Genomic DNA, 144,179 nt, shown 5'->3' on the forward strand with positions numbered 1-144,179 from the left:
TAGCTCTTCCTTCCATGCCAGAGTGCATCACAAGGTTAGAAATCATCCCCAAGACTATGAAACGCATCCTGATCTCCACCTACCCCAGGGTACCCCACCGTATGGGGTAGTCAGGGCCCTGAAGGGTGCTGGGGGAAACTGGAAATTGATCACTGTTGTGTGAACAATCTGTGTCCTGGAGGAAAAGGCAGCCAATTATTCCATCTGTCGCTTTAACAGACATTGTTCTTAGGTCTACTGATGCTAATTCTGAAACTTTCAGGATTTTGAAGGGTAATCAAAGACACTGGGGAAGATCTGGCACCATTCCTAATTTCTATTTCCCAGATGCAGAATCTGGTCTCAGTCTAATTTGGAAACTTCATTCCTAATTACACACTAAATCAACTCTTCCACCAGAATGTCCAAGTGGTTCCTGAAAAAAATATATATGCCTTGGAAACATTGCATATATTATAGGTACACTTTTTATGGACAAGTGTAAATTGTGATTATGTAATTATAGAATCCCAAAATCAAAGTCTGACTCTGGGAACAATTTAGTGGAGGTATGAAAATTCCAGTCAGTGTCTAATTTTGTACTTTGTAATCACGCGTCACCCATATCTCTCTGCGTAATTACTACTTTGTTTGTCTCTTATCATCACCAGCAAAAGTCCCTATTCTTTAATTGGATATTAAACATGTAGTCACAGTCCATAGAATGCATAAATGCTTTTCATAACGCTGGTCATCTGGAGCTCTAGCATATTAATTTCTGGCACAGTGTTTGAGGTTTGATTGAGACTGTGGAAGTGATATTTGTATTGGGTTAACTTGAGGGGTTTGCAGGAGCTAGGACATTTGAAGTTTGTCTACAGCAATGAGCACTCATTTGCCTTTCTCAGAAGGCGGAGGGGTGGGGGGTGCTGTGGCGTGGTCCAAGCCTGTCTTAACAACTCCCAGCCATAATGTGGCTTTTTGTGCAAACTAACATGATTGGGATAAAGGAATGAGCTAGAAGCAAAACTAATTTGAAAACAGAAAAATAATAAACCAAGATATTCCACTGAACGGTGATAGGAAACTTATTTCTAAAACCTGGTTTGGATGTGGTCACGTACTCGAATGAAGATGTGGATTTGTGTCTAGTGAAGTGGTAACAGGAAATAAATACAGAGCTTGCATCCTATGAACAGAAAGGAAATTCTCTAATTACCAGGAGCTCAGCGGACAGTGAAGTTCAGTGAAGCCAAACCAGACCCACAGAAGTAAGGGGACAAAAGGGACCATTTCAGAACACTGAGGCCTACTCACCACCTAGCTGTCGGTGGAGGTCCAACGTGGGAGTTGGACTAATGGAAATCTGCCTAAGGATCCTAGAAGACCAACAGGGACCATGACCTGAAGTTGCCCTGGGGCCAAGTGTGAGGCCCTCACAAGATGATGTCCCTGTGGCACAAAAAGGAGCTGATATCTGCACTGTAAAGGAAACAATCAACAAAACTAAAAGGCAGCTGACGGAATGGGAAAAGATATTTGCAAATGACATATCGGACAAAGGGCTAGTACCCAAAATCTATAAAGAACTCACCAAACTCCACACCTGAAAAACAAATAAGCCAGTGAAGAAATGGGCAGAAAACATGAATAGACACTTCTCTAAAGAAGACATCCAGGGGCGCCTGGGTGGCGCAGTTGGTTAAGCGTCCGACTTCAGCCAGGTCACGATCTCGCGGTCCGTGAGTTCGAGCCCCGCGTCGGGCTCTGGGCTGATGGCTCAGAGCCTGGAGCCTGTTTCCGATTCTGTGTCTCCCTCTCTCTCTGCCCCTCCCCCGTTCATGCTCTGTCTCTCTCTGTCCCAAAAATAAATAAACGTTGAAAAAAAAAATTAAAAAAAAAAAAAAAAAAAAAAAAAGAAGACATCCAGATGGTCAATAGGCACATGAAAAGATGCTCAACGTTGCTCCTCATCAGGGAGATACAAATCAAAACCACACTGAGATATCACCTCACACCAGTCAGAGTGGCTAACATGAACAAATCAGGAGACTATAGATGTTGGAGAGGATGTGGAGAAACGGGAACCCTCTTGCACTGTTGGTGGGAATGCAAATTGGTGCAGCTGCTCTGGAAAACAGTGTGGTGGTTCCTCAAAAAATTAAAAATAGATCTACCCTGCGACCCAGCAATAGCACTGCTAGGAATTGACCCAAGGGATACAGGAGTACTGGTGCATAGGGGCACTTGTACCCCAATGTTTATAGCAGCACTTTCAACAATACCCAAATTATGGAAAGAGCCTAAATGTCCATCAACTGACGAATGGATAAAGAAATTGTGGTTTACATACACCATGGAATACTATGTGGCAATGAGAAAGAACGAAATATGGCCTTTTGTAGCAATGTGGATGGAACTGGAGAGCGTTAATGCTAAGTGAAATAAGTCAGACAGAGAAAGACAGATACCATATGTTTTCACTCTTAAGTGGATCCTGAGAAAGTTAACAGAAGACCATGGGGGAGGGTAAGGAAAGAAAAAACAGTTAGAGAGGGAGGGAGCCAAACAATAAAAGACTCTTAAAAACTGAGAATAAACTGAGAGTTGATTGGCGGTGGGAGGGAGGGGAAATTGAGTGATGGGCATTGAGGAGGGCACCTGTTGGGATGAGCCCTGGGGGTTGTATGGAAACCAATTTGACAATAAATTTTATATTTTAAAGAAAAGGAGCTGATAAACCACATCTTATTTATCCATTCATCAGAAGATGTGGTTTATATATAAAATGGAATACTACTTGGCAATGAGAAAGAATGAAATTCTGCCATTTGCAACAACGTGGATGGAACTGGAGGGTATTATGCTAAGTGAAGTGAGTCAGGCAGAGAAAGACAGCATATGTTTTCACTCATATGTAGAACTTGAGAAACTTAACAGAAGACCATGGGGAAAGGGAAGGAGAAAAAATAGTTTCAAACGGAGAGGGAGGCAAACCCGTAAGAGACTCTTAAATACAGAGAACAAACAGGGTTGATGTGGGGGCAGGGTGGGGAAAATGAGTGATGGGCATTGAGGAGGGCACTTGTCGGGAGGAGCACTGGGTGTTGTATGTAAGCGATGAATCACAGGAATCTACTCCTGAAACCAAGAGCACACTGTATACACTGTATGTTAGCCAACTTGACATTAAATTATATTAATATTAAAAAAAGGAGCTGACAAAGTGAGAGGCAGGTATCATGTTTTATACTTTTCCAGCCATTCTCACATCATTCACTATCTAGAAGATTCCTATTCTAATTTTGTGCATCTCAGACTATGGCTGGAAGCATTCTAATTGGAAAATGCACACTTTTCTTAGGAGCTCATCAACATATAGTTGCGTTTCCCAAAATATGTGGCATAGAGCATGCGTCCTATGAACTGCTATCACTTGGAGGAAAATTTTGGTTAAAAATAAAGGTTCCACAACATAAGCGTATGAAAGCAAAGACCTTATCACGGCTGTACCCCTAGGTCCAGAAGAATTGACAGGCCCTCAAATAGGTGTCTGTTGTATTAATAAATAAAAGTACTTGTGATCAAAAATAGGAAAAATACTAGAATATCATTATATAGCGTTAAATGGGTTTCTCTCTGTAAGTTTTCTCAGAGCCTGGTAATTACTAAGATATACCAGAGTCTTTGGGAGCTAATCTAGTTGGCATGCTTCCCAGATATAATTTACCACAGAAACCTTTTGTCTCAGATCATCTGAGACCAGTGTTAAATGGAGTACATGAAATTAACAGCATTTAAACTCTGAGGACCATTCTTCCCTAGGCAAAATACACCGTTTTTAATAGGACTTTGCAGTGGTGATGATTATCTCTAATGCTACCTGTTTCTGAAATAATATTCTAAAATTATTTTACAATGTACATAAGCAGTCCTTTCCAGTACTATGTGATCTATCGATTGATTGATTAATCAGTTAACAGAAAGTGAAAGCACTGTGATATATTACAAGTGTGTGTATCACATATGCCACTTCCTCTCCGGGGCTTCTCTTTCTGGTAATTATCCTGTTTCCTGGCAAACAGTTTTTGACCTATATAAGTTCATGGGAGGTATACAAGTGAAAACACACCTGTCACTAGAAAACAAAAGAAAGGTGTCACGCTAGCTGCTCAAAAGCCTGCCATTAGCAGGGCTCAAGGATTCTTTAAGGTCATCGTCAATGGGGAGAAATCTGTGATGGCCAGCCAGCAGCCAGGAACTGGTGAAAGGCCTCCGGCCAAGCTGACTGAGGCCTGATGGTGGCTGGTGGACGTCCACCGTTGACAGGGTCACCTGCTGAGAGGGACTGAGCCCTACAGGGGTGGAACTGCCCCAAGCTCCCACCATATGCCGACTCATAGACCCTTCCAGGGGTAGAGTTACTGAAGTGGTTCCACCAAATCAATGCACTGAGCAGACCCTCCATACCCCAGACCCAAATCAAATAGCTGGACAGTGGAGGGTTGTTGCCGTGAACTGTTTCCAGTTTCCTCTCTCAAACTTCTGCTCTAGTTCTCAGAACATCTGAGGAGGCCCCCATGTAGTTCCAACTCTCTCCCGCTCTGCCACCAGCGGAAATGGGGACACTGCAGAGACTCACATTTCTTGTGGTTTTCCACGGTATTTTCCAGGCCATGTGATTGTGTGAGCAAATAAAAGACAACATCAAATGTTAGATCAGAACGTATCTTAAGAATACAAACACAGGAAAGTTCATCTGTTGTTATGAATTTAACTGGGAGAAAAACTCTCCTGAAGGTTTTTTTTTTTTTTTTCTGAATAAAGACATTACCCTGAAAGGCAAAGATGCTTTTGGCTCCTAGGACGAGTTACATGTAGCCCGAACATGGTGTCCAGCCACATAGACTCTGAAGGTGGGACAGAGGCATGAGCATGAGGCAGAGGCCCAGGCTGAGCTGAGGGTCGACAGTGACTCAACAAACAGGTGCCAAGACAGAAAGCAGAGTCACCGACTCCCCTTGCCTCCGTTTCCCTACTACTGATAAAAATGAGGGGCGTCTGGGTGGCTCAGTCGATTAAGGATCCAACTTCAGCTAAGGTCATGATCTCACAGTTCATGAGTTCAAGCCCCGTGTCAGGCTCTGCACTGACAGCAAAGATCCTGCTTGGGATTCTCTCTCTCCCTATTTCTCTGCCCCCCTCCTGCTTGCGCTCTCTCTGTCTCTTAAAAATAAACAAACACTTAAAAATAAATAAATAAAAATGAAAGAACTAGCTCTAACCCGCTTTTGCTGAAGGAAATGAGCAAGAACAGTGTGCAAAACTGTTTCCTCTTGGCCAAGGTGTCTTTTCTCTTAAAATGTCCTATATAAATATTAAATAGTATGTAAGTAAGGTCTCTTGTTAGAGGAGTATTTAAAAGTCAGTAGTAGATATCATGTCAGTTTAAAGGGCAATTGGACCCCCTCATGCTTAATGAAGAAATAAAGGAACTGAATTGGCAATTGGACATGTATTAAAGTCTAGAGAATGGTTAAGAAATGGAAACAGAGCCTAAAGGAAGGGCACACTGACAGGCAGCAGGGTCAGGGGACTCCACACCCACATGGGTGGGTGGTGTGGAAGGGCACACTGACAGGCAGCAGGAGGAAGGGGACGGGGCCTTGCAGAAAGACCCACTGAGAAGCCAGGGTGGCCCTTGAGGCCAACTGTCAATACACTCTTGTGACAAGCACCATGCCTACCCATTCAGCCCACTCCCCTTTTCCGGAGCAACCTGACCATGTGGCAGTGGGATCACCATTCCCCAGCATGGCTCTGGAAGGCTGAACCCCAGTCCACGGCTCCTCCTGGCCCCTATGTGTGTGACCTCAGAGAAGGACCAGCCAGAGTCATGGCGAGGTGTTAACATGGTCTTCCCCATGGAGGAGTCACATTTCTGCCATGTGATTTGCCCTCACGTAAAGGTCTCCGGACTAAAACAATGAGATACACAGAGTCATCCATCGCTATGGTTGTACTATATGTTATATGAAATTCAGACGATCTGGAGAAATCCAGATCCCTGGTTACTGTTCACATCTCTTACAAAACCTTCCTGGAAATTATGAACCTTAATGTTATCCCTCTGTCACCTATTTTTATTCACATTTAAAAGATCATTTTGGGCTCTCACCTTCATAATGCTTTTATTGTCATTTCCTGGTGTAGCTGTAGATGCAGAAGTAGAGAAATTTAATTACTTTGCATAAGAAGAGAGTGGACATAAGCTTATATTAAATACTTTGCAAAGAGGGGAAAAGAATGTTCTTCTCTACTCCCTCCCCAGTACACACAAGTAAAATCTTCACTTTGTGCTGAGTGACCTGGGTTCAGAGTCGAAATAAATGTGTGGGCTTTGTGGTTGCTCCTCACTGGGTGCAAATCGGCTCAGACGTGGCACCTGCTGACATTACACACCGAGAGTGAGTGAGAATTACCACGCACAGGTTGAGGCCATCTGGGGCGGCCAGGCAGGCCCTCACACCCTCCAAAGTGCCCAGAGGGGCCTGGTTTTCCCTGTGGCCGGGGTGTGGTCGGGGTGAGGGTCCCCCCATCACCAAGAGCTCAGATAGCTCGTTCCCAGAACTGGGACAGTCATCCAGGAGCCCAGATGTCATCCGACAGTGTACTGACATTGAACCGAGTCTGAACACAAAGATAGCTTGCAATTAAAAGTGGGGCAGGGGGCCTCCAGGGGAACTGCCGAAAGGTCCGTGTCACCCCAGAAGGCTCTGCAGTGCTCACCAGCTCAAATGCCACTCGTCCCTGAAATAAAATCATCAGACTCCCGTCCCTCAAGCAAGATGCTTGACACGCTGGTGCACCGACTCAGCACGAAGTCGGATCCTTCCACTTTATGACCCTGACCCTGTCAGGCGCTGATCACACGCAGGCAGGTCGAGGATGCCCTGCTGGAACTAACTGCTTCCACCCCCGGCACTGCCGAGGCAATGCACATCTAGAGAACGGGCCACAGGGGTTCCCATCACGGGAAATGCCACCCGGGCCTGTCACACCAGGAGGGCAGCAGCCGGTGGGCAGGTGAACCGGAGAGGGCGTAGAGTCCAAGGAAAACCATCCCCCCATTTGTGCAAAAAGGAGCTGCTGTAGCTCAGACTCCAAGTGAACATTCAGGACTATGAACAAGCATGGCCACAAAGCATGTTAAAGAAATTAGCACCACTGTTTCAGCACTGCTGTTGCTGTACATCTGCTCCCTTTTAACACGTCGAATTAGTAGTGAGGCCCACAATATTTGCTGATAGCCCAGCCGTGCCTGGCAGCAAGTAGTGCACAATTTAAGAGGTGAGCCAAAATCCCAGGGCGCCTGGGTGGCTCCGTTGGTTAAGCGTCTGACTTCGGCTCAGGTCATGAGCTCACGGTCCTTGAGTACGAGCCCCACATCAGATTCTCTGCTTGGGATTCTCTCTCTCCCTCTCTCTCTCTCTGCCCCTCCCCCACTTGTGCATTCTTCTCTCTTTCAAAATAAATGAATAAACTTTAAAAAGAGAGAGAGAGAGAGGGATGAACCAAAATCCCTACAAGTCTACCTGTAAAGACAACCAGGCAAACATCACAGACAACATTAGCACAGCCACGCTTGTGCCGGGTAGGTGAGAAGGTCTACAGGGACTCAGACAATGCCCGAGTCACGTGTGTGTCCCCAGACATACGTGTGTGGTCACACGGTAGGCATCCAGTAAGTACTTGCTGAATCGACAGGTAGACCAATGTCTTAGTAGTTCACAGTGTTTTGCATGAAAACAAAATATAGTTTAATCTACACTTAAAACAAAAATTTAGTACCAATATCCTAAACATGGACATAGTGATGTAATCAATTGTTCTGTTTCACTCCATCGTCCCTTATGAGCCATCAAATAAATAAATAAATAAATACACAGTGTCTATTCGTGAGTAGTGACCAGAGCTTTAGAAATGTCTTCTTCTAAGGTACTGACCAAAGGGCAGGATCTATGGGGGCAATGGATCATATGGGGAAAAGCACTGGGCTGGAAGACCGGATTCCAACCCAGTTCTGACTAAGACAGCCGTGTAGCCTGGGGAAAGTCGTGCACGGAGTTTTACTCTCTTGGCTATGAAAGAAAGCAGTTAAACTGAATAGCACTGCAGTCTACTCGACCTCCACTACCCTGCTCTTCTGAGCCGCCCCCTCCTTGAGTTCAGCACCTGCTGAAAGGCGCATCCCCTTACCCCTGTGAAACCCTGCTCTCAGGCACACCAAGAATATGGCTAGTGATTTTTCTTCGCTAGAGTGCCTGCCTGGGGAAAAAAAGTTTTGTCACATTTGCAAATGTATGTGTGACTTCCTTTAGAATTATCTATCTGAAGAAAATAGAGAAATATTTTTTTTTGATAGAGAATTTTTTAAGTGAGCATATCTCCGGAGGATCTTCCTTAGAAATAAGGCAGTAACAGTATTCTTCTCCTGCCAAATTCAAATGCCATTTTTGATTAGAGCAGCAAGATTATCATCTGAGTTCTGAAATTCATTTTTTACGTATGAAAAGCCACTTAAGAGAACTTCAGAACTATCTTCAGGTCATTCAAAGTTATAGAATCTGTACATTTCGAATTTAAAAATCTAAATAAGTAACCCCCAAGGGGAAGAATACTCATTGTTCATGACGATGACACATGATCATTTCATGGATTTATAAGTATGTCACGAGAAGCAGTGTGAGTCAGGCAGCAGGTTGAGAGGTGGGACACAGCATAGCAGCATCATCCCTGAGGGCAGAGGACACTCCTCTGCCCCAGCTCTGGTGGGCCTTGGGCTTCCAGGCCACTGGCAAACTCCCCCCAGGACTCTGTCTGCTGCTACCCCACTCCCCCAGCTCGCCTCGCCTGTCCCTCTCTTGCTCTGCTTGTGACCTGGGCATCCCACCCCTCCAGCGGAGCCTGCTGCCCAGTCAGGGCCCAGCCGGGTTGGGCACAGTTAACCCTTCGAGCTCAGAGATCTGTTTTCTTTTCTGATTGCCCTGTTACCAACCAGGCTTGGGGGGACACTCGCCTTTGGCAAGTCATAATCTCCGGGGGCTACAACTTTACCATCTGCGAGCGGGAACAACAATACACAAACTGACACAAACTGACCCCAGAGACCGCAATGGCTCCTTGACAAGGTGACTTACCATGTGCAAAGTCACGCCACAAATGTGAATTGCTGTTTTTCCTTCGCTCTTTAAATAAGCCTTAAGGTAGCCCTCTAATTCCAGGAACTCTATAGAACCGGGGAACATGGACTTTTCTCCTGTTATCAGAGTGTCCTGCCTCTCTCCTCCTGCAAGTCCAGGTACGGAGGACAGTCAATGTCATGTGCAACTTGGAACGCCAGTCCCCAAAGCCTTTGGAAACTGGGGTAGCGTTGAGGTCACTCAAGGGCCTTGCAGACAGCCCTCTAGCAAGTAGGGAGTTGGTGATGGATACGTTCCCTCCCAGGTCACGTTGCTGGAAGCCGGACATGGAGACCACGAATTGCAAGGGGCCCTTCTTCTCAGCGGAAACTCTGCCAAGTGCTGAGACCCACGGGGTTGGGAATTGTGAGCTACAGCAGTACCAGAAAAGGCTGCAGCCATCGGGAGTGCTGCCCTTGCCTGGGGCCCGTCCTGACTGATTAAGAGATCAGCTATTTACTCTGCATAATGTTTTTCAGTCCAGGGCAGAATTCCCTGAGGGTCCACCATTTCCCAGCTTCTGCCACGCTGAGGGCACTTGGAAGTCCCTGCCACTTTCGTACACACTTTACCGTTGCTGGCTACCGCTATCAGAGGAGGTGAATAAACCCGTCTACTGAGTTCCACAGAAAGACAAACTGTGGTTAGTTAAGTGAAAGAGCTGGGGCCACAGCCATTTAGGAACCTGCGTGCTGCAGCCCTGAGTCTCCACCTGCACATTCGTCCCCTAGGACACATCTCCCACGTGCTCTGCCCAGGTTGAAGAGAACATGTACTGCGGAGGCTCCACAGCCTTTAAGTCGCTCACAGCTCAGGCCGCTGTACTAATGTCAAGAGAGATGGGACTTGGAGCCCTGGAAACATTCCAGCCTCAGTCCCTGAAGGTCGGCCCTACCTCTGATCCCGAAAAAACAGCAACTAAAGGTTTGCCAATTGTTTGCTGAAATTGTAATGTGCACACTTCCTTTGAAAGGAAATTCTGGGGTCAAACTTTATATATAATTATAACATTATTCTCCTTCAAGCTTCTCCCACATAATTAAAATAAAGCCAACATATCTCAGAACATATTCTATAAAACCAGCTGCTTTCACTGCATGGAATTATGTGTAGGACCACAGTGTCCACATTGCTTTACATGTTCATCATTGGCCACGGATTATAAGTTGCTTAAGGTTGTCTTCATTCTCTCCTCCTTTCAAACCCACAGGTAAGACTGCATTTAATTTTACATTTCAATCCAGAGTCTGGTGTTTTGTTTTGTTCTGTTTTTGTGCATCATTCCCTTGCGAAGTATGGGAAGATGCTTATGAATGACTGTAGTATGGTGTCTGATCCTTGAAATGGTGGGTGATGATATGATGATGATTGTAGCTTGTGGGTTACAAAAGTCCATGGGGGTAAATGCTTCCATAGTAAGAATACAATCGGAGAAAAGTGTAGAGTTTCAGTAGAGAGATGCTAATATATTCAAGTGAACCATCATCTATTGCATTGATTGCAACTAATTAAAACCACTCTGTTAAGTATATTGCCATCTATAGAAAATATGGAAATTTTGAGTTTTGGTAGCAAAGAGCCATAAGTGAGGTCCTAAGTGTTTGCTCTGCTCATTCACATTGTAAGTCACTACAAAAACATCGTAAGCCATGTCATTGGTTCTCCCAGTAATAAGAGCCCAGATTTACGGAACAGCTCCCAGTTGTAAGGCTCAGTGTTATGCTCTCTGAGGAGTGTGATGATGAACAAGACATAAGCTTTGCCCTTGACACCATTCTAGACTGAAAGATGAAAGAACAGGCAGGAGGAAAGAGAGCTCTGATGAGAGGAACAGCCACCGTATTTAGGATGACAGGGAGGGATAAATGAAATCTGACTCTGCTGCGGTCAGATGATGTTTCAGATGAGGAGAGGACTTCCTGCCATGGAAGAAGGGAGAGAGAAGCAGCTGGCAGGGGCAGCTCACACAAAGCATGGGGTGAAAGCAGGGAAACAGAAAGTTGACTTTGCTGGAGTTGAGATCAGACACAAGCTAGAAGGGAGACTATAAAGCTTCAGTTACAGAAGATGAATAACCTCTTGAGATGTGGTGCACAAGACAGCACCTACTGTTAACAATACTGCACTGTGAACTTAAACTTTTAATAGAGTAGGGGCACCTGGGGGCTCAGCTGGCTGAGCATCTGACTCAATTTCAGCTCAGGCCACGATCTTGCGATTTTGTGAGTTCAAGCCCCACATCGGGCTCTGTGCCGACAGTGCGGAGCTTGCTTGGAATTTTCTCTCTCTCCTTCTCTCTGCCCCTCCCTTGCTTACGCTGTCTCTGTCTCTCTCAAAATAAATAAGTAAACTTTAAAAAAATAAAAATTTAAAAATAATTTAACAGAGTAAATCTCATATCAAGAGTTCTTAGCACACTGCAGCATTATTTACAATCGCCAAATTACGGCAACAGCTCAGGTGTCCATGGATAGATGAATGGATAAAGAAGGTGTGGTGTATATATACAATGGAATATCACTCAGCCATAAAACAGAATGAAATCTTGCCATTTGCAACCACCTGGGTGGAGCTAGAGTGTACTATGCTAAGCAAAACACGTGAGTCAGAGAAAGACAAATACCATATGTTATCATTCATACTTGGAATTTAAGAAACGAAACGAATGAGCAAAGAGGCAAAAAAGAGAGACAAACCAAGAAACAGACTCCTAACTGTAGAGAACAAACTGATGGTCACCAGAGGGGAGGTGGGTGGGGGCAGGGGGGAGGTAGGTTAAGGGGATTAAGGGGCACTTGTGGTGATGAGCACCGGGTGACATATGGAACTGTTGAATCCTTATAGTATACACCTGAAACTAATGTAACACTCTGTTAACTATACTGGAATTAAAATAAAAAACTTAATAAGAAAACAGAGTCTTCACACAAAAAAGAAAGGGACGTAAGGAAACTTTTGGAGGTGAAGGACATGCCTGTTACCTTGATTGTGGCAATGGTCTCATGGTTCGTGCACACGTACAAACGCATCAAACAGCATATGCTAAATATGCACACTTTTTTGTATATCAACTATATCCCTTTGCCTTAAAAAAGGTGAAGAAAAAAACCCACGACAGTTGCATTGGTCAGTTTTTCTCCAGACACAAGGCCTGATTCGCTTGGTCACTGCATCTACCTAAGGTGCCTCTAGTTTTAATACATGTGAAAAACCAGCATGATGCAGTGATAAGTGACAGGAAATATATAAATTAAGGGTAATTTTAATGAGATTAAAACTTTATATTCTGCTACATAAAGGAATCTCTTCTTTCAACTATGAAAAGAGAAACACAAATGTGCTCACAGGAAAGTGGATAGCTGTCCCTTACTGAGCAAATACTTAAAGAATGCCCATTTACAGGGGCCCATCTGGGACGCCTGCTTGTACACACAGCTCCACGCCCCAGGCCGAGGGAGCCCCAGATGCAGTGCTGTCTGCCTCTCTGATCTGTCCTCATGTGCAAACCTTCCGTGTGAATTCAGGCAGTTCTCCTCGTCAGGAAAGAATGCCTCCATGTTGGGGTGAGCCCAAATCAGTAGGGAATTGATCAGAGAAAACCCTCTGCCCGCATGACGTTCTACCAGGTCTGGTCTCGCTCCTCCCACCTGCCACCCCACGGCCCGTACAGTGGCAAAAAAAAAAAAAAGCAAGAGAAAACAAAGCAGACAATAAAGCAAGAGCTCCTATAGAGTGGGAACAGGCCCCAGCCTGCCCTTGCGAGTGGCTTTGTTGCTGGGGATGTGCCAGGATCAGCATTACAGTCGCCTGGCCCACCCCGCCTTCTCTGAAGGGCATCTGTGTGTTAGGCTTGGTGCGTCTTAGCAACAGGGCACGAAGGGTCATGGTTCAAGCCTCAATGTGTTCTTTGCCTGTTTTGCTTTTCCTTTAGTCCTTTCCATCTTTTCTAGGAGGAGGGTTTGAATGCCTACTCTCGGGGTCCATTTTTTCCAGAACACACTGTGATTCTGACCAGCCCTGTGTCTCAGGGTCTGTCGTGGTCAGCCCCTGCCCTGAGGACCGGCCAGTGGACAAGGTTTACATCGGACAGGTGGCTGGCTTCCAGGGCTCTAGAAAACATGCCTTCCAAGACCTGCATCTTGTTCATGAGCTGTCCCTCATATGCCAGGTGACACCCAAGAGACACACACTGGGTCGGTTTCATAACAGGGGAGGTGGGTTTGCATGAAGTCGCCCCCATTCACATCCCAAGAACAGAGCGGCAGCTGAATGACGACAGAGGAAGCCTCCCAGGGGCCCCTCTCCCACTCCCCCCACATTGCTGTTCACCTAAAAGTCAATGTTTAATGCTGGGGTGGAGAGACAGAACACATTATAGGCACAGTTAGAACAAAGAAACAATAGAAAAGAATCCTATAATTTTAAACCAGGATAAAAGAAGAGAAACTCAATGCTTACTTGCAGACATTCCAAGTTTCTACTGTATTTAGGAGGTAGGGGTAAAGATTTACGGTGATTTCTTCGAAACTGCGGATACAACAGTCGACACCTGCACACCAGAATTTCCCTCCACAACTTTTTTTTACAAATGTTTATTTTTGAGAGAGATAGTGAGACACAGTGCAAGCAGAAGAGGGGCAGAGAGAGAGGGAGACACAGAATCCGAAGCAGGCTCCAGGCTCCGAGCTGTCAACACAGAGCCAGACGCGGGGCTCGAACTCACAAACAAGGAGATCATGACCTGAGCCGAAGTCAGACGCTCAACCGACTGAGCCACCCAGGTGCCCCTACCCTCCACAACTTTCTGAAGAATAACACCCCTCAAGCTCCATGGGCCTCAGTTGGTCACACCAGCATGAAAGCCCCTCAGCGCACAGGGTTTTTAGAGGAGGAGGCTGCAGTGAACACAGCATACCTCACCGAACACAATCAGGGGGAGGATTTCTTACTCCTCCGATTCTTGGTCCCTCAATGCCATTTGTTCCGTGGCTGAAGACACCGGAGACTGGACAGAAGGACACCTGATCAGACCATCTCAGTGAAGTTCATCTCCAGCTTTGCAAACACGCAGGAGAACAAACAAAAAGGGAAGCGGATGAGGTGGGGTCTCCGGAATGAATAGCAAGTAGGTGTAGGTTCAGTAAGATCGGTGATGGAGTAGATGATGTGTCCAACCGCAGGTCAGGGGAAAGGGGTCGATTCTGATTAACTGATCTGACATCAGTCCAAGAGACAAATTTGTTGCATTTCAGGCCCATAGAACCATTTTGTGGGGAGGAAGATGATGGCGTTCAGGGACACGAGGGACACGCCCAAGGGGCTTTCTCCGCCCGCCACGCAGCACTCCCACGGATGGCCTTCCACATTTTGACTTCACAGAGCAGATTCTCTGAGAAGTATTGTGTTTAAATCTTGTCCTTTGGGGGGTGGAGATGAGTATAATTGTGATAAAAGGACTAAAATTGTGATCACCACCCCCTACCACCAGCAGAGCCTTCTGGAACAGGAGCTACAGGGCCTCCCTCCCCGTGGGCACTGGCAGACACCGAGACAAGCAACAGCCACAGGGTTGGGCACCGGGAGAGCCCAGGGGGCCTGGAACCCGGGCCCATCAGCCTCTGGCATCATTATTTTGTGAAACTTGGCTAACTGACGGGACTAGTGTTAAAATGCTGTTTAGGGGCACCTGGGTGGCTCATTCGGTTAAGTGTCCAACTCTTGACTTTGGCTCAGGTCATGATCTCACAGTTCATGAGTCCAAGCCCTGCATTGGGCTCTGTGCTGACAGTGTGAACCCGCTTGGGATTCTCTCTCTCAATCTCTCTCTCTCTTTCCCTCTCTCTCTGCTCCTACCCTGCTCATGTGCACACACTCTCTGTGTCTCTAAAATAAAATTTTTAAAAAATACTGTTTAACTTTTTCTTAAATACTGTTAAAATACTGTTCAACTTCCTTAAAGTATAAGGTAAATACATACAGAAATACCATTCAGCCTTAACGAAGAAGGGGATCCTGCTACATCCATGGCATGGGTGACCTTAGAGGACATTTTGCTCAGGGACGTAAGCACAGAAAGACAAGTACTGCACATGTCCACTCATGTGAGGCCAGAAGACAGTCAGACACTGAGCATTACAGCGTGCACTGGTGGTCACCAGGGACTGGGGGATGGAAACCAGAGGTTGCTGAGAGGCATAAAACCTCATGAGACAAGACGAAGGTGAATACGTTCCAGAGGTGGGCTGTAGGACGCGATGCCTGATGCTTAACAATGCTTGCTCATACACTTTGAACTTTATGAAGAGTAGGTCTCATGTTGTATTCTTATCACAATAAAAAAAAAAAACGAAATAAAAATGTGACGGGTTACCATACTAGTGAATGAACTGACAGACACTCTGAGACAAGTTATCTCCTCCACGATTCTTAGGTGGGGGTCCCGCAGCCTTCGACCCCTGAGCTTTGCTGGGGCCATTCAGCAATCTGGGTCTACCCATGCTTTCGGCATCAACCATCTATAGGTGGAGGGCCCTCTCACAAATGAAGGGGGCACTCTTTAGAGCCGGCTTCATAACAAGCCAGGGCAAAGATGACTTGGCAGGCACCATCCACAGAACGAAAACAGCCCCTGCTCCTGCCCTGCCCACCCTAAGCCAATCCCTTCTTTTCAAGGCATAGAACACACTGGGTCTTGGCCGCTGTGACTTGCCCAAAGCCACCAGACATTAGGTTACAACTCTCTCCGGTAATGACTATTCTTTTGTCCTTTGTTTTCCTCTCTACTGGGAATTAGTGCTCCCACAAGAGACACGTCTCTCTTTCAACATTGCAGAGATGTTCTAACTAATCTTCCTGACGGTAAGGCACTCAGACTTCTCGCATCTTGCAAGTCCTCGAGCCCTTTCCCTTCCTCCTACCACAACACGGCCAAGCGCAGAATCCGTGAGCGGCTCCTTAGCACGGAGGGCCGATGACGGCATCCAGGAGACAGTCTCCAGAGCACATTAGGTTAGTGGGTTTTCATGTGTGCATTCTGCCTGCATGAGCAGGACAGTCGGGGAGGAGGGAGACTGGATGGCCCAGAGCCATGCTAGGAACGGAGGGACTCAGCCTGCAATATGTAGTTTTTCAACCAGACCTTTTGAGTATCCATTACATGAAAGAAATACTTGTGTGAAAGATGGTGTCACAGAGTAAGTACACGTTAAATGTTGGCTGTTGTCGTCTTTATCAGGTCCGGAAGACAAAAATAGGAAGAAGACAGGGGGTCTCTACATTCATAGGGATGAATGTAGAAATCTGGCTGCAAAGTCACCCAGAAGGGGAGCCCAGGACACTGCTACTCACGGCTCATCAAAGCGCACCTGCAGCCACACACCCTTCTAGTCTACTAAGTTGCAAAGTTAGGAAAATTAAATGTGATGTATGGATTTAGCTGGAAAAAATTCTACGTCACGAAAGTGGGGTTTACATTGTGGTCTTCAGAGACAGACTATGACTCTTACTGGCTTCCTTTCTGAGGAAACACAGGCCCCGCTCTCTCTCCATCCCCGGGAGCCCAAGATCCTGGTCCCACCCCAGACCCTCCTGTTCAAAAATGATACCACGCAGTTTGCAGTAAAAAAATTCAAATAGTAGGAGCAAAAACAGAACAACAACAACAAAATGAGCCAAGTTAAAAAAGTAGGTGAAAGAAAATTATGCTGGAAATCACAAATTGAGAGACATCATTGTATAGTGGAATATAAACTTTAATTCTGAAATTGGCAGATGGTCAGAACCAAAAGGGAAACATTGTTTGCGTGCAAATTATTGTCTGGTAAGAGAAAGCAAGCAATTCATGGAAAGACATACATTTTACGTCTTTTTCATTATTTTGTTTAGCACATATTTAGTGAATGCCTACCGTGTGATAGGCAGTGTTCTAGAAGCTACCTGCCTAAAACGTAGTAGGTCCCTATGTTCACAAAACTAGCTGGAGGGTGTGTGTGGCGGCGGGGGCGGGGGGGTCGGAGGTAAAATTCCAACCAGATGTGTCAGTGAGCAGAGCTGTGTGACCCCAGACAGGTTACTCAATCTCTCGGAGTCCCCACTGCCTGTTCCTAAAACAGGCATAGCAAGATCTACTCTCCAGCACGTCTTAAGAAATGAAATAGAATGAAATGAGGATTTGAAGAAATGAAATAAAAAGGCACCTAGTACAATGCTTAGAACACAGTAAGCACCCCTATTTACTTATTTGTTTGTTTGTTTGTTTGTTTGTTTTTAATTTAACTTCTTGTCAAGTTGGCTAACATACAGCGTATACAGCGTGCTCTCGGTTTTGGGGTTAGATTCCCGTGGTTCATCACCTACATACAGCACCCAGTTCTCATCCCAACAGGTGCCCTCCTCACTGCCCATCACCCATTTTCCCCTCTCCCCCCCAACATTAACCCTGTTTGTTCTCTGTATTTAAGAGTCTCTTACGGTTTGCCTCCCTACCTCTCTGTTTGTAACTATCTTTGTCCCCTTCCCCTCCCCCCTGGTCTTCTGTTAAGTTTCTCAAGCTCCACATTTGAGTGAAAACATATGCTGTCTTTCTCTGACTGACCTATTTCACTTAGTGTAATACCCTCCAGTTCTATCCACATTGCTGCAAATGGCGGGATCTCACTCTTTCTCATTGCCAGGTACTTTATCCACTTTATCCACTCTTCTTTATCCACTCATCAGTTGATGGACATTTAGGCTCTTTCCATAATTTGGCTATTGTTGAAAGCACTTTTATCAACATTGGGGTACAGGGACCTAATACAGTGCTTAGAACACACGCTTTAATTAGTTGCCTTTTTTTTGGGGGGGGGGGGACTTCCACTGTTGTTGCCATTAGCAGCCATTCACCATTTTAACAGGAAAGAATATTCTAGAAGATACCTGGGAGCAAGTTTTGACAAGGGAAGAAAATAGAAAATAGTCCAGAATAGCAACAAATTTATCTCCTCACACTTTTGACTAAAGCCACTTCCCTGTTTACTAAACAGCCCCGGGCTTCTCTTCCTGGTTCTAGTAAACACTGGAAACCAAACAGGGACTCCCTGTTTCTGAGGCCTAAAATTCCTGCTACATGCAAGCAACAGTTTGATCTCTGACCTCTCAGAACTCTCTTGCTGAAGCCCCACATGCAATGCTGACGCACTGATGAGTACATGACACTGCAAGTTCCTTGGTGGGTGGTAACAGGGAAAAGTAAGCCCCTCTTCTCCATCATTTATGGACTGGATGACCACCAGTTACCCACACAGCAGCCATCCCTGTGCGTAAGAGCAGCTTCCCATCCCCATTTGCAGACTCCCCTTTCTCAGCACACAGACAAGAGGAAGATTCTCCAACCAGACAGAGTATCTTTGGCTTCCCATAATGCACACTGTCGTTTTGGTTTTGAAGTGGAAAACAGTGCCCTCAGTCATAGTACTTGGATAGCACCCCTATAACAGTGAAGCCAGAACACCCCCAACAGTATCACTGTTAGAAGGAAGCTGGACTTTGAACAGGGTGAATGGGTGCAGTGAATTTAGATAACTTTGTGTTCCTTTCTTATTTTAGTCCTCTGTCAAGGTCACATCAACCACAGCCTCCTCAGGGAGTAGGGACCAGAACCACCTCGAGCTATGAGCAAGCCATCTCAGCAGCTGGGCTAGCAACCAGCTGGACCCAGATCCTCCCCGCAAAATACGCAGAGTTAGGGGATGGTTGGTTCATTCATTCGCTCTTCAACTCTGCAGATAAATCTGGGAGGGCCAGGGTAAACCAAAACAGCTGTCATTGCCATAAGAAAGGTCCTTAAAACCTCTCAGAGCTTCAAGAATGGAGATGGACAACAGGATGTCACCCGGACATCATTATCTCTTGCTCTCTGAAGCCCTTCCCGACGTCGCCCACTCCCCCCACTGTTTCAGTACTTGTTCTGCTAAGTGCTTGTGACATCACACTGTAATTCTTTTTTTTTTTTTAATTTTTTTCAACGTTTATTTATTTTTGGGACAGAGAGAGACAGAGCATGAACGGGGGAGGGGCAGAGAGAGAGGGAGACACAGAATCGGAAACAGGCTCCAGGCTCTGAGCCATCAGCCCAGAGCCTGACGCGGGGCTCGAACTCACAGACCGTGAGATCGTGACCTGGCTGAAGTCGGACGCTTAACCGACTGCGCCACCCAGGCGCCCCACACTGTAATTCTTTACCATGTTCTTATGCCCATAAACCACTTCAGAGGGAAACAGAAGATGAATCCTAATGTACCGAGTGCTCCACACAAAGCTCATCATGTAACAGGTCCTAACTCATTCTCAGAGTAAGTGACTGGACGTCTATGAATGGTTCCAAATCCAGCTCCTGGACCCACTCCCTATCAGCCTCAAAATTTAACTTTTACAGGGTCACTTTAAACACCTATTCTTTAAAATCATATGCAATAGGGGCACCTGGGTGGCTCAGTCGGTGTAGCGTCTTGATTTCAGCTCAGGTCATGATGTCACGGTGTGAGATTGAGCCCCGAGTCAGGCTCTGCACTGACAGAAGTGCGGCCTGCTTAGGATTCTCTCCCTCTCCCTGTCTCTGTCTCTCTCTCGGTCTCTCAAAATAAATAAACTTTAAAAATAAAATAATAAAATAAAATAAAATAAAATAAAATAAAATAAAATAAAATAAAATAAAATAATAAAATAAAATAAAATAAAATAAAATAATAAAATAAAATTCTTAAAAAATCATACCCTATAAAATCATTTGAGCGATTTCCAAAAATTAGTTGGAATTTATAATTATGATTGGCATTATACCTAAAGAGTAATTTACCCTCGACAGTTTTTTTTAAGCAATTAACTTCAACTTTTCATTTTCCCATTTTCCTTTTCCTAAACTTTTGCTAATTTCATTGGCTGTCACGTGTTGTTCCTAAATCAACAGTATTCTGAGAACCAATGACTACAAGTCCATCGTACTAGACAGCTCCTGTGTCCCACCTCGCAGGCACACAGCCCACCCTTGCAGCCATGGCTTCTGTACAGTGAGAGCACCTCCCTGCAGCTGCCCCTGCACACATCGCACTTTCTGAAAGTGTAAGGTTTGCTGGGAACCCGCTCTTGACCAATGGCAAAGGGAGGCCGGCAAATACATGATCCTGTGTCCTGATTTCAGGCAGATTCATTCTGAGGCACGTCCTACATGGCTCCTGGAATGAGTCTAGCTCTAGTTGTTCATAGCAGTGACCAACCTGGGGAAACACACTTGGGTTGCCTTCCCTACCTGCCCCGTTTGACTTCGAGATCCCTGCTTCTGCTCCCAGGAACCACTTCCCACAGGATGTCACCTATATGCCCACCCAGCTCTACTTCCTATGGAGAACCAGGGCCAAGAATTTCAGGAAGTGATGACTGAATCCCACCAGTGCTCACGCAGGTGGGACACAACTTTTCCATGCATTCCTTTCTTTTATTTAACATCTTCAGAGCAATTTTTCAGTAAAAGCCTACTATAAATATCCTTCAGGAAATTTCTCAAGCCTTTTTTCCCCTACACTTCCTCAAATATCTGAAGTCCCAAAGGAAATTATTTATGAGAAAAGGAAAAAAAGACTATACCACCATAAATATGTAAGAACATTGAGGGCTGAGAAGAGATAAAGCATGTTTAGTAGATGATAGAGCACAGATCTTGCGATTTAGTGTTGGAAAAATAAAGGAAGTTGAGAATTAAAAAAAAAGTCCAGTGGCCTTTCAATGAGCCTCTCGTCTGATTTCTGTCTAGCAGGGGAAGGGAGAAGGGAGCACTTTCTTTCTGCATTTTCAGCACTTTCCTGCTACATTTCTCACGGCTCAGCATAGAATAAATGCTCTGCTGTTCTGTCTGCTACACAGGCACTTGGAAGAGCCCCGTGAGCTTGCATAAACTCTTCCTACTGACGATGACCTAAGCCACTTAATATCGCCCAGCGCATTTTCTAACAAAAACACTAACGTCGCTCTGTGTCTCCAAAACCATGTCTCCCAGAGAGAAGGAACTAAGGCACAGAAACAAAGAGAAAGCTGAGACAGGGTCAAATGGAGACATGAATATTGGGCGAAAGAGCCAACATTGTGAATCAAGTCTGAATCCCAGGACAGAGTGAGAAATAAAGAGCAACATAGGCTCTCACCTCAAAACCCTCTCCAGACACTCCCTTGGGCATCTCAAGAGCCGAGCAGGCATCCAGTCAAATGTCTGAAGGAGAAACAGCAGGCAGAGTCACAAAGCCCAAGCAGTGAATTGGCCCTGTGGGCAGCAGGGCCAGGGCTGAGCTGGATGCTCAGCCGTGGATATCCCATCCCAGGACGCATCTGGGCATACAGCAGCCAGGACTTTGTGAGGTCGCCATGTCCTGACCCAAGAGGATCGCTAGTTATTACCATCCAGTGTGGGAACAAGTTCCCGAAGCTTTCAGTTCAAGACTAACCACTTCCTGGAAAGGCAACTATACATACAGTAAATTTCTGTGTTTAAAGGGCTCATGTGCCAAAGAAACATTTATAATAAGGCAGTTTTATAGAAACCTGAGCATTCTTTTATTATTATTATTATTATTTTCAGTAAATGTGTTGTTTTCTCCATCTTTTTTCAGAATGCTATCTTGAAACAGGATCAATAGATGTGGATTTACTGCTCACAGAAACAATTATATACTTTGAGTACAAGGGATGCCATGGCGATAAAAAAATGACAGTCTCATCTAATCATCTCCCTACTCTTTATTCCACCATTTGGTGAAAGAAAAGAAAAGAAAAGAAAAGAAAAGAAAAGAAAAGAAAAGAAAAGAAAAGAAAAGAAAAGAAAAGAAAAGAAAAGAGAAAAGAAAAGAAAAGAAAAAAGAAAGAAAGAAAGAAAGAAAGAAAGAAAGAAAGAAAGAAAAGAAAAGAAAGAAAAGAAAGTAGGAAGGAAGGAAGGAAGGAAGAAAGGAAGGAAGGAAGGAAGGAAAAGAAAGAAAGGGAGAAAGAAAAAAGACAAAGAAAGAAAGAAAGAAAGAGAAAGAAAGAGGAAGAAAGAAAGAAAGAGAAAGAAAGAAAGAAAGAAAGAAAGAAAGAAAGAGAAAGAAAGAAAGAAGAAAGAGAAAGAAAGAAAGAGAAAGAAAGAAAGGGAGAAAGAAAAAAGAGAAAGAAGGAAAGAAAGAGAAAGAAAAGAAAAGAAAAGAAACAAAAAGAAAAGAAAACAAAACAGGTACAATCCAGTTGTTTTCCCATGAATATAAGGAAAACAGGTCTACTTCATAAAGCAAGACAGTGGTGTAAAGGCTACTAGGTGTTTTCTTTCCTTTCTGGTACTCAGACTCCATAAGTGGTATTGTGCTATAAAGAATCCAGAAGAGTAAGTGATAACCTTCCTGTTTATCACCAATTTTCATAACTGAGTTAGGAATCAGAAAACAAGAAAACATTCCTATGCCTTTGCATTTTACCTGCCGCCATGTTTGCTGCACAGGTTTGATGATGATAAAAAAAAAAATTATACATAATCTTCCAAGTTCTTTCCAAAATAATGGTATTACAAATGTATAGAGCGGCAGTTTTCAGTTTTCAAAGTGTTTTCCATCTACTCACTCTGTTCTTAAAACCACATACATTTTTCAAAACTATCTTTAATCTGGGACTCAGTCACCGATACAGAAATCCAAATTTTCTTAATGACAAACAGTCTTTGATCTCAACACTCAGAATATGCTGTTTTAATTAATGAAAAGTGAATATAAGTAAGCTTGCTAACGTGATTTATTTCATTCAAGTAAATGATGGCAAAATCCACCAGCAAGAGACACCCAGAAACTAAAATGTACTGCATTGCAACATGGACCAAGACTGCACTAAGACAGAACAACACAGGATTTTACAGTCTTACACTCAAGCAGGAAAAGAGCAGGAGGAGGAGGGGAAGGTGGGGAAGGTGGGGAAGGTGGGGGAGGTGGGGGAGGTGGGGAAGGTGGGGGGGGAGAGGAGGAGGAGGAGGAGGAGGAGAGGAGGAGGAGGAGGAGGAGGAGGAGGAGGAGGAGACGACAACAATCAGGTATAATGAAAATGTGATGACTATTATATAATGGAAATTCATTTCATTTTTTAATGCTATGACTCTCTAGCCTAATTGACTTAAAATGCTTAGGCACAAATCCCGGTTGCCAATGGCCAAAAGTGGTATTTAATACTGGTGCCCAAAGTATCAAGAGGGGTGCCTGGGGTGGCTCAGTCCATTAAGCATCCAACTCGTGATCTCAGCTCAGGTCATAATCTCATGGTTTGTGGGTTTGAGCCCCCTGTTGGGCTCTGTGCTGGCAGTGTGGAGCCTGCTTGGGATTCTGTCTCTCCCTCTCTCTGCTCCTTCCCCACTTGCTCTCTCTCTCTCAAAATATAAAAATAAACTTAAAAAGAAATAGCTTTGGTAACTTCTGTTTCTGTAATAGAAAACCCTTCCCGGTGTCACACCAGCTTTTGGCAAAAGCCAGAGTAGATGCCTGAGCTCCTGCACCCCAAGGCTGAGGAAGGACCCTCAGTTCAGGGACAGACACCCTCCTGTACAGATGGAGAGTCATTCTTGTGGAATAAACAATCATAGACCAACTGGTATTCAACGCCCTGATGCAAGTAAGTAATTATTCAGGAGTATAATTGCTGTGAACAAAGGGAAGATTAATAGAGAACACAGAGCCAAGATGATGAAGAAAAATCAACCAGCACTGAACGAAAATGGATGTTTTTCCCTAGTTTCAGAGCTGGAAGAAACAGAAAATTAGCATCACAGTTCAAGCCTCTTCAGACTACTTATTACACACCGGTGTTTTCAGTAAGAGATGAGGTGATTTTTGTAAAAGATGAGGCCACCCGTCCTTAGATATGTACATACACACACACTCATACATGTGCACTTAGCTACTTATGCCTGGGTTAACCAAGTAATATCTGGATGTCTCTGACTCTACAGTACAGTTTGGTCCACCTCCATCATCTTTATGATATCCCAAGTGAAAGAATCTCCTTCAGTCTCTGTTTAACCATTTTTATGAACTCCAAAAACACAGATTAACATTAGTAAAAAAAAAAAAAAAAGGTCCTAATAAATAGCACCCTCTTAACAAATTTCAATGTAAAGACATTATTTGTCCCTGAAGGTCCCACCATACATGTGGGAAACAAGAAAAATCTAAATTAGCATGTGGTTAAAAAGATTTGATTTGAAAAATTCAGGCTGTGGGCACATCCCTGTTTAAAGTCAGGAAGTAGAAACTGAGGGTCCCCTAAATTCCTTTCAAGCTCCATCAGTCTTACAGCTGTGGAGGGTTCCTTGTCCAGGTCCTTCACCAAATGTTTATGTCCCCTTCAGGGTCTCTGCAAGCCTCCCTTCAAAACCTGGAGAGCAACCACTTATACCCAGGTCAGGAAGTATCTGACCAAAAGTCACTTCCCATACTAATAATCTAAAATTGTGGAACATTACACAATTGCTGTCATATTTTTAAAGCAGAGAAAGCGTATGATATACCATTTTCTTCCTGAGGGTTATTGGTTTTCTGAAGGGCAGCTGGTGCCTTTCAACACCCACAAAATAAATGACAGAGTACCTTTGATGGCATTCCGGCGATTTGTCCCTTTGTCCTGTGATGCATGTATTCACAAGATAGGAGCCCCAGGAAACCCACAAGGCCCTGACTGGGGAGTAGAGGCTGCTGCCATCAGCAAGGAGAGAATAAAAGATACAAATATGAATGTCAAAATCCTAAGAAACAGGGCAATACCAGATTCATTATGCTGCCTGACCAAGGGTTTCTGTCTAAAAATGAATCCAATATTGATGACAGTGTTCAAACAGGAGAGCATTTGCAGAAGCGACAGGTTAATTTTTTTTTAACCAGCGCCAGTCTCGTGCAAATCTCAGAATACCAGAGGTCTCAGGGCTTAAATGCCCACAACCATGCCCAGAAGGATGTGGATTCTTTCTGTTCTGTTTGTTTGTTTGTTTTAACAAAAAAAGCTTCTTGCTGGATATATAAATTAAACAGGATCATGATAACATTTTTTTAGCAAATACATAAAAGTGTAAATTACCACTCTCCCGAAAGAACCAGCATGGATACTTGGTGAACATATTTCACACATCTTTCTATAAACACACACACACACATGCACACAAATGCAATTATATCATATATGATGATTGTATCTATATTATTCCTTCCCACCACATTCAGGCGTTTATATCTTGAAGAAAAGATAGAGCATGCTTTGCACGTTGTTTTTCTAAGCCACCGTCTGTTTATGTTGCTTATGTGGGATCTTTATTTTATAGCTTCTGGATTTCTTATCTTCCTTAGAAAGGTATCCTCAATTCTTAGTCATCTCAAACATCTTTTTAAGATTTAAGTGTTTTTTTTTCATTTACTTTTTGAATTCACATGAAATTTTGTGTTTTTTGTGTGTATGAGGTAAGGGTCCAATTATATTTTCTTCTAGATAAATTTCCATTTGTGCTAGCCACATTTATATATATATATATATATATATATATATATATATATATATATAATATGTATAACAATTGAATTGAAATACTAAGTTTTTCACATATTAAATTCCCATATATCTGAGATCTGTCTATGATTCTCTTTTATTTTATAAATAGCTTTTATTATATATATATAATATATATATATGACTATTATATAATATATATATAATATGTATAACAATTGAATTGAAATACTATATATACATATATATAATATGTATATATATACACATATATATATAATATGTATAACAATTGAATTGAAATACTAAGTTTTTCACATATTAAATTCCCATATATCTGAGATCTGTCTATGATTCTCTTTTATTTTATAAATAGCTTTTATTAAGCTTCATTAATTTATTTACCTTTTATAAAGGTAAGACTATGTATTACCTTTTGATATCTGACATTATTTTCTTGCTCATTCTCAGACATTTATCTTCTATCGTGAGCTTTTATCTAAATTGTCATTCTAATTAGGATTTAATTGTCTATAATGTATAAATTTTAGAAAAACGTATTAATGATTTTCAGTAATTAAACATTTCCATCCATGGTCAGGTATATCTTCATGCTAGTTGAAAAAAAACTTTTTTTATCCCCCCCAAAACTTATATAATAATTCTTAATATAGATTCCCTATTAAAGTCATTCCTGAATAGTTCATAGCTTTTGTGGTTATTGTGAATTACATTTTTCACATTTCTGTGTTCAGCTGGTAATTGATAACAATTAAGAAGCTATTGATTTTTCTGTTATTTTTATACTTATCTTTTAAAGTCAAGCCTTCTGGGTTTCTTTTTATAAAATCATATTGCCAGGCAAAGGAAATAGTTTGCTTTTTCTCTCCATTATTCAAGAAGCAGAAGTGACCCTGATACTCATTCTAGGGTGTCCCATTTTGCCAGCAAGGCAAGCTGTACTCAAACTCAGCTGAGACCTTCTTCCTCCGGCTGAAGGTCATTATGATACCTCATGGCCATCAAGGTCCATGCTTTCACCAAGATCTGCAGGTGCAGGGCAACTGGCTCTCCCAGAAACTACTGGAAATACCTATCATTGCACACCCAGACTGCTTGGTTTCAGTCTTTGTGAACTTCCACAGAAGAAGCTCCTTCCTTGCATTCATCCTGCAGGAAGAGAGATTGACGAGAATAGCAGCATCCTTGGGGGATGGAACACGGGCCATGTTCAGAGATGCCCAGGCCCATCTAGGCTTTCCAGGATGACAAACTGGGTCTCCACACATCCCGCTGTTCTCTTATAAACTCTGGTCTTTGAGTTTTCCCTTTTATCAGTAAAACCTATTCCTTAACCAGTACCCTGTGACATTGTAGAATTCACCCTGACCTCCTCCCTGACAGGAGGTAGCCCAGAAAGGATCCTTCTGCGAGGATGCTTTATTTTCCAAACTGCACAGCAATTATTTCATTTTTTTCTCCCGTGAAATTTAGTAGAATCTGCAAAACAATTTGAGTGATTTTGTTTTCACTGATTCATTAATTTCACCTATTCATTAAAAAGTGAATAATTTTGTCTGTGTTTAGAAATCAGTCTGTGATGTTACATTTTAATCATTGACAATTTTTGAGAAGAAATTTCAATAGATGATGGGGATTTAGGAGTGCACTTGTGATGAGCACCAGGTGATGCATGGAAGTGTTGAATCACTAGTGATATTGCACACCTGAAACTAATATAACACTGCATGTTAACTATACCAGAGTTAAAATAAAATTTAAAAAGAAAGGAAAAAAATTCAATACATTTAAGTAGTTTCCATTTATTTGTATCTTAGTGTTTTTACTTTATCAGTACAACAAAAATGAACAAATATTTTTACTGTTAATTATTAATATCAAATATTTCTGATGACCCCTGACAATACCATATTGGTTTTCTCCTCCACTTTTTGATGTATTATGTTGATATATTTCTTAATATCAAACCTTCCTTGCTCTCCTTGAATTAACGCGACTTGGTCAGTGTAGTATTCTTTTTATTCTATTTGTTAACACTGTATCTAAAATGTTTATACCCCTATTCATAAGTGACATTGATCTACATTATTCTTTTTGTACCACCTGTATATGTTCGGTATTTAATTTTTACACGCTTCAGAAAGTGAGTTGGGATCTTCCCATCTTTATATATATAATCTGGGTTAATGTAAATGACTTGGGAATTTTCTTTAAGCATTATATAGAACTTATATATGAAACTATCAACTCTTAGTGTTTTTGTAACAATAGGTTTTCATCCCATATCTAGTATCTTCTAACGTCTATTTGAATTTCCTATTTCATTCCAAATTGACAATTTATTGTTTACTGTAAAATCATCAATGTCCTCTAGGTTTCCAAATTTGACGCCAACGAGTGCACATAGTAATCTCTTATAATTATTTTCATTTCTTCTGTTTCTCCTTCCTGTTTCTAAGTCTTGTTTAATTTGTATCTTTTTCCTTAGAGGGCTTATGTATTTATAGGGCTTTTCAAAAAATAAGATATTTTTCACTGATCTTTAGTACACATTTTCACATATATTTCAACTTCTATTTTTGCTAATTCTGTTTTCCTACTTTCTTTTCTTAACTTTGTTCTATTATAATTTCTCAAATGAGTATAAACTCCTATATTCTTGGCCTATACTCTTATTAATCAAGGCAGCAAGGACCAACTGTCATTTATCCCATATATTTGTGTGTCATGTAATCCTTTTCATTCTTTCTTAGATTTCTCCATTGTTCTCATATTATTTAAAACTATGTTTCATATTCTTGTTGTCAATTTATAATTTCACTTATTATTACCAGAGAGTATGTCCTGTGAAGTATCTTGGTTATTTTGCTAAGGTTTCCCTTGTGGCCAGTACATGACCAGTTTTTATTATTTCCCTAAACATAAAGAAGAGAAAAATAACTATATTCTTAATCCAAAGATATAAATTATATATTTAAATTTATCATTATTCAATTTCTTTCTGCCTTTACTGATTTTTGACCTACTGAACCTGATTTCAAAAGAAGTACATAAGAATTTTCTACTTTTTTTTTTTTTTTAGAGAGAGAGAGAGAGAGCAAGAGTGGGGGAGAGGGGCAGAGGGAGAGAGAGAATCCCAAGCAGGCTCCACCCTGAGCCCAATATGGGTCTCAAAACCATGAGATCATGACCTGAGCCAAAATCAAAAGTCTAATGCTCAACCAACTGAGCCACCCAGGCACCCCAAAACTTACTACTATTTTAATCAGATTCTTATTTCATTTCTAAATGTTTTTAGGTTTACTTATTTAGTGTGAGAGAGACAGAGAGAGAATGAGCAGGGGAGGGCAGATAGAAAGGGAGAGAGTCTCAACCAGGCTCCACATTGTCAGTGCAGAGCCAGATGTGGGGCTTAAATTAAAAAATCATGAGCTCATGACCTGAGCTGAAACCAAGAGTGGAACGCTTAACCAACTAAGCCATCCAGGTGCCCCTCATGATATTTCTTATTAATGAGTGGGTATCTTGTGATTGTAAGATGTCACTCTGTTACACTGAGTATTTTTAATTTTTATCCTTAGGTTTCATCTTGCCTAATACTGTTGTCATCCTTGCTCTCCTTCTTTTTCCATTGTTTTCCAAGAACTATTTTCCCACCATTTTATTTCTAATTTTGGCTTTTTCCATTCCATCTTGTATTTCACTTTCTGGTTTTCCCTTTTTCTTCTGTCACGGGTTTGGTCAAGTAAACACTCATGTCCCTATCTTTTTTTAATTTCTTTTCAATGTTTATCTTTTATTTTTGAGAGACAGAGAGAGACAGAGTGTGAGCGGGTGAGGGGCAGAGAGAGAGGGAGACACAGAATCCGAAGCAGACTCCAGGCTCCAAGCTGTCAGCACAGAGCCCGACACGGGGCTCGAACCCACAAATTGTGAGATCATGACCTGAGCAAAGTCAGATGCCCAACCAACTGAGCCAACCAGGCACCCCAACACTCACATCCCTATAGATTATTGTTTATGTAGAAGGTCCTCCTGTCCTCTGACACTTTCCTAGTAGTGACCTCTCCTCAGACTCATTATCAAACACATATTTATTTGTTCTGTCAGCCATCGGGGATTCCTAACATTATATTCTCCCTTCTTCTTCTTCTGCCCCTTCCCCTGTCATGGGAAATCTTTGGGATATTTTTGCTTTCTCTTCCCCTAAATGAGAAATTTCACTTATTCTTTCCCTTTCTGTACCATCACTCACAACACTGACTCCTAGGTTCTAGTGATGTAATTTAACACTTTTAATGCTTTTGCTTCTGCATGATTAGATTTTTTTAAAACTTGAATGTAATTATTTATTTTTAATTCTATTTTATTTTATTTTAAATTCCAGTTAACATGCGGTGTTATATTAGTTTCAGGTGTACAATGTGGTGATTCAGCACTTCCATACATCACCTGGTGCTCATCACAACTGCACTCCCCAGTGCCCATCACTATTTAAGCCATCTGCCCCTCCTCTGGCAACCCTCAGCATTTTCTCTATAGTTGAGAATCTGTTTCTTGGTTTGTCTCTCTCTCTTTTTATTTCCTTTGCTTGTAGATTTTTAGTAACTACCGCAGGATTATTCTTCCTAACTTCTGCTTCCTCCTCCTTTTAATCCTCTCCCACATAAAGTGTCTGTGGTGGTACATTTATTGTTTAGTTAGAGTCTATTTCTGCGTATTGTCTACAGATGGGGTTTATGGATGATACCACCTCTGAATCCTGGATATGTGTAAATATCACTCACCCTGGCAGGTGATGATATCTTTGCTGCGTATAGGGATCCTGGAATAAGAATTCTTCTTGGAAATCTACGCATATTATCTGATGAGCTTCCAAAGCTGCAAATGAGCCATTTCTAATCTTCTGTCTGTCCCTCATAAGTAACCTATTCATTCTTTCTAAGAATGTTAAGGTTTTTCTCTTTATTCTCAGCAACAGAAAGTTAGCCAGAATGTGTCCGTGTGTGTCCTTTATATCAGTCTTCGACGAACTTCAGGGACACATTTAACTCTACAGACTTAAGTCCTACTTCGACTCAGAGAAATATTATTCCATTATTTGCTTAATTATGAAACTTTCAGAAGTTTTTTTCACGGCTGATGTTTTCTGTGTGTTACATTGCTGGGATGTGCCCCTTTCATCCCTCTTTATATTTTTATCCTATGTTTTGAGACAGTCCTTCCTTAGTCTTCCCAGCACTAATTTCATCCTCACCAGTTAAAGAAAAAATGTCACATTTTCAGTTCTGAAAGTCTTGTGTGCTATATGTAATAAATCTTACACATTCTAATTATTTTTGTAATTTCACATGTCATTCTGTCCTTCCTTTCTCTTCTTGTTTGTCATTTTGTCTGTTTTTATCCACTCACTGGGGCTCAGATAAAGCTGTTCAGAGGCTTCAAGTGAGAGCAATCCCTCCTATAACAGAGAGTGTGTGTGTGCATGCATGTGTGTGCATGTGCATGTGAGTGTGTGCATGTGCATGCATCTGTGTATGCATTCGTGTGCATGTGTGTGCATGTATGTATGTGTGTTTATGCATGTGAATGTATGTGCATTCACATGCATGCGTGTGTGCACAGAAATCCAGGCCCTCCCCAGTCAGGGGGCGGTGTTCCAGCAGGTAAGCAGTAGTCCCTGTCCATGGTACCAGGAGGAAGCATCTCCCTTCTCTGGTCTTCTTAGTCTCCAGCCTAGAGAAAGGTAAATGGGATAGACTCGGCCCATATACTCAGCAATTTTTCTTTCTAGAAGTGTAGCAGGTCTCCTTAGGGATTCTTGCACATGGGTAAGTTCTAGCCATCTTCTGAGAAATTCACAGATTCTCAAGAGCTCAGACTTCCTCATAATCCCACCAAATTCCAACTCCAGTGATCTCTGCTTTTTAATCCCCAGACCCCATACGGGGACTGTCCAGGCTGTGGCAGAGCCTGAGCCTCACTCTTGGCCCACATTTGGGCCACTCTTTCTGATAAATCCTACTGCTATTTGGCTTGGGAAAGGTGGGGAATAGTGAACAGTTAATAAAGGGGAGCATTGGGATACATTCAAACTTCCATCTCCCCAGAATCCTCATGGTGTACGTACTGAGAGACAGGGAATTAGAGCAAAAGCACAAAAGGTTTCAGAAAGGTAGTACATACATGCTTAACTATAGGTAGTATATCATAAAAGGAGAGCAAAAATATTAAAATCTTTATGATTTATCCAGAACAATTGGGGAAGAAGTGTTTAAAAATACATAAATAAATTAAAAAAAAAAAAAAACTCTGTAGACTTTGCATTGTCACATATGTTTAGGCTCCAGTAAGCCATCTTGAATATCTGAAATACGGCACAGCTATTTCATATATATGTCAAGCCTCAAATCTGTGGCATATTTTATTCAGTGCTTTTTACATTATAGGTGGTTTTTAATTTAGACCCACCAGGTCATTTAATATGCTGATAGGTTAAAACTTGGCTAATAATTTCTATCAGAATACTTCTAAGTTAACTAATTTGCAAGAAGAAAGAAAAATCAGCAATCTTATCAGAATGTTTGTTTTTGCTAAGAGACCCCATTTCACCCTTTAATTCCATCCATCAAGTCTAAGTGCTTTTTTATGAGACAGAAGAGTCAACATTTACCTGGAACTGATGAACACCCTTTGATTTTCATCTGGAATTGAAAGACAAGTCATTTGTCATCAAGAATAATTGAAAAATTAATCAATTCAGGATTCCTCACATTTTTTTAAGATTTGAGCTGACATTTTCCCTTCACATCTCTGGAATACAACCCTAGATATACTGGCTGCAAATGATATTTTATGACTTTTAATCAAATATTCAGCTCTAGAAGACAACAGCTTATAAAAGTGACCTGTCTCAGTTTCCATTATTATTTTGATGAGAGCTGCCTTTCATCCCATAGAAATTAAATAGCCAGAAAGCTTTTTTCAGATGTTCATTTAAATTTGAAAAAAAAAATAACAACAAAACAAAACCTGAGAGCATGTTCATTGCTCTCAATAAAACAGAGTTATTTTTTGACTAGAAAAGAAATCCAAGGGCATTCAGCAGAAACCAGAGCAGAACAATGTGGCAATAGATTCAGGCAGAGTGGAGAAAGTGTGGTCAGTTGAGTAAGGAGCTGATGAGGTCAAGATTAAAATCCAACCAAAAATATCAGTGGCTTGACCAATATGATAAGGGTCCTGATCAAGAATGAAGGCAGAATGGCTTGCAGCTAGGTTGAGCAACAAAGCCCCAGAAAAAGGTGACAAGGCACTCAATGGGGTAAGTAACACGGACAGCTCCAACTGAGCCCTCCTTTCAACCTGCTGCCTTAGCCTGACCACCAACCAGCAAAGCAGGAGAATTCTTTCTGAGGCCTCCCAGGAGCAAGTACTGGTCCACAATGAAGGACCTAGGCCTCATCCGCAAAGAGCCCTCAGTTGGCAAGTTGGGGGGCTGATTTCTGGCCCAAGAGTTGATGCCAGGATTCTGCCCCTGTCTAGGGCCATACCATGGGTCTCTGTGTGAGGTTCCTGCTCTCTTTCCTTTAAACAACAAAGGGGATCACCCAAATAATGAATGCCCAGAAAATTCTGATAAATTACAGAAAGTATAGGAAATTGAAGGAATCACAACTGAAAGCAACAGACAAAAAATTCAGGAGGAAAAAATATATCGAAGTACTTTTCCTCCATTAGAATAAGGTCTCTAGGACAAAGGGTGCTCTCTTTTTACTCATCATAGCCCTTTTTAATATCAAGCCTTTGTGTAAGGAAATAACAGAATGCAATGTGCGGGAGGGACAAGAGCCTTAAGAAACCCATGTGGCTGCCCTGGGAGGTGTCAGACACTGTTATCACCCCCAGACCCTAATCTGCTGAAACCCCAAGGCCTTGCCTGCTTCATTTCATCTATCTCAAGAGCAGGAGCCAGCCATGGCTAAGCCTGGCAATATTCACAGTCCAGTGCCACTGGGGTTCTTCCCTAAGTCCTTTATTCCATATGGTGTGGTAAGCATTCCTCACTTCCCAGCTGGCGCCATACTACAGGTGTTTGTACATACTGTTGCCTCTGTATGAAAAACCCCCTTCCTCAGTCTCCTCCCTACTGTCCCTGACTGACTCTTATCAGTGTAGAAGCCACTTCCTCCAGAAAGTCTATCTTGGCAGGTGCCCCCTCTTATGTGTTCTTCATTTGAATATAGTGTGGCATTTATAATATATAGTATGCCATTGCTCTTTTAATGGTCAACCTTCCCCACTAGACTGTAAACTCCTTGAAAATAAGACTTATACCTTGTTCACTGCTCTCTTATGAGTGCTTTCCATTATACCTGGCTAATGTGTATTTACATTTATTGAAGGAATGAACCTCTCTGTCTACCTAGAATAGTCTTCCCTCCTAAAATAATCACAATTTCCTTACTTTTCATATCCTGTATATAGTCCACAGACAGAAAATGGTAATGAATTTGGCTTCAAGTTAGAGTTGAAGTGGGATTTTGCGGGGGTGGGGGGGTGACTATAGTAGATAAAGCAGTTGTTTATCTACTATAAACAGTTGTGCCGTGGTAGTTGGATGGTTTCTGTACCTATAGCATATGCTATTGCTATAAAAGTTCCTGTCCCAAATTTGTTCCTTCATATCACCATGGCCCCTCTGAGTTCTCACAATGGTCTTGGAAATATTATGTACCTTAAGCAAAGCCAAGAAAGCTCTGAAAACTAATGGATCTTTGAGGAAGCATTGACTTTTGATGTTTTGTGTACCTAAAGTTTTTTTAATTAAAAAAACAACATTGCATTTCAGATTTATTGTGACATAAATTATTGTCCTCAGTTGCAGGGTATTTGTTACCTCAAATACACTAGTAGGTTACATGGGGTTCAGCAAGGTCCTCCATGATGTACACAAATTTTCATGTAACTATTGACTCCCCAAACACTTAACTACTAACAGCTTACCGGAAGCCTTACCAATAACATATACAGTCCATTAACACCTATTTTGTATGTTATACGTATTACATGCTGTATTCTGACAATAAAGTAAGCTAAAGAAATGAAGTGTTAAGAAAATAACATGACACTATACCATATCTACAGAAAACAATCCCCATATAAGTGGGCCCACACAGTCCAAACTTGTGTTGCTCAAGGATCAACTGTACGATAGTATCTCATTCATCCAGGGACTTATTTAAACTTTTATCCCTCTTTTAAGTGCAGATAGTGTTGCTAAGAGACTCTGTGATACACACATCACAAATCCCTAGACCATCTGCTATTTGCCTCTTCAGCCTCAAAGCCATCCTCAGAGCCTAGTAAGCCCTCTGGGATTTGTCAACCCACAAGTATTAAACAGAGAAAACCAAAGGACACATTGGAGATGCTGAATTCCGCTGCAGAGGCTGCAGATGGGAACAACCAGAGGAGCTAAGAATTGAGATGAGAGAGAAGAGAATACATATCTAGTGATTTTATTTTTATTAAGTGGCCTAAGTGGAGATAGTTGTAGTCATTATAGGCTTCACTTCGACCTTCACTTTACCATAAACACAAGTCCAAAAAATCAGATAAAACTACCTGAATAATAAGTTGAAAACGATGCCTTTATCCTTGATACTAAAGTTTCTACAAGCATGAATCAAAGGTCTTTTTTTCTCAGATTATATTTGTTAAACCAACAACCAGACTTTATGAGATTTCTGTAATAGTCTCATTAAGCAATAACACCTAGACTTGTCTGACTTCCCAATTTTTGGTACTTTTCATAAAAAGACAATGTATGATAACAGGAGAACTTGAAGCCCCAATGCACCTATAGTTGACCTACGCTTCAAAGGGTATCGCAGAGGAACATCAGGCCCAAAATGCCGTGCACGATAACCTGAAAAGGGTCCATGCAAGTCCAGCCCTGCTCTCCATCCAAGTCTGCCTTTCCCGGAGGTGGAGTGCTCTCTTCAAGATGCAAGTCTGGGGGCGCCTGGGTGGCGCAGTCGGTTAAGCGTCCGACTTCAGCCAGGTCACGATCTCGCGGTCCATGAGTTCGAGCCCCGCGTCAGGCTCTGGGCTGATGGCTCGGAGCCTGGAGCCTGTTTCCGATTCTGTGTCTCCCTCTCTCTCTGCCCCTCCCCCGTTCATGCTCTGTCTCTCTCTGTCCCAAAAAAAATAAATAAACGTTGAAAAAAAAAAAAATTTTAAAAAAAAGATGCAAGTCTGGCTGTACCACCCCATGCCTCTGACCTATGACTCGTCAGACAAAGACACACCTTGAATGTGGCCCACTACGCCCTCCATTCTTTGTCTTTGCCCCCTACCTTTCAGATTCACCTCCTACCAGTCCCGTTTGCTCTCTGCACCTCCCCAAACAGAGCTCTCTCTGTCTGATGTTGTCACAGACTCGGTGGCCAGGCTGCCACATGAGTTGCTCTCCTGGGCTGCTTCTTCATGCACCTGTCTGTCCAGTTCCAATCCACCCTCTGTTCCTTAGCTTAATCACTGTCTCATCAGACAACCCTGCCCTGCTCTCCCTGACTAGGCCGAAGAGCCCTGCCGTGGTCTCACAAAATCATGTGCTCTCTCTGGGGCTCTTCTCACAGTTGTGATTTTACTTATGTATCTATGTGGCTATTTGGTGGCCTCACCCGTTAAATGATAAACTTCATGGGGTTCAGAGACCGTATCTATTGCTGTGCATCAGTGAATACCCAGCACCTAACATTGCCTGCAATATAGTACGTGCTCAGTGAATATTCCTTCAATAAAAGAGCAAGGGAAAACAGAAAAGAAAGAGGAAAGGGAGGTGGGGGAAGGAAAGAAAAGGGGGGAGGGAAGAAAAGGGAAAGAAGACACCAGACTTACAAAAAGTAAACCAACACAGGCTAGTATTTCAATGAATTTAGGGTGAAATTGATGAGTATTGGAGAGAAGCCTCAAATTCTAAGTCTGCTGTCATCTGTTAACTGACCACATGATCAACCCTCTTGGGAGTCCGGTTGCTGCCTCCGTGGAGGTTCTTTTACAAAGGAAGAAGGAGTTAAATTTCCCCTTCAATGGCTTTATCAGTCAAAAATGCGCAATGGGGCTTCCAACGAACCTTTAAAGTTGGCCCTCAGACATTTCTGAGCAAGGAGGTGGGTGCCTTTCACATCCCAGAAGCTCTGTGCTAAGGAAAAGATCACTTCCAAGTAGGTCATCATACTAAATTGATGAGTTTTTAGCAACACACTCTTCCAGGTTCTTCCAATTCCTCTTCCACCTTCAGTGTTGACACGTAATGCTTTATTACCTCCTGATCAATATTATTGACCACGCTCACCAAGTACCTAGCCACCTCTGGAAACCACAGAGGCAGTGTGCCGTATTGACTTCAATTATAGAATCCATTGTCTCATCAATAAACCATGGGAAAGAACAGTATGCTCTATGCTATGTTACAGCATATTGAGTTACTGTAATGAAAATTAATTATTTGCACATAAAACTCTTTAGAATAGTGCCTTGCACACACAGTAAGTGCTCATTACGTGTTAGCTGTTTATTTATTTACAAGAACTTCAGAAATTCTGTCTCTGAGAAAGTTGCAGCAAGAAGGCTTTTGAATTCCTTTCTCAGCTCAGGCAGAACACTGCCCACAACTTGCTACGTTAATTAAACCATGTCTTCTGTGTTCTAGTTTTGCCATTGTTTCCCTGGTGTCCCACAATATGAAAGTGTCTGCTCCTTACATACCCATGCCTTCTTCCAACATGCTCAGTGGGCCATAAATTCCAGCAAAGCCAACAACTTTGGCTCTTTCTGAGTCTCTGCCTAAGGTTGGAGACAGTATGTGCTCAGTTTCTTGGGTGCTCCCGATGTGTCTGTTGGGATGGGGAGACTTCCTTTTACCCCCAAGTACTCACCCATTCTCGGTGGGCCTCCTTTCAGGCTGATGGCATGTGCCCAGCCCCAGGGAGCAGATGTCCTGTCCTCACTCCATGCCAGCACTTCCAGGCGTTTGACGCAGGATAGTGAATTACTGTATCTATGAATAAAAATATTAAAAGGGTTTGTTTCCCAGATATCTTCACTCCGTGTGCATGTTTTAAAAATGTCTTCTTTCCGGCACCAACTTCCTCAAGGCACTCTGTTACAATGGCTCTTTGATAGACTGACCCACTTAACTCCCAAAATCAAACAAACTCCAGGTTACATCAATTTGAGCCAAAAAAAAAAAAAAAAAAAAAAGTCTCATGCATGCCCCCGGCTTCTGTGGCTCCTTCACAAATAAGGCCCGCTCATCTCAGTATTTTGGCCCATTCTCTTATCTCTGGACTCAAGCTGAAGATGTGTGAGGCTGATTGATTCATTAATGCTGGTGAAGAGTTTATTTCATTTGCCTCTAAGTGTGGAGGGAGGGTATAGATACAAAGCAAAGAATCAAGGGCGTTTTCTTCTTAAGTAACTAAAAAGAAATTTATAAATTTTAAGATACTTTCAAAATAGCTCTCTCATTCTTAGCACCAAGTCTCTATAATCAACAGGAGAAATTATGTATTTAAATAGGTGGCAGGTGAGTCAATAAATGAGAAATTTAATTCCTAAATAATATCTCTCCACAAACAGAAATAAGATATGAAGGGGGTGCCTGGGTGGCTCAGTTGGTTAAGTGTCCGGCTCTTGATTTTGCCTCAGGTCAAGATCTCATGGTTCATGATTTGAGCCCTGCATTAAGCTCTGCACTGACAGCATGGAGCCTGCTTGGGATTCTCCCCCTCCCAATCTCTCTGTGCCTCTCCCACTCACGTGCACATGCTCTCTCTCTTGTTCACTCTCTCTCTCTCTCTCAAAATAAATAAATAAACTTTAAAAAAAAAAGAAATAAGATATGAAGGGCCAAATATTACATGGTGTTAAAGTATTACAAGTTGCACACGTTCATTTTGTGTAAAATAAAAATCTATCATAAGAAGAAAGGTTCCTTGAGACTGTGTGTATACTTTAGGTCAGAAAATGTAACTCTCTCTCCCTCTCTCGGCCCCTCCCCTATTTACACTATCTCTGTCTCTCTCAAAATAAATAAGTAAACTTAAAAAATTAAAAAGTGTAAGAGTAGTCCTATTTAAGAAATGTTTATAGCAACTTACATTTTATTTTATTTATTTTTTTAAAGTCTACTTATGAGATAGAAAGCATGAGTGGGAGAAGAGAAGAGACGGGGCGGGGGACACAGGATCTGAAGCGGGCTTCCAATATAGGGCTTGAACTCACCAACCATGAGATCATGACCCGAGCCAAGGTCGGACACTCAACCATCGGAGCCACCCGGGCCCTGCAAAAGCAACTTACATTTTAATGCCCCGTTATAATCTGTTTGCAAAACAAAACAAAAACAGAGCAAGCTCCTACCTGAACACAGACAATAATGCACAGGCCAGGGAAAGGATACTTACAATTACTTGCATTATGTAAAGCCAAGGGCTAATTATTCAGAGGGTAAACTGAGGTAACAGTGTGCATTGACAGAAACCATAATTTTCAGAGATCCTTCTGTTACTAACTAGCGATAGAGTCATTGTTATACGTCCACAAAAGACTTGACTTAGACACAAAAACTGGCGGGGAGAGGGATGGCAGACAAGATTTATTTAGGAAGCATTCTCAAAACAGCAAATAATTACCAGAAAGTATGACCCAAAAAAAGTCTGAGTATCATCACAGGTAACAGCAATGAACAGATCACCCGAGCAACGGTTGGGGTCGGTGCCCAGGGGAGATGAACTTCGTGCTTAAAACTTAAAAGATTGGATCAGGATTATAAAACCAAGTTTGTATAAAATGTTCTCCAGAACCATATATTCTTACCAATATAGTTTATATACAAATGCGTCTGAGTAATTAGATAATAATGCTAAGGATGCCATTTTGGTAGATGAGAAGTTAACACAGAGTAAAATGTATTTGAAACAGTGTCACTACAGAAAGGAGAAATATTTATTCTAATGTCACCCCCCAGCCAAAAAGTTAATATACATATAATCAATTATCAGAATTATCTGGGTGGGAGGGTCTCTATCACCAAGCGGGTGAGAAATTCCACATCCGCTCCACAGATGGAAACCCTTCTCTTGAGGAGAGCTGCCAAGACCACAGGGCTCCCTCTCCCCAGCTCCCAGTCTGGGACCCAGGGTATCTGACAGGGAGCCCGAAATACATGAAATGAAACAGACACAACTGAGGGAAGAAATAGACAATTCACAATACCCACCGGAGACTTTAACACCTCAATATTAGACAGAGTAAAGGACAGTGGATAGAATAACTAAGCAGATGACAAAGAAACCAAAGATTTGAACAACACCATAAGCCACAAGACATAACACGTCTATACAGCACTGCACGCAGCATCCACAGGTGCACTTTCTCCTCAAGTGTACCTGGAACTTTTTCCAGGATAGACCACATATGAGGCCATAAAACAATCCTCCCAAAATTTAGAGGGTTGAAAAGATATAAATGGTATCCTCTGACCATAATGGAAAGTCATTACGAATGGATAAAAGATTTGGGAAAAATTCACAAATACATGGAAATTAAATACTCTCTCTATTTACATGCTGATTATGTAATTATTACATCACTCTGTGATTATACTGAAAACCACCGAATTGTATACTTTAAATGGATGCACTGCAAGGCATGTGAATTACAGCTCTAAAAATCTGTTTATTAAAAAAGAATACAGGGGCGCCTGGGTGGCGCAGTCGGTTAAGCGTCCGACTTCAGCCAGGTCACGATCTCGCGGTCCGTGAGTTCGAGCCCCGCGTCAGGCTCTGGGCTGATGGCTCAGAGGCTGGAGCCTGTTTCCGATTCTGTGTCTCCCTCTCTCTCTGCCCCTCCCCCGTTCATGCTCTGTCTCTCTCTGTCCCAAAAATAAATAAAAAACGTTGAAAAAAAAAATTTTTTAAAAAAAATAAAAAAGAATACATACTTCAACACACACACGCGCTCACACACACATGCCTACCGTAATTTAAGTACATATGTGAAAGGGAAATTTTATAAAATAAAAAAATTTGAAAAATTGATTTGCTTCAAAATATTATTTTAGTTTGTAGGCTCCTTTGTACATTCAAAATAATTTATTTGCATATTATTTCATAACATTTTGTGACTGATACGCATGTCTTGAATGTTCCAAGGCATTTTGTTGAGATTAAGGAAACCTTAAATAAAAGTCATCCCCATCTGAGTTCATTTCCTTTATCCTTTCCCTTGTCCAATATCAGGATAACAAAAAAGCCTCTAAACATAGCTGTGTTTCACATGAGGAGCGCCAGTAACTTGAAAAAAAAAAATGAAGCAACTGTTTTTAAGCACACAGTGAAGACTTTTTCTACGTCTCAGAAACTCTTAATCTGTGAGCCAGTTATTATTTAGTTATGGTAGTAATAACACAGCAAATTAAAGCATCATTTTTGCATTTTCTCCTATCAGTGTTTTTAAGATTATCATAAAATTTAAGCAGAAATCTATGCACAAATAAAATCTAAACAGCAATGTCTAATCTCTTCCAGAGAAGGGCTCAATACATACCAAGCTGTTTCCATTTAAAATCCTTTAAAATACCAGTCACAACAGGCAGAAAGCACATAACCATAACAATATAACAGCTGCCATTTATTGAACACTCTCTGCTAGCCAGGCACTAAGCTAGCATTCTTCACTCATTATCTCATTTAACCTTCAGGGCAACTTTATAAAAAATGTATCACTAACATCCCTACTTTCCACATGAAAGAACTGGAAGTTAGAGAGGTAAAACAATTTGTCCAAGGCCAACACTTCAGCCAAGATCAAAAGCAGGTCTTTCCACAAGGCAGACAGCCCATACTGATAGAGCTGCAACGGTTAGTGAAATACTGAAACAGTGTTGTACTGGTTGGTAAATGGCCACTTCCCAGCTCTCCCCAGTCCTACGTTCCCACTGCTCTAGCTACCTGGGCACCTCTCCAGGACCCTCCCACCTTCCCACAACCCAAAGCCGATGACTTGGCCCCTGCTCCGTCTCTACCTTCTGACTGGCTGTGCCCATGCCCGTGCCTTAATACTTGTTAAATATTTAACATAACTCCCTCCTGTCAGCCTCCAAAATCCATGCACCTGTATACAACTCTGTCCAGAAATCCTGGGAGAGTACAGTTGATGACCCAGCCAACATTGATTTCAGTCCAAGTCAGCTTCCTAGGGGTGTGGCCTTCGTACAGGTCAACATTGCTGATTGCTATCACAGCAGGATCCCAGCTCTTATTACTGCACGACACAAACCCAATACGCCCTTAAGCAGAGACTGGCGTGCATCCTTCCCTTTGGACCTGCCCAAGTTAAGAGAGGAAATGAGAATGAAGGTATCGGCAAAACCACTTCCCACTAAGGTGTCTCCAATATAATTATTATCAAAATTGTCATCATCACCAGGCATTTACAAAGGCTCCTCACTTTGAGCAATGGAGCTGTTTTTCATTTTCTCACAAAAATCATGTGAAATAGGTTAACTTTGCTCATTGTAATGGGGAAAGGCCTGGATATTGCACAGGGTGAGTAGCATTCCCAAGGCACCTGGTAAACGAGAAGAAACTACTCTCGAGTGCTCTGTTTCATCAAGTACTGCTGCCTTTTTTATGTGGTCTGCAACAGGAAAGTGAAGGCGCGGTTGTTTTAAATATTTCGGTTCAAAAAATGTTTTGGCTTGAAGTAAACTACTGAGAAAAAAAGGAAATTTTATGTGGCCAACTTAGTTATAATTAGTCTATAGTCTCCCTTACTTTCCTCCTAGTTACACATTTAGCATCATAAGAAGGATGATGTGCATGCACACACACACACACACACACACACACACAAACACATTAGAATAAACAAATTCAGTAAAGTTGCAGGATACAAAATCAACATATAAGAATTCGCTGCACATTTTTCATACAAATAACATGTCTGAAAATGAAATCAAGAAAATCATCCCATTTCAAATCACATCAAAAAGAATAAAATACTTAGGAATAAGTTTAAGCAAGGAGGTGAATTATCTACACACTCAAAACTATAAGACATTGCTGAAAGAAATTGAAGATATTACAAAATGGAAAGATTCTGTGTTCACAGATTGAAAGAATTAATGTTGTTAAAATTGTTCATACTACCCAAAACAACCCACAGATTCAGTGCAATGCTTATAAAAATGCCAATAGCATTTTTCACAGAAATAGAAAAAATAATTACAAAATTCCTATGGAACTACAAAAGACCCCAAACAGTCACAACAACCTGGAAAAAGAAGAACAGAGTTGAAAGCATCACAGACCTCATTTCAAATTACTTTGCAAAGCTATAGTAATCACAACAGTGTGGTAGGGGCATAAAAACAGGCACACAGACCAATGGAACATAACAGAGAGCCCCCAAATAAACCCCTGCATATACAGTCAACAGATATTTGACAAGAGATCCAAAAATACTCAACGGAGGAAAGATAATCTCTTCCATAGATGGTGTTGGAAAAACTGGATATTCATATGGAAAAGAATGAAATTGGACCTTTATCTTACACCATACACAAAAATAAACTCAAAATAGATTAAAGACTAAAAACCATAACTTCTAGAAGAAAACATAGGGGAAAATCTTTTCGAATTTGGCCTTGGCAATGATTTTTTGTATATGGCACCCAAAACTCAGCCAACAAAAGCAAAAATAAGCAAGGGTTGGGGTGCCTAGGTGACTCAGGCAGTTAAGCCTCTAATTCTTGATCTCGGCTCAGGTCATGATCTGATAGTCACGAGATTGAGCCCCGCTTGGGATTCTCTCTGTCTGTTTCTGTTTCTGTCTCTGTCTCTGTCTGTCTCTCTTTCTCTCCAATGCACATGCACTCACCCTTGCTCTCTCTCTCTCTCTCAAAATAAATAAATAAACATTAAACAAAATAAGCAAGTGGGACTCATCAAACTAAAAAGCTTCCACAAAGTCAAAGTAACAAATTGAAAGACAATCTATGGATTGGGAGAAAATACTTGCAGATCATACATCCAATAAGGGGTTAATATCCAAAATATATAATAAAGTCATACAACCATATAACAATAGAACAAAGATTAATAAGAGGGCAAAGAACTTTAATAGACATTTTTCCAAAGAAGACATACAAATGGCCAACAGGTATATGAAAGAGTGCTCAACAGGGAAATGCAAATCCAAACCACAATGAAATATCACCTCACATCTGTTAGGTTGTCTGCTATCAAATAAATGAAACATCAATGTTGGCAAAGGTGTGGAAACTGTTGTACTATGTTGACGGGAATATAAATTGGCATAGCCATGGTAGAAGACAGTATGAAAGTTCCTCAAAAAATTAAAAATAAAAATACCATATGGCCCAGAAATCTCTCTTTTGGGTATATAACCATATGATATTAGTACCTGGAAGAGATAATCCGTGCTCTCATGTTCACTTCAGCACTATTCACAGTAGCCAAGATATGTAAACAACCTACGTATCTGTCAATGAATGAACAGATGAAGAAAATGTGGTAGATACATATAACGGAATATTTTTCAGTCTTAAAAAAGAAGATTCTGCCATTTGCAACAACATGGATGAACTTGGAGGTCTTTTGCTGAGTGAAATAAGCCAGGCACAGAAAGAAAGAAAAAAACCCTGTGTGATCTTACTTATATGCAGAATCTTAAAAAGGTAAATACATAGATGGAGAGAGTAAAAGAGCAATGGCCAAGAGTGGGAAGAGTGGGAAGTTGGGAAAATGGGAAGATGTTGGCCCAAGTGTAAAAAGTTACAGTTATGTAGGATTAATAAGTCTAGATAGCTAATGTACAGCATAATTATAGTTATGTTAATAATATAGTTACGAATAATAATAATAATAATAATAATAAATAGTTAATATTGAATCCTGGAAACTTGCTAGAAGAGTACATTTCAGCCGTTCTCACTACACACATACACACACAAAATAGTAGCTATGTGAAAAGATATGTTAAGTAGCTTGTCAGTAGTAACCTTTTCATTATGCATATGTATATCAAATCATCCCGTTGTACACCTTAAATATATGCAATCTTTATTTAAAAAATAAAATGATCTATATTTAATTTTTTTTTACCCTATGACCCAGCAATAGCACTGCTAGGAATTCACCCAAGGGATACAGGAGTGCTGATGCATAGGGGCACTTGTACCCCAATGTTTATAGCAGCACTCTCAACAATAGCCAAATTATGGAAAGAGCCCAAATGTCCATCAACTGACGAATGGATAAAGAAGACGTGGTTTATATATACGATGGAATACTACTTGGCAATGAGAAAGAATGAAATCTGGCCATTTGTAGCAACATGGATGGAACTGGAGAGTGTTATGCTAAGTGAAATAAGTCAGGCAGGGAAAGATAGATACCATCTGTTTTCACTCATATGTGGATCCTGAGAAACTCAACAGAAGACCAGGGGGGAGGAGAAGGGGGGGGGAACCCAAAAGTTACAGAGAGGGAAGGAGGCAAACCATAAGCGACTCTTAAATACTGAGAATAAACTGAGGATTGATGGGGATTAGGGGGGAAGGGGAAAGTAGGTGATGGGCATTGAGGAGGGCACCTGTTGGGATGAGCACTGGGTGTTGTATGGAAACCAATTTGACAATAAATTTCACATAAAAGTAATAAACAAATAAGAAATAAAATGAAATAAAAAGGAGGAGGTACAGTAAACATAGCAGAGAATCAAGGTTAAAAGTAAGCAAATACAGGGGACTGGAAAATCTTTCACACACACACACACACACACACACACACACACACACACACACACTCCTAAAATGTGTTTCATGGCCATTAAAAGTGTGCTACTTACTCTACTGGGTTTAACATGATGCTACAGCAACACTGTATTGCATGAAGCACATGGGGTTATTTCCATTGTAGAGCAGAGGGTTCTGAGGCTGAAAAGGGCAGTGACTTTCCAAGAACACTCCCATCAGCAGTGGTGAAGCCACAACCAGTGTCCCCATGGGGGCTGTTGGAAGGGCAAGAGGGAAGCTAAAGCCACGATCTCCAAGAGTCCCCTATCCTTTCCGACCTCCTGTCACTTATAACTGTCCTATGAAGGTCTTCACTAGGATGGGCCAGCTTTCCAGACCTCTCTGTCCAAAGTGCTTCCCACTGCACTTCAGGAGCCTCCAGGATGCTCTCCCTTTCTTATCTGGAGTTTAAATTCTAAACTGCGAGAGTGACTATTTCAGACTCCATCCTAACTGTACAAGAAACCCAGAGTTATTTCAGTGTTGGCTTTGAGCATTTCTTACTCACTGTCCATATTCCCAATTTCTCGCCGCATGTTATTCCATTCACCAGAGCTTTGTCTCCCCTCCCTGAGATGGAAACAGAGCCTGCCTGGGATGTCACCGCCCTACACTGACTCACCTGGGAAGCAACAATCCAGCGGCTATGTAAACTGGGGGCTGGGGATGGGATCACAAAGGCTGTGTGCATATTTTGATTGTAGTCAGCAGAGTGCCAAGGTGGATGAGTCCTGCACCTTTGTCTTTGATCTCCAAAAAGCATTTGAAGATTAATTTAAACATCAAAGGTAGATCACGTGACTAAAATGCTTCCCAATTTCTGCCAACTATTATGATTTTTTAAACCCTGAATCAGTATTTCAGACAAATTCACATCTAGGATTAACTGGCCTGCCCTTCCTCAAATTCTTTAAATCTCCGTTAGAAAACGGTAAGCTGTTTAAACCTTTAAATCAAAACAGCGTTGACTCTTAAATACCTGAAGCTAAAAAAAGGTCTGAAGAGTTTAGAAAAACCTCTGCCAGCATAGAGCTTAGGCTTAGTTTCATTGGATCTTCCAAATTTTTCATTAAATTATCAACTTGCTTTTTCTCCAGAGTCTTTGTAATATATTTCCTGGATAAAAGCCTACACCTTAAATTCAGACTTATTGAAGCTTATGTATAGCTATCCCAATAAATAAACACACACACACACACACACACACACACACACACACACACACACAGAAGTCCACAGGCATGTTCAAATTCTTAGCCAGGGTATTAATGAAGATATTTGGCCTTGATTCTACTGTATTTACGTGCACACTTAATATTCTTAAACATGTTATATAATGGGCACAGGTTCAAGTATGGGCAATAAACTCTGCTTTACTTTTACGTTTAGCCCTCTTCGTCAGAATAAGATTATGCAATAATTTCTAAGAATTTAATGTCTCTTTCCCCAGATAATCTCTTCAGAATAACTAGATTATTTAATCTTGCCTTTTAATCTTCTTTTCTTCCTAGACATCTGGATCAAACTATTTCTTAGATAACACAGAAATTATTCCATTGTTCTGTTCTCAAAAGCAGGACTGCATTAAACATCTCTCTGTATCCAAATGCCTAAAACAGTGCCTGGCTTGGAGTACACGTTCAATAAATGAATGTTTGTAATAAACAATTATAAAGGACTTGTGTTTTCCTGGAGAAAATAAAAGTCTCTCTCAACCAAAACCATATAATAAAAGAGCTTCAAATCACTTATCTGATGTATATGTAAGAAACTACATCTATAATAGCAAACATTTAGATATAAAACATATGCCAATTTACCTAGCTTATGTACATGGCACATACCAATGATAAGAAAACATTTTTTTGAGTAGTGGACATGTTGCCTCAAGCTTCAAATTTTTCAAACTTCAAACAAGCAAAAGCTGGTAAGTGGAGATTGAAACTCTGGGAGTATGTAAAAGCACTAAGTTGGCAGGGTGAGCTTGAGGTGGTTGAAAAGAGATTGCATTTTCTGAAATAAAAATATAATGTCCAGCACTGATGTTATTGCAGGAGTATTTTCAAGAGCAGCGATTTATTATCAATTATGGCATGAAATTGCTGGTGATCAATGAAGGTCTGATTTATTCATTTGATGTGTAGTTGGTCAATTATCACCCTCCAATTTCAAAATATTGAGCTCAGATCCTGAAGGGAGATAAGGACTGCTTCATTTCACTCTTGAATGATTTCTTTGGTCATCCAAAAGAAAGATGGCGGGTTCTAGAAAGAGACAGCAGCTGGGCCTCTCAAGGAGGCAGGCTGAGAGTCTGAACATTGATGTCCCTACACTCCACGTTCTTCGAAACGCCCAACCCGGTCTCCTCGCTCCATCCCATCCCTCCCCACCTATGGGAGACAAGAAACAGTGAAAGCTGTCACCTAAACCCTCTGGATTCCTACGGCGGCCACCAATCTCAGAGCCACGTAGCCTGTAGCAGCCAATCAGGCCCAGACTGCAGAAGTCAGCCACCACCTGCTTTCTCCTCAATGGAGACTGTTATTCAGAAACTATCATAATCTCCAGGGCACCGGGCAGGAACGAACCTCTTAGCACAGCGACTGGCACGAAACGCATGCTCAGTGAGTCGCGTTTCTTATTTAACCGTGTGTCCCGTAAGTGAAACAACGTATCCGTGTTTGAGAAAGAAGAGAGAGAAAGAACACGCACGCCCCTTAGGGGAAGGATGTGTCCTTCATTTCCCTGAAGTCTCTGAGGGAAGTGTTCGAGGCCATGAGGAGGAAACAGGGCCTGAAATGCAGACTGGACACAGGCAGGGTGTCCGTGGGCAGCTTGGCCCCTCTCTCCTCAAGCATCTAAAGTCACTCCTGAGGGGCACACTTGACAGATCCAGGCTGCGAGGTCACCAGATGTGGGCAGGGCACCGCATCCTTGGAAAGGCACGATTGCCGGTGTTCCAGACAACCTCCCCTCCCATAGGAGGAAGCCATTCCTGCGTGTCCTTGGGGGGGGCTGGGGCGCACTGCATCGGGAACCGATCTGCTCCCTTGCTTACAAGAGGACCTCCTCAAGCGCATTCCGGCCTCAGGATGTCCTCCTCTGAAGAGTTACTCGGTGCAATGGTTTGAAAACAGCCCCCCGGAGATTTTGCACGGATCTGAAGGATCTTAAAAGCTCTGCAATAAAGGAACTTGTTTCGCTTTGTTCGACGGACCATGTTCCGAGTGTCTCTAACCACAGAGCTGTTTTAAATCCTAATGCCTGTTAACACTCTACCAAACTCCATTTCGTAAGTATGTAAAGAGGCTGAAGAGACAACATATCGGGGCCTTCAGAAGGGAAAAAATCACGCCTTTATTGCACTCACCGCTACGGAAACTGTAGCATTGCCTTTGATTATTAGTGGAGGCAGCCCACCCAGGTGAACAGGGCCCGGGCCTCGGGTCTCTAGCACTGTTTCATTTCACATACAATTGTTGCAGATGTCATTCATCACTGCTTCTAAATTATCTTAGTCATTGATGCACCTCAGATGTCATTTCATTCATTAATAAAGCACCTATGTTAGCATATCGCAAATTTATGCTTTAAAAGTCGATAACTGCATTTTTAGACAATTTGTTTCCTTTATAAATTTAGCATTTTATGCATTTAGAAACCTTGATCTAAGAATGGGTCCGTGGACTTCACCAGATGGCCAAAGATCCAGGGACAGAAAAGGTGAGCAACCCCTGTTTAGTTTGCCTTTGAGAGGCTGACCAGGCAGGCCAGGTTGATCAGATGCACTATTTTCTTAAGAGTCTAAGGTTATATCAAAAGTGGCCCGTGGAAACATGAGACCAGCATGTGACTAGACCACAGGGACAGTGGGGCCCTAAAGATCTGGAAGAGCCCTGTGAGGTGAGGGAAGGGCAAACCATCAGGAAAGAGCTCAGAGGCCACACATCTCCCTCCACCCTCATTGTCAAGAGCGCCCTGTGGGTCTCAAGGTCCAGAGCTGGGGCACCATCAGCTACCTGCTACCCCATCCTGCATATTAAAGAAAATGTGCAGAATGTGGAAGGGACAGGAGGAGCCTTGTTAGATGGCATTTTTTCTAGGACTCATTCCAAGTTAAAAAGAACAGTAAGACACTCAAGGGTCATCTGAGAGCAAATGCTGGAAATGCACGGTCACAGCATTCACACCGGGAAACATGTGAGACAGCTTGGGGCCACTCGCTGACAGACTTCCTTCTGCACTTGGCAGGGCAACAGCAGACTTAGATTCAAGTTCTCCTACGGCCCTGACAGCGGTAAACCTCACAGCGACTTTACCACTGAAGATGAAATTGTCGTGAAGACGACTGAAAACAGGATGGGGGCGTCCGGATGGCTCAGTCGGTTAAGCGTCCAACTCTTGGTTTGGGCTCAGGTCATGATCTCGCAGTTCATGAGTTCAAGACCCACGTCGAGCTCTGTGCTGACAGCACAGAGTCTGCTTGGGATTCTCATTCTCCCTCTTTCTCTGCCCCTTCCCTGCTCACTCTTTATCTCTCTTTCTCTCTCAAAAATAAAATAAATGAACATTAAAAAAAAAAACTTACGGGTGCCTGGGTGGCTCAGTCGGCTGAGCGTCCGACTTCGGCTCAGGTCATGATCTCGCGGTCTGTGAGTTCGAGCCCCGTGTCGGGCTCTGTGCTGACAGCTCGGAGCCTGGAGCCTGCTTCGGATTCTGTGTCTCCCTCTCTCTCTGCCCCTCCCCTGCTCATGCTCTGTCTCTCCCTCTCTCTCAAGAATAAATAAACATTAAAAAAATTTTTAAAAAAATTTAAAAAGAAGGATGGAAAGTCACCAAAACATCATGTTATCACATGACAAGTAATTGTAGGACAAACAATTGTTGCGAACTATTTATTACACAAATCTAGCATAGGAGGGAGGAGACAGCTGGCAATAAACACAGTTATTACGCAGAGTATATCCACTGGAAGAAGAAGGAAAGAAAATTCCTCATCCGAAGCAATGGTTTTCCTTTTGAAAACAAGTATTTTTAAATCACCAACGTCTGGTCCACCAACACAGAGCAATTGAATCAGAAAGGTTCAGGATTCCCAGATTCCTCAAAGTTCCCAGGAGATTTTACTGTAGCCAGGAAATCACACGCTGGACTTACTGTTAGCTCAACCCACCGACTGTGGGCAAGATTCTCAGCTCGGGGCACCATGAGGGCCAGGACTCCAAACAAGTTAACCAGCCTGTATTTAAGGAGTTTGCATTTAGTCCAGCAGCTATGATGTCTTTACCAGTAGGAAGATCCAAAGCAACGAACTTTGCCCTTCTTAACCAACCTGCTCATACGTGATTCCAAGAGCTCTACTCCTGATTGTGCTGTGCCCCAACCCGGTGAGCCTTGGGCACAGCACTTCCATCCTGCGTGACATGTGCCGATCAAAGAACAATCATCCTGCAGGGCCCTTGCAAGACAAGTCCAGAGTCCAGAGTCCAGAGAACCAGGATCCAAAGTGTGGATTTCCACTTGGACTGTAGACCTTGGGACATCCCTTTACCTCACTTCTCAGAGTGTGTTTCTCCACTTATAAAATAGAAACGATGAAAACAACAGTGTCGGATGGTAAGGATTAAATGGAAGAATGTGGATAGACTACTGCCATATATTAAATAAGCCAATCGTGAGAGAATTTCTTAGGTTTATTCATTTATTTTGAGAGAGAGAGAGAGCGCATGAATAGGGGAGGGGCAGAGAGAGAGGGAGAGAGAGAATCCCAAGCAGGCTGCATCTGTTCTGTTGGCTCTGCAGGGCTTGAATGCAAGAACCATGAGATCATGACCTGAGCCAAAATCAAGACTCTGTTGCTCAACTGACTGAGTCACGCAGGTGCCCAGAAGTTTTTTTTCCTAGTAAGAAACTCTTTCTCATCTATTTATTGTCACTATAATCAGAGCCAATTTCAATGTAGATTATATGTACTGAAAATTGGGAATATCTCAACCTAAAAGTTCACAGTTATATGCATCAGGGACTGAGTACGCTGCTCTCCAGGAAAAGGAACTGAGATTCAGAGGTGTCTGAACTCCCACGGCCAGGAAATTTTCCTTTACTCAATACCACTTCCGAGGCAGCCCTAAAGGGACTTGTATCTTGATGCACATATCAGTTATTTTGCTAGGTCATCACAGGTGCCTAAAGTGTAGTGTGATGTGGTTTCACAACATAATTACTCAAGTTAGGAGGAAAATGTTTTCTTAAAAAGTTGCATTTGAAAAACAATTTCATGCTTACCGTCATTTGGTACATTTCATTTTTCCCTAATTAAATTCACTTAGTGACTTAGAGCAAAATAATTCCCTTAGCAAATAGTCCTTTTTCGCTAACAATATCTGTATGTAATGAGGATAGAATAACATAAAAGTTCTCTTCTAATTTATTCTATTATTATCAAATGCTAATTGAGATAGATCAATTTGCATATTTTAGAAGGCTATTAAATGAATTAGCTAATGATAAAGTACTTTTGAATTTCAAAACTAAACAATATTAATGGGGAGAAGACAGCACATTAACAATTCTTCATTTCATACTGTCAACCCGATAGAAGGAAGATAAGGGACAGAATATCATGAGGATTGCCTGGCAGAAACAGAAGTAATGGTAGTGTCACCACAGACCCCTAATGTTCCTCTGCACTTGGCCTGTAGAAACTATGCTGATGACCTAAATCAGTGATTTATGTATGGTAAATAATCAATTATTGAACTGCTTTCTCCTCAAAAAAAAAAAATTAATTCCAGTTATCCATCACTGTGTTCAAATTATCCCCAAACTTAGGGACTTAAAACAATCATTTTATTTTGCTCATCATTTTGTGGGTGGGGAATTCAGGAAGGGCTCATTTAGCAGTTCATCTCTGACCCACTGGGTCTGGGGCAGCTGGGACTGGAAGATCCTTTTCCGAGACAGCACCTGAGCGTTCTCAGTGTGTGTATGTCTCTCTCTCTCCATCTTCCTCTCCCTCTCTTTCTCACTCACACACACACACACACACACACACACACACACACACACACCTCCCAGAGCCTCTCCACCTCTCCACATGCCTTGGGCTCTCATAGCATGGCAGCCTCCGGGCAAACAGATTTCTTATATGGTGACCAAGAACTCCAAGATCAAACTGTTCCCTCAGGCCTTGGCTCAGAAGCCGGCCTGGCATCACGTCTGCAGTATAATTTTGGTTAAAGTGATCACAGAACCCACCCAGGTTTGAGGGAACACAGACCCTCTAATGTCTCAAAAAGTAGAGAGTCAAAGATTTGTGGCCATATTTAATCTGCCACAAATCTTTAAGGCAGTGGTTCTCAATGAAAGCAAATTTATACCCTAGAGGCCAGTTAGTGATGTCTGGAGACATTTTGGTTATCACAAACCGGGAGGTGGGTGCTACTGGCATCTAGTGGACAGAGGCTGAGAATGTTATTAAACACCCTACCACTCAGAGGACAGTTCTGCAACAGTAAGAATAATCTGGCCCAAGGTGTCCACAGTACCAAAATTGAAAGCACCACTCTACGGTGTTTCTGTAGAATAAAAGTGACAAGTTATTGTTCTGCATCCCTCTCTCCCAAAATGCCCCTTGGGATTCTTCTAATCCCTACAGTTGGGATGAGAACAGAAACAGCATCCATAGGAAAGTCAGCATTATTCTATGATTTATATACAGGGGAACCATTGAATCTCTGATGTGTGCCAGGTACAATGGGGAAACCAGAGATCAATAAGACCTGGATGTCTGACCTCAGGAAAAGTATAATCCAGTGATGAGGTGGCTGGAATAGCAGGAGGACAGGTGCGAAAGTCATTATCTGCAATACAGAGAAGAGCAAAGGAAATACTCGACAGTACACAAGCTCCACAAATTCAGGAACTTTGGCTTATTTTCTATTTCCAACACTTAGATCAGTTCCAGACACACTGCAGTGGATCAATAATTATTTGTTGAATGGATAAATGGGACTGAGTCCCTATAAGGGGTACAATTTGAGAAAATGCCCAGCAGAGCTCCTTGTCAGGAAGGTCAAGTGCACTGTCACCCAATCCAAGGTGCCACTTGCCTTCCCAGCCAAAGAAACATGACACTTCTGTCTTGGTGTGCCCTAAAAGTGGAATCAGAATAGTTTAGGGCATGGTGGATAGTAGAGGTACAAACAAGAGTGTGGGTCTCAGTGGGAAACTAGAAACTAGGGTCAGGGTCCACTGCTTTGAGGACCTCATAGCTTCTCTTTGTCTAGTGTCTGTGGAAGTTCCTGGCTGTTTCCCCACAGTGGTAAGCAGTTTAACTCACATAAAAGGGCAGCCAGGAGGGGGAGGTGCACCAAAACCCACTCTTGAGCAGCCCAGTGATGAGGCAGAGAAGAAAAGAGGAAAGAACGTAGGAGCATCCAAACTGGGGTTACCCCAATTACACTAGGAAGTAGCTTCAAATCAGGAGGCTGAGATCTTGAGGCCTGAAACAAGGGGACAAAGGGCCCACTTGGAGCCATTTGCTCCCAAATCAAAAAAAAAGGATCTGCAGTGTCCTTGAAGGAAGACACAGCTTTCTTTTGGATTAGAGCAGACACCACACGCTGCTTGGATGGCTGACTCGGTAAAGGAAGCATGGACAGAACTTTCAATAAATAGGGTCAACTCTGGGTCAACTTTGATTCTTTTTTTCCTCAGGTCGGTTAAATTTTTCATCCTAAGTATTAAAATCCTATAATTAGTAGAAAGGAATATAGAGGAATGTTCCCATACCTTTGTGGGGAACTACTTTTAAATTCTGATAAAAACATAGAACCTGTAGAGAAGAAGACAGACAGTCTGAATTGCTAAACCATACTCAACACATACAAGGATGGCCCCTGTACACCAAGCCCACACAGCTGAATACCAGAAGGCAAATTGGAAAAAGCCTACATAAGATATGCTATACAAATAGTCAATATGCTTAACATATGTTTTAAAACTCTGAGAAATAAATAACACTGTAGATGACCACCTGATGAAAACATAGGTAAAGAACATGAATAGACTAATTATAGAATTTCCAGTGAGTATATAAAAATATGTTCCTCACAGTATAAACAGTACAAACCAAAACCAACAAAATGCAATAATTATCCACCAAATGGGCAAATGGCAAAAGAAATAAACAGCATATACATACAGAATACAAATTGCCAGATATTTTTGAGAGCAGTTTGGTAAAGGCTTTCATAATGTACAACCTTTGGAACCCAAAATTTCACATATAGAAATTCATCTTAAGCAAATTACTGCATAATAAACAATGAACTTGAACAGAAGATGTGTATTTGCTGTTTATAAAAAGAAAAAATTATATACACCTGGCAATTAGTTGAGTAAATTATAGACAACCTAAGTCATAACAAAATTTCCATTTATAATGATAACAAATATGTATATTTGTTGATATTGAAATATGTTTATGATATATTAATTGAGAGGAGGACACAGAAAAGTCTTTATAATATGATCCTGCTTTGTTTCTGAATTGATAGTTGGAGAAAGAACTATAAAGTCCAAAATGTCCAGAAATTTAATCACTGTTTTCTCTGATAGGTGAGTGACATTATGACTGAATTTTGTTGATTTGTCTGAATCTTCTGCAAAGAACATTACCTATGTAATTACTTAAGTGCTTAAAAGAAAAACAATCCTGATTACAGTTTAAAAGTACAGAAGATGCATCTTAAGATTGTTAACCTTAAAAATAGACACTGCAGGTAATTTCACCAGCAAAGGATGGGTTTATTCAGGAATAAAAGAGAATTGCAGTCCGGGACAAACAAGTTGCTGCAAAACCCTAGGCAAGTCGGGGGGCTGGGTGAGGAGGACAAAGGAGAGGCATGCTTTTGTAAGTAGGAAACGGGTAAGTTGGAAGAGTTGCTATGAACTAAAGGTCCATTGGAGGAAATTCTGAACACCAGTGGAGGTGTTGCCGGGGGAAGGGAGAGGAGGAGGAAAGCGCCCTCCTTCTGCAGGAGCAGTGGAGTAGTATCCATGTGCGAGTTCAAATCCCTAAGTCCGGCTCTTCCTGTTAGTTCTGCCACTGCCTACCAAAACCTCCCAACTGCATCTCAGGGAGGTTTCCGATGTCTAATTTTCACAAGATTCTGAAGGAAAGGGGACAGCAGATAAGAACGTGTGGCTATTGTGAGAACTAAGCCCACCAACCCAATCAAAGGAGGGACCCAGAGACTCAGAGCACAGTGAAGCGAGGCTTGAATCCACATTCTTGCAAGAGCAGGTGTCTGATGCACAGGCACACCCGGGGCAGTTAGAGGGGACAATTTATTTCCCAGCCTGCAAATCCCTTCCTTGGTTCCTCATTGGCTGAGTACTAAAGATGTTACAGACTTACCCAGACATCGCCTACGTAAGGCAAAAAGTAGTCTGGAACAAATGTACGATCCCCGAGGTGACACAGAGACTTTCAGTCCCTCCGCCCTTTGTTCTTTGGCACCTGCTCGTTGCAAATCCCACAAAAATAAGCCCGTGAAACAGAGAGGGGAAGAAGAACCAGGAAGTGAAGTGTCTAAGGGTTTGGGACTCCCTTGGGGGGTGGGTGTGTTTGTACATATTTCCAATAGGTTGTAAACCTGCTGTTAACTAGACAGCACAGTTGTTATTTGGTATTTTTGAAAGTGAATCATCTCCTTTACTTCTCACAGCTATCTATAATAGGCATTTCCTTTAGGGGAGAAAGAAAATCTTTTCCTTCTATCCTTCTAGGTTCTCAGCGGGGATCCCTGTTACAAGAGACAAATGAGAAAAAACTCGAACTGAAGTTTATTAAGCTGTGTACTGATGTGGAATGTTGGGGTCCAGGAGCATGATCAAGAGAGGACAGTTATTGTGTCTTCCGCTAAGTGAAGCAAGTCGGTCAGAGAAAGACAAGCCCTCTGATTTCACTCATATGTGGAATTTAAGAAACAAAACAGATGAACTTGGGGAAAGAAAAAGAAGAGAGAGGGCACAAAACATAAAATAGACTCTTCACAATAGAGAACAAACTGGGGGTTGCTGGAGGGAGCTGGACAGGGGATGGGCTAAATGGGTGATGGGCATTAAGGGGGGCACCTGTTGTGATGAGTCCTGGGTGTTGTATGTAAGTGATGACTCACTAAATTCTACTCCTGAAACCAGTATTATTACACTATACTTTAAGTAACAGGACCAGTGGGCAGAAAGAGCGTCACTGGGGTTGTGAAGAGTGACTGATTATATACTTTTGAGTTGGGAGGAGTTAGGGATAATGTAAGTCTCTAAGCCGGGACCTTGAGGGGCTAGCTGTTGTTAGGACAAGGTCATGTACTACTGTCTAGTCAAACCTTTGTCTTGAGACCTTCAGATGTCTATCAGTGGGCTATATGCCTGGAGGATGATTGCTAACTTGTATCTTAAGCGTGGGGGTAGTGATAAAGGAAGTTTCCAAAGGGATTTTCACATGTTAAAGAAGACTTACAGGGGCGCCTGGGTGGCTCAATCAGTTAAGTGTCTGACTTCAACTCAGGTCATGATCTCAGGGTCTGTGAGTTCAAGCCCTGCGTCCCGCTCTGTGCTGACAGCTCAGAGCCTGGAGCCTGTTTCTGATTCTGTGTCCCCTCTCTCTCTGTCCCTCCCCCACTAACACTCTGTCTCTCTCTCTCAAAAGTAAATAAAACATTAAAAAAAGAAGAAGACTTACAGGATCCTGGAGGTCAGGCTAATGTCAAGCTAAGGTTGTATTTTGCCTCTAGCAAAGCATTAACATCGAGTGGTTGAATTCTTGGAGGAAGGTCACTCTGCCTGCCTCAAGGACTTTTCAAAGGGCTATGGTTGTAAGGAAGTTTAATTTTTTTTTCTATATTTCTTTTGCCTTTGTTCTCCACATCCTGTATCTCCCATAAACATGGGAGAAGTAACTCCAAGAGGTGGCCAGAACCAGGGCTATAGTACCACCCCTAGCTAAATCAAAGGATGGAGGGTGTGGGAGTGGTGAGTTGTGGGAAGGTGAGGAGGAAAAGTATGGTAAACAAGGGTAAAGTTTGTCATGCAGATTTAAGTCTTTGCCTTCTCCCCTAACTGGCCTTTTGTGATTAGAGACATCTTTCTCTTCCTGGTACACACTGGAGAGACACCCTTACAAATGGAGAGATTTCCTTTATAAATGTAAATTTCCCTTACAAAGGGGTAATTTCTACTCTGTGCTCAGAGCTCCTCCAGTGTCTGTTCTCAAAATAATCAGTTCAAAATAATCCTTAAGCCCAAAAGGCCTATTGGGGGTAACATCGTCTGGTCTCCTATATACACTTGGTTCTCCTTTAATAAACCATGATTAGGATTCAGCATTATATGTCCACATCCCGTTGGGCTCCAACCACAGGAATACTTTATTACAGATGAGTGTTAACATTTACAAATTTTAATATTAATTGAGCTAAAAACATTTTTCTCAGGATACACATTGGTTTTTGATAATCTAAGGCATTAATTGATCTTAAGTTTTATATGCACAAAGAAGTTGTCAGTAATCATTCCCAAGGACAGTTTATAATAGCAGGTCCTATAATTTGTCTTCAGAGAATGTTTGGTTGTTGTTTGTGGTTTTTTTTTTTTTAATTTGAAAACTTCTACAATTTATTTGCCATCGTTTATGGCACCATCTTAAAACTTCAACAGGGATCGGGCTGACCTCTTTTCCATTGCAAGGAATCTAATAAAAACGAGGTAAAATTCACATTTTAACAGCAGCAATGTCTTAGCATCAGAAAATGACTGTCTGTCTAAATTTGCAAACAATCCTCCTGGGTAATTTTTGGCCTTTATTTTTAATTAGACTCAATATTTGAGAACTCATTTATCTACCGCCTCAAAAATTTTTAAATTTTTGTTAAATAACTGAAATGAGTCATGTTTTATATAATCATCTTCTCCTCTTTGAAGATGATGTTGCCTGATAGGTGGCTGAAGTGGAAAGTTGAGAAACCTAAAAGCTCCCTCATGGGATTCCTGGGAAACCTCCCTGAGACTTGTACCTCCTTCCCAGCTTCATGTCTATCCAATTTGAAACACGGGGGGAAAGTTTCCACTTCTTTTCCACCATATAAGGATTAACTGAATAATCGGTCAACAACAAAATGAATACTAACCTTTGTAGACTCAGCACTCCATACATATTAAATGGGCAAGTTCAGTTAACACTACAACTTTGTGTTGAGAGAAAACTCGAGCCCTTCAGAGTGCAGAAGTCACTTCCTGCTGCTCACCGTGGAGTGGACAAGGCACACTCCTTAAGGGCCCGTTTTAACCTAAAGCCATGTCTAATAATGTACCATGTTTTATTTTTTTAAATACTGTTTACCCATTGCACGTGACATTATGAGTGCCTGGGACACCAACTCCACTGAAAGACAGTGAACATTACAACGATGGACCAAACCCAGAGAACACAAGAGAAAGGTAACTTCCTGCAACATGAAGTGAAAATATCTATTAAACTCCCCCTAACACTAGTTTAAGGCATAGCTCCTGCCTTTGGAAAGCTTGAGTTTTGTCAAATGCATGTAGCTTCAGGGCCCCTGGGTAGCTCGATGGGTTAAGCATCCAACTCTTGATTTTGGCTCAGGTCCTGATCTCATGGGTTCGTGAGTTCAAGCCCCATTTTTGGCTCCGTGCTGACAGCATGGAGCCTGCTTGGGATTCTCTCTCTCCCTCTTCTCTGACCCTCCCTGCTCACACAGGCCTTCTCTCTCTCTCTCAAAATAAATAAATAAACTTAAAAAAAACACATCATTTCAACAAAGAAACACAGAATGGTCCCACATCTATGCAGACAAGAGGGTATGTCCCTCCCACCATCTTCCCTTTCCTAGGTCTACCAAAAGAGACAGAAACAAGATTAAAGGTTGTAACTCCTAAATTGAAGAACTGCCTTCCTATATATTTTGCCTTTTCCTTCAAGGAACAATTTTCCACAGATATCCTTTGCCCAATCATGCAGAAGAGTAAGTGTATTTGAAATGTGTGTGTGCACCTGCACACACGTGCACACACACATTCTGTAGGAACTGTGCAAAAGGCCAAAAGAGAAGCAATTTATCTGGGTTTACATTCACTGTTTCTTTGGTTCCTTAAATATTTTATTAATGCCCCGTAACTCACTAAATGCAAATATATGAAAGGAAGGCACTCATATGAGAGGAAATGTTTGGTTCAAATAAACTATGACTTCAATCTATCATTTATTACATTTGAATAAACAGAAAAGGCCTCTAAACCTTTTGAATTTTAATTCATTTTTATGGCCTCCTTATATTCTTCCAAAGTGCCTTCATACTCATATGTAATATAATGAACTACGCACCTGATTCAAATTCTTTCATTGCCCAGTTAGAGGTGGAATTTGAGTTAGCCGACCAGCCGGATAGAGTACTAGCAGCTGTTGTAAATTCAAATGCGTTTTCACAGGAAAAGATAGACTTCATACTGGAGAGTTTATTATGCTGTTTATTGCACACATGGGGACTGAGTTTCATTACCTGCCCACCCTGGTCAAAAATAGAAGAAAATGTCCATGAATCAATCTGTGTGAAAGAGGCATTTGGCTTGTATCTTGATTGGGGAGGGCCAGCTATTTATAAAATTAGTTTGATCAAAACAATGAGCTAAAAGGCTAGCTGAAATAGAGCTACCTCTGGGTACCACCTACTCCCCAGGGCAAAAGCCTTTTCTTTTCCCAGGTTGGCTGGGCAAGTAAGTGCTCTGAAACAGAGGGGTCCGGCAGCATGGGACTCACTGACATTGTCAGTGCCAAATCTAATGGCCAAGTGGGAGGCTGCGTCTGGATCTAATAATAGAAAGAACTTTGGAGAATCTCTCAAAGAGATCGCAATAGCATTTCCTGAAAGAAAAACACAAGAGCAATGTGTCCTACACTTTGAGAGATTATTTTAAGAGTATGTTGAAAGCTGAAGGCTGGGCCTTTCAAGGGCACCCTGCAGAGTGCCCTGACCCAGGCTAAGCTGCATGAAAGGCAAACTGTCACTTCTGATGGGCCCATGAAGCCCCTCTGCCCTCATTTTAGGTACGGCACAGAAACTCTTAATGAAAATAGCACTAATGGCCCCTGATAAGGGAGCATAAGGCCAGCGGAGGGCAAAGCACAAGGTAACAACACCCCCTCCCCCCCACCAGGTGGGACATGTGTGATAGTCCTCAGGCGCTCCTGGCTGTCCAAGGACAAAGGAAAGGACAGAAACCAAATGACTGCACTGATTGAGTCTCCATCAGTTTACAAATATCTTAGTAAATTACAAAAAGGAAATTTTATCAATAGCCTAATCTCCAAGAACTTCCCACTGATAAGCACGATCATGCTTCCCTAGAGGGTAAAACAACCTTAGCTTGACAATAGCTAGGCCTCCAGTAATCTGTGAGTCTTCTCTGGCATATGGAAATCCCATTAAGAAACTTCCTCTTGACTTTACCTCTCCCAACTGCACAGTGTATAACCAGTCACTCTTCAGAACCCCAGTGCAGCACTTTCTGCCCACGGGTCCTGTCCCTGTGCTTTAATAAAATCACATTTTATGCACCAAATCTGTCTTCAAGAATTCTTTCTTGGCCATCGGCTCCATGCAATGAGTATTATTACCCGCAAACAGGCTGAGAGAGAATGATTCTGTATTGATTCTGGAGGCACAGCTGGCAAATGATGGAAAACCTACCCCAGAGGCCAGGATGGGGTGCCACCCTCCTCCTCCTGGGTGGAATTAGAGGGTGGTTCTCACTCTGGCTTACAGGATGGAGGAACACGATTTCAATGAATCCAGTTAACAAAATAATAGCCCTCAGCACACAGGAGGCCTAGGCCTCTGACCTGAGTCTGTGAGTCTCAAAATGGCTCCAGAATAGCATAGGCAGGACCCTGTGCAGCCCGGGACATGTAGCACTGGGCACCAAATCCCTCCCAGTCAAGTCTTTGCCGCATGATTTAATACCTGCCCTCAATCCCTTGGCCATAAATTTAAAAGGCAGTGGGAAGATACAGTTTTCAAAAGCATTTGGGAACAAAGAAATATTTGGTTATCAGTTATTTTGAACAAATAGCCAAAATCCATTATTCATATTCTATTGACATATGGTCCAGAAATAAGTGAAGGCAACTGTCCAGATTTACTAATTCAACCCCTGGAAAGATTTTTGTTAGCTTTGTTTTTATTAACCAGTTTGGCACTCTCTACAGCCTTAAATTTATAGCATGATTTTTATGCTTCCTCATTCAGTTTGGATTTGTGTAAGCCTACAACCTGAAAATGAAACTGGTATATAAGTAATTTATGGGAGCAAAGAGAAGTAGCCAAGAGATCATGTGAGTCACGGGTGAGATGTTGGGCAGAAATCCCGTGGCCAGGCTTGCTAATGACCACCCTGGCAAGGGGCACGCTCAGGCGTACGCGCATGTGTGAGTTAGGGATGTGTTTGAAGTAGGGTCCTTGAGTCTGCAGGGACAAGAGGCAGAGAATATACTGGAGAAATACGTAGGGAAATTAGGCCCCACCAGCAATCCTCCACAGGCAGATGAGGAGGTCCCAGAAGAAACAGGATCCAGTTCAGGACACACAGAGTTCTCCCGGCACCCATGCTCCATTTCCCTTTGTACCCCCTCTGGTACCTCTGTAATCTCCAGCTGTCTGCAATACTCTGAACTGGTTAAAGGTCTCATCGGTCTATCCTGTAGAGCCCTCCTTTGGAAACTATGGACCAGGCATAGGCCAGACTATGCTGTTAGGGAGACCCTGAGCTGCCAACCCACCGCTGGGACCACTACGTTCCCTACCTACCCCCTTCTCCGTAGGTTCCAGGACCGGGTGGAGGTTAGAACAGGCACCTCGAAGCACTAACCACAGAGTTACCGTGTGACCCAGCAACCCCTTTCCCAGGGATGCACCCAAGAGAACTGCCAACAGGTACCCAACAAATAACCTGTCGGCCAGTGGTAGTTACAGAATTGTTCTCAGTAGCCAAACGGTGGAAACAATCCAAGGGTCCCGGATGTGTGAACGGATAAAAAACAAAAACAAAAACAAAAAAACGTGGTCTATCATACAACGGAGTGTTCACTCACAAGAAGGAGGTACTGATACAAAATGGATGAACTTTAAACAGTGTGCTAAGTCAAAAAGCCAGACACAAAAGGTCACATCATGTAGGACTCCACAAAAATCTAGAATTGGGAAATTCATAGGAACAGAGGTTGATTGGAGGTGGCCAGGGGCAGAGGGAGGGGGAAGAGGGTCGCTGCCTCATGGTTAGTTTCTGTTTGGGGTGAAATCAGAGGTTTGGGGAGATGTGCAGGCTGTACAACAGCATGTGAATGTAGTTAACGCTACTGAGTTCTGCCCTAAAAATAGTTAAAATGGCAAAATGTGCATTTATTTCACCACAAGGAGAACTCATATGGGATAGGCCAATGGGCGGCGGGCAGAAATCACTGCTGTGGGGACTCCCCTGTCCTTTGCAGGGGCCTCACAGGCCACTGTCAGCACAGAGTCCAGAAGTTTCCCCAAACCCCTGCGGAGACTCCAGCCCTGCAGCTGCCCACACAGCCTCTTGCAGCGGCCCAGAGGCCCTGGCCTGTCTGCCTGCGAGCCCCGGAGGTGACCGGTTCTCCGACCCTTCCTTACCAGCCCCTTCCCAGGCAGGGTAAGCTCCAGCGCCCGTATTTGATTCCTGGTTCCCAGAACACCCGGAGGGGGGCTCTCCTGGCCTATAGAAGGACCCACTTCCTGGTCCCATTCAAAGCCTTCATCCGTGGGGAATGGCCTGATTCTTCCTCTCTGGGGAGGGAGCTGCTCGTGGAGTACCTTCAACCACCCTGGGAGGAGTGCTTCAGCGTAGGAAGTATTCTCCACGTCTCATCTCATCTCCACTACTGACTGCGAAGCATGTTATTACTCGGGGAAGACGAAACAATTACTAAGTGGTGGTGGCGGGGCTGGGCCTGCCTTTTTCCCTGGGGCGTCTGATCGTTGCTCTCCAGTGACCAGGCTCAGAAGTGCTTCTCGGTGACCCTCACAGGTGGCCCTGTTCACTCCCACCCGAATTTCCATGCTCAGCCTTCCTTGGCATTCAGAATATGCGCCAACCCCCCCAGGAAGCCTGCAAAGTTCGGACGTGTTTTACAAGTGGTTATTATTGAGCTCATTAGCGTTACCCTATCTGTCTTTCACTGTTGTTATTGATTTTCGGACTCACCCATCACAGAGCATCTGGGCACAAGCCCAAGACAGATGCTTAATTAAACTCTGAACATCCCCACTCTTGCTCACACACACATTGGTCCCTGAATAACAAATCAGACGAATGCCAGTGTAGTCAGATGGCCCTGGGATCATGGGCAGTAAAAGTGGCCAAACCCCGAGAGGCACCTCCAACTTTGAAAGTTCACCACTGCTCAGACACGTTCTCTCAGTGAGCCTTCGACATTCTGGTACCACAATGAGAGCAGGGCGCGGAGCGGCTGACATCGCATCTCCTTGGACCCTGCAGAGACACACGGGCGCACCAGGGAGGGAAGGTCCCTGCTCAAGAATGGAGTTATTGGCGTTTTGGTCAGACTGGCTGGTGCATTAGCCCCAGTTCCATGGTCTCCTGACCACAAAAGTCACTGTTCCAACTGAGAGGCCACTGTGCAAGACTGACACTGAGCTGGCACAGTTCCAGGTGTCTCCAAGAAGGCTTGTATTCAGACACAGTGCTCTTGAGGGCAGCTGCCTGAAAGCGGCCAGTTTCTGTGCACACGTGGCGACAGATCTCCCACTGCCCTCCGTGGAACTAACACAAGACATCCATCCACCTTTCCCAAGGGTGCAAACTTCCCTCATGGTCTGAAAGTTATGACTAGAGTACCGTTCTTAACCAGGGGCCACTTCGCCCCCCCACCCCGGGGGGCACATTTGACAATGACCAGATACATTTTGGGAAGTCATAACGGGAAGGGGCTGTTTCTGGCCTCTAGGGGGCAGAGGCCTGGGATGCTACCACCCTGCAGCCCCATGACGAGGAGTCATCCGACCAAAATATCAACAGAGCCCAGGGGGAGAAACCAGCCCTTGAGAACGCCTACCCCACACTTACTGTTCTAAAGACTTTCAAAGGGTTAAAATAATTACGTTGACAGGTCTTTGTCCACTTGGGCTGCTATAACAGAGTAGGAAAGACTGGATGGCCTCTAAATGACAGACATTTATTTCTCCCAGCTCTGGAGGCCGGCAATCTAAGATCCAGGTAACGGCCGACGTGGCACATGGCAAAGACCTGCTTCCTGGTTCGCAGCTGGTGCCTTTGCTGCGTCCTCACAGGCCAGAAGGGACAAGGGAGCTCTCTGGGTCTCTTCTGTAAGGTACTCATCCCATTCATGCGGGCTCCACCCTCACGACCGAATCGCCTCCCTAAGGCCCCAATTCCAAATATCATCACACTGCGGGTTATTTCAACATAGGAATAGAGGTGCAGGCAAATAGGCTGTATTACGGGTGGATCGAGTCCTCTTCTACTTTTAAACCAGTCTGCTTCTCGGCACAAACACGATCTCCAATATATTTAAGATGTTGAACCTATATTTGTCATGCATCTTTTTAATTTACATGAGGCTTTCAAGTATTGTCTTCCTTGTTTGAACACTGGGAATCTATTTGCTGTTTGTGCAGAAGGGCATTCCCAGAAGGGCACCTGGTAGACAGAATACACTTTTTCTCCCAAAGAGGACAAAGTCCCCTCCCTCCAGGAGCGTGGAAGCTCACAGGCACGTGGCAATGACACGTCAATGGGAGGACATCTACACTCCCACGAGGTAGACAGCAAGAACCATCAGCACACAGAAATCACAATGGACTAAAGTAAGACCTCGCTAAGATGCTGTGACTTCGTCTGGACCCTCAAGGAAAAGTCAGGGCTGGGAGAGTGAGGGGGGGATAGGAGGATGCAGGGCACAGGCATTTTGCTAAAGCAAACTTAACTTGGATCAAGAGAACAGCAGGGCACACGATTCGTACCAGGAGCACTGGGGCTAAATTTGGAAAGTGAGCTGGGAACCAGCTTACAACTTGCCGTGAATACCAGACTTAGGCTACCACGAAAGGTTTTTGACTAACAGATCTATTGCAAAATGAAAGAAGTGTTTTCATAAACCTACTTGGTCCCTTTGATATAGCTAGAGCAGAAATCAGGTGGACAATTGAGATACTGTAGGACACGGGAGTCGTGAAAAAGGCCTTGATTAGGGTAAGATTTTGCATCCGAATGGTGACTGAACAGGAGTTGTTCTTGCTGTTATTATGAATGAGAGGTCACCAAAGGTGGAAAAGGGAACAAGGAGGCAATGGAGGGATTGTGAAAAGCTGTTTGGGGGAAGCAGCAGCGGAGAAGGACTTTAAACTTCCAGAAATTCCTCATCTCTATACAGCCTGATTCTCTTTCCATCGCTTTATTGAGACTGTTTTTATTTTTATTTTTAATTTTTTTAAACTTTATTTATTTTTTTTATTTTTTTTTAACATTTATTTATTTTTGAGACAGAGAGAGACGGAGCATGAACACGGGAGGGGCAGAGAGAGAGGGAGACACAGAACCGGAAACAGGCTCCAGGCTCTGAGCCATCAGCCCAGAGCCTGACGCGGGGCTTGAACTCACGGACCGCGAGATCGTGACCTGGCTGAAGTCGGACGCTTAACCAACTGAGCCACCCAGGCGCCCCTAATCTTTATTTATTTTTGAGAGAGAGACAGAGTGTGAGCAGGGGAGGAGCAGAGAAAGGAGACCCAGAATCTGAAGCAGGCTCCAGGATCTGAGCTATCAGCACAGAGCACGATGCGGGGCTCGAACTCACGAACCGTGAGATCATGACCTGAGCCAAAGTTGATGCTCAACCAACTGAGCCACCCAGGCGCCCCGAAACTGTTTTTAATATAGAAGTCACAGTGACCTCATAACTGGCCAGTCAAGTTGCTTATTTTTCAACCATCATCCTACTAGATTTACCCGTAGATTTTCAGCTACTTGAATGTTTTCATTTTTTAAGGCACATTCAGTGTGCACTGTCTTTGTTTTAATGCAAATAGTTTTAAGCACATTCAGGCAGTATGTTAAGCTTCAGGGGTAAAATGAACATGATTCCTTCTCTCCATAAACTTATAACCCAGTGGGAAACAGCTATTAAACAAGTAATTATGCATATATCCCTGTATAAATATAATTGTGGTAAGTGCTATAAAAAAAATAGATGCTCTGAGAGTTCATCATAGGGAACCTCCCTTGTCCTGAAACAAAGAAAAAACACCCTGAAGAAATACTCTGGCTGGGACGTGATGGGTACGGGGGAGTTCACTAGATGGACGGCCAAGTATGATACCCAAAGGGCGCCGTGTGCAAATGCCACGGCCCAGGGAGAGCTAGGGGCCGGCATGGCCCCTTTCAAAGGGGGTGACCAAGGGAGAGTGACAGGGCAGAAGGCTGGCCACATTAGACCATGCCACCCCCACAGTCAAGATTTTGAATCCAGGGTCACAGCAGGCCACGGACAACATAATAAGGTCTGCGTTTTCACAACACTACCTTCAGTGCCTCCCGGATGGCGGGCTAGCGGTGGGCAAGGGTGCGTGGCGGGGAGGCCGATTCAGAAGTTGCTGCGGGGGCTCCTCCTTGAGTCAGAGCGATGGCAAGGGGATGGGGGGGTGTATCGGAGAAAGAGAGGGAGAGGCTTTGGTTAGTGACTGAATGTGAAGAGGTCCCGGAAAGGTGCCCTGGGAAGGGGAAGAAGATTCAGTTTGGACACAGGAAGCTGAGCTGTCCTGCAGATGAGCTCAGAGTCAGCCTGGGGCAGGAAACATTATTGCCCTGCTGTCTAAAAGCTCTCTCCCTCCTCCCTCTCGGAACATCCCTCCCCAGCCTCCTCCCGCCATCCTTCCAGCTCGGGTCTCCTCGTAGGGCGGTGGCGGCAGCAGGCGCACACTTCACTCCCGAGGCCCCTCTCCTGCTGGTCTCCCCGCCCCCCCCCCCCACGGAGGGAACCACCCTCACGCCTCCTGCAGTTCTGTCCAAATGCCCAGGCCCCTACGTCTCGTCTCCGTCCCATTCACCTGCAGTGCAGACCCCACAGCACAACCGGGTACCTGCTGCCTTCTCTCCGGGGTCCCGCTGGCATCTTAAGCTTAACTAACACAAATCTGAGCTTATTCTTTCCCCTGAGAAAAGAACAAGAGAAAGGGAAAAGGGCTTCCAACCTCTATTAATGGCAGTAGCCTCTGCTCGATGCCCAGCCCCCACATATGGGATCCATCCTCCTTGGCTCCTGAAAACCAGTCATTCGTAAAAATGTGCCGATCCCCTTTTGAGACCAGCCTGCTGGGTCCTCTGTCCTCCCCCTCATCACCTCGCTGGCCCCAGGGTTTCTCACCGCGGCACCTCCTGTACGTCACACTGGGGGGGTTATTAGAGCACACGGAGCCGAGCACATGGCCTGGCTGCAAAACCCCTGCAGGCCCCTGATGGGAGGACACACACTTGGGCCTGCAACCTGTCCTGCTGCCAGCAGCTCTTCCCGTCCATCCAGCACCTGTCTCTCGGCTGCCCTCCCACTGGCCTCCACCTGCCACCTGCGAACTCCCCGCCCAGCACACCCTTCTCCCACAGCTTCCCTGCCTTCTCCAGGTGACCATGGGTTCCTTCCTCGGGCTTCCACAGACAGCGCTCACAGACTGCGGGTCACATTTATCACCGTGTTTCACAACTTATCTGCTTGGCTGTCCACATTTACAAAAGTCCCCGATCCCTCCTTTGCATCCTTAGGACAGGAGAAGCCACGGGCTCAGCCACCAATCAGTTCACCTGTCCTGAGTCCTGGCTGCCCTGTGGAGCCACCCGGCACACGTCTTAGACACGGCCCTGCCCGGGCACCGTCCGCAGAGACTCTGGCTCGACCGCGGGAGCAGGCCTCAACCGTGAGAGGGCCTCCAGGTGAGGACAACAGGCAGCTCGAGCTGAGAGGCCGAGTGAGAAGCGGGCAGGGCTTGCTCCACGGAAGAGGAATTCTGAAACCGTGAGAGAGGGGAAGAAGCACTCCCACACGCGACAGAAGGCCCGTTCGGTCCACGGGGCTGGTGGGGCGGCCTGGCGAGCTAGCTGGAGACCCCGCGGCGTGTCTGAGGGGCTGGAGTTGGCCTCCATGGGCCCAAACCAGATGGAGAAGTTGGAGATAGAAGGACTCTGTGCTGTGGGCAAGGACAGCAGCTTGAAGGGTGGCATGAATTCACCCTCCCCCCGGGATCTACATGCAGGAGGGTATTGCTGGCGTTAAGAATGGCCCACACCTGAAACACAAGAGGTGTTCACAGGCCCGTCTTCCAGGTGCTTGGAGGAGTCTCGAAGTACTTGTGGGGTAAGCCCACCACGAACAGAGCGAAGGGACGCACCAGCTGGGCTGGCCGCTCACGTCAAGGGGTCCCCGGACAGCAGCTAAGTGGCTCGCATTTTGTCTTCCTGTCCTGGGGAGGGATTCGCGTGGATTCTCTCTGCCCGAGCAAACTGATGCGTTTGTGGGTAAACAGCGGTCTCTGCCTTCCTGTGCTGGCAAGAGCGCCAGGCTCGGCCCCCACGTGGAGGACGGCCACCCCACGGTCCGCGGAGACACGGGCCCTGGAGACGCCTGCGATCCTCACCCGCGGGAAACGTGCGCGCGAGGAGACGGTGACATTTGGGAGAGAACAAAATAGCACAACATGTAGGAAGTTGCGAGAGAAGGATTATTTAATCCTCTTCTGAAGTGCTGGCTGGGCTCCAAGAGCAGTAGGCAGAAGACCAGTTTAGGAAAGCGAAAACCAATCTGAATAATGATGAGAGAGCCGGTGTCAGGAGCCGGCCCAGCAAACTCATTTATAGCCTTGAAAATGAGGGAATAATTGAATCTTCCTGTGGAAATGAACATGCTGCAGAAAAAAAAAAAAAAAAAAAGAGATCCAATTGGATTTTTCTCCCCAGGTCCTAGAACTCCTGTTTCTGCCCTACGCGGTAGGGGAACAATTATATAATCAGAGGAAACCCTCTCTCTACCGTCCAGCCTTACAAAGACGCTCCATTCCATTCCGCAGAGCAGAATCCATTCAAATTCGTTCCGGGTTGTGTCTGCACCCAATGCTTTTAAGTCCTAGAATCACGCGGCCTCTGCAGCCCACGTTCCAGAAGATCTATGGTTTCATCCAAAGCAGAAAAGATTAGTGGCGCTCCTTAAAACGGTCTCTCGGGCAGTGAGACCCTGAAGGAAGGAGCCTGAGTACCTGGGCCCGGGTGGGCTCGCCTCCTCCAGAAGCACAGGGCTGCCCTTCCTGCCTCGTCTGGAAATGGCCCAGCTGGAGGAAGGCAGCGACTTGGGTCTGGCCGCTTTGCCGGGATACCTACATCCACGAGAACACAATGCCCCCAGGGCTGGAGAAGCGAGGGGTCTGGGCTCCTGTGTCCCGCGTGTCAGGCACGGCAGCAGGGACCCGCATCATCTGGCCGGGTTCCCTGTCAGAGTAGGTCTCTCCTCCCCTTCTCTACCGCGTTAGCCCCAAAATACTGTTTGGCAACCAAAATAGCTCACTGTTTGGCACCCCCATAATAAACTGACAGGCGCTATGTCAATAAAACACACAGAAATTATTTGTGTCCAGAAAAAAAATAATAAATAACCTCAAATATCATCAAAACTGAAAGGAGGGAAAGCACAGGATCAGGGTTTGCAGATCTGGACGCTGGGCCTCACATCGATTTTCCATGAAGCTGAATTCTGCTCCCAGCGTTGACAGCATGGAAATAATAATCCTAGGGCCGCAGGCCAAGTGCTGCTCGTTTATTCCTCTAACACCCTGACAGGGTCGGAATGATTACTACTGGCCTGTGTGGGAAACGGCGGAGGCAGAGAGAGGTCACTTGTTTCGGTCAGGATCGCACAGCTAGTAAGCGTCAGAACTAGGACAGGAAGAAGCCAGGCAGCCCGAGGCCACAGGCCATGCACTGAGCTGCCACACCGTGTCGCCATGAGCCAGAAACCGCACTGGACATTTTATAGACATCATCATATTTGATGTGTGGATCTTTGTAACCCCAACTTACAGACGAGGCATATAGGCACCACCAGGGTTTAGGGCAACACTCCAACACGCAGGCATTTAACCGCGTGCCCTGGGGCGCACCAAGGTGAAGCACCTGTTATAAAAGTTCTTTGTAAAGCTCTCACAGCCCGGCGTGCGCACCAGACACGGTCGCTGCTGCCACGTGTGAATCAGCTGAGGTTTCCCCGGTCCTTGACGTGGCGGCCATCCCCCGACACACGTCATACTGCCACTCCACGATCCTTCTAAAAACTCTGAAAACCCACGTCCACTGTGAAATGTGGCCCATGTGCCCTTTCTCCAGGACATCAGTTGTACACACACGTCGTACGTGCCTACGCACGCGCGTGTGCACACCCACATGGGTGCAGCCACACAGATACACACAACCATGCTGGACACACCCAGACCGATCCTTGGCCCACCTTAGTAAGTTAACTTCTGGAAGAACAGAAAATAAAAATTGGTCTTTAGAATCATGGTTGCAAGTCTCTAACAGGTGCTAGACATTCAACGCACCTTTCGGTTAATAAAGGTACTGCCAGGTGAACTGCCCAAACCTGGAAGGGAGCCCCCCCCCCCCCCCCGCAGACAGACCCCCCGCGTGATGGCTGTGGGGCCCAGGAGCAGCAAGGGAAGCACTGGGACTCAGAACCCTGTGGGGCGGCAGCATTTCGGTCTCCTCTCTAACCGGACGAGCTGACGCTACTGGCTACCTGACCTCCTGCCCTCCGGTCCCTCACCCAGAGTCGCTCTGCTGAGAGACAAAGCTGGTTTTGCCTTCAAACCTTTGTGGACCCCTCGCCGGGGAGTGAAAATCCAAGTTTACAAACTCTCCCGTCCGGGCCCCAGTCTACTGCCCACCGCACCTCCTGCTACTAGATCCTACTCCCCAAAGAGCCCTCCCTGAGCCCCTCCCCACAGCCCTGATCACTTCCCACTTTACCCTGCAATTCTCACTTCCTTTAATGCTCTTCTCTACTTATTTACCTGCCAAATTAATATTTGTCCTTCCAGACCCAGATGTTAGCTGCTCCATCAAGTTGTTCCCATCCACACCTTTTCAGACACAATAATTTAACAACTTCTGGTAGCTGGCCATAATAATTTGTTAAAACTCCTATTTAAACTCCTAACCACTGCTCTGAATGCATGGGAATGTGCAGAAAGATAGATTAATAGGTACATATTGAAACACACACACACACACCATACACCTAGACAGGACTAGTATTTCTCAACTTTGTGTCCCAGTACGAACCATGGCATCTGGTATGTATTAGGTGTTTGAAAATGTTTAGTGACAAAATGGATGGACGGACAATGGATACATGGAAAGACAGATGGAAGAAAGAGGGAAGGATGTATTGATGGGTAAATGGATAGGTGGACAGGTAGGAAGATGCCATTCAGGTTTAAGAGCCCAAGTAAATATGGCTGCACTCATGCAGAAAATCAACGAGGTTAAATCTGAGTTTCTTGCCTTGAAGGGCAACTGAGCACCACGATTAAATACACAGGTTGTGAAAAGGGACTGAATGGGTCTAACCACTCTTCCACATTTACCAGCTATGTATCTTTTCTATGTTTCAACTTCTGCATCTTAACTATATAGGTTATAATAGTACCTCTCTCTTAGGGATTAAACGAGCTAATGCACACCAGTTGATGAGCCCATACTCTACCACATACTCCACACTGGGGGATGGGCATGTACTCAACAGCATATGCCACACGGGGGATGGGCACTTCCTCTAACCACACTGTGTAGGAGGTCATGAGCACAGACCTGGCATCACACTCCCCACCTAGTGACAAGCCCATACTCTACAGGGTACACACTGTGCCAGGTAACGGGTTAAACGTGGAGAGGCAAAGAAGACAGCACCCGAACCCTGCAGAGTCTGGTCTAGTGAGGAAGAAAGATGTTGACATGAATACATGGTTGTATTGAATACGACAAAGAAAGGCTCGCAGCACTTTGAGCTCTATAGCAGGGTGCCCACACTAGCCTGGACAACAGGATTTCCTGAGGAGGTGACACAGGGGCAGAGACCCAACAGTTGAGCAGGCATTAACTAGGCTAATAAATGAAAGAGCTTTCCTGGGGTGGCACCAGCACGGGTCCTAGAAGCAGGGGGCACTGCAGATGACACTCTGGGACATTAGGGTGACCACTCACTGAACTGGGGGAGATAGGCAAGCCACACAAGCCAGGTTAAGGATTTTCTTCCTTATCTACAAATAATGGGAAATGGTTCCAGTTTTAAGCAAGTTGTAACTGTTTCCCCGCACAGAATGCTAGAGGTGAAGGAAAACAATGATCTGCACAGCCCAGTGAAAGATGAGACTAAATTGGAGAGAGACGTGACATAATTGTTGTTACCAAAACCCACGGAATTTTGAGTGCAGCATGTATTTAGTTTAAAACCACCTAATGACAAGAAAAACATTAAGGGGGTTCCTGTCCCATTCATCCATCTCTCTGGTGCTTCAGACTTGAATTTCGGGTCTACCTGAAGGTCAATGTAACATATAAAGCCTGCCAATCACGGCAGCTCCAGGTGTCGCTGCAAGGAGCTGTATCGTGTCTAATTTGGTTTCACAGCTATGAAGTGTTCATTTTTCTCCTTGGAGTCTCTCGTTCCGGTTACTCCGATCAAATAGATCATCTCTGGCTTACTTTGGAGGTTACCTCCGCCTATCAGAATGTCATTAGTTACTGCTTACAGGATACACATGCTGGCTACACTTGCCATTTCTGTACTCAGACACATCTCGTTAACACCCCCAGGTCTCTCCACATCTGCCCCACGTCCCATCACTGCTGTCGGCTCTGCTGTGGAGGAAAGCCACCCCTTTACTTGTGTTCTCCATTAGCCACCTGGACACAGGCCGACGGGTAGATGCCGGCAAGAAAAAGTAACACCTTCCACACCATTGTGGCTTCCATCTTCCATTTCCTTGTCCTCCCTTCTTTAATCACTTATTCTGCCTTTCCAAACACCCATGTTTGTGGACTCCAACAGAGAAATGACTTCATAAACTTTAATATACTTTCTAAAGCTTCCCCTCCCCACACGCCTCCCCTGAAATCATTTCCCACATTGGTTCCCCATCACACAACCTCCTCCACAGACATTTTCAGAACAAATGAATACACACAGCCTTTTTTCTTTTTCTTCTTCTTCTTTTTTTTTAGACGAGACAGAACACAGATTCCTAAAATAGAAGAAACTATATTCACTAAAGAACATCAAATCCAAGATATATAGCTTATAATGTAAGGCTGGACACTAAATTGAGAAGTCATTTTGCCATAAGCAGAAATGATGAATATCTTTCCCAAATGGAAAGGCCCTGACAGTGATGCTATAAAAATCACATTACTATTGTTACATATTCATGTGACTAAAAATGCATCAATAAATAGACAGTGAGAGGCCATGGATGCTGTACATATGGAGACCATATGTCTCAGGTTTTCTGGGAAAGAAATATTATGTCCTGTGTACCCATATGTACAGTCATCCTGGCTGGCCGTGTGTCCCAAATTTTGGCTGAGAGAATATGGCCACCATAGCTTACATACATACACAGTTCCCGCAAAACGCGAGCAATGGAACGAGTGATGTGTATGGCCACATTTGGCTGTGGCGGGGTGGTGTTGAGAGAAAGCGAGGCATCAGAACCAACTCTAGGGTAGAAGGTGAAAGGACAGAGTCTCTCATAATTATTGCAGGATGTGGAAGAGCCAACGGTATATTTTATAAACTCTTCAATGATAGCAGTACAGAAAAGAAACAATTAGAAGCAGCCACAGGCATTTTGCAGAAAAATGTTTTGTAACAAGCGTTTTCAAATGCATATGCATTGGAAGGAAGTCTCACCCTGGCACTGTGGAATTAGCAATTAAAGAAGAGAGACAGCTACAGCATTTGAAGCGAATGAAGACTTTCAAGGCTCAACACTGAGCAGGTGCAGCCACAGGCAGCATGAAGTCACAGACAGGCAATCCTGACGATCCCTGGGAGTGGCCTGGAACGACACTGGCCAAATGGACAAGAACAAGGAGGGACATTTCCCTAGTTACTCTGGATATAAAAGACTGCTTAGTAAGACCAGGATTATGCAATTGGCTTATCTAACTATGATTCATTTGATATGATGTACAGTTACACCTAAATTAACCATTTTGTCAAGTATGGATGATTCTTTTTGGACAGTACCTTCGTAAGAAATTGTAGGTAAGATTTAGCCTCTGGGGGCACCTGGGTGACTCAGTCGGTTAAATGTCCAACTCTTGAATCTGGCTCAGGTCATGATCTCACAGTCATGAGATCGAGCCCCACGTTGTCTCTGCATTAGCCTGCTTGGGATTCTCTCCCTCCCTCCCTCTCTCTCTCTCCCCCTCCCCTGCTCACGGTTTCTCTCTCTCTCAAAACAAATAAATAAAAACAAAAATAAAATAAAACAGAACAAAACAAAAGATTGAGCCTCTGGAGTTATAATCTGTGGCTTCGAGACCCAGTTTCCTCAGTTACAAAGTGTTACTTAACTCTTTTAAGTTTAGTTTTCCCATCTATAAAATGAAATATAATTATAGTAGCTGCCTGTGTTGTAAAGAATTTATCCTGGACCAAAGAGAAGTCTGGCCTCTGCCATCAGCTCCTGGGGACAATCTCTCAGCCCTTTCGATCTATTGCCTGATAAAAGTGTCTTTGTTTGGGGGGCTGGGAGGGGGTGGGATGCAGGTTCTTGGGTCACACAAGGCAGTCTGACAGTGTGATTTAAGGATGGGGCTTCGTCTCACAGGTATCAGCTCAACCTTGGGGGGCTGGAGACTCAGATCAGCAACATGGGCTGTTAGGACTATGACCCAGTAAAAACTCTGAACACCAGAGCTTAGATGAGCTTTCCTGGTCGGCAATATTCTGTACACACTGCTGTCCATCACTGATGGGAGAGGACAACTGAAAGTTTCAATTCAGGACTTGCCTGGACTCACCCTATATATCTCCTCTTTTTTGCCAGACTAAACCATAACCATGGTTTAACCCCATCAGGGTTAGAAGGGACTGCTTCCCAATTTCAAACCATCCTTTTCATTTGTCGTGAGATTGAGACAATCCATAAGAGGTCCTAAGGATGGTGCCCACCAGCTAGTAGAGCTTAACCAATATTGGGTATTTGTTGTTCTTGTTAAAATCCTGGACTGGGCAATATGCATGCATTGCTAAAGAAATCTATTTTGATCCCCATTCTCTTCAACCAGACCAATGCTGTTCCAGGCAGAAGCCCCCCAGAGCACCACAAAGAGGAAAGTCTTCAAGTTCCCCTACACTTTCAACCATGACCTTCCTTGATTTGTAGGCATTGGCATTCCTCATAAGACTTCCTGTGAAGAAAGCATTCCACTGGTAAAAATGACCATAAGAACCATTCCTCTAAGCTACAGATCCCATCCAGAGTGAGCCAACTTGTTTTTGCACAACCAAATTCTGTAATCTAGTGTTGATGTGCATACCTGAGAAGACCCTACATGTACGGGTACATTTCATAAACGACCAGTTAGGGTCTTAGCTTCCATAGCTTAATCTGCTTTGGACGGAAGTAAGCCAATGCCAGCAGGTGAATCTGACTCCTGATCTAAAACCCTTTGCTGTGATTTGAATGATGGCCCAGGGATAGGAGGACAGTCTAACCTGACCTAATCATTTGGGCAGCCTCGCTCTCCTGCCAATTCCCTAAGGAAAGTACAACAGAATTTTAATGTGAAAGTAGCGAAAGGAAATGTAGCCATTAAATCTGCTGAATCACCAAACCCAGGACATTACAGACCAAATAAAAAATTACTTTATTATCTAGCACTGATTCCTTCCCAAGTACTGGATGATAAAGAATCGCACACACACCACCACCACCACCACCACCACCCGTGATGTCTACAATAAAATAAAAACACAACCCGAGGCGCCATTTGGCACAGGTGTTTCAGCATCATTGGCCTGATGGTGGATGTCAGGAAACTTAAGGTGGGGGGTAATCCACACATCGATCTAGGCAGAGAACTTCTTGCTGCAAAACCAGGATGCTCTGTAACAATCCCTCCAGCCTGAGCTGACCCAGCTGACCTGAGAGAGCCGTCTGGCTCTCATGGGCAGCTCACCAGATATAGCATTTTGCAGGTGCCTTTAGGCAAGGCACAGCTGTATGAGGTTTTAGCTAGATCAGAAGAAATGTTGGTAACGAAATCTCTGCATTTAGGGGGGAAAAAGTGTTCCATAAAGACTATACTTTGAACAATCGCAGGTAGAAACACTGCTATTTCAGTAACCAGAGTGCCAGCCACAAGGAATGGACAGTAAGGAATGTCATGGTTAATGATGTTTAAGAAATGCCCCATCATATAGAATCCTCTCAGAATTCTACAAATCGCATCCTCTCGGAAGGCCACTATGCACGTAGAGTCTGGCTTCTGGCTAAAATCCTATTGTGTGGGCTTTCAGGCCTGGCCATGGGCAGTTACAAAGGTTTTACCTGGCAGACCTCACAGGGCAAGAGGTGCCAGTCTACTGTAGTCTCTGGCGGGAGTTACCTGTCAAGGACTCAGCCCACCCACCCCCACCAAGCCAGCCAGGCTCATGCATTCCTGGCCCAGGTGCCTCCTCTCAGAGCCTCTTTACTGGGACCTTCAACAGAAGCCATCAACCTCTGGGAGGCCTTCTTCTAGGCATCGGGAGAGGAAGCCTCAAAGATGCTCTACACCCGACTCGGTCGTCCCGACCCTTCCATTCCCAGCCCTACCCCCACCACTCCCCCCACCAGCCCCACATCTTCCAAACTGCCAGAGCCTTTGTTTGGGGCTTCCTTAACAATGAGATCTGATTGACTGAACCCCACATCTGTGCTGATCTACCTGCCCCTCGGCCAGTGTGCTGTTCCATGGGGGAAAACGGAAAGGAAGGAGTCGCACTGCCTCGGGTTTGCTCCCTTGCGTGTGCCATCCCAGTAAGTGAGTAAAGGCTTGACTGTTAACTCGCTTTTTGGCTTGTTGTCTTAATCAGCTACCACAACACCTGGCAGTCGGCTGAGCCCCTGGCACTGCATTCACAGTATTAGAAGCTCTAAGAAATCCTGTAGTAAAGAAATATATCTAACTAGGCATTTTACAAACCCATTTGTACGGAGGACTTTCATTATATGATACCTATCAGTAATATTCTTTGTGAAATATGTAATTTTAATATAAACTCTAAGATAAGGACATGGCTATCCCGTAAATTGCTGCAGACCAGCATAGGCTATATAGAGACACTCAGAACAACAAACAAAAGTACATATCAAAGTAGAAACTGCCTAAACATCCCTGGCTATGCAGTTTATAAGTAATTTAATTTGAGAGGATGAGTTTCAACACTAGGACACATTAAAGTTAACTATCCTTGTATATTACTATAATCGGCTCTATCCTTGAGTGTGCCATTAAAAAACTATATAGTTAATTACAAAGTATGGATTAATGCTTGTTGACAAACAGTTGAGTGGTCTGTATAAAGTTCTGAGCCAAAACATCCCTTCAGATTGTAGAGGGGACCTAAAACGTTCCAGAGTAACTAGAAGGGTAGCTGGCGATCGGATTAGATGACCAGGTCAGCTGCCCCTTCCTGAACGCAAAGTCAGTGGGAACTCTTTCTGGTGGAGACGCTTCTCCTTCTAATTATACAGGGAAGCCCTGAGAACCACAATAAGCAACAAGATGCACGGACAGGCCAGTGTCTACCGACCGAACCCCAAGCACTCAATGCAGCCAGAAGTGTTTTGACTGCAAGTGGGAGACCCCCTCAAGACGGAATGTGAAGTCCTGGCAGGCATACAGGGTATTTGTATGTGAGGTGCCAAAACACGTGAATGGGGAGACTGTCAAGTGCCAAGTGAAAGGCCCAGACACTAGTTTAGGGTCAAAGAGATGTCATCACGCACTGGAACATGTTTCTAAAACAGAGTTTTATGCCTTCGAGTCTTTGGAGGATGGCAACTCCACAGGATGACAGCAGGAAGGACATCTGTGTATTCAGCCCCGAAATCCCTTCTCAAAGCAGACGTCCCAGCATGGCATAACAGGAAATGGTGCTGGGGAGAATCGCCATCTTTCAGAAAAGACCCAGTTGCCGGGTCCCCACGCCACCGAGCTGAGAGCAATTGGAATAGGGTGTAAAAGTGCATCATTAAAATGACAGCATAAGAGATTTAGTAGCAGCCACATAAAATTCAAGATAAAAGTTTATTGAGACCATTAAACTTCATGGCGAGAAGGGAAAAGGAGCTGGAATGAGAGTTTATAAGAAGGAGAGGGAAGGCAGGCACACGTGCTCACTGGCTGAGACCGGGGTGAAGGAGGATGCTGACAGAGGCTCTCTCTTCCATGCTGGAACAGGAAGGAGCCAGTGATTACTAAGGAATCACGTGGTGTAATGAGGCAGCGTGGTCTTAAATTAGCGAAAATTTGCGTTGGACGACCTGCTAACTTGGGCATCACGTACCCACGGAGGGTCCACTACGGACAAGGTGGGTCGTGGGTGCTGACACAGGACAGGGGACATGTGCACAAAAACATTTTTACAAAACACTCCTGCTATAATCTTAGCCGAATCGGTATTTCCTCTTAGTTTATAAAACGCCTCAGGACACAGGCTCCCGTTGGTCACAGGCCTTAGCGTGTTCTCCAGAGCATTCTCTGCAAGTGAGTTCTGGTGCAAATGCAAAGAGTCCTGGGAGATCAGAGAATTAAAATGTGCTCGGGCCACAAACTTGGTAATGTCAGCGCCAGCTTTGGTCCTCGAGATGCTGAGGACAGTTGGTACTTCTCCCACCTGCTCCTTTCTTATAGGAGTCAGTGCCCTCCCCACCTCCTCCCCAGAAATTTGGGGGACACTGTTAGAACAGTAGCTATGAAGGGTTTCAGTTCCTCAGAGGAATTTTATATAGTCAAGGGAAATACAAAAACGTTCCTCAATATCCTGTCGGCATCATGAACGCCCTGAGCAGCAGTGAATTGATTTGCGAGTGAGTTTGCATATTTGTGCGCCCCAGCAAGGGCATCTGGGCCTCAGCAGGCACTTCCCACAGCCTGAAATGGCAGTGTTACCCCCTTGTGGAGACCCTGCACCCACAGCTGCCCAGAAAGGTCAGCGTGGACACCGAGCAGCCATGGCCAACAAGACTCCCCCACACGGATCAGACAGTTGCCTCTTCCCAACGTAGAGCTGCACCAGGACACAGCATGATGGGCTGCAGAGGAGGCGGAATTGGATTTGAACCCAATTATCCAAACTCAGGAAGTCGACCTCAGACTCCCTAATAGAGCAGACACAAAACATGTTCTTCAGAGTTGTTCTCAAAATTAAATGAGATGATGCATTCACTCATTATTCCTTCAACCCTTTTTGAGTGCCTCCCACATGACAGGAGCGGTTTTAGGCACTGGAGATGCAGAGGGGCTCAAGGTTGCAGTGAATCTGGAACTCCTGCTCCCTTGGACCTCTGTCTCCTCATTGGGGGTCTCCTGCAGGAGGACACTCTGGGCCTGTCCCTGATCCATCACTTGTTTTCCTCCAAGGGGGACCAGGCAGTTTACCTGGTGGGTGAGCTGGAAAGGAGGAGCCGCCATGGGCTCAGCACTTTCTCTGCGGGCTCCTGGGGGAAACTCAGCTCCTGCCAGTGAGCTGCAGGGACAAGCCTACAGAGAGCGGCAAATGAAATGGGAGGGGTGCCACATTCCCCACTTCCACTGGGTCTCTTAAATGCTGATATGTGATCCGTCCATTTTCGAGGAGGCTGATCGATTATCACCTCCAAAACGCTAACCTAGGTCAGACTTCTGTTCTCAGTCTGCACTCCGGGAAAGTGAGGAAGAAAACAAACAAGAAATGAGATGAACACGAAAGTTTCAGGAGGTGGTAAGTCCCATGATGAAAATAAAACAGGGGCAGAGAGGGATGGGAATGAAGGCTACCATTGTAGACAAGGACAAAGGACCTGCCCCACGGAGGCACTGGTCCAACATGGGTCTCGCTGGATGAAATCCAAGTGTCTACAAGTCCTCATTCCTTTCTGGATTCTCTTGCAGAGAATCTACACCCCTGCCTTTTCCAGCCTCCAGAGACGGCCCGCACTCCTCGGCTCACGGCACCGTCCTCCGTCTTCAAAAAGCTACCAACGGCACGTTGAGCCCCTCTCATACGACATCATTCTGACCTCTTCTGCTCCACCTTTCCATTTTCATTTTTTTAATTTTTATTTAAAACAAATTTCTAATGTTTTTATTTATTTTTGAGAAAGAGAGAAACAGAGTGCAAATGGGGAGGGGCAGAGAGAGAGAGGGAGACACAGAATCCCAAGCAGGCTCCAGGCTCTGAGCTGTCAGCCCAAAGCCTGACACAGGGCTCAAACCCACAAGTCATGAGATCATGACCCAAGTGAAACTCAGATGCTTAACTGACTGAGCCACCCTGATCTGCGCCCCCCCCAACACCTTTCCACTTTTAAGGACCCTTTGTGATTCCACTGGTCCCACCCAGATAATGCTGGATAATGTCATCTCAAAATCCTCTAATCATATCAGCAAAATCCCTTTTGCCATGTAAAGTAACATATCCACAGGTTCCTGGGATTATTAGGACATGGGCATTTTGAGGGGACAATTCTGCCTCTTACAGTTGGCCCCGTGGACCATGTTCATGGGGAATCTGCTGCCCAGCATCTCTGGGCCAACACGGCCGATGTTCCTTTAATCTGGTACCACTGGAGGAAACGTACTAGCATGCCTCCACCAGAGGAGGGCAGGCACGTGTTTCCTCTTAGGAACAGCAGGCACAGGGGAGGTGCTTGTTTAACTCTTAGGGGCGTTCTCACATTTTTGGTAGGAAGAGACCACAGTAAATTAAAACACAAGTGCTGCATCATTACCCTCTATCGACTTCATTTGTTAGCATAAACTGCTCAACACACAGGAGTTTAATCTCAGGATTCTCATTAACGGTCATGGCTGAAACTGGCACAGTTAATTCATTATATAAAATATTTACTCCTTGAGGTTCTCTTGTTACTTTGTCATTATGCATAAAGTATACTATTGCAGATTTATTAGTAAATCACTCAGAGTTCTCTAGGTTGAGCCAGAGTACTTAGCATCAACCCACTCGGTGGCCCTGGTGGTAACCACTGGAGTACTTACTTTTTGCAATCGTGGCAGCCCTGCCATCTCATACTTTATAATCAACGAAGGAAGTTCCCAAAGTGAAAGTAATCATTATTTGGTCCCAAAAGTCAGTGATGGAACTAACACATAAATAAATAAAGTCCACATTTTGACCAAGACTCTGAAATGATGGGGGAAATACCCAGATGCTCTTAGTTAAGGCGGAAGTCTCCACTGGACCAGGAAAGCTAGAGGTCTTGTTCCTCCAGAGTCTGTGCTGTACCAGTCACACCCGCGATCCCGTGAAGAAGCCAATATGCCAAAGCCTAGACGCCGTGCTCAGAAATCAAAGGGGTCTAGACTGGAAAGGTGCCCTGACCATGGGCCATGCCGTCCCCATGTCTGTCCTTCCCTGACCATAACCACACAGTTGGCCCACGTCTTTCCATCTGCAGAAGGAAAGCGTTAGGTGGAAAACTTGAGCAGTCCTCTGCAGCTACCGCTCTGGGTGCATCGGTCTAATAAGTTGATGAGGGGCTGTGCTTCTTGGTCTGGGCGTTCACAGATGGCCACTCGGCCCTCAGATGCGCCTGAAGGGGTCTCTGCACTGAAGGTTGTGTTGCTTCCACTCCTCCGCTCTGCCTTTTCCTCTCCTCTTTCATACACCCCTTGATCCAGTTTACTGAGCATCTAATGAGAGTCTGAGGGGAACCAAGGGTCCCAAACATACCCTAACAAATGGAACCATGGAGGTCTCCACAGGTTTGCTGTGCACTTTTGCATCTACCCTTGTCTTGCTTCTCCCTCCCTTAGTATATGTGCTCTGAAATGTGTGGATTCCATTCATCCCCCTCTTCCTACCCCAGTTATTGGCCTCTGAATCTAAGAGTCCGAATTCTCTTCCTTTCCTTATTCAGGAAGCTTTCCAGGCAGAACTGCTGAATCCTTCCTGCTTCTCTAAGTCTATTCCTCTTTCATTTATAAACAACTCTATTTCTGGACTATCTCCTTTTCCTAGAACACATTTCTAGCATCTTCTAGGAATATGTGGCCTAGTAGTAGACTTCATGTCAACCTTAGGACTGTGTCCCTGGAGGAGCACAGCAGGATTCATGGCACGTCACTCGGGAAAACATTCGTGAATGGCTTCTAGATTAGTAAGAACTGGCTGGACTCAGCACCAGTAACATGTAGACCCAAATCTCAGTGATCAACAGCTTACTGAAGAAGCGTATGTGCAACCCACACAACACTGAGGGACTCCAGGTCATCTCTCCACGTGCCATTCAGTATCTAGGTTGCATTTCTGCCAACACGAGGCCACCTGTGCTGCTCCCATAGGGAAAAGAACAACCTACAATGCTTGGACAAGCTCTTAGGCACCTCACACTGGGAGATCCCTGTGTCACTCCCCCGGTGCTCCATTGTCTAGAACCAGCCAGAGGCCTGGGAGGTGGAGTCTTCTCTGTGCCAAGTCAGTAGAAAAAGCGGAGCCTTGACGAGCACAAGCCATGTGCTACCTTCTGGTAAAGAAGGCAAGTCATGCTGGCAGGTCTGGCAAGGGCACCTTGACCTTTCCCCCAGCGTACCTGAATGTGGCCAGCAGAGTGAGCCAAGAGACCCAGCACAGAGCTGAGAAGGTAAAGAGGCGTTCAGAGCCCTTGGGCAGCAGGACTGTGAGTGAGCTGGGAAGCGAGCCCAGAGCAAGGTGAGGTCAGTGGGCAGAGGACACGAGGCAGAACCAGGCATCCCGCTTCCTCTGACGTTGAGTAGTGGACGTGACATTCAGACTGGGGGGCTGCAAGGGGAAGGGCCACCCAGGTGGTGTTTTCATAAATGAGAGTCTGCTCTGCTCTAGACCTTTGAAAAAGAGCCATTCCAGCAAGTGACATGCCACAGGGGGCAGGGAGGCCTCACCTGGGCAGCAGCCCCCGGCACGGTCAGACCAATGACCAAGCTGAGAATTACACCAGGGCCCTGGGGGAGGCCGCACTTCCCACTGCTTCCTGAAAGCATGAGTGCACTTGCCAGCCACTGTGGGTCTGGCCACCCAGCTCACCACGCCCCTTTACGTGGAACATGCCTGTGCAGAGCACATCTCTGTTCTCCTACACCTCCTGCTGCAGATGTGTCTGGTCCACGGACAACCAGGAGGTTCTGAGAACAGCCTCCAGTCCACCAGAGAACAGAAAAGGGTATTGAGAAAGAATATCCAGTGAACACACCTGGGGTACACATACGGGTACAACTCAAGTGTGTCAAAAGCTAGACATTCCCCACCTGTCCATGTGTATGCAGTAAAACAGGAATTCTCCCTATCAGCCTGAACACCTTCTACTTTTGCTTCAGCAAGAACTGAGGTCGGCTACACTGGACTGCAGTGGGTGGGTGCCTACCGGATCAGACCACCTCTAAGGCAAGGTTTGAGAAACCACCACAGGGTGGCTGGTGCCATCAGACCAGCCCACGGATGGTTCTTTCTGGCCCATGCAGCCACTCCGAGTCAGTCAACTGTGGCCACAGTAGCAGCCAGGGTTGCCTATATAGCAAAGCAATAGTTACAAAAATAGAAAACAATAAATAAAAAATAATAACTTAAGAAATTGGCCACTACTGAAAAGTTGTGCGGCGTGTTCTGAAACCCGATGCACTCAACCTTGGCCCACCCGACAGATCGAGGTAATTTGCCAGATGCCCAGGAATAAGATTAACTGCCATACAGACAGCATGATCTCTGCCTTCAGGGCCTTCCACACCCCCCAACTCACCAACTGAATTAATTTTCTATTCATTATTGAGAGGAGATGGCTATAAATTCACATTCATCCACATTCGACTGGTAAATCTACCAACAGCATGCTTATTAAAATTATCTGTCTCCATTTGTGTCAGGATGCATTAAAATTGTAATTAATCTCCCCAGTATTATTTCTCAGAATCTGCCCTAAGAAAGGACATATCATTTCTACCAAGACACAGACCATTTCTTGCCCCCTAAACACCGCCCCCTATTCTTCTATGTGGACCTGTTCTCTGAGGCCCAGAGCAGATCTCCCCCTTCTCTGAAGCCTTCTCAGACCAGCCAGATGGTCTTTTCTCTGAACTCTGATAACATGAACTTGTGGAGTATTTATTAGCCTTATTTTCATGTAATTATATCTTACATGCCTGTTGGAGTATAAAATTCTCAGTGGCAAAAAAAAAAAAGGATACACACACACACACACACACACACACACACACACACACACATCCACCCATAGTACCTGCCATAATATTTTGCCAAGAGCAGTTGCTGTGAACTGAATGTTTGTCCCGCCCCCCACCAAATCCATATGTTGAAGCCCTAACCCCCAATGTGATGATATTAGGAGACCGTACCTCTGACCGATGGTGGGATTGGTGCCCTTATAAGAAGAAACCAAACTGTTTCTCTCCCGCTCACCCCCTCTACGCACCACCCGTGCACCTGGCCATGTGAGGACACAGCAAGAAGGCAATCATATGCAAGCCAGGAAGAGGACCCTCCCCAGAGCCCAACCTCACTGGTACCTCCTCTCAACTTCCAGCCTCTCAAAAAGTGAGTAAATCCTGCTGCTTAAGCCACACAGCCAATGGCATTTTGTCATAGAAGCCCAATTAGACTAAGACAGTAGTCCTCGAAGTATAGTTGTTAGTTGATTGAATTAGTGAAGTTGCCATTAGCAACTGTATATGATTACTAGCGATACAAGCATGAGGTGGAGAGACTAGAATTCAGTCTTAGGTCTTCAATTCACCAGTGTGACCTGGGGCAAGTGAACCCCTTTACCTCTACAGAAAGCAAATAATAACAGCTATGTAAAGGGCAGATTCGAAGGTCACATAGATACTAACATTTTTGATGCTACTATTTACCTCATCAGTATTCTCTCCTTTATTACTGGCAAAATCCAAATTTTGTTCAATGTAACAAGACAGTTAAAATATCTTCACAGACTCAGTTCTAGCTAGTGAGACATAGGCAGAGATTTGGTAGATATTTCTGGCATTTCTGAATTTTTTTATGTGTCTGAAATAGATACTTCTCATTTCTTCTTCCTCTGTCCTTCCCCCCTCTCCTCCTCCTCCTCCTCCTCCTCCTCCTCCTGCTAAGTGAAGTAAGAAGCAAAGTCATTAGCTAAGAGTGAGAGGTGGGACTGCGAACTCTAGACTTTTCATTCATGTGAGAAAGGAATGGACCTCTTATTTAACACTTAACTTCCCACTGAACATAGCCCAGTGAAATACCTAACATACACGACCATAAAGTTTTCAGTACAGTGTTTCTATGTGCCACCCCTGGAACAGTAAGTGCTTTATAAACATTTGGTTGTGGTGGTCGTTAATATGGTCAACACTGACTGCTACAGAACAGCAGCATTATCATGGTTCTAAGCAAAGGTAAATCACTTAATACAAATTTTAAGGGTCTGAGATTTTACTCTAGTTAGAGGCCATAAGCTAATGAGTTACTATTTAATGAAAGCTGGCAAGAGACACAAGATTCCTGGACAGAGACAAAGGACTTTATTGCTTGTTGCTATAGCAGCAGCCAGACCTTCCTGGTCTCATTGGTTCCTCCTGCCCCACCTGCCCCATACAGGTGGTAGCCAGCCTGGAAGAATCCTGCACAGAGAGTGTTGCTGTATAGGAAGGAAACCCAAGTCCCAGTACTTTTTGAACAAACAGCAAACACTGCAACAAGAAGCAAACCAGCCAGTTCCCCATCCTCCAGGGGGCAAGCAATGGCCTTCACCTCCTTAGGTGACCAGCTCTAGAAATGGAGGCAGGTAAGTCTTGCAGCCCGGCACACTCAGCCAGTATGTGCAGAACACTCAGGGTTCTTGGCCACCTGCCTCCCCCAATACTCTCTCAAATGTAAATTATTTTAATATTAGCACATTAGATATCCCAGAAACCTCTAGGTACTGAGGCACACCCAGCCAGACTGCAATTATGAGATTTATTTAGTGAACCAAGCTCAGAAGTGCAGCAATGTTAGGATATTGACAAAAGATTCACACTTTTCCAAGACTCTGTCAGAGTTATCACCAATTATTCTGCTGCTCACTGATGCCTAGAACCAGCTCTACCCTTGACATTGAATTATCTGCACCGTTCACTAAGTTGCATGACAGCCAAATGCTTGCCTTTCTGAAAAAAATAAAGCACTTTTGCTGAGTCAGGACATACTAAATGTGTCATTCAACGCTCATGAGGTACAACTTGTTCCTGGTTGTTCATTAATATTTCTAAGAAAAGTACACAATGCTAAATGATACTAGAGGCAAGATAAAATGTCAATAAGGCTTAGAAATAAAACACACCGTCAGTTTCTAAGCCCAATAGATTTCAGAGTGCTAAATCCTAAGAGAAATCCTATGGTTTCTTCCTAATATTTGGCCCCTTTAACACATACAGTATTTAAGAGTATTTCCCACGCCCTACAGAAAAGACTGAGTAGTTCTCATAGGTAGAGATAAATAAGCTGTGATGAAGCACTGTCTTCCGTTCTTGAACATACTTTGTACATGAAAAATAAATTATCCTGTTTATTACCAGCATAACAATGTAAAAATGTAGGGTAACACAGAAAACGAAAAGGAAATAGCATTCTGAACAAGATTTAAAGGAATAATATCACAGAAATACAACACTGGGTGGCTGAGTCAGGGTTCAACCAGGAAGCAAGAGCAGGAGGATGTATGTAACAAAGAACTGACTTACACACTTACGGGCACTGGCTAAGAAACCTGAGGCTCACAGGACAGGCAGCCAGGAAGGGAGAACACAAGAGGCTGGACCTCAGGAGCATGAGCAGAAGTTTTCAGTCCATAGGCAGGCAGGTGGCAAGGAAAAACTGGGGCAGGCTGGAAGCCCACAAGCACAACCTGACCTTGGAATCACTGATTCCAGGAAGAGCCGAGCTCCTCTTTAAAGGGTTTCCATCCAATCAGGTCGGCCCCACCCAGGATAATCTCCCTTTTGATTAACTTGGAGGTAACTAATGAAAAACTCTAACTACATCTGTGAAATCCTTTCACAGCAGCACCAAATAGCATTTGATTGAATAACTGGAGGAAGGTATGAGTGGGCTACAAAATACACTAACAGCCCACACTAATTGGAAATGCACTAGATAGGCAATTCTGGGGAGTGGGGCTCAACTCAGCCGAGGTGACATGACTCAACCACATCACAGTGTGGAAGGCACATACTCAGATCCCAGCTCTGCACTACCTGTGTGAATTTGGAAGGTACTTGGGTAGTCACTTCGTCCATAAACCAGGATAATGACACAAGTCTTTCAGAGTTGTTTACGAGGATTATTCTAGGAATGTCTTTATCTCAGTGTATGGTAACCATAAAAAGTGCTCCAGAAGGCATCACTAATATTGTGTGTGTACGTGCACATGTGCACAACAACATCTGTTTCTGAAAAAGTGTCTCCCTTTTTTAATTTCCAACTAGGTTGCTTGTTCATCTTCTGGGATAACTCATTGACATCCAAGTATTAGTGTGCCCATAAAATGTTATAAATATACTTAAATTTCAACATGAAAAGCCCTTCCTGATAGATTTCCCCAACACTAATTACACCTGTGTTCTATTACCCATCCACAACCTGGTCCACTGCATACCGTTACTTCCACTTAGGTTTTGCTGACACTTTTATCTCTACTGACCTCTCCGAAGAGAAACATGGCTCTGTGTATCCTTTCATGCACACAGTTCAAACAGAAAACTCCAGGCAAATCATGAGTTCTTCTAACATGCACCTTCTAATCATAATATTTACCTGAATAAACAACTTAGTAAAACGAGATAACTTTTATCACTACTTCCCTTGTAACTTTTCTAATGAATGATTCTGAACATACAGTTGGCACATTCTACCATTTGTATGCCATATAGTAATGCTGACTGGTTTCTGAACAAAAATCTATATTCATAATTGGAGAATAATTTGGTTTTATTTTTGTACTTATGTTAAAATTTGTTAAATATAAAATATTAAATCATAGTAATTTAAAAATACAATAGAATGACACAAATTACTTCAAACTTTAGTATTTCACAAACTGCTTTAAATGGAACACTTACAACATATTTATGCAGGAGGTGTCTTATAGCTTGAACATACAATTTGCATGAAATTCGGCAAAGAAGCAAAGTCAACAACATACATTTGTAATAATCTAATGCACGATAAGAGAACTACAGAACACAGGTACCTGGCTGACTCAGTCAGTAGAGCATGTGATGCTTGATCTCAGGGTTGTAAGCTTGAGCCCTACATTGAGTGTACAAGTTACTTTAAAAAATGAAATCTTTATTTAAAAAAGAAAAGAAAAAAGAACTATAGAATATAATCTTTGACCTCAAGGAACTTAAAAAGACATATATACAAATGAAATAGCCAAATGAAGAGAAAAATAATGTTTAAAAAGGGAAAGGATAGAAAAGTGTTAGGTCTATGTAATAAACCTAATCTGTAAAGTTACTAAGGAATTGATCATAATATCAGCTGGGTCCCCCAGTGCCAGAAATTCTTCTTAATGCTACACAGAGATACTTTTTCATGGAAACTTTATAAAGATACCAAAAGGTTAGTGAAGAAAAAAAGTCACACTATTGAATTAACCACTCACTATTTACTCACGGTTAACATTAGTCCCAATTATTCAGCAAATCACAACAAATATATAGACATGAATACGCAAGGCTTGGGAGTCAGAGAGACTTGGGTTTAAAAAAGGCCCTGCCTAGGGGCGCCTGGGTGGCGCAGTCGGTTAAGCATCCGACTTCAGCCAGGTCACGATCTCGCGGTCCGTGAGTTCGAGCCCCGCATCGGGCTCTGGGCTGATGGCTCAGAGCCTGGAGCCTCTTTCCGATTCTGTGTCTCCCTCTCTCTCTGCCCCTCCCCCATTCATGCTCTGTCTCTCTCTGTCCCAAAAATAAATAAACGTTGAAAAAAAAATTAAAAAAGGCCCTGCCTAGAGGTGAACTGGGGGAGAGAGAAGCCGTGGAGGGCAGGGAGCCGCTTTTGCGTGTGGAGAGAGGATGGAGACGCGGTGGGGGACAATACAGGAAAGCACCCTGCCAAAGCAGCTGGAGAAAGAGTAGAAAAGTGGTAACAGCCGCAGGGCCTGAACTAAAAAGGGAGAAAGAAGAAAGAAGAGGGTTTAAGTTACATTAAGACTATAAACAGGGGGAGAGCAGAGTCTGAAACTCTGCAGCTCGATATCCGGCGGTGCTCTGGTGGGAAGGGCGAATCCCCAGGAGCAGAGTGGGGACTGGGGTTCTTCGGGCCACATGGGGAGAGGCGGTTCCCCTGCTGGAAGGACACCTGGTAGAGGCTGTGTGGGTCCCCAAAGGCAAGGCCCCAGAGGACCAGGGAAAACAACCACATTCACTGGTGCTGGAACAAAGTCGTTAAGGGCGGAGCCTGGTGCCAGATGTGTGTTGTGACTTTCCATGATCCTAGAAATGCTGCTGCTACACTGTCTTGCCGACTTTTTCTGGGGCGGGCTGACACCCGGCCACAGTCCTTGGGTGTCGGCAGCAGCACAGTCCCATGAACGTTCCTGGGTGCGGCCAGCATTTGGCCATTGCTCGGTAAGACCCTCCACAAAGGGGCAGAACAGGTCAAAGCCACAGTCCCTCAGAAGTAAGGGGTCGGGAAAAATAGCTGCATCTGAGACAAAACTCAGGAGGGAGGTGCTGCCTGAGCTTGGTCAAAGACTATGTAAAAGCAGGGAGTGGACAGAAGCTGAAGACAAAGGATGGGTACGCAATTGCTGATCGGGGAGAACAGAGTTCTGATACTAGAGACTGGATAGCTGGGTGATGCCATTCTCAATGCTCCCACGCACGCACATACACACCTACAAGCGCCACAGCAATCCACCCCAGTAGGCTAGCAGCGCCACCTAATGGAGAATGAGTCATTACACTAAGCCCTGCCCAAGTGGGCCAACCTCGGTCTTCAGGAGCACAAGTCTCTCTGGCTACGTAGTTTATGGACTACAAAGTGCTACACAGTTTGACTTCTAGGGGAAAACGAAGTAATTTCAGTAGTAGTTCTAACTGTTCGCCGGTCCATCTATTCAATTTTCTTTCTTTTCTTTTTTGCTTTCGTTTTTCTCTTTCTCATTTCTTTTCTTTTTCTTGAATACAGAAGGATAAAAAACTCATTTTTATTTTCAATTTTTATTAAAAATATTTTTCTTCTACATTTTTTAATTTTGTGTAATTTTTTTCAAGTTCTATTTTACTTCCATCATTTCATTTTAGTCTACTTCAGTGTATTCATTTTTTTCAAATTTTCAAGCGATTTTGTTTTTTTTTCTTTCCCTTTTTTTCTCTAATCTATCAAGCCCATTTCAACACCCAGACCAAAACACACCTAGGATCTAGCATCATTTATTCGATTTTGTGTGTGTGTCTCTTTTTAATTTTTCAATTTTAATTTTAATTTCTTTTTAATTTTAATTTGTGTTACTTCATGAATTCCTTTTCTCCCTTCAAAATGACAAAATGAAGGAATTCACCCCAATGGAAAGAGCAGAAAGAAATGACAGCCAGGGACTTAACCAACACAGATACTAGCAAGATGTCTGAACCAGAATTTAGAATCACGATAATAAAAATACTAGCTGGAGTTGAAAATAGATTAGAATACCTTTCTGCAGAGATAAATGAAGTAAACACTAGTAAGGATGAAATTAAAAAATGCTATAACTGAGCTGCAATCTCGAATGGAGGTCACGGCAGCAAGGATGGATGAGGCAGAACAGAGAATCAGTGATGTAAAGGACAAACTTGTGGAGTATAATGAAGCAGAAAAGAAGAGGGAGATTAAGGCAAAAGAGCACAATTTAAGAATTAGAGAAATCAGTGACTCATTAAAAAGGAACAACATTAGAATCATAGGGGTCCCAGAAGAGGAAGAGAGAGAGAAATAGGGGTAGAAGGGTTATGTGAGAAAATCATACCAGAAAACTTTCCTAACCTGGGGAAAGACACAGACATCAAAATCCAGGAAGCACACAGGACCCCCATTAGATTCTACAAAAACCGACCATCAACAAGGCATATCATAGTCAAATTCACAAAATACTCAGGCAAGGAGAGAATCATGAAAGCATCAAGGGAAAAAAAGTCCTTAACCTACAAGGGAAGACAGATCAGGTTTGCAGCAGACCTATCCACAGAAACCTGGCAAGCCAGAAAGGAGTGGTAGGATATATTCAGTGTGCTGAATCAGAAAAATGTGCAGCCAAGAATTCTTTATCCAGCAAGGCTGTCATTCAAAATAGAAGAAGAGATAAAAAGATTCCCAGACAAACAAAAATTAGAGGAGTTTGTGACCACTAAACCAGCCCTGCAAGAAATTTTAAGGGGGACTCTCTGAGGGGAGAAAAGATGAAACAAACAAACAAAGACCAAAATCAACAAAGACTAGAAAGGACCAGAGAACACCACCAGAAACTCCAACTCTACAAGCAACATAATGGCAATAAATTCATACCTCACTCTAAAAGTCAATGGACTCAATGCTCCAATCAAAAGACAGGGTAACAGAATGGATAAGAAAACAAGATCCATCTATATGCTGTTTACAAGAGATCCACTTTAGACCTAAAGACACCTTCAGATTGAAAGTAAGGGGATGGAGAACCATCTATCATGCTAATGGTCAACAAAAGAAAGCCAGAATAGCCATACTTATATCAGACAATCTAGACTTTAAAATAAACACTGTATCAAGAGATGAGGAAGGGATGGGGCGCCTGAGTGGCGCAGTCGGTTAAGCGTCCAACTTCAGCCAGGTCACGATCTCGCGGTCCGGGAGTTCGAGCCCCGCGTCAGGCTCTGGGCGGATGGCTCGGAGCCTGGAGCCTGTTTCTGATTCTGTGTCTCCCTCTCTCTCTGCCCCTCCCGCGTTCATGCTCTGTCTCTCTCTGTTCCAAAAATAAATAAACGTTGAAAAAAAAATTTTTTTTAATAAAATAAAATAAAATAAAAAAGAGATGAGGAAGGGAGTTATATCATAATTAAGGAGTCTATCCACCAAGAAGACCTAACAATTGTGAACATTTATGTCCCAAATGTGAAAGCACACAAATATAGAAATCAATTAATCACAAACATAAAGAAACTCATCGATAGTAATACCATAATAGTAGGAGACTTCAACACCCCACTCACAGCAATGGACAGATCATCTACTCAAAATATCAACAAAGAAACCATGGCTTTGAATGACACACTGGACTGGATGACTTAACAGATATATTCAGAACATTTCATCCTAAAGCAACAGAATATACATTCTTCAGTGTACGTGGAACATTCTCCAGAATAAAACACATACTGGGACACAAATCAGCCCTCAACAAGTACAAAAAGACTGAGATCGTACCGTGCATATTTTTAGACAACAACATGATGAAACTCAAATAAACCGCAAGAAAAAATTTGGAAAGGTAACGTATACTTGGAGACTAAAGAACAGCCTGCTAAAGAATGAATGTGCTAACCAAGAAGTTAAATAGGAAATAAAAAGTTCATGGAATCCAATAAAATTGATAACACCACAAATCAAAACCTCTGGGATGCAGGAAAGGCGGTCATAAGAGGAAAGTATATAGCAATCCAGGCCTTCCTAAAGAAGGAAGAAAGATGTCAGATAAACAACCTAACCTTATGTCTTAAAGACCTAGAAAAAGAACATCAAATAAAATCCAAAACCAGAAGACAGGAAATAATAAAGATCAGAGCAGAAATTAATGCTATTGAAACCAAAAAACAAAACAAACAAAAAAAAAAAAAAAACAGTAGAAAAGATCAATGAAACCAGAAGCTGGTTCTTTGAAAGAATTAACAAAATTGATAAACCACTAGCCACTTTGATCAGAAAAAAAAAGGAAAGGACCCAAATAAATAAAATCATGAATGAAAGAGGAGAGATCACAACCAACACAGCAGAAATAAAAACAATAATAAGAGAATACTATGAGCAATTATATGCCAATAAAATGGGCAATCTGGAAGAAATGGACAAATTCCTAGAAACATATACACTACCAAAACTGAAACAGGAAGAAATAGAAAATTTGAACAGACACATAACTAGTGAGGAAATTGAAATAGTAATCAAAAATCTCCCAAAAAACAAGAGTCCAGGGCCAGATGGTTTTCCAGGGGAATTCTACCAAACACTGAAGGAAGAGTTAACATCTATTCTCTTGAAGGTGTTCCAAAAAGTAGAAATGGAAGGAAAACTTCCAAACTCTTTATATGAAGCTAGAATTACCTTGATTCCAAAACCAGACACAGACCCCACTAAAAAGGAGAACTATAGACCAATTTCCCCAGTGAACATGGATGCAAAAATCCTCAACGAGAAATTAGCCAACCGGATCCAACAATACATTCAAAAAATTATTCACCATGACCAAGTGGTATTTATACCTGGGATGCAGGGCTCGTGCAGTATCCACAAACCAATCAATGTGATTCATCACATCAATAAAAGAAAGTACAAGAACCACATGATCCTCTCAAGAGATGCAGAGAAAGCATTTGACAAAATGCAACACCTTTTTTTGATAAAAACCCTCAAGAAAGTAGGGATAAAAGGATCATACCTCAAGATCATAAAAGGCATATATGAATGACCCAACACTAATATCATACTCAATGGGGAAAAACTGAGAGTTTTCCCCCTAAGGTCAGGAACAAGAGAGGGATGTCAATTCTCGACACTGTTATTCAACATAGCATTGGAAGTCTTAGCCTCTACAATCAGATAACACAAAGAAATAAAAGGCATTCAAATTGGCCAGGAGGAGGTCAAACTTCCACTCTTTGCAGATGACACGATACTCTATATGGAAAACCCAAAAGATTCCACCAAAAAACTGCTAGAACTGATTCATGAATTCAACAAAGTTGCAGGATATAAAATCAATGCACAGAAATCAGTTGCATTCCTACACACCAACAATGAAGCCACAGAAAGAGAAATCAAGGAATTGATCCCATTTACAATTGCACCAAAAATCACAACATACCTAGGAATAAATCTAACCAAAGAGATGAAAAATCTATATGCTGAAAACTATAGAAAGTTTATGAAAGAAATTGAAGAAGACACAAGAAAATGGAAAAAGATTCCATGCTCCTGGATAGGAAGAACAAATATTGTTAAAATGTCAATACTACCCAAAGCAATCTATATATTCAATGCAATCCCTATCAAAATAACACCAGCATTCTTCACAGACCTAGAACAAATAATCCTAAAATTTGTATGCACCCAGAAAAGACCCAAAATAGCCAAAGCAATCTTGAAAAAGAACACCATAGCAGCAGGCATCACAATCCTGGACTTCAAGCTATACTACAAAGCTTTAATCATCAAGACACTATGGTACTGGCATAAAAACAGACACTCAGATCAAGGGAACAGAATAGAGAACCCAGAAATGGACCCACAAATGTAAGGCCAACTAATCTTTGACAAAACAGGAAAGAATACCCAATGGAATAAAGACAGTCTCTTCAGCAAGTGGTGCTGGGAAAACTGGTCAGCGACATGCAGAAGAATGAACCTGGACCACTTTGTTACACCATACACAAAAATAAACTCAAAATGGATGAAAGACCTAAATGTAAGACAGGAAGCCATCAAAATCCTCGAGGAGAAAGCAGGCAAAAACCTCTTTTATCTTGGCCGCAACAACTTCTTACTCACCACGTCTCTGGAGGCAAGGAAAACAAAAGCCAAAATGAACTACTGGGACCTCATCAAAATAAAAACCTTTTGCACAGTGAAGGAAACAATCAGCAAAACTAAAAGGCAACTGACAGAATGGGAGAAGATATTTGCAAACAATATATCAGATAAAGAGTTAGTATCCAAAATCTATAAAGAACTTACCAAACTCAACACCCAAAAAACAAATAATCCAGTGAAGAAATGGGCAAAAGACATGAATAGACACTTCTCCAAAGAAGACATTCAGATGGCCAACTGACACATGAAAAAATGCTCAACGTCACTCATCATCAGGGAAATACAAATCAAAATCAAATGAGATATCACCTGACACCTGTCAGAATGGCTAACATTAACAACTCAGGCAACAACAGATATTGGCGAGGATGCAGAGAAAGAGGATCTCTTTTGCATTGTTGGTGGGAATGCAAGCTGGTGCAGCCACTCTGGAAAACAGTATGGAGGTTCCTCAAAAAATAAAAATAGAACTACCCTACGACCCAGCAATTGCACTACTAGGTATTTATCCAAGGCATATAGGTATGCTGTTTTGAGGGGACACATGTACCCCAATGTTTATAGCAGCACTGTCAACGATAGCCAGAGTATGGAAAGAGCCCACATGTCCATCGATGGATGAATAGATAAAGAAGGCATGGTATATACATTCAATGGAATATTACTCAGCAATCTAAAAGAATGAAATCTTGCCATTTGCAACTACGTGAATGGAACTAGAGGGTATTATGCTAAGTGAAATTAGTCAGATAAAGACAAACATCATATGACTTCACTCATATGAGGACTTTAAGACACAGAGCAGATGAACATAAGGGAAGGGAAACAAAAATAATATAAAAACATGGAGGGGAACAAAACAGAAGAGACTCTTAAATAGAGAGAACAAACATAGGATTACTAGAGGGGTTGTGGGAGGGAGTAGGGCTAAATTGGTAAGGGGCATTAAGAAATCTACTCCTGAAATCATTGTTGCACTATATGCTAATTTGGATTTAAATTTAAAAATAAAATGAAAATAAAAATAAATAGAACATATCATAAAAAATAAGTAAATAAAAGTATTACATCAAAAAAGAAGTAATGGGGATATAATGTAGAGCCTAATGACTATAGTCAATAATATTTTATTGCAAATTTAAACGTTGCTTAGAAGTTAAATCTTAAATGTTCTCAACACAAGAAAAAAATGTTCTGTACCTTTGTATGGAGCAGATGGTGTCAAGGCTTATTGTGTGATCATTTTGCAATATATACAAATATCAAATCATTATGTTGTATACCTGAAACTAATATAGTGTTGTATATCAATTATACCTCAAAAGACCCTAAATATTATTTACCTTCATTAATTAAAAAAATAAATAAAGGAAGGAAGAAACAATGGAAAGACAAAAAAATAATAAAATGAATAAAAATAAAATAAAATAAAATTAGCCCTGCCTTTGGCTTATGACTTTGCCTATTTCCATCTCAGAAAAATATATTTAATAAATGTGCCTCTATCACATGGATTGCATGAAAATACAGCATATTTAAAGTATCTTATGCTTAGTGAGTGTGCTGTCCCTCCATGTGGCAGAGGAGAAGCCAAGAGCCATGTTTCTCTGTAGAAAGTTCTTGAGGATAAGCAGAGAGTGATAGTGAGGCACACCAGTGTTCCTGGGGCTCCTGGCGGCCACAGACATGGACAACTACAGGTGGATTAAGGCTTATTGGGCTTCCTTTAGCCCACCAGGCCACTGCAGTGAGTTTCAGTTGGTGGCAACTCTCCCAGAAACTTCCTGGCAAAGCTATGAAAAGCAGCCATGTTGGTGCTTCTGGCTGAGGTCTTCACTGACTATTTCCCAACCTTCTGGCCCTACCCTTACTGCCCTTAAGTCCTGGATTCTTCCCACATTTGTATAAACAGAAATCCTATATTAAATGCACATGTATTAAGTGGCTTTATTTTCCTGTCCAAACCCAGGCTGCGCTGTAAGCATTTGGCAAATAGGTGCCTTGCCTCCATTCTGTCTCTCCATGAAGCACTGGCCAAGCTCTTAGTCAGGAATTGCTAGGATAATATCTTTTACCCTTGCCTTCCTCCAGATTTTCTTCTTTACTATTTTATCACTAATGGACTTGTTCCCTTGGCTTCCTCAAGCTGCTCCATGCTAATCCATTCCAGGTTTGTTGCTCAAAATGATGTGCTCGTTCTAGAAAGCTTTCCATTATGAACAGTTCAGAGTTTATCACTTTAATTAAAGACCTCCAACATAAACCAACCATAATTATTCACCTGTAGTTCTCCTGCTTTCTGCCATTTCAATATTTCAGTAGTTCCTAGTATCAATCCATGCGATCCAAGAAGTGCAGGAGAAACCTCAGGAAACTGGCATTTGTCAAGTGTGGTTCATGTGCATCTTCCATAGGTCATCTCAGGACCAACCTATGAAACAGGTACTACTCCCACTTCACAGTTGAGAAAAATCAAACTTAACGAGGGGGAGGATGGTGAAGGAGGATCCTAGGCTCACCTCATCCCACTGACACACCTAGAAAGCACCCATATCAGTGTAAATAACACAGAACATGACCCAAAGACTGACAGAGCACACTCTCCACAACTAAATGTAGAGAAAAGGCCACATCAGAGAGAATAGGAAGGGTGGAGATACACGCAAGAGCCAAATGGACATGTGGAACTGTCCTCAGGAGGGAAGGATCCTATGGGTGTGGAGAGGAGAGAGGAAGAAAACCCCATGCCAGACACCCCAGGCACCCCAGGTATGGAGAAACCACATTGGGGTGACAAATCCCTATAACATTTGGCTTTGAAAACCAGAGAGGTCTAACTTCAAGTGTTCTTACAATCAGTGGAGCTTAACACCCAGAACTTTAAAATCAGTGGGCTTTGCTCTGGGAGAGCTGAGAGGACAATAGGAAACTGAGCCCCCATTCTTAAAGAAATAGCACAACAAACAGCCCCACACAGCACAGAAGAAGCAGTTGGAAAAACTCCTGGAGTATATGGGGGGGAAATTTGTTTACCAATCTCAGAGCCTGTGCTGGAGGGGCAGAGATCTTTGGGAGACTTTTCCAAGAACAAAAGAGCCAGCAGGCACCATTTCCCTCCCCTGCTCCCCAGCCTAGATATATGGACACCTGCAGAAACCAGCAAAACACGAACACTCTCCACCTAGCTTGCCAACAGCACGCCCTACCCCGTGTTCTCCTGCAGACCCATCCTCAGCAGGAATCCATCCAAATCAGCACCACAAGTGTGAAAGTGTGCAAGCAGCCCCAGCACGGGCCAGAGCCACTTCAAAGTTGCTCCTGCTTGGGGGAGAAGGTAAGATAACCACATACACCAATCCAACTACAGTCCCAACAGTGGGTTGGGGACAGACAGCTGGTCTGACTATAAGCCTCACTAACCAATGACATCTTAGGGCACAACACATGAAAATCTCCCTGTTGTTTGGTGCTACTGCATCTCTGGCAATCACCTGGTCTGACTCAACTCAAGCCTGAAGAAGCTCCAGAGTGGCCTACTAACAACACAGGAATAAGCCCTGCCCACAACACACATAGAGCCACTGCAGACAACTAAACTGAAGGCAACTCAGAGACAACAGCAGAGCAAATGCAATACACAGGAGACGCCTCTGAAGTGCCAGGTTCTGGAGAACAGGGGACCGTGCACTGCAGGGCACTACAAGACCTCTTCTTCATTAGGCCACTACTTTCAGGAGTCAGAGGTACAGCTGACTATCCTAACACATAGAAAGGGACACAAAGAGTTAGGCAAAATGAGTAGACAGAGGAATATGTCCCAAATGAAAGAACAGGACAAAATCACAGCAAAAGAGCTAAATGAAACAGAGATAAGCAATCTTTCTGATAGAGAATTTAAGACAATGGTCATAAAGATAGTGGCCTTGAGAAAAGAGTGGAGGACCTCAATGAGACCCTCAACAAAATAAACAGAGAGCATAAAAACCAATCAGAGATGAAAAACTCAATAACTAAAGTGAAAAATACACCAGATGGGATAAATAGAAGACTAGAGGAAGCATAATGGATCAGTGATGTGGAGGACAGAGAAACGGGAAGCAATCAAAGTGAACAGGAGAAAGAAAAAAAATACTAATAAAAAATAAAAATATATTAAGGTAACTCAGTGATATTAATTGTAATAACATTCATATTATAAGGATCCCAGAAGGAGAAGAGAGAGAAAAGGGAGCAGAAAATTTATTTGAAGAAATAATAGCTGGAAACTTCCCAAATCTGGGGAAGGAACCAGACATCCAGATCCAGCAGGCACAGAGAGCCCCCCAAAAAATCAACCCAAGGAGGCCCACACTAAGACACATAGCAATTAAAATGGCAAAAAGTAATGATAAAGAAATAATTTTAAATTTTTTAATGTTTATTTATTATTGAGAGAGAGAGCATGAGCATGGGAGGGGCAGACACAGAATCTGAAGCAAGCTCCAGGCTCTGAGCTGTCAGCACAGAGCCCGACATTGGGCTCGAACTCACAAACTGCAAGATCATGACCTGAGCCTAAGTCAGATGCTTAACCTACTGAGCCACCCAGGCACCCCAATAAAGAAGTAATTTTAAAACCAGCAAGAGAAAAGAAAACCATTATATATGAGAGAAACTTCATAAAGGCTATCAGCTGATTTTTCAGCAGAAACACTGCAGGCCAGAAGGGAATGGCATGATATATTCAAAGTGATAAAAGAAAAAAGTCTACAACCAAGAATACTATATCCACCAAGGCGATCATTCAGAATAGATATAAATATAGAGTTTCCCAGACAAATAAAAATTAAAGGAATTCATTACCACTAAACCAGCCCTAAAAAAAAAAAATGTTAAAGGGACTCTTTCAGTGGACATCACTCAAGGGGCTCACAAAACAAAATGATGTAAATTATGATACCATGTACCTAAAATGTGGGGGGAGGGGGAAGAGGAGTAAAACTTTAGTGTTTTTAGAATTGGTTCAAACTTAAGTGACCATCAACTTTATATAGCCTGCTATATGCATAAGATTTTATATATAAACCTAACGGTAATCATAAATCAAAAGCCAGTAAGAAATATGCAGAAATTAAAGATAAAGAAATCCAAGTATATCACTAAAGATAGCCAGAAAACTGTGGGAGAAGAAAGCAAGAGAAGAAATGAACAGAGAGAACTACAAAAACAACCATAAGGAACAAAATAACAAGACATAAGGTGACAGAATAGATTTTAAAAAGCAAGACCCATCTATATGTTGCCTACAAGATTCTCATTTCAGATCTAAAGACACATGCATATTGAAAGTGAAGGGATAGGAAAGCATTTATCATGCAAATGGAAGTGAAAAGAAAGCTGGAGTAGTGATGCTTATATCAGAAAAATAGACTTTAAAACAAAGACTGTAACAAGAGGCAAAGAAGGACATTACATGATAATAATGGGAATAATCCAACAAGAAGATAAGACAATTGTAAATACTTATGCACCCAACATGAAGAAACCCAAATACATAAAGCAGGTAATAACAAACATAAAGTAAGTAATCAATAGTAATACAATAGTAGTAAGGGATATTAACAGAAGAATACACATTCTTCTCAAGTGCACATGGGACATTCTCCATAATGAATCACATATTAAGCCACAAAAAAGTCTTGACAAATTCAAAAACATTGAGGTCATACTATGTATTTTCCATCCACAATGCTGTGAAATTAGAAATCAACCACAGGAAAAAAAATCTGGAAAGAACATAAATATATGAGGTTAAATAACAGGCTACTAAAAAATGAATAAGGCAATGAAGAAATCAAAGGGGAAATCAAAAAATCATGGAGACAAATAAATAAAAACACAATAGTCCAAAATTCTGGGATATAGCAAAAGCTGTTCTAAGAGGGAAGTTCATAGCAATACAGGCTTACATCAAGAAGCAAGAAAAAAGGGGCGCCTGGGTGGCTCAGTCGGTTGAGCGTCCGACTTCGGCTCAGGTCATGATCTCACGGTCCGTGAGTTCGAGCCCCGCGTCGGGCTCTGTGCTGACAGCTCAGAGCCTGGAGCCTGCTTCCGATTCTGTGTGTCTCCCTCTCTCTCTGACCCTCCCCCATTCATGCTCTGTTTCTCTCTGTCTCAAAAATAAATACACATTAAAAAAAAAAGAAGCAAGAAAAAAATCTCACATAAACAACCTAACTCTATACCTAATGGAGCTAGAAAAAGAACAACAAACAAAACCTAAAGCCAGCAGAAGGAAGGAAATAATAAAGATTAGAGTAGAAATAAATGATAAAGAAACTTAAAAAACAACAGAACATATCAATGAAACCAGGATCTGGCTCTTTGAAAAGGTCAACAAAATGGATAAATGTTTAGCCAGTCTCATCGAAAAAAAAAAGAGAGAGACAGACAGACAGAGAGGGAGGGTGGGGAGACTCAAAATCAGAGGAGAAATAACAACCAATACTACAGAAATACAAAGGATTATATTATGAGAATATTATGCAACATTACATGCCAACGAATTGGACAACCTGGAAGAAATGGATACATTCCTAGAAACATATAACCTTCCAAAATTGAATCAAGATGAAATAGAAAATTTGAACAGTCCAATCACCAGCAATAAAATTGAATTGGTAATCAAAAAATTCCCATCCAACTAACACCAGGACCAGGCAGCTTCATAGAAGAATAGAAAACCTTCCAAATTCATTCTATAAGGCCAGCAGATAAAGACAGATAGACACTACAAAAAAAAAAGAGGAACTATAGGCCAATATCTCTAATGAACATAGATGAAATAATCCTCAACAAAATATTAGCAAGCCAAATCAAACAATACATTAAAAAAAATCATTCACCACACTCAAGTGGGATTTATTCCTGGGATACAAGAGTGGCCCAATAGTCAATTCAATCAAAATCAATCAACATGCTACATCATATCAACAAGAGAAAGGATAAAAAACACACGGTCATTTCAATAGATGCAGAAAAAATACTGGACAAAGTACAGTATCCACTCATGACAAAAACCATCACGTACGTTTATAGGGTACATACCTTAACATAATAAAGTCCATATATGAAAAACCCACAGCTAACATCATACTCAGTGGTGAAAAACTAAGAGCTTTTCCCCTAAAATCAAGGACAAGACAAGGTTGTCTACCCTCACTACTTTCACCCCTCACTACTTTCATCCAACATAGTACTGGAAGTCCTAACACAGCAAGCCGTTGGAAGGAAGGAAGGAAGGTAGGAAGGAAGGAAGGAAGGAAGGAAGGAAGGAAGGAAGGAAAGAAGGAAGGGAAGAAGGAAGGAAAGAAGGAAGGGAAGAAGAGAGGAAGGAAAGAGAGGAAAGGAAAGGAAAGGAAAGGAAAGGAAAGGAAAGGAAAGGAAGGAAGGAAGGAAGGAAGGAAGGAAGGAAGGAAGGAAGGAAGAAAGAAAGAAAGAAAGAAAGAAAGAAAGAAAGAAAGAAAGAAAGAAAGAAAGAAAGAAAAGGCATCCAAATTGGTAAGGAAGAAATGAAACTTTCACTATTTGCAGGCCACCAAAAAAAACTTACTAGAGCCAATAAAAGAATTCAGTAAGGTCTCAGGATGCAAAGTCAACACATAGAAATTTGTTGCATTTCTATATACTAATACTGAAGTAGCATAAAGAGAAATTAAGAAAACAATGCCATTTACAACTGCACCAGAAATAATAAAATACCTAAAAATAAACTTAACCAAGGAGGTGAAAAACCTGTACTCTGAAAACTATAAAATGCTGATGAAAGAAACTGAAGATGACATAAACAAATGGAAAGATATTCCATGCTCATGGATTGGGAGAACAAATATTGTTACATGTCTATATTACCCAAAGTAATCTACAGATTTAATGCAATTCCAATTAAAATACCAACAGCATTTTTAACAGAACTAGAACAAACAATCCTAAAATTTGTATGGAACCACAAAAGACCCCAAATAGCCAAAGTAATCTTGAAAAAGAAAAACAAAGCTGAAGGCATCACAATTCCAGATTTCAAGTTATACTACAAAGCTGTAGTAACCAAAGAAGTATAGTACTGGCACAAAAATAGACACATTGATCTGTTCTTATCAATAGGACAGAAAAGAAATCCCAGACATAAACTAATGATTATATGCTCACTTAACCTTTGACAAAGGAGGCAAGAATATGCAGTAAAAAAAAAGGACAGTCTCTTCAACAAATGGCATTGGCAAACCTGGACAACTACATGAAAAAGAATGAGACTGGACCACTTTGTTATACCATGCACAAAAATAAATTCAAAATGGATGAAAGACCTAACTGTGAGACCTGAAACCATAAAAATTCCAGAAGAGAGCACAGGCAGTAATTTCTCTGACATCAGAGGCAGGAACATTTTTCTAGATACATCTCCTAAGGCAAGGCAAACAAAAGAAAAATAAACTATTGGGACTACATAAAAATAAAAAGCTTCTGAAGAGCAAAGGAAACAATCAACAAAACTAAAAGACAACCTACTGAATGGGAGAAGATATTTGCAAATGGCATATCCAAAAAAGGGTTAGTATCTAAAATATATAAAGAACTTGATACAACTTGGGGCGCCTGGGTTGCGCAGTCGGTTAAGCGTCCGACTTCAGCCAGGTCACGATCTCGCACTCCGTGAGTTCGAGCCCCACGTCAGGCTCTGGGCTGATGGCTCAGAGCCTGGAGCCTGTTTCCGATTCTGTGTCTCCCTCTCTCTCTGCCCCTCCCCCGTTCATGCTCTGTCTCTCTCTGTCCCAAAAAAATAAATAAACATTGAAAAAAAATTAAAAAAAAAAAGAACTTGATACAACTCAACACCAAAAACAAACAAACAAACAAACAAAACACAAATAATCCAATTAAAAATGGAAAGAAGATGGGGTGCCTCAATCAGTTAAGCATCCTACTCTTGATTTCAGTTCAGGCCATGATCACACAGTTTCATGAGTTCAAGCCCCATGTCGGGCTCTGCACTGACCCTGCAGAGTCTGTTTGGGATTTTCTCTTCTGTCTTCTCTCTCTCTCTCTCTCTCTCTCTCACTCTCACTCTCACTCTCACTCTCACTCTGTCTCTAGCTCTCCCCACTCCCCTGCTCACACTTTCTGTCTCTCTCAAAATAAATAAATATACTTTAAAAATATATTAAAAAATGGGCAGAGGACATGAGCAGACATTTCTCCAAAGAAGACATACAGATGGCAACAGACACTGAATGTTCAACATCACTCATCATAAGGGAAATGCAAATCAAAACCACTACGATGTATCACCTCATATCTTTCAGAATGGCTAAAATCAAAACACAACAGACAAGTGTTGGTGAGGACGCAGAGAAAAAGGAACACTCATAAACTGTTGGTGGGAATGAAAACTTGTGTAGCCACCTTGAAAGACAGTATGGAGTTTCCTCAAAATGTTAAAAATTGAATTACCATATGATCTAGTAATTCCATTACAGGGTATTCTTTGGGTAAATACCAATACTAATCTGAAATTAGTAAATTAGGTAATAAAAATTACCTAGTAAAATTAGGTAAATACTAATTTGAAAAGATATATGCATGCTTATGTATATTGCAGCATTATTTACAATAGCCAAAGTATGGAAGCAACCCATATGCCCATCTATTGATGAATGGATAAAGATGTGGCGCATACACACACACACACACACACACACACACACACACACACACACACACACAAATGGAAAATTACTCAGCCGTAAAAAGAATGAAATCTTGTCACTTGCAACAACATGGTTGGATCTAGAGGGTATAATGGTAAGTTAAATAAGTCAGTCAGAGAGAGAAAAATACTCATATGTGGAATTTAAGAAACAAAACAAGCAAACAAAGGGGGGGGAAGAGACAAATCAAAAAACAGACTCTTAATTATGGAGAACCAACTGATGGTTACCAGAGGAGTGGTCGGTGGGGAATGGGTGAAATAGGTGATGGGGATTAAGATTACACCTATCATGGGGCACCTGGGTAGCTCTTGATTTCAGCTCAGGTCATGATCTCATGGTTCATGGGATCAAGCCCCAGGTTGGGCTCTGTGCTGACAGCTCAGAGTCTGCTTGGGGTTCTCTCTCTCTCTCTCTCTCTCTCTCAATCTCTCTCTCTCAAAATAAATAAATAAACTTTTTAAAAAAGTACACTTATCATGAGGAGCACTGAGTAATATGTGGAATTGTTGGATCACTATATGGTACCCCTGAATACTGTATGTTAACTATACTGGAATTAAAACGTTTTAAAAATTTAACTGAGTTTCAGTAACTAATAAATGGCAGTGCCACAATCTGAGCCCAGCTTCTGACTTCCATTCTTTTAAGACTGTAGTAGGTTTTCGCCCTCAGGATGACGCACACTACAATGACCAAAATTTAAAAGGCTGCCATTACCTCCTGCTGCCAAGGACGTGGAGCAGCCCAGCTGTTGTGCACCTGCTGATGGGAGCAGACGGTGGGCTCCACCACTGTGGAAAACCATTTGGCAATTTCTTATGAAGTTCAATTCACACTTACTATCCAGTCTCAACAATTCCATTTCTTGGCATTTACTCAAAAAGAGGGAAAACGTGTCCACAAAAAGGCTTGTACCTGAATGTTTATAGTAGTTTTATTCATCATAGCCCCAAACTGAGAAAAACCCAAATGTCCATCAACATGTGAATGGATAAACAAAGTGTATTTTCCCACAACGGCACACCGCTCACGGAGTTTTTGAAGAAAGAATATATTGCTGATACAAGCAACTGAGATGAACTGACAGACACTGACAGACACTGCTGGGCAAAGCCACGCACAAAAGAGTACATACTCTCTGTCCCATTTGTGTGAAGCTGTACAATTACACAAACTGAGCTATTGTGATAAAAATGTATGTGGTTGCTTCAAGTGAGGTGTCAACTGTCTGGAAAGAAACATGAGGGAACTTTCTGGGGTTGTGAAATTATTTTATATGTTGGTAGAGTAGTCTCAAAATTCCTCAAGCTTATACTTTAAAATCTCTATAATTTACTATGGACAGATTATACTTTTAATTAAAAATAAAACTTGCTGTAGCATTTTTGCATTTTGAAACTTGCCCACATCTTGACTTAAAATTTAAAAAAAATCACACACAGAAAACATTTATAAGCCCCGAATAAGTGACCTTATTCGTATTTATAGATTCCTTTCTCATTCTCCTAGCTGCATTTTTTTGTTCTGGCCGCTAGTCATGGGAGTAGGAAAATTTATTAATGTCAAATTTATGGGGAGGCTGAGTCTATATTAATATGATACATCAATTATTTATAGGTGACATATTATATCCAATACAGCTATATAAAATTTCTTCTTATGAAATGATGATGCTATTAATTCACTGTCAGTAAGACATGTCATTTCAATAACAGTACACATTATTTCCTTTAATTTATATAAAGTTGTGAGTCGACCAGCATTGGCAAGTAAGAGTGTAATCAACAAAGCATGGAACAAAGGTGATAACTCGCATTCTGACTCTTCTTTCTGCCTCGGGGTTAACTAGGCACAAATGATAGTTCACTTTTATGTCCAGTTACATTTTTTCCTTACACTTTTAGTTTCTCAGGATGTAGATTCTGTATCAATAGAAACGATCTTCCCTGACAACCCATACCTCTCAATCACTACATGCAAAGACAGAGACGAATTTGTCGCTCACACACGCTGGATGACTTTGAATCCTGGTCTCACACCCAGGTTGTACTCCCTTGACTTGTTAAATACCAGCAGGTATCAGTAGGTGTTAAAATGTATTATTTTTGCAAGTACAGGAAAACCTTAGATCACAAGTAACCTGTTATGCAAATGTTCTGCAAGACAAGCAAACATTTCTAATACATTTTAACTTGATAAATGAGCAATGTCTTGTAATGAGTAGAACGTGATGCTGAATGTCACATGATCACAACTGAGCCAATGGTTCTTGAAATTCACCTTGATATATGAGTGCTTTGGATTACAAATATGTTTCTGGAATGAATTATACTCACAAACCAAGGTTTTACTGTATTAGTATTAATGTGATACATTAGCTCTGTGTACTTGGGACAGCATATTACTCTTCCAATGTGGATTATACATGTTAAGATTTTATGGAGAATTGTTGTATCTGTTTGGATGTATATTTGGACTAGGATTTTCCTTTGGTACAAGTACATTTTATGAGCATGATTTAGGGTCTGAAATACAAAACATCTGAATTTTACCAAACCTCCTCAGGCTATGAGCATGATAAGGTCACATTATCATTTATCTCCAGAATTATCAAACCCTTGGCCCCTATCAGTATAATCCCCTCCATCAAAGTCAATTTCAATTATTTCTGGGAATCCTCAGAAAGTACCCATACGTTCTGGAGGGCAAGTCTCTGAGGTCCTCACTCACATCTGCTTACAGAACAGCCACACCAGGATGACCCCCATTAGGAGCACTGCTTCCGGCGTCTTCTGTGAGAATTCTGCCTGCCTGACGCTTGTCCTCCAGCCCTCCCCAAGCTTCACAGTTGTCCATGGTGCTCCTTACAGAACTGGGGAGAATATCCTTTCCCCAGTAAGCTGATGCCATTTGTCCCCAAGGCCAGGCCACCCACCTCACGCAGCCTCATGTGATGGCAGCCCTTTTAGCTTCTGTGGGCAGCCCCCTCTTTCCATGGGGGTCTGGCTTTGAGACAGGGAGTCTCCATAAGACAAACTGGGCAGGTTTCTGGATATGACTTTCACACTGTGGCCTACAATCACTAAAACACGGAGAGATTTATTCTTTATCAAGGCTCCAGCACACAAGACAGACAAGTTTCAAACTTGAGAGGGACGGGGAGAGAATCTTGGCAGAAAGCACTTTCACCAAGTGATCCGAGGGAACACCATCAGAAATGGGACAATTTGAAATTGCATGCCACCCCATGGGACATGGTGAGGACACAGCACCACTTTGGGGGTGTCCCTGCCAAAGACAGATAACCTGAATGTAATCATGATGAAACAGCAGTCAATCCCAAACTGAGGAATACTCTCTAAGACAACTGCCCTGTGATCTTCAAGTGTCAGGGGAGTAAAAAGCAAAGAAAGTCTGAAAACCATTCCGGTTTTCGAAGGAGCCTCAAGACAGGGGACACATACATGCACCCTGTGATTCTCATGGGGACTGTTTTCCCACAAAGGGCATTACTAGGACAACCGGTGATGTTTGAACGGAGCAGTAATCATGTATTGATGATAATTTCCTGACTGTGATGACTGTGTCGTGTATGAAACACACCTGAAATATACCAGAGTGATGGGGCATCAGGTTGGCAATGGACTCTCATATAGATCAGGAAAATAAAAGGTCTTCTTCATGCTGGGTTTCCAACTTCTTTATAAATTTAAGATTGTTCCAAATTTTTTAAAATTGAAACAAAAATACAACAAGAATAAACTGTACTGCTTTTCAAAATGGGCTAGACATTTTTGGAACACACTTTTTTTCCTGGCTTTTATTACCTATCCCTTTTTGTCTGCCATCTTCCCAGAATTGTTTGTGTCTGCTCCTACGAATTGTAAAACGTTTCCAAGTTATTCGATCCTCTTGGAAATGGAAGTAAAATTTCTTGTCAATCTAAATCTCTCAGCCCAAGATCTCCTGAAGTTTCATTTTTCTCTGACACAAGAAGGAAAAAGATTCCTGACTGCCAAAAAGAGTTCCTTACGCTCAACATAAAACATCCTGCAAATAATTTGTGTCAAGGTTGCTGAAAAGTTATCTGAGAAAGAAATTAGAAATTGTCTTTTTCTTATTATATACCTTCTGCTAACCCTCTCCTTCATCTGGATAGCAGACATGCTGGGTACAATATTCTACCTGTCACTGTGGCTTAATAGAAATCCAGAGAGACACCACAAAAAGTATGTCTCTTATTGATCATGCTGAAGATATTTATGACAGTATGGCCATCGTGTCAAGTTTTATTCCATTAATGCTAAAATAGATGAGTTTGTCTTATTTCCAGGCATCTGAAAATCCTCTGCAATAAAGGTCTATTTACTTGAGCTGCATCAATAATCTAAAATAATAAGAAGAAAGAAGGAAAGACCAGCAGATCTACAATTTTTCATATCATGTAGAGGTCCTCTTGCCTTATTCGACATGAACTATGCCTGCCTCATGCTGGTTGACTATTGTAGGGATGCACATGAAATACATTTCCTGCTTTTAGCATTTCACCCAGCTATATTACATACACATAGTTCACTGCCACATTTAAAAAAAGATATTATTAAAAAAGCATTCTTTCTTTTTTCTTTTTTTAATGTTTATTTATTTTTGATAGAGAGAGAATATGGGCGGGGCGGGGAGTGGTTAGAGAGAGAGGGAGACAGAATCTGAAGCAGGTTCTAGGCTCTGAGCTGTCAGTAACACAGCCCGACGCGGGGCTCAAACTCACGAACAGCTAGATGATGATCTGAGCCAAATTCGGATGCTCAGATGACTGAGTCACCCAGGCACCCCAGAAAAGCATTCTTAATTAGTGCATCATTCACCTAGCAAGATTCAGGCTGGTGAGTTAATGGCTGGTAAACATTCCCTGATTTCAATTCTTCCATCTTCCTCGTTACCTGACCATTGACACAGTCATGGCCAACCTTTTTCATGGCCACAGAAGCCAATTTTTTTTTTTTCCGCACGGGTCTAAATTATATATATTTCTGAGAAGAGAATTTGAAATAAGACAGATTCTCAGTATTGAACACACACGCAAAACAAACCAAAAAGTAAATAGTGCATGTCTGAATATTAAGTATGTGAACTGAATGAGTGTTGTCAACTTTTGTTTTAATTTATTTATTTTGAGAGATAGAGAGCGAGTGGGAGAGGGGCAGAAAGGGAGGGAGAGAGGATCCCAAGCATGCTCTGAGCCGTCAGAACAGAGCCCGACATGGGGCTCGATCCCACGAACCCTGAGGTGATGACCCGAGCCGAAACCAAGAGCTGGATGCTTAAGCGAGTAAGCCACCCAGGTGCCCTGAGTGTTGTCAAACTTTTGAAGAAAAATTGACCTATTCCGCTTCACATTTTGCATGTTGCAAAATTAAATATTCTGAATGCTGGAAAGTGGCTACCTTCCTCAGATTACCAATTATCCAAAATTACAATTTAATGCACCGAATGTTTCTAACATAATTAATGTTGTCTTTACGTGTGCAACAAGATGTGTTGAATACTACTTGTCTGTGGCCAGGAACCATGCTGGTGGCAGAGCAGCAAAGATAAATAAGGTAGAATTCCATCCTAACGACTTCACAGTCCACCAGTAATAGTAAATGAGCCCAGAGATCAAAGTAAATGTGCTCAGAACCCCCACAGGTCCAGTGAGGGTGCGGAGGAAAACAAAATCAGCCCTGGAAATGAGAAGCACCACTGGGATTATGTCTCACAGGCCTTTATTTGGCAAAGTGGGAAGGGACAGGAAAAGGGAAGGACATCACCAGGCCCAGAGAGGTGCGGGTAAAGCAGCCCGTGCCATCAGGGAATGCCGTACCCTGGGGAGTGGCTGACGGTGGAGTAGGGGGCAAGAACTGGGACCTGGGATTGTCAGATAAAGCGACGTCCTTCAGCCCCTCACCTGAGCACTGGCTTAGGTAGGAAATGCGGACGCTTTTAAGATGGGAAACTATCCACAAAGTCTCTTGGATGGGTAAAAACGTCAGCATGCTGCCTTAAATTATCCATGACGTAAACATGTGCTCAAGGGTCTGTATGAATCCTGGCAGCCTGATGAAGGAGCTGACCCCATCTTTGGCCTTCCAGCTCGTTCTCCCCTCTGGCACAAAGATGGCGCCACATGAGATAACTATGCTGTCACCTCACCATGTCTCTCGCTCCATAAAAGCTGGGGATTATGGTCCGCGTAGGGGCAGAGAACAGGGGCAGCTGTGTGTGCCCTGGATGGTCCTCCCCCCACACCTGCCCAATAGATCTTGTCAGTAAGTCACCCTGAATGAAACTGAGTAAATGGTATGGAATAACTTGCCTTTGCTTTTCAGTAAAGTGTCTTCTCAGTTTGGAGAATGCATTACTGACCCTCTTCCACATTCTAACACTTGACATGAAAGATATGTTAAAAATCTAAAAGCAGTCTGATCTGTTTTGTTCCAAAGCAGTTTACTGTTATTCCCCAAAGAACTGGCCAGCTGAACGTAACATAGAAAAGCAATCAGCAATTGGACATGATAGATACAGCTCGTTTTGGTTCCTGCAGGGAACCTAAAAAGAAAGTTAACATCACAAAAATCTCACGAATTTAGTGAAATGGGGGAAGCATTTCATAGCCATATGAATCCTTAAAAGCTCAGAATTTTTATTTTTTAATGATGTCAGGTACATCCATCAACCAAAACCAGATTAGCAATGGTTAACCCAGTGGACACACGGAGAAATTATGAAATACACCTATATAAAAACATTCTATAATAGGCACGTGGTCCCATCTCTTCCCTCTTGCCAAACTCCCCCACGGATAATCCTTGCATGTGGCCCTAGCTCCTGTCCCCTAGCTTAATTCTCAAGTCCACCCTTGCTCCCACTGTTCTGAGAACACTTCAGGTTCACCTGTTCACGCCTACTGGATTTGCATCCTGTTTAAACTCTGCTGGAGTGGCAGCTGGTTTCTTGAAAAGAACCACAAAAACATCTCCTGTTCTAACAATATGATCTTATCACCTTGTCCCAGCCACATTAAGAGGCGGGGTCGATGCCCCTTCCCCACGAACCGGGATGGCTTTCATCACTGTCTCCACTACTAGAGTACAGAGAAGTGGCACTACGTGACTTCTAAGGTGAGTCACAAAGGGCGATACAGCGCATGAGCTCTCTATCCCTCCCTCCCCCAGGGCTCTCGCCCTCAGCACACAGCCACCATGCTGCGAGGAAGTCCAGACCACAGCAGAAGGACATGAGGGGGCAACCCCAGCTGACATCCCAGTTGACAGCACTGACCACCAGACATCCTTCCTTAAGGGTTGTTCACTCTTATGTGGGAAGACAAGGAAAAGAAATGTATTGACACGGCTGAGTGATGAACACCATGGGAGGGAGATCACCGAGCGCAAAGGGAGCACAGGACAGACTCCTAGCCTAACATGGGAGACATGGGGGTGGGAGAGGGTGGTCAGAGGAGTTTCCAAGGGGGGTGAGAGAAGTTTTCCAGAGAAAACTGTTTCACTCCAGGGACAGGAATGTCTACACTGAGACTCGAAAGATAAGGAGTGGTGGAGGAGGGCGGCAGAGAGGGAAGAAGCACGCATCCAGGCACCTTCACCGTCGAACGCCACCCATATCTTCCAGCTTTACTTTCTCCTTATTCTCTCCATGCCTTCTTAGGCTACAGTCACACACAACCAAATATGTAGTCTCAGCGTTTGCTCGACAAGGAAACACTGTCTCAGGGCCCGCAATTACATGGACAGATGTGGTCACTACCAAGAGTTGTCTAGTGAGGGAGTGTGATTATTGCACCCAGTAATTCATCTTCGTCGGACACATTTATTAAGATGCAAAGATGACTTTCCAGGATGTGGGCCCATAACACAAGAATACAAGAAAGGCAGATTGGAATAGATAAGGCGTACAAGTTAGGGAGAAGTGGAATTTGGGATGCTTATAATCATTTAATTGAAGATACCCAGCTGGCAACTGCAAACAAAGGTTCAAGGAAAGCAGTCCTCCCTAAAGATGGCAGTCCAGCATGGTGACTCTCAGTACCTCACCGTGGTCGGACAGCAGGTTGGCGCCACCGGGACAGCAGGGTGGCTCAGTGGCTAGGCCCCCAAGTACCGGCATCAGACGGAGTTCAAATCCAAGCCCCCCCACCTCTCAGCTCCTACCCTCTCCCAGCCTCATCTATGAAATGGGGATGACCGTGAAGTCCCCCTTAAAGAGCTTGCGTGAGAATAACATAACGATGGGTGCTGTTATCTGGGAGACACGTTGTTTACCATTAGGTATGGGGTGATCAGAATCAACTGACTTTTGACAGCGTTTGGTAAGAGGAAATCATCTGTCTCCCTTACATTCGGGCATCCTCCCAAAGAGCTGCAGACAGTTATATAACCTAGCCCGTTCCTTTCGACACTGGCTGCTGGGAGACTGAGTTAAATGCAATATTCAGTCAAGACAACCACGTATATGGCACATTAGCACTGAGGGCATTTCCCTTCCTCTGCCTTCCATATTGGTTTGATTTTGCATTTTAATGGTTTTCCTCAACTATCACTTTATACCAAATTGCCTCAAAGGCTTTTGGGGAAGCAAATGTCACGTACATATAAATAAATAAAATTCACTGAAGGAAAACAACTGGGCGCTATAAAAAAACACAGGGTGCTTCAGCGATGCCTATTTGAAATAACGCAGACCGAACCGAATTCCTCGTTTTAAAAGTGGCGCCCCGGCCACCCAGCGCAAACGCCCTGCTCCAGGCTGGCGTGGCTCCACACTCGCCCCCAAATCCTCCTACCTGCCGGCACCTGCTTCCCAGGCCCCTCCGAGACCCTCCTCTGCTGCAAGCTCCTCTCTTCATTCCTCTTGCCCGTCTGTTTCCTCTTCTCGGGGAGGTCCCGGTTTGTGGCTTCACGTACCCCGCGCACGGCCAGGACTCGCAGAGCTGAGTCGCCAACTTCTCCCCCCAGCGCCCGATTCACGTATCCATCTGCGTCCTTAATATTTCCACTCGAGAAGGTGAGACTCGTTTTAAATTCGGCGCGGCGAAAACTCAGCTCCCGATTCTCACCTTAGGCCACCTCCGACCCCTGCCAGACTTGCTCCTCCCGCGAGCTGACATCTTTCCATCTGCACAATTTCCACCTGCTCCAGGCGGCCGTCAGCATTCAGACGGACAGCTGCGACGGCGCGGTCTCCATTCAAGCCACCGTTTGGTTCAGGGCATCCTCAGGTTACTGGTCCCCCTCGCAGACAGAGTGAGACTCGCAGTGGTCTGCACCACAGGGAGAGAGAAGGCTAAAGCTCTTGCTGGGATCTGCAAGGTCCTGTGAAAAGGGCCCCTGCAAACGCCTGACTTCATCCCTTCACCCGCCTCCGCCTCAGACAGCCACCAGCTCTCGCCTGCCTCCCTGTCTTTCGGTGCTGGGCTCCTCTCTGTCTCTGGGAATTCTTGCCGAAATGTTCCCTCCTGGGCCATCTCGCTGCCTCCTCTCATCGTGTGGATCTCAACTCAAAGGTTACCCACTCAGGGAGCCCCCCCGGCGCCCTCAGCCTCCCCCAGTGACCCTCTGAGCCATCACCTGGCATCTCCAAGGACCCCTACGGAGTGCAGAGAGGTCAGAAGGTGCCCCACTGCAAAGCCGAGGGCGTGAAGAAGGAGGCAGTCTCTCTCCCATCCTCCAGGAGCTGGAACATTGTCCCCGTGGCCTAAACAGAGTCTACCCGGGACCCTGCCCCCACGAGGGACTGCCCTCAGCTGAGGGGCCAGAAGTCGGCGAAGAGGGCGGAGCTGAGAGTCGAGGGGTGGCCTGCTTCCAGCCTCCCCAGCGCTGTGGGGACAGCAGAGGGAAGGCACGTGTTTCTATGACAAGGCCTCGGCGGCGCCTCGCCTCTCCTTACTCCTGGCCAAGCCTTCTGGTGGATTCTGGAAGCAGCCAAACACACGTCCAAAACTCCTTTTCTGTTTCAGTTGACCAATTTGTGCTATTTGCTACTAAGAACTCTGACTGGTTCATACTCTCCAATATCCAAAATTAACTTCTTTGTGTATTTTTTTTTTACATGTTTTCTATCGATCTTCCCTTCTAAAAGGTAGAGTCGGTGCAGAAAACGTGCCTTCTTCACCAGTGTGAGCCTAGTACTTAGGTTCTCAATAAATACTGGTCACCTGATTGAAGTGAGTCTAAGCCTCTTATGAACAGAAATATTCTGTATTTTATATTCTCCCTTATAGCCTCAAAGACACTCCTGCAGATTTAAAAAGAAAGTCACCAATTTATATTTAAATTCTGGAAAAAGTAAGATTAAAAAAAAAGTTTTGAAGGGATTTTGAGATGGTAAAGACACTGATGCCAAGACCAAATGCTACATATCTCTGATTCATCCATTTGAATTCAAGCCAGAAGTATCTAAAACGAACTACAAATCTGGTAGCTGTGAAGCTACCTAATACATTGTGGGTGCAGGCCACTCAGCAATCACGTCCACATATGACATGCCCCTCAAGGCCTCTAGGACAAAGCCCTGCTTGCAGTGTCCTTTCCTGGGGCAAAGACCGAATTCCACCATAGTAAGGCTCCTGTACACTTGTCCCCAGTGATCGTCACACACTGAGTAGCATCTGAGGAAGATCGGGACCAGGATTGATGGTGAGCCCCTAACCTGTCCAGTGTGCACCAGGCACAGTGGTTCCATGGGCCCTCTTCCTCCTGGCTTTTCTAGGACTTTCCAACTTTGTGCATACCTGGAAGACCAGTAGGTTTAGAACTACACCCATTCCCATTATGCTAAGTGAAATGAGTCAGTCAGAGAAAGACAAGTATCATATGACTTCACTCGTATGAGGACTTCAAGAGACAAAACAGATGAACAGAAGGGAAGGGAAACAAAACTAACATAAAGACAGGGAGGGGGACAAAACAGAAGAGACTCATAAATATGGAGACCAAACTGAGGGTTACGGGAGGGGTCGTGGGAGGGGGGATGGGCTAAATGGGTAAGGGGCACTAAGGAATCTACTCCTGAAGTCATTGTTGCACTATATGCTAACTAATTTGGATGTAAATTTAAAAAAATAAAAACTTAAATTAAAAAAAAAAAAGAACTACACCCATCGCTAAGGATGCTTCCATCCAATGAGATAAAGTATGCTGCCTCCAAAAGATGAATTGGAAATGAGACCAATAGAGAGAAAGAGAGAAATTCAATAATAGAAAGAAACTCAAGGCTGCCCAACTGGGGACAATATTCAGCTGTTTTACCAGAGCTACAGAGAGCCAAGTGACCAGCACAGAGCCAGACATATGGTCAGTACTAAGAAACAGGCACTGACAAACGAATAAAAACACAGAGCTCATCTACCTCTCCCTATGTTTGGGGTCCTTAAGTTTTTTTAGGTCACAATTTCCTCTGAGGGGCCATGTAGACCCTACTCCTGGGAAGCGCATATGTGCTGACTTGTATGATATTTTGCACAATATCAGTGCTGCCATGGTCCGTCGGAAGCAAGTTCCTCGAGTCCCTAGAAGTCCTCAGACCTGGGTTAAGAACCCACAGCCCAGACTTAACCAACACGGAAAAGTCTCTGAAGGAGGGAGCTATGCAGGAGGGAGGGACGGAATGAGGAGTCTAAGATTTGGAAAACGAAGGAGAGACAATTCGAGCAGCCCAGGCGCCAGGAACCATCGGCCCAGTGTCTCCATCTGCCGAGCACACAGCGGGACCCTGGAGAGACCACCTCACTTCCCTGCACCAACTCTTCTTCCGTCTCCAAGATATCGGCGGCTGGCATGAACGATTCCGAGAGCCCTTTGGACTCCACATCCAATGACACTGTACAACACTCATTGAGACTTTCCTCTCTGTCAACCCATCAAGTTGACAAAGTTCTCTAGGAACAACAACAACAAAAATGTCACTAAAGTCTCTTACCCTTTTAGGAAAAAAAAAATTCCCAAATAAGGTGCTCCCTTAAATAGCTATCTGCCTGTCTCAGTACATAGCTGTAATTGTCACTTGAGAACAAACGTAAAAGAATAAATCAAGAGGCTTCATAAATATTCCAAGCTCTTGCCTCCCACCACCTCCACAGAGCTCTGCAAAGCACTCGCTGTGACAGTGAACCCCGACGCTTGTCTGTCTTCTTACATGGAGGAGGTCACAGCAGACCCACCACTTGTGCCACTAGGCAGTTTCAGCAAGTTCAAAAGCGAATTCTGGCCGCAAAGGATTCCAATTCAGAAACTTCGTGTAAGTTCGAACGTAAAGCTCACAGTCTCATGAGATGAATCAGAGCAGTGGTTCGGCCGCACGTGCTGATGAGGTCTGACACACTCTGTGCAGAAGCCATGGGCACTAACGTCGACACGGGTACGATGTCTCCTGGCCCCAGGGGAGGGACGCCCCAAATGTTACTTTTCATGCAGATTAAAATCATGGACGGGGCATCTGGCTAGCTCAGTCAGAGGAACACACAGCTCGTGATCTCAGGGTTGTGAGTTTGAGCTCCATGTTGGGTCTAGAGATTACTTAAAATCTTTATAAAAACTGAAAAAAAAAAAAAAAAAAAAAGGGGCACCTGGATGGCTCAGTCAGTTAAGCAACTGACTTCGGCTCAGGTCACGATCTCGTGGTTCGTGGGTTCGTGTCCCGTGTCAGGCTCTGTGCTGACAGCTCAGAGCCTGGAGCCTGCTTCAGATTCTGTGTCTCCCTCTCTCTCTGTTCCTCCCCTGCTCGTTCTCTGTCTGTCTGTGTCTCTCAAAAATAAATAAACGTTAAAAACGAAAAAAAAAAAATAATAAAATAAAATCATGGCGATTTCCTCATCCATGGAAAGCTCGCTCCTATGGTTTTCAGTATTGGGACAGTCCACACACAGTAAGTGTAAATATACTTTTTAAGAATCCCTCTTTTTATATGGACACTTTTGAGGAAACAAAAAGCTGAAATCCGTTGTTTGAATAGTAAAAAAAGATTCACTGCGAAATTTCCTCGTGTCACGGTTTTCTTCTTCACTGGTGGGTGTTATGCTCAGACCAAGAGTGTAATGATTTCGTCTCCCAGAGCTTCCTATTCTGGGTTTGTGGCACATCCCCCACACAGCCCCCGCCTCACTGCAGGGCCAGTAAGTGGCACAGCTCCCTCTTTCAGTCATTAGGGTTTCTTTCTTAGAGAGAGAGAGAGAGAGAGCCCATCGAGCTGGTTACTCACAAAACAGCCCTTCATTTCAGAGCTCGTAAGGAGTTTCCATTAAAAGAAATAGGAGAAGGCAGGCGTCATTTCTCTGGGATGAAGACACGAACTGTCACGTGAGCCAGCCACAGTGGAGCCAGTGGGCAGGTGGAGGGACATCCATCTGCTGGGGGCTCCCTTTGCAGGGGAAACCATCGTCACACTCAAGGCCAAGGTCAGGGCATGCTGGCCTGGGATGCGCTGTGTCCTGATCTTGTCTCGTCAGTGCAGACCAGGCAGGCGTCTCCTTCACCCTGGGAGGCTCTGTGGCTCAGCTAACGGGGTAACAAATCCTTCGGGCAACGTGGGTGCCGTGGGGTCAGCCCTGTGCCAGGCACTAGAGACCCAGAAACAAGCCAGACATGCAGTTCCTGCTGCGTCCCACTGGAAAGACGTAGCTCACGAAGATGAAAGCAAATAAAACACGAGCGCACACCAGCCAGCAACCAGCTAAGCGAGGCGAGGGGTCCTTACAGTGTCATGGGTGTGGGGTTGGACCCCTCAGGATGGGGTGCTCAGGACTCACCTCCCTGGGTGCTGTCATAGATCATGGGGACTCCTTCTTCTTGAAGGCTGAGTAGTATTCCACTGTATGAACGTACACCGTTTTCTTTACCCATTCATCCATCAGTGGTCTTTAGGTGGTTTCTGTATCTCAGCTGTAGTGATTAGTGCTGCAGTGAACATGAGAATGCTAATATCTCCTCAATACCCTGAGTTCAATTCCTTTGGAGACAGAGCCAGACACAGGATCATTGGATCCTATGGTAGTTCTGGTTTTGATTTTTTGAGGAAGCATGATTCCACTTATATGAGGTATCTAAAGTAGAATCAAAGCGTAGATTGGTGGTCACCAGGGGCTGGGGGGAGCGGGGACTGGGGAGTCCCAGTCAATGGGCATATAGTGTCAGTTAAGCACAATGAATGAGCCCTAGAAGCCCGCTGACCATCACTGCGCCTATAATCAGCAGTCCTGCACTGCACACTCAAAAACCTTTCAAGAGGCAAGATCCCATGTTGGGTTCTCATCACAACAAAGTAAAATTTAAAAAATAAATAAATAAAGGATTTGACAACTAATTCACACAAAGGTGCTAGTGCTGGTAAGGGCAAAGCGATTTACCACCTAAACGCATTTGTAGAAATATTAAGAAACGATTCTTGACTAATATAACAGCAGGATTTCAGGCATCGGCTTGTAGCTTCCTGGCTTTCCTCAAAACACCGTATAAAAACATTTCTCTTCTGCCATCAGAGGTTGTCACCAGCACGGAGACTCATGCCATGAATCGTTACCCTTGCTTACATAGAGCCCCAGTGACATCACCTCTAAAAGGTTATTTAGCCAAAGCCACCATCGGGTCAGCAACGTTTAATGACCACCTTACTCTGTGATGCCCAAGATGCCAGGCACGGTTTTTGACAAGCACAAACGTGGAATCCACTGAAGGTCACAGTGAGGCAGCTCAGTGAGATGCCATCCTGTACCTCCCTCCTGTGAATGAGACACACATTCCGTGCAACGTGAAACATCCGACTAATTTATTTATCTTTCTTCTACGAGCAATTACAAGGAAGCAAAACAAGTTAGAAGGCAGAGGGCTAGGGTCTAGAGGTAATTTATTCCGACTTCATACTCTCCGAGGATTTAATAAAAGGTAGTAAATCCTAAACTAAACACAGTCAGCAGCAGGGAGCTGCTCAAAATTTATTCTACTCTAGATTAGTGATGATTAAGTCACACTGTGGTCTATTTTAAAATACAGTGCTTTTCAGTACTGCATATGTTTAAAACATTCAGTTTTCTCCTCTGGCTTAAAACAAAGAATATAATTCCTTCATTTTTTCAACAATACTTCTTAAATTTTCCTTCCCCTCCACAGCTGAGAAAGGGCTTCCTTGTCTGAAATACAGCTTCTGCAACCATAAAACAAGGAAATTTATTTTTTAACTATATTGCATGAGAATGTGCACAATTTTTCAAAGTAGCAACTTTCCATGAATTCAGCAAGGGCACTGGAACTTTCCATGAATTTAACAAGAATTTAAAGAGCCATCTGCATAAAGCTGAGAGATTATTAAATGTAGGGCAAACCAGAGGAGAGGGGTATGCCCCTTCCTCCTGGGCTCCCCCTTTATCCCCTCCTGGTTTCTTCCCACTCCCCAGTGTTTCTCTGGGCCGACATCATGCTCTGTGACCGAGGGCTGAGGCTGCTGCCTGTGTGGGCTCCCCCCTCGGAGTCCCGACATCTTGCCCAGGCCTCCCCACAGGATTTAGTTTTCCTGATGATGCTGCTGACCTCTGCAAAGTTCGAAATGTAGGTTCTCAGTCCTTGCCAATGGAATCGAGTACATTTCCACTCGATAAATATGAAATAAAGAGGCCAGAATTCTCCAAAGGTCTTTGTGCGTCAATTAAAACAACTCCTAACTGCTAAGTGCGGTTCATGTAGGGATGTCCATATAAGACACGTGGCACCCACGATGCCACATGGGCACCTTTGGGAACACTCAGCTCTGACACGAGGGCCTTGGATGCTCCACTGCGTTTCCTCCTTTTCCAGGGCTCTCCACACCCTGCCGCCTGGAGCTGTACATTCAGTGACCCACCCCCACTCCACACTATTGTCATCAGCCCTAATTCATGGCACTTAGGGCAATGATACTCTAGGTACATCAGAACACAGTGGAAATCTCTCTAGTGTTTGCTTTATATACTTTAGCTAATATATAGTAAATTTAGATGGCTCCAACTTTGGGATATGAGCTCAGCCATTCTCGACAAATCTTTGTTGCCTTTTTTATAAAGTCTCGGTGTGGAGCCTTCATCTCGGCACTGCTAACCGGCGGAGGCCTGCACCCGGTAGGGCCCTTCCCATCTGTGAGAGCAGAGATACTCAGCCCTGGCCCAGAGAAAGAGCAGCAGCACTTGGCAGGGTGACTCTCCCTGGATTTGCGAGTCATTAAAGCTGCAAAGAATGACCCTGAAGACAGACTCCTGCCTGCGAGGATGTGGTAGGAAGTGTGTGAACCACGTGATTTCCCTTGGATTCTCTTAAACGTTTCCTACATCCAAAAGTACGCACTAAGGAAATATATAAGGTGATAAGTGAAGAGATACGAGGAGATTTCTCGTGGAAAACTGGACAACTATTTAATCCTTCTCAAAGACAGGAAGGTGACTATTTAGCCAAGTAAATTCCCACAGTAATGTATATAAACCATTTCAAAGAGCAGTGTTCTGATTTTCAGATGCCCTACAGAAAAGGCTTCTACACGCCTTTCTTATGAGCTTCTGTAACATTTAACAACCCTTCCAGGCTCTACTTTTTTTTTTTTTTAATGTTTACTTATTTTTGAGAAAGAGAGAGAGAGAGGAGACAGAGTGTGAGTGGGGGATGGGAAGAAAGAGAGGGAGACACAGAATCCAAAACAGGCTCCAGGCTCCAAGCTGCCAGCCCAGAGCCTGACGCGGGGCTCGAACTCACGGACCGCGAGATCGTGACCTGAGCCGAAGTCGGACGCTTAACCGACCGAGCCACCCAGGCGCCCCAAAAAAAATTTTTTAATAAAAAAAACTGCATGTTTCTTCTGTGGAGGTGGTTTGGAAAGTGTATGTGCCAATTTCTATACGTATTACCAGTGTGAAATGGGATCCTTCCGCTCCTCTAATCTGCCAAAGCTTGATAGCATCACTCATTTTTACCTATCTGCTGGGTGTGAAATTGTATCGTATTGCAGAGATAGGTAGATAGATTCACTGATTGATTTCCATTTACTATTATCAGCATCACTACTTATGTCTTGCATTAATTGATTTTTCAACTTGTAAAAAACCATGAGACGTGATTTGATGTTAATATCTTACGTCTCAAAAGTAGTCCGTTTATGACGGGAGCAGAGTTCCTAATGAGAGAATTCATCGGCAGCCTTTCCAACACTGTTCACCCCCAGTGACCCCCTTCCCCCCAAAATGTTTGTTTCCATGTCTAATTATAAGTTCAGAGCGGTTTCAGTGACAATGTGCAGACAAGAACTAGAGAGAGACCCCAGGAAACAAGTGCTGTGCTGGTGTCTTTCTAGGTCTGTGTCAGTGCCTGTAATTTTTGGTTACTTTCCTATAGAGTCTTCATTAATAGTAAAATATCATCACCTGGCCATAAAAATCTCATCTTTTTGGGAGAAAATGTCATTCCTTGGATAGAGTCATCTCATAACAACCTCTAGAGGTAAGAAGAAAAATTGCTCTTAGATCCATAAGTGAGTAAAGCACGCGGATAGGATTTAATTTCCCAAGTGCCAACCTGCAGGTCAGCGGTAATATTTAAAACAGAGACTGAGTGTCCAATGCCCCATTGCTGCCCCATCCATTAAACGATGCCAGTCCCTTGGCAAGCATTGGCCTTCGGTTCTCGCTCAGAAGAAGCAGAACTTTTGGACACTTCATCTGGTCTTCCTGACATAAGCTTAAACTAGTAGAATCAATATTTTAAAGCTGAAAGGAGCTTTAGAAATCACCCTCGCCCAATCTCTCCCCTCTTGAACATTTCAAAAACAAAACAGAGGGAAATGACATTCTTAAAACCACACGCCTGTTTAGCTATAAAACAAAAATAAGAATCCTGGATTTTCTGCATCCCAGAACTGAGCCCCTTCCACAGGACACCCAGACGATTCACACTGCATCCTGAGAAGCCCAGCATTTTGCAGTCAGCATCTGTGAGAGAAAACCTCGGTTCTCTGGGCATGTCTACAGACCTGAACGTATAGCAGTTAAGGATGGAGATTGGAGATGCAGGGATTTCTCTCCAAGCAAGAAATACTACATGACCAAAGAATTTTATTTTTTCTGTTTGAGAAAGGAATCTGAGTTTGTATTACTGATATAAATAAAATGATGTGCAAAATCACAAAGCTCAGGGGGAAAAGAACAAAAAAATATGAACATAGTGATTCTCTACCAGTTGCATATAAAAACTTTAAGAAAAGATGTCACATAGCGAAAAAAATATTATTTCTTGGGTACTTTCTAGGTGGGCACTGTACTGGTCACTTTACAGACTTTGTCTTACTTGGTTCTCATAAGGTCTTATTAACCCCACTTAACATATGACATAACTGTGGCTTCACAGATGTAAGTAACTGGTCCAAATAAAGTAAATAACAGTTATAATTCAAACTCTGTTATAATGCCCTATACACACAACTACAATTTGGGGCAGTCAGGATTTTGGCTTTTTGGTTTTTGTTTTTGATGATGATGAAGTAGAAATTCGGCGTAAGTAATTACGAAGAAAACTGAAAGTACACAGAAACAGATCTGTATCTAGATAGACAGATAGATTAGATATAGATAACATTCAGATAGATAGACAGATATAAATATACAGAGAGATGTTAGTAAGCGTATCATCACATCACCTGGAGAAAACTGCTTTTAAAATTCAGGTGTACAGGGGTGTCTGGGTGGCTCAGTCAGTGAAGCATCGGACTCTTGATTTTAGCTCAGGTCATGATCTCATGGTGCATGAGTTCAAGCCATGCGTTGGGCTCTGCGCTGACAGTGCAGAGCCTGCTGGGGATTCTCTCTCTCTCTCTCTCCCACTCTCTCTACCTCTCCCCACCTCAAAATAAATAAAATTTGAAAAAATTAAAAAAAATAAAATTCGGTATACATTGCATTGGACAGGACCCAAAGATGGCTGCCATTATTCCTTCTCTCCCTAAAGGTTCCTACACTCCACCCTCCCGTTGAACTTGGCCTCGTGATGCATCTTGACCAATGGACTGGGCAGAGGCAACGCAATGGTGGCTTTTGGTCTGACCTTTAAAGATCCGGCAATTTCTGCCTTTTATCTGAAGAGAAGCTGGCCACCAGGTAGAAAGCCCAACTACCCCAGACCACCTTGCTGTGAGCGAGCCTAAGCTAGCCACACGGATCAGCTGCACGGAGGAAAGGTGAAGCCCCAGGCCTGGGAGAGAAGCCTCCTTGGTCCCACCAGCCACGTCCAACCCCCAGCGAGATAGAGTCATGTGACCGACCCCAGCCAAACCCAGGAGGAAGGAACCCCAACCCAAGCACCAGCTAGGCCTAGTCAAGCTAGAGAATCACAAGAAGTAATAAATTATTGCTGTTTTACAGCAAAAGATCACTAAGACTTCATCCTCATATTCTCTTGTATGCATGAGTATATGTTTATGTGCATACTCTAAACCTATGTTGTACTCTGCTTTCGTCACTTAGAAACTCTTTCCATTTTCACTAAATATTCATTCTTCCATAATGTGACTTTTTTAATGTCTACATACATCTTCTTGTGTGGCTCTCGTGGTTTGTATGTGACGGGCAGGCAGGTGGCTTGCACATTTTCACTAGGATACACAGCATCCATAGTGAGCAGTCCTGTGTACAAATCTGTGCCCAAATATTTCACTTTCTCTGGATGAATTCTGGATGCGTAATCAGAGCCTCCAAGGGCTAAATGTTCTTTATGGTTCTGGCCAAACTATCTTGAACAAAAATCATCCTAATTCCACTCATACCAGCTGTGAAAGAGGATGGTCACCCTGTGCCCGCAATCTAACACCACCAGGTATGCTTTTTATTACCCGCTTCCAACTTGGTAGATGAAAGACGGTTGGTCTCTCGTTGCTATTCTAATTTGTCTCTCATTAATAGAGGGTGAGACCTTTCTTCCCAAGTGTGAGACGCCCAAGCCCACCACGCTCTGCTGCCTCAACCGCGTGACGACGTCGAACACAATGTCTGACATTCAAGGGTAAGTGGACAAGGCTACTGGGAAAAGACATGGCGGAAAGAGTATTTTTAATTCGTGAATGACAGGAATAATTTTGTAGTGGGGCCTAAAGAGCCATAATCCATTGTTCTGACAGAAAAATTTAACAACCCATTGATTTAAAATCACATGGATGGATGCTGACGTTTCTAAAGCATTTGTACTCACCACTTACACTTGTTACCTATATTTGTAGAGAACTGTAAATCACTTCTCGGGAAGCCATTAACTGAGAAAATACATTTCAGCCTGATAAAACTTCTAAAGCCATTATTTTATACTCCTAACTTTTGGCAATAGGAATTAATTCTGAAATTCCTCCTCTACACAAGTTAAACTTTAATTAAATAAAATCTGACTAGCCTTCAGCAGCCATGTAGGAGAAGTTTTGTGAAACGTTAGTCTTGACACTAAAGATAAGTAAATCTAATCAAATAAAAACTAGATCTGAACAAACGTCATGTATAATGTGACGTGCTCTACAAACAATTTTTCAAAACTACTTCATTGAAAATGTTTCTTTAGTTTTACTTATTTGAAATATCATACAGAACCAAAAAAATGAAAACCTTTACATACTTCAGTTTGACTTAAGCTATTGTTGAGGAGAATGCTGCAAATACAACTCTAGAATTATGCTGAATTTTCACATTATTATTAAAAAGAAAAGCAACTAAGCTTTTGCTAGCTTTGCTCTTACCTTTCTGTTTTTTCATGTAAACTCTTTTTCTGCCCCACTACATATTCCCCGAGTTCCATTTTTTTCCCTCCTTTTAGCTACTGTTCATTGCTTGCGTGCTGTGCACTTGTCATTGGGTTGAGCTCCATGTAGACATCAGTCTTTAATGATCACGAGAGCTAGAGATGGGTACGATTAGCTTCAGCCGACACACGGGGAAAGTCAAAGTTAAAGAGGTTAAGAGATTTGCCCGAGTCACAAAAGTATGCTCTCCCTGAGAATATTCTCCCAGTGTCATTAGCTAATGTGAATGCCAGCATGAGGCCAGAGAGCTCCCAGGTCTGTATCTTTGGTCCCCAGTTCTCTCTGAGAGCCGGCACCACACAGCAAGCCATGTGATCAACACTGCTCCCTCCATGTCCCACAGACAGCACTGCCAAAATGACACAACTGATACGCAACCGTGGTCTTTCCTCCTGAACCTGCTGCTCACCCCACACGTCCTCATGCTGTGGGGCATCACTAGACACTCCCGGGAGTCCCCTTGACCTCCGAGCTCTCTTCCTGCTCACACGTGCCCGCCGCGGTCACTGCTGCACCTTGAAGATTCAACAGCAGACAAGACTCTGTGCACAGAGGCCCTGCCACTCACTCGTATTCCGGTGGGAAGATGGACGAACCCAGTGGAGTTGAAACCAAAGGTGTTACGATGAGAGTAAATGGTGAAAAATGACAGGGCAGGCCACAGACTGAGGTCAGGTCAGGGCGCGGTGGGGAGAGGAGGTGTCCGAGGGGGCAGGAAAGGGAAGGTGGGTAAAGCCAGAGTAGATGGAACAGCACGAGCAGGAGGGAAGGGCAGAGAGGCTGACAGAGTGCCCGCCTGCAGGGAGGAAGCAGTGGACAGAAACAAGGGAGCAGAAGCCAGGTTTTAAAATTCTGTCCACTCTCCCTCCCAAGTGTCTTCCAAAGCTACTGTCTCCTCTCCGTCTGGAGTGTGGGCACAGCTTGCTGACTTGCTTCTTCCCTTCCACGATCTCCTTCGGTCACCCTCAACACTGCTGAAGGAGTCCTTTTCCTAAAACCACACAGCTGATCAAGTCCCTGCTCAAAGCCTTTGGAGGCTCCCCATGGCTGCCAGCTCAGCTCAGCTCCTCCCGCCAGGCCGCTGCTCCAGGCAAAGGGTCACACCAGCCCATTCCTTGGTGGGGTGCCCCCCTCCCTGCCCTTAGGGTTTTCCTCAGGGTCCCCCCCAGACTCCCACTGTCTTTCTACTCATCTACCTACCTACCGGGTGCACTTCTCTCTAATTACTTGTGATTTCCACAGGCACCATTTCAGAAAAGAATACGCCTGCAAATCTAGTCTGTCAAGAAACCTCCAAGCCAAGAAGCCAGGGATCCTCCTCCGAGCTGTCGAGCTGTCGTGGGGGGCTGAAGGACCACTGCGGGGGGCACAATAAAGACAAGTGTCACCGGGTCTCTGGTCTACCCCCCCACCCCCACCCAGCCAGGCTCCTGCCTTTGCAGTGACCGCCCCCTGCTGGATGGTGAACCCACAGGGGGGGCTGGCAGCCAGTTCCAGGAAACAAGAGGTAAGTCCTTCCCCATCACAAAAAAAAAAAACTGATTATAACGCAGGCGTTTTTAAATGAACGAAGATTTACCCTGCTTTCAATTCCTGCCTAGAAGAGCGTGCGTTGTAAACAAACTTCCACTCTAGGAATGGCAGGGCAGACAGGTTACCCTTTCCCAGGACAATTCTGGGTAGACACCCTGTGCTTCTTGCGAGCTCAGCCAGTCTAGGCCGTGTTCGGCTTTATTCAGAAAGGGAGAAAGAGCGGGCACGCACCGGGGTGCAGGAGAGGGGACCCGAATGCAGCCCACTGTGTTCCAAGAACTAAGAGAACACAAGTCCCCTGGCTCTCGGATGAGCCTGGAGAGGGCTGAAAGAATGAGCATGGGTCTGGGTGGGGGGACTCAGACACACAACCTGCCCCAGACAGAGCGGCTGGGCTGCCGGAAGAGGAAAGGGAGCAGAGGAGTGTCGCCGTCCCTCCACGGTGCTCCCTGGCTGGCCACCTGGCTCCGCACAGCCCCCATGGTGTCCCGGAGCTCGCCAGCACTCTCCTTTTCTCCTTCTCCTGTCCCTGGGGCAATAGGAGAAGGGCTGGCCTCACCATCTCCCGGCTGGTGGAGAACAGGCTCTCGCCACTGCCTGAGGCTTCTGTTGAGGCTGTGTTCTCATATGCTCATGCATCGCCTAGAACCCGAGGCCAGGACTCCCCACAGGCTCACGTCAGTCCCCGCTTGAGGCTGGGAATCAGGAGGTGTGAGAACACGTCTGTGTGCTCCCCATCACAGGACAGATGTCCCTAACTGGGCTGGAAGGGGCAGATCTTGTCGCTGAGGATAAAGGCAATTTCAAAGGAAAAACAGCATAGAAGTGACACTGGTCCTCATACAAACGGGACACTGAATAAAGGCTTCTTCGGGACACGCGTGCTCACACACACACACACACAGACGTAACTTACGTGCCTACAGAGTTCTGCACAAATGCTTAAAGACGCCCACCCCACAGTGACCCGTTTCCTCAGGGAGAGAGTGCACTCCAGGACCCTTCCCAACTCCTGTGACACTGTGCAATGTCAGCCCGTGGCACTGGCGTTCGTGGCCCGTCTCTGCAACCTGCTGGGTGAGCCATAAGGGGATGGAAGGTGGATTCCAGTCCCGCAGGCAACTCTCCTGAAGCGCCTTCTGCATAGGAGCTGCCCTTCCTGTGTTCTCACCAGGAAACCGTCTCCGCAGACCCTTGCTGGCCGAGCCCCCACATCAGCACGTCTCCCTCAGAGACAGCGCAGCTGAGACACGAGGAGGGGAGAGCACTGGCCAGCTAGTGTGGCTTGGGCTCTACCTCAGTGTCCAAGGACCCCGCTGCTCTGCTGCATCCTGCAGTGTCCCCGAAGAGCTCTCCCGGCCGCTGATGTCTAGAGGCTGCTTTGTTACTGGAAGACCTCAGGTCAGGTTGAGTCCACAGAGGAGGGGGTTTGGGATCAGAGGGGCAGGATGCCCACGCCGCCTGGCCCGTCTGTGGCCAGCATGCTCTGTGTTTCGGCACAGCAGCATAAGGGGACCTAAGGCAGACTTCAGCTGCTTAGTGTAGGGGGCTTAGCGAAGGGGGTAGAGGGAGAGGAATGTTCTGGAAGGCAGAAGCTGGTCCTTGCCGTCAGATTAGGCAAGTGTTACTGAGTGTTACGCAGTGTCATGGCCAGTCATGTGACCTTCAGTAGTCTCATTTTTAAAAGTGGGAAGAGAAGTACCTACTTTCCGGGGGGTGCTGTGAGGATAAACTGAATGATCTGAAAGTGTCTACACAGTGCCTGACGTGCGATCCACAGTGTCTTCTGTTCTGTTCTGGTAGGCTTTACGATTGGGTCGATAATAAAGAGAATTCTAAAGTCGCTCAGTCATTCCAAAAAGCAATTTGTAAAAATCTTCCAAAAGAACAAAGGAGTTTTAACTCCCATACAATTTAAAGCAGATTGGAGGGGGGAAAAAAAAGAGAGAGAAGGCACATTTTTCAAAAGCATCAAATATGCCAGCAATGGGAGAAAACACTGAATCATGTCTGGACCGTAGACTCTAATACAGCTCTTAATTGTTCTAATAACTCACTTTTACAGAGAGATCAAGTTATCGCTGAAGGAAATGATATCCTGTTAATGTCTTATTAATAACAATCCCATTCTTCAGAAATTGACATATGAGAACCAACAGAATTCAGCTGCTTCAAAAAGATACAACTGGAACTGTATCATTTGGTGGGAAGTGTTCTGGTCACAAAATGTCCATAATTACTGTCATTCTCTTCATTATTTGAGCCTGAAATTACAGAGCTGACATCCCTTTAGTGACAAAAGCACTTTGAACAGCCAAAACATCTTAGATATGGCTTGTAAGTCTCTTTTGATTGGAACCCTGTTGAATGCAGCTGCAATATTTCTGAGTTAAGCTATGTTCATATGTTCTCATTCTGGCTGGAACATTTCAGTCTCTGTTGTTTTGATTGCAATATTGTCCGGCAGGCTGGGTTATGATTAATTCACGTTATTAAGATGACTAACACCCTTTCAGATGGCAGTTGAAAATCCACAGCAAGAACAGCCTTGAAAGTGACTCGACCACATTTAAGGGGAGGGGAGGTTTTTCCTTCCATAGTTCAACAGTAGTTAACCAGGATGGACTTAACCACCTGTAAGCCAGTGTGGTTTCTCGAGGACCCTGTGAGTGGCCAGAAAGACGAGTCATAATTGCTGTGTTCCCAGGGGGAGAATGATGAATGCCCAGACACAATCAGTCACTGCTGCGATAAGCATACTGGAGTCCCAGGTGGGAGTCAGAGGTGGGACTTTTGTAGAAATACATCGGAGATGCCTGTGTAGCCCATCTCTTCTAAAATACCATCTGCATTCTGTGCTAGGGGGTGGCTCTAGGAGATACCCAGCATCGTGCCAGAGTGGGCACTTGACCCAGGGGAGACCAACAGGATTTTACTTCTCCCTGAAGAGTTTGAATTGAAAGTTAAAAACAATCCACCCGCACTGGATCGTGCCAGGCATTGACCACGTAAGCTCACACCCAGTTGTGGACATGCCTCACACTCAAAAGCCACTTGTTTATTGATGTCAGGAGGGGGCAAGAGTTAAAGCCCATAGGGAGACCAGTCCAAAGCAGGTGCACACGAGAACTGAACTTCTGGGGGAACGAATGCACAGGACATGTTCCAACACCCCCAAGGCTCCCAGTTGTGGAGCCTTGTGGTAGACTCTGCTCTACCATTACGAGAGACCCTCACCTACCCCAAAACCAGGATGATGACTGGGAAACCCCAAGTACCAAAGCCAAAGGCCACCACTGCCCATCCCACAACCAGCACAGGGAATGCTGAGGAACACAGGGGACGGGGGGAGGAAGACTCTCTACCATGACCCTAAAATGACCCTCACAAGCCCTTCTGGCAGCTTAGGGTATAACTGAACTAAGACCTGAATTGAAAATAATTTTTTAAAATTGGATGTTCTTTCACTGTCTTAAAATATAATTCTTCCTTCAAATTATTTATTCTACCTAATGCAAAAATACAAAACTGGAATCAGAAACACGTGGGCTCAACTGGCCTTATTACTTCCTGCCCATGTATGATGGGAAATTATTTAATCTCCCTGAATGTCTATTTCTTTCTTTGAAAAATAGAGGTGATTTGGGTGCCTGGATGGCTCAGTCAGTTAAGTGTCTGACTTTGGCTCAGGTCATGATCTCACAGTCTATGGGTTCGAGCCCTACATCAGGCTCTGTGCCTGGAGCCTGCCTCGGATTCTATGTCTCCCTCTTTCTCTGCCTCTCCCTCACTCACGCTGTATCTGTCTCTCTCTGTCTCCCTCTCTCTCTCTCTCTTTCAAAAATAAATAAACATTAAAATATATATATATTTAAAAAATAGAGATGACAGTAATATCCAGCAGCTATTTCTATGGTACCTCCTTTATAAAGCCTTCTCTAATTGTCCAAGATGGAATTAGTTTGAATGGAACTTGGATTATATCTCTATAATAACAATGGACATTGTGATAGCTAATTTTATGTGTCAACTGGACTGAGCCATGAGGTGAAAAGACACGTGGTTAAACATAATTCTGGTTATGTCTGTAAAGGTGAGATGAGATGAATATTTAAATCAATACAGTAAGTAAAGCAGATTGCCCTTCCCAGGTGGGTGGGCCTCGTCCAATCAGTTGAAGGTCTGAAAAGAACAAAAAGACGGATTCTCCTTGGAGTAAAAGGAAACTCCTCCTGCCTGAATGCCTTCAAACTGGGACACTGGTTTTTTCCTGCCTTCCGACTTAAACCGAAGCATCAGCTATCCCTGCGTCTCAAGCCTGTCGGACTCAGACCAGAAGTACATCATCAGCTCTCCTGGGTCTCCAGCTTGCTGACTGCAGATCTTGGGATATCTCAGCCTCCATAATCATGTAAGTCAATTCCTTACAATAAATCTCTTTCTATATATATGCACATCTTATTGGTTCTGTCTCTCTGGAGAGCCCTAGCTAACACAGACGTATTGCATTATAATTCTCTGAGTGTATTGGTTTTCTTCACCACAACATAAGACCTAAAGTTGCAAGAACTACCTCAAATGCATCTTTGTAAGCACCACACAATACAACATCAGGCAGAGAGTCAGTGCTCAATAGATGTTGAGTGAATGAATGCCTGCCTTTCAGATTGGCTTTGGTGGGTGTTGGGAGGCATAAAAATAAAATGTGTGAGTACTTGAAAATCGTGCAACTCTATACAGAAATTAAATATTTCTCCATATTCATGCCCAAACCCAATCTTACTGGAGAAAATCAAATCAAACCGGGACTTAAGTGTTTCTAACCTGTTTTCCATTAACATTAGCCTATTTTTGATTAACTCTAAACGTAAGCAAGGGTTCCTGGCCCTGAGGGTAAATGATGTAGATTCTAGTAGGGGTGGGGCAAACTTTAAACACGTAAATGCGTAAACAGGCAAGGTGATCACCAGTAGTGATGGGAACTGGGAAGAAAACCAAGCAGGGTCATCTTGGAGCAGGGACTATATGAAATAGCACCACCTTCCCCACTAGGAGAGCTCCCCACTTGCGTGTTTTTCCAGTATATTCTTAGCTCATTTTCAGTCTCTCCCATCTCAGGAAGGAGCTTTAAACACACTCTGAATTCACTCAAATTTATTTTCTTAAAACAGAATTTTGATCACATCCTCCTGCTTAACAAGCGCTGTTGTTTTCCCATTTCCTACAAAGCAACGTCCAAACGACTTACCGATGTCCAAGGTCTCTGAAGTTTGTTCTCAGCTCATGCACACCCTCCCATCCTCTTAATCCATGGAGGTGCCTGCCCACTGTCCATTTCCGGAGCACCCCTGCCTTCATTCACTCCCTCCCCCAGAAAAGTCCCCTCTTAACTCGCTCTGACCTTCCTGTGGGCACAGAGTCATCCATTACACAGATAATGGGTTGTGACACCTGCTCTCTGCTTAATAAATATTAGTTCCTTAGGGCACCTGGGTAGCTCAGTTGATTAAGTATTTGACTCTTGATTTGGGCTTAGGTCACAATCTCATGGTTCATGGGTGCGAGCCCAGCATCAGGTTCTGCACTGACAGCACAGAGCCTGCTTGGGATTCTCTCTCTCCCTCTCTCTGCCCCTCCCTCCAACTCAAAATACATAAACTTAAAATAAATTCATTCATTCATTCATTTTAGTTCCTTCCTTCCCAGCTAGAGGAAAATGCTCCCCCAAGTCTTATAGCTCCTGGTCCAAAACTCCCATAGGACACTCATCTGGCACTACGTGGTATTTTTTTTATGAACATGTCACATGTTCGTGACCTGCCCCAAATCACAGCTGTGAGTGTGGAGCTGGGATTCAAACCCAAGTTTGAGCACAGCAATTAACTTTTTTCCTCTAACAAATTCCCAAGTGCTGTTGATTCTGCTGGTCTGGAGTCCATGTTTTAAGAACCACTAGGCCAGGGGCCCCTGGGTGGCTCAGTCGGTTGAGCGGCCGACTTCGGCTCAGGTCATGATCTCGCGGTCCGTGGGTTCGAGCCCCAAGTCGGGCTCTGTGCTGACAGCTCAGAGCCTGGAGCCTCTTCAGATTCTGTGTCTCCCTCTCTGCCCCTACCCCACTCGCTCTCTCTCTCAAAAATAAATAAACATTTTTAAATTAAAAAAAATAATAAAAATCAGTGGCGTCTGAGTGACTCAGTCGGTTAAGATCTGACTCTTGATTTTGGCTCAGGTCATGGTCTCATGGTTCGAGGGATCCAGCCCCACATGGGGCTCTGTGCTGACAGTGCAGAGCCTGCTTGGGATTCTCTCTCCCTCCCTCTCTGCGCCTCCCCCTCATGCTCTCTCTCAAAAAAATAAATAAATAAACATTTAAAAAATTGTCATTCTCAAAAGTAAAAGCAAAAAATTAACTTCCTGCTTTGTGTATGTTATGTACCCTCTTCAGGGACGCCCGCCTGTTCTAAGTACCTCCCTGTCACCATGTCACTTCCCTGCTCCAAGGTCTCACAGGCAGCCCCTGAGGCCGAACTCCTTAGAAGGACACACCCAGCCCTCCACCACCAGGCCCAGGGCAGACAGCTGGCTGCCAGCCATGTGGCTAAGAAGGCTGAACCATTCGCCTTCTCTCTGCACAGGTAAGAAGCCTTCACATGATCACTTGCCATGGAGCATTTCCATGCATCACTCTTGAATCCTTCAAACAATATCCCCATTTGACCCACTAGAGAGATGAGTCTCAGAGCTTAAGTAACTTGGTCCAGGTCACACATTTAGGAAATGGTGGAGGAGAAAGTGAAGCCACTGGCCCCTTTCAGAAGCTGTGGCTTTAAGTTCCTCTGGGCCATTGTGCTCTACGGTTCCTCTCATGGCTGTCCTTCCCCACCCTCCCTGCCCCCCCGCCACCCACAGACCCTCAGCCCGGTGACATTCTGACAGGCTTGCTCCTGACTGCAGCCCCTGACCTCCCTTTCCTTAGAGCATTTACTTTAGAGGACGTGTCATTGTAAATCCTTCATCTACCCCTCCAAGATGTCAATCTTCTCCCAGCTGCTTGCCAGCTGTACGGTTCTAGGAATGTCCTTCTTGAAGACCTGGGAGCCAGCCCTTTGGTATGTGACCACCGAGGAGACGGGCCCTGGTCTCCAGTGTCTGGGGGGAAGCCAGGCACCTCCCTTCCATCTGGTTCCCCTTTATATTTCTCCTCCCCTGTTTCCAGCCCACTGGCATTCAGCACAGCGCCCGGCCCTCAGAAAGCGTTGGCTGAAATGACCCAATAAATGAAGAAAACACATCTTTAAATGACAACATTTTAAATCAGAAAGAATGCAAAGGAAGAGAAAAGCATGTATTTTATGTATATTTCACCAGCAGCTTCCAAACTTTAGGATAAGGTTTCTGTCAGCTTCTCAAGCCTATGTTACCCAAATGTCCCCAGTTCTGCTCACCGTTTGCATTAGCCCATGTTGCTGCTAAGTCCTGATGCACAGACACAATTCATTTTGATAAGCTGCCCGGCGAAACACACAGAATAACTGTATTAGTTGGACATTTATTATGGGCCAGGTTCCTCCCATCCCATTTAATACAGCAATCCTGTGAAGAATCCACTGTTGTTATAAGATGACATCTTACAAGTGACAAAAGTGAGACTCATTTAAATCATATACACCAGGTTCCTCAGTTAAGGTGCGGAAGAGCGGGATGCCAAAATCAATGCTTTGGCCCTTCTACCAGCCTGCCTCCGAGCCGAAGGTCACATACAGGGAAAACCACACTTGAAAGATTACTGGTGATTTCTCCCAAACGTGATAAATACTCTTCAACTTTAAAAAGGATCTCATCTCTATCACAATTTCTTCTCCAGTCTTTCCTACTTAGATCATTACATCAAGACCTCAAAATGAACAGTTATCTCAAAAAAATAATAAAAAAAAATGTTTTCTAAAAACTCAGGGAGAAAATGTTTGGTGAGAAAACTGAACAACCCTTTGGATTTTATCGTACTGTCTTTTCTCTCTCTCTTTTTTAAGTTTATTTATTTTGAGACAGAGAGAGAGCATGAGCAGTGGAGGAACAGAGAGAGGGGGAGGCAGAGAATCCCAAATAGGCTCTGCACTGTTTGCATGGAGCCCGATGCAGGGCTTGGACTTATGAACCATGAGATCATGACCTGAGCTGAAATCAAGAGTTGGACGCTTAACCAACTGAGTCACCCAGGCACCCCTGTCTTTCCCCTTATTTCTCTATCTCCTTCTGTTCTCCAAAGGTGTCTGTGTGTTTTCTATTACACGCACACGTACGTACATACACGTGTACACACACCTCCACATACACACAAGCGCATGCACACAGACCTATCCTTCCTACTTGTCTTCCTTTTTTCTCTTTTCCTTCATCAGCCCAGTAGACGTCTCCATATTTTCACTTCCTTGTCTCCTAAGAAGAAACAAGAAGCTCACTGCATCAAACAATGACAGACCGCTCCAAACACCCCCATACAAACAGCAGTCATAAAATATATTTTAAGAAATGTAGTCTCATGAAAATATGCCTCCTAAAATTCTCAGGGTGCTAATTACAGAGCTCGGCTGAACCAGACAGTTGCGTGATTCAGTCACATCGATGCAGCGTTGTCCTCAGTGTCCCTGGAACCTGGGGGCACAAAGGGATCACCATTTCCTCCTGCACCTGAGGGCCCAGGCAGGCTGGCTCCTCACGTCCATATCACACAACACAGCACCTAGAAGTCCCGCACATATAACAAAAACACAACGCCATCAGCCTCTGTTTGAATATAAGCGACAAAGCCAAAGTCAAAGTGCAAAGGTGCCCCCCTCCACTCTCCCACCACAGAAACACACGCAACTCATCGGAACATGAAGCCCAAACACTGGGTAGTCAGCAGGTCACACACACAAGTCTTTGTTTCCCACTTTAGCTCACTTTTAGGCCTCACATCCATTCAGATTTCCTACGCTCCCTGGGGAAGAGGAGAGGAATGAACAGAGAGCAGGCACCTCCCAGAGGCAACCTCCCACGTGATGGCGGCGACAGCGACCCACTACTGAGCAGCAGGCGGTATATCCATTTGGTAGATGACGCACAGGGAATGGGAGAAGCGAAGGATGTGGCTCAGATTGCATCCTGGTAACTGACAAGGTTATGATGTGAATCTGAATTTGTTGAACCCCAAAGCGCTTGCACTTTCCACTTCAGCCTCCTAATTTTACAGGTTTATAAAGCGCAGCTTCTCTAAGAAATTCAGGCTTTTAGAGTGACTCATTTCAGGGCGCCTGGGGGCTCAGTTGGTTGAGTGTCCAACTGTTGCTCTCAGCTCAGGTCATCTCACAGTTCATGAGTTCAAGCCGCACATTAGGCTCCATGCTGTTAGCATGGAGCCTGCTTCGGATTCTTTCTCCCTCTCTCTCTGCCTTTCCCCCCTCTTCTCAAAGTAAATAATGCAACAAAAAAAATTATAATGAAGTGACTTATTTCAATATACCCAACAGACGTAGCTAAAATGTGAAGGCCAGAAGGTTGGGTAAAGACGCTTTCCTCTGATGTCTACAGCTCCTCATTTTGGACCCTAAGTTAGAATCTTTCCCTTAGCAGATCCTACTCTGCCCCAGCTTCCAGTTGACCTGTGTCCATGCCTGGCCCCAGTGGAAGCCCCTTCTTATCCTCATGCCCGCCATCTTGTAGGTCTTGGCAACCAAAAGCAAATGATGGCGATTCTCCCTTTCGTACGGCTCCTAATAAAATACGTGATCAAAATTAGAAGGCCAAAACCTTTTATTTATAAAATGTTTTTATCTTTAAAGCACCTGCCTATTAGAGACATCATTGTAGGGTTCTCTCCAGGCTCTTTAGGGCCTTCTGATTGACACTGAGCAAAACATGGTCAGAACCAAAAGGACAAGTCAAAGAATAAAATGGGGACATAGGATAATAAGGCTATAAATGCAAAGCGTCAGACCGTCCTTCACTATCCATGACTCTATTTGCTTTTCAAATATTAAGTAGCAATTATCTCCTTGACCTACATAAAGTACAAGAGTGTGAAAGAACTTGCCAAGCTTGGTAAAACGGGCCGCATATGTTCAGAACTAAAAGCCACTAACATGTCCCTGCACCAAGTCAGACTATGATGGCAGACAAATGATGGATTTTCATTCATTTTTTCATTAAGTAAATTACATTTTTATTGGGTATTGACTGTGTGCCAGGCACTGTGGTTGATCAGCGTTCTGGGAGGAAAAGAAGCCCAAACATCCTGTGTGCCAACACTCATCAGCATCACCCTCCATCCAAGAGGACCGAACCGCCCAGCTGTACCCAGAAACAGATGCAGTGGACACCTCTCTCTGAGTGGCTGAACACCCCGGTGCAGGAATCAGCCTGTGCAGTAACTGCAGCTCTCTCCATGCACAGGTGACTAAGAGAAGGATCTTCGGAAGCTTTCAAAAGCTAATAGCAGATGTTCTAGTATTTTCACCTAAATTTCCATCTTTCTGCTGCAAGATAGCACAGTTCTCTTTTCAGGCTTCTTTCTGAGAGTCCAAAGTTGATGCTAACGCCCTTGAAGTACATTTCTAACAAGAGAGCAGCAGGAGGTAGGCCACGGTGTAGCGTTCACAACAAGCCCACTTGACTTGCCCATCACCTAAAACGACTTTGCAAATTGGTACATAGTCACAATCGGCCCCAAGGTGACTCAAGGGCCATCGTTGTCTTAATGAGATTTTGTAGTTCCTCCTAGTCAAATCTGGAAGCGACAGCAGAGTTCTGATTATGAGAACTAAGGACTCAGCTGTGCATCACAGTTCCTTGCTCCTAGCAGAGATTACTCCTCATTTTGCATCAGTTCTAAAGCTACACAGAGCAGTTCTGTTCAAATCAAGGAGTCAGGGGACTGAATAAGTGACTTCTAGTGTAGCCTAATGTGTGGTAATCTAACGTACGAAGAAAAAGACAGCAGAGCATGTGATGGAAAGGTTTACAATCATGTTGTGCTCTTGTTGGCCTGATAAATTTGTATCTTAAACCTCAAATCAGAGATACTTCCTCAGGCCAGTTTTTGCCTTGTTTTACCACGCTTGGCTTTCTTGCGTCTCACAGATAATGTGCTTTTTACAAACTAAGTGTCTGTGGTGGTCCCACGTCAGTAAACTCTATTGGTGCCATCTTTCCAACAGCATTTGTTCCCTTGGTGTCTCTGTGTCACAGTTTAGTCATTCTCACAATATTTCAAATCCGTTTGTTATTGTTATATTTGTTATGGTGACCTGTGATCAGCAACCGCTGATGTTGCTATTGTAAGTGCTTGGGGGCACCGTGAACCACACCCACATAAATGAGAAATTAATCAACAAGTGTGGTGTGTGTTCTGACTGTCCCACCAACCAGTCGTTTCCCTGTCTCTCTTCCTCCGTTCAGGCCTCCCTCTTCCCTGAGACGCCACAGTACGGAAATTAGGACAATGAATAACCCTACGATGGTTTCTAAGTGTTCACGTGAAAGGAAGAGTCAAGCATCTCTCACTTTAATGTTTATTTATGTTTTTGAGAGAGACAGAGACAGAATGCGAGTGGTTAGGGGCAGAGAGAGAGGGAGACACAGAATCTGAAGAGGCTCCAGGCTCTGAGCTGCCAGCACAGAGCCCGACGCGGGGATCGAACTCACGAGCTGTGAGATCATGACCCAAGCCAAAGTCGGATGCTCAACCGACTGAGCCACCCAGGCGCCCCAAGCATCTCTCACTTTAAATCCAAAGCTAGAAATGACTAAGCTCAGTGAGGAAGGCTGAGACAGGCTGAGACAGGCTGAAAGGTAGGCCTCTTGTGCCAAAAGTAGGAGTTGTGAATGCAAAGGAAAAGTTCTTGAAGGAAATCAAAAGGGTTCCTCCGGCGAACACACTGACGATAAGAAAGCAAAAAGCCCTTACTGCTGACATGGAGAAAGTTTTCGTGGTCTGGATAGAAGACGAAAGCAGCCACGGCAGTCCCATAAGTCGAAGCCTAATCCGGAGAGAAGCTTTGGCTCCTCACTTCTGTGAAGGCTGAGAGAGGTGAGGAAACTGCAGGAGAACATCTGGAAGCTAGCAGAGGTTGGTTCCTGAAGCCTAAGAAGCCATCTCTGTAACATTAAAAAGGACAAGGTGAAGCAGCAAGTGTTGATATAGAAGCTTCAGCAAGTTATCCAGAAGATCTGGCTAAGATCACGGATGAAGGTGGCTATGCTAAACAACAGATGTTCGGTGCAGATGAAACAGCCTTCTATTGGAAGAAGACGCCATCCAGGACTCTCCCAGCTAGAGAGGAGAGGGCACTACTTGGCTTCAAACTTCAAAGGACAGGCTGACTCTCTTGTCAGGGATCAATGCAGCTATGACTTTAAAGTCAATGCTCATTTACCATTCCAAAATTCCTAGGGCCCCTAAGAATTATGCCAGATCTACTCTGCCTGTGCTCTATAAATAAAACAACAAAGTCTGGATGATGGCACATCTGTTTACAACATGATTTACTGAATATTTTAAGGTCACTGTTGAGACCTACTGCTCAGAAGAAAAGATTCCTTTCAAAATTTTACTGCTCATTGACCATGTGCCTGGTTACCTAAGAGCTCTGATGGAGATGCACAACGAGATTAATGTCTTCATGCTCACTAACACAACATCCATTCAGTAGCCCATTGATCAAGGAGTAATTTCAACTTTCAAGTCTTTTTATTTAAGGAATACATTTCAGGGAGAGTAGTTACGATGGTAGAGTAGTAAGGGGACCCTGGGCTTGTCTCAGCCCTCGAACACAGCTAGACCAACATCAAACCACTTTGAACACCTAGGAAATTGATCCAGGGATGAACAGAACAATGTGCATCATTTCAGGGAGAGAATATGGCAGTATGCAATGCAGAGAGGTGAGTGATGGGAAAGGAGAGTTGTGCGGTGCCACAGAGGGGAAGTAACCATTTTTGCAGAGAGGGGAGACAGGGGGGTAGATTCAGCAGCATGCTCGGATGGCACAAGAAAAGCACTCCTCTTCAAAGTAGCTAGAGAGAAAGAGAGTGTGAAAACACATACAGGGGACTGAACAAGAAAACTGTTCCTCCAAAACCATTGACGGTGGAAAAAGGAGAGGGTTTCAATACTGCCTATTTTTTATAAAGAGCAGATCACAGAGACTGAAGTCTCACAGGTCAGTGCCTGGCAGTGCTCTGGCGTGGAAGCAGGATGGAGCCCCATGAGGGGACCTTACGGTCTGAGGATCCCCTGGTCACATGAAGAGAAACAGCTCCCCTGTTTGGAGTGCATTTGGTAGAGGCAATATACCTTCCCAAGGGCAAAGGACCCAGCAGGTGCCATACGGCTGCTCCACTCACTGGTGTAGGAATAAAGATGCCAGCTGAGGACAGCAAACCCTGGCGCCAGCTCTGTGTGGTGATTTACCATAAACTCTGAGCTGCTGCCACTGCATAGTCATGCAAACATTTTCTGGACAAACTGTACGGTCACAGTGCAGCGAGACCCTCCCCCAGTAGATCACTGCAGGTCTGAGCCCCAGGAGTCTCTGAAGTGTGGGGTTTTGAAACACAGCTACGCCTGAGATAAAACTCTGGAGGGGGGCAGCCCCCTGGCAGGCACACAGCTCAGACATGGACCAGGGAAAGGCGGGGAGCTGATGGAAGCCAGGGACACAGAAGGGGTAAATGATCACATGTGTGTGAGGGTGCAAACTTCCTGCTCTGACGACTAGGGACTGAGGAGAAGCCATTTTTGCCACTAGCCCACCCACACTAAATGACACCAATGAGCTAAGCCGCGCCACCAAGTGGAGAAGAGAGCCATTACACCAAGCCCAGGCTATCTATCCCTTCCAGGCACATCTCCACTAGGGCAAGTCCACCTGAGAATCAGAGCAGCAGGCTCCACCCCCAGAAGACCAGCACAGATGCTTTCCACATACTTAGCCTATGGATCATAGAGTACTGCAAAGCTTTGGCTCTAGGGGGAAACAGGATCTAGCTTCATTTGGATGTTTTTGGTTTGTTTGTTTATTTTTTTATACTTCTACTGTTGTTGTTGTTGTTGTTGTTGTTGTTGTTTTCCCTTGGATACAGGAAGTACACATTTTTAATTTCATTTCATTTTTTAAATTTTTATTTTTTTTCTCTTTTTCTCTTTTTCCTTTTTCTATCAAGATTCTCTTAACAAGCAGAGAAAAACACACCAAGGATCTAGCTTCCTATATTTGATTTTTTTTAATTTTTAAAATTTTTATTGTATACTGTTACTTTTTTCTTCCTCCAAAATGACAAGATGAAGCAATTCACCCCAAAAGAAAAAAAAAAAAAAAAGAAGAAATGACGACCAAGGATTTAATCAATACAGATATAAGTAAGATGTCTGAAACAGAATTTAAAACAATTATAAGGATTTTAGCTGGGCTTGAAAAAAGCATAGAAGACATTAGAGAATCCTTCACTACAGAGATAAAAGAGCTAAAATCTAGTCAGGCCAAAATTAAAAATGCTATAACCGAGATGCAAACCTGAATGGATGCCATAACAGTGAGGATGGACAAAGCAGAGGAACAAATTAGTGACACAGAAGATATAATTATGGACAACAGTGAGTCTGAAAAAGAGGGAAACAAAAGTAATGGGTAACAAGCTAGACTTAGGGAATCCAGCAACTTATTAAGATGGAATAACATTCATATCATAGGAGTCCTATAAGATTAAGAGAGAGGAAAAAGGGCAGAAGGTTTATCTGAACAAATTATAGCTGAAAACTTCCCTAATCTGGGGAAGGACACAGGCATCAAAATCCAAAAAGCACAGCGAATTCCATTGAAGTCAATAAAAGCCAGCTACCACCAAGGCAAATTCACAAAATACACAGACAAGGAAAGAATTCTGAAAGCAGCAAGGGAAAAAAGTCCTTAACCTCCAAGGAAGACAGATCAGGTTCCCAGCAGATATGTCCACAGAAACTTGGCAGTCCAGAAGAGAGTGGCAGGATATATTCAAAGTGCTGAGTGGGAAGAATATGAAGCCAAGAATATTCTATCCAGCAAGGCAGGAATTCTGAATAGAAAGATAAAGAGTTTCCCAGACAAATATAACCTAAAAGAGTTTGTGACCACTAAACCAGCCCTGCAAGAAATATTAAGGGGGACTCTTTGAGGTGGGGGGGACCAAAAGCAACAAAGACTAGAAAGGAAAAGAGAACATCACCAGAAACACCAACTCTACAGGTAACACAATGGCACTAAACTTGTATCTTTCAATAATCACCCTGAATATAAATGGATGAAATGCTTCAATCAAAAGAAAGAGGGTATCAAAATGGATAAAAAACCAAGACCCATCTATCTACTGCCTACAAGAGACCTAAAAGACATCAGAAGATTGAAAGTGAGGAGAAGGAAAACTATCTATCAGGCTATTGGACTCCAAAAGAAGGCTGGAGTAGCCATACTTATAGCAGAAAAACTAGATTTTAACCAAAGATTGTAAAAGGAGAGATGATGAGGGTATTATATCAAATTGAGGGGTCTATCCACCAAGAAGATCTAACAATTATAAGTATTTATGCCCCTAACTTTGAGGCACCCAAACATATAAATCAATTATAACAAAACAAACATAAAGAAACTCATTGATAGGGGTGCCTGTGTGGCTCAGTTGGTTAAGCGTCCAACTTCAGCTCAGGTCATGATCTCATAGTTCGTGGGTTCGAGCCCCACATTGGGCTCTGTGCTGACAGCTCAGAGCCTGGAGCCTGCTTCGGATTCTGTGTCTCCTTCTATCTCTGCCCCTCCCCCACTTGTGCTCTGTCTCTGTCTCTCAAAAATAAATAAATGTAAAAAAAAATTTTTTTAATAAAAAAATAATAAATAAATAAATAAATAAATAAATAAATAAATAAATAAAAGAAACTCACTGATAATAATATAATAATAGTATGGGACTTTAATGCCCCACTTACAGCAATGGACAGATCATCTAAGAAGAAAATCAACAAGGAAACAATGGCTTTGAAGGACACACTGGACCAGATGGACTTAACAAATATATACATAACATTCTATCCTAAAGCAACAGAATATACATTCTTTTTGAGTGCACATGGAAAATTCTCCAGAACAGATCACGTATTGAATCATAAATCATCCCTCAACAAGTAA

Source organism: Prionailurus bengalensis, chromosome D3 (genome assembly GCF_016509475.1).
Source record: "Prionailurus bengalensis isolate Pbe53 chromosome D3, Fcat_Pben_1.1_paternal_pri, whole genome shotgun sequence".
NCBI lineage: Eukaryota > Metazoa > Chordata > Mammalia > Carnivora > Felidae > Prionailurus > Prionailurus bengalensis.